This window comes from Rhinoderma darwinii, chromosome 9 (assembly GCF_050947455.1).
Source record: "Rhinoderma darwinii isolate aRhiDar2 chromosome 9, aRhiDar2.hap1, whole genome shotgun sequence".
Classification (NCBI taxonomy): domain Eukaryota; kingdom Metazoa; phylum Chordata; class Amphibia; order Anura; family Rhinodermatidae; genus Rhinoderma; species Rhinoderma darwinii.
The window spans coordinates 51,133,379-51,257,748 of NC_134695.1; the positions used below are offsets into that span (position 1 = coordinate 51,133,379).

Here is a 124,370-nt window from a genome sequence, read left to right on the forward strand (position 1 = left end):
GAGGGTGCTTAATCTAGATCATGACAATCTTGGATCCTTTACAGAGTACTGTCATGATTTGCCCCAAACTCAAAGAATAGGGCAGGGGATGACACTCCTTATGTAATCCACTAGGTTGAAATGATGCAGAGAAATGAGGCCTATGACCTCTAAGATCTCAGTGTGGGACACTGGGTAAGTATTGTTTTGGGTTGCTTCATTTAACCCCTTAGTGATCACCAATACGCCTTTTCACGGTAATCACTAAGGGGACTTAGACTAGGCTGCCATGAAAAGGCAGCGGCCTAAGTACTGCAAGGGTGTCCTGTGCAGGCTGGAGCCGGGGCTCTGCTGTCTGATGACAGCCGGGTTCCTGCTCCAACAGTGGCGATCGAAGTTTACATAGATTGCAGCCGTTTAACCCCTTAAATGCGACCACAGCATTTAAGTCGTTTACAGAGGGAGGGAACTCCCTCTGTCCCCTATCGGTGGCCTGCAAATGCGGTCGTGGGCCCCTGATGGGATGTCATGGCAGCTGGGGGCGTAACAAGGGCCCCCAGGCCTGCCCTAGGTATATGCCTATTAGGCCATACCAGAGGCACGGCCTAATAGATTGCCTGTCAGTTTTACACTGACAGGCAGTAATGATCTGGTATGCTAAAGTATTCTATCTTCGATCAAAAGATCGCATAGTGAAGTCCCCTAGTGGGACTGAAAAAATAAGTAATGTGAAATAAAAATTATTACTGAAGATTACAGTTAAAAAAAATTACAACCATTTTTCCATTAAAAGGAGGTTTTATGCCTTTCAGAGAGAGGCTTGCCTAAAATTTCCTGCGTTAGCTGAAACAGTCTTTCTTCCATCCAAAGACTAAACATTTGTACTTCATACAGCTAAGGGCTCTGTTTATTTGTGTACACAGTTGTATTGAAAGTGCAGTCATTTTTTTACGCGTTTCAATCTCGTTGGGGATGCGGATTTGCGACGTATAGCGGTCAAACGCATGGCAAAGTCTATGGACATATTGGCTTTTACGTCAGGAGATCTTGGCTAGGATGGATACAATTGTAGCAAACTTTCTTCAGTCAGAAGGTCTGTAAGGGTTAACAATCATCAATTTCTCGTCGTTTTTAAGATCTCTGCTTGCAGTAATTTATTGAGAACCTTCATTGTTTACTTCTAAAAGAAAGTAAACGGACAAAAATCGGTCCTGGACGTGATCACACAGGTGCACAGCTTGTTACAGGTGCAGTACAGTTATCAGAGCTCTTTCTCTGCAAGCAACGAAGGTTCACATTGAACGACTGCAAGCAGAGATCTTGAAAACAAAAAAGTGCAGGTTAGTTGGTTTTATCACTGCATATCATTCACAGTCTGAGGCCTCATTTACACGAGCGTGTGCGTTTTGCGCGCGCAAAAAAACGCTGCGTTTTGCGTGCGCAAAAGGCAATTGACAGCTCCGTGTGTCATCCGTGTATGATGCGCGGCTGCGTGATTTTCGCGCAGCCGCCATCATAGAGATGAGGCTAGTCAACGCCCGTCACTGTCCAAGGTGCTGAAAGAGCTAACTGATCGGCAGGAACTCTTTCAGCACCCTCGACAGTGAGTTCCGATCACAATATACACCAACCTGTGAATAAAAAAAGACGTTCAAACTTACCATGAACTGCCTGCTTCCTCCAGTCCGGTCTCCCGGCCGTTGCCTTGGTGACGCGTCCCTCTCTTGTCATCCGGCCCCACCTCCCAGGATGACGCGGCAGGCCATGAGACCGCTGCAGCCTGTGATTGGCTGCAGCCTGTGCTTGGCCTGTGATTGGCTGCAGCTGTCACTTGGCCTTAATTGTCATCCCGGGAGGTCGGACTGGAGGAAGGAGCCGGGACTTATCGGTAAGTCCGAACTTCTGTTTTTTTTTACACGTATATGTATATTGTGATCGAAAGTCACTGTCCATGGTGCTGAAACAGTTTAAGTCTTTGAGCACCGTGGGCAGTGACTGTCTCCTGACGTCGCGTACCCGAACATTTTTTGCCGGGTTCGGTCAAAACGAGTTCGGCCGAACCCGGTGAAGTTCGGTGCGCTCTTCTCTAATTTGACACTCCGTTTGGATGTTTGTAACCAGAAAAGCACGTGGTGCTTTTCTGTTTACATTCATCCTTTTGACAGCTCTTGCGTGATTTTCGCGCAAGCAACGCAGGACCGTCCGTGTGGCATGCGTTGTTTTCACGCACCCATTGAAGTCAATGGGTGCGTGTTGCGTGAAAAACGCAAGAATATAGAACATGTCGTGAGTTTTACGCAACGCACTCACGCAGCGCAAAATTCACGCATCGTCTAAACAGCCCCATAGACTATTATAGGTGCGTACGACACGCGTGAAAAGCACGCGCGTCGCACGCGCGTATAATACGCTCGTGTAAATGAGGCCTGATTCTCTAATGGGAGAAGAACGCATACACACACACCAATAAGTGATCATCACCTGATTTTTTTTTTAACCTACCCAATAATTACTTTCTCGATAATGAGAGAGAAATTACTAGTGACTAAATAGGTTGTCTGGTCTCATGATGCTGCACTAGTTTCCAGTTCCCTGGGATATAAAAAAAAATGTATGGACGCTCTAATAGAAACGATTGCAAGTGCCATACAAATGATCATGTACTGTAAATGTTTCTAAATTTTTATAAACTTTTATATTGATCATGGAGTAAATTAGGAAGAAAATGTTAACCATAGAGTAGCACATTACAAAGACTTATATTTACACTGTTGTTCCTCGTTGTTCCGTACATCAAAGTCCATGTAGTGCAAAACAAAAAACTATTCATCAAAGGGAAAAAGTTGCTGGTTTTAGAACAATAGATATAATACCAAATACACAGCAAGCATATTAAATAAATGTGTGCCCTTTACTTAGAGTTATTGTTAAGTAATATAATGGATATACTGTAATTCCATTATAGGGTAAATCAGAAATCTGGAACCATAGGGGAGAACAGCTCTGTAATAAGACCTCTAACGGAACATGCCGCGGACAGACTGAGGTACAGTAGGGCCCCATAGACTTCTATGGGTGCCATATTATGGCCCCCAGTACAACTCTGAGTTTGTATGGAGCCCTAATATAGTTGTGTACATGAGCCCTTAGATTAATCTGATCACCTATGGTACAGTTAGAACAACGTGTTAAGAACTTTTACGAAACAAGGTAGTAAAGACTGAAACACATTAAAGGGTAATTAAACGTTCGACAAACTTCTGACATCATAGTGACATGTCAGAAGTTTTTGTTGGTGGGGGTCCGAGCACTGAGACCCACACCAATCGCTAAAACGAAGCAGCAGAAGCGCTCACACCGCTTCCTTTCTGTTCGGCTTTTTCCGTAAAGCCGATGTAGCGGAGTACGGGCTCATAGACTTTCTATTAGGCCCGTTCTCGGATACGTTGATTTCCGGAAAAGGCCGAATAGAGACGAAGCGGCTAAGCGCTCACACGAGCGCTTCTGCAGCTTCGTTTTAGCGATTGGTGGGGGCTTCAGTGCTTGGACCCCCACTAATCCCTTTTTTTAAGGGAATTCATTAGAAAAAGGGTAGGGCAACAGAGCTGAATGAGCTATCAAGCCACAACTTCCATTTGTCAGTAGTATGGAGCGTCTACAATAGGCTCCTGCAAAGGTCAATTCATGCCAACAATTGTTATTGACACCTTTTAATAATCATTTGCAGAGTTGGATGACCATTATCTTTCCAGTGATGGGCAATTTGTAGTCTTGTGGTTATTAAGGTATGAGAGATTATCGTGGTGTGATCATTAGGTAACATTTCAAGAGCTATTCCCAATAATGCGAAGGCCGGATCTGGAGAAAGCCGTGCCTCGCATAGTCCAGACAGCATGACAAACACCTCTATCCGTAAACTACTCACCACAGGGCATTCCCACCAGAGGTGGAAAAATGTTCCAACATCAGATTTACATTTCCAATAGAGATGAGATAATCTAGGGAAAAAAAAATAGTAATTTCACCGGAGTGAAGTACCAGTGGTAGAATATTTTCCTAGAGTTTTCCAGGTGTGAAATACATTTAGACGTTTTAATGAGGTAGGTAAAAGATAATCTCCATTGTTCGTCAGACATGTTTAGTTTTAAGTCAGTTTCCCATGAGAAATGCTGTAACACTGTCCATATCTGATTGGACAGTGTCACAGCCATAGTAACACGCCCCCTTGACAGTACACGCCCCATTGACTGTTCAGGGGGTTATTTAAATATCGGGTGCCAAATATAACGGCACTGATATCTAAATAACGGAGGGAGGTAGAAAAAAAATCTAAAGTGCCCCAGGGTTTCTGCGGCCCTCCCCATTACATGCTGCACTCAGCTGCACATGTATGGGGAGGTGAAAGGTTCTCTTTAACCCAATTGAAGCTATATTTTTTGGATAATTCCTGTTTTATAGAGCGTTTGAGGCCTAAATTTAGTATTTGGGACTTTTAAGCATTAAGTTTGTAGTAGGACGCAGAACTAAAGTTTGGTATAACATCCATAACTGCTGGAAGAGACTTTTTGGGATCAGACAAAGCAATTAGGACATCGTCAACAAAGAGACCTATTTTGTGTTCCGATTTTCAAAACTTTTGACATGTCACTATGACATGTCAGAAGTTTGTCGAACGTTTAGTTACACTTTAAGGGTATGTGCACACGATGAGAGGCTTTTACGGCTGAAATGACAGACTGTTTTCAGGAGAAACCAAATGCCTCGTTTCAGCCGTAATTCCTCCTCCTCGCATTTTGCGAGGCTTCTCTGACAGCCGTAAATTTTGAGCTGTGCTTCATTGACTTCAATGAAGAACGGCTCAAATTACGTCTGAAAGAAATGTCCTGCACTTCTTTTGACGAGGCTGTATTTTTACGCGTCGTCGTTTGACAGCTGTCAAACGACGACGCGTAAATGACAGGTCGTCTGCACAGTACGTCGGCAAACCCATTCAAATGAATGGGCAGATGTTTGCCGACGTATTGTAGCCCTATTTTCAGACGTAAAACAAGGCATAATACGCCTCGTTTACGTCTGAAAATAGGTCATGTGAACCCAGCCTAACAGTCCCCTGCTATAATATTGACTGCATTTGTCAAATAATATACTCCCTCATTTTCAACTCACTCAAGCATATCCGAGGAGCAGTAACACAGTGCCTATACAGTTCTATGGGACCCTAATGTATCTCTGTATACCTCCAATTTCATATGCTTTCGAAACGCGTTATGCTCCCCTAGAAACATATATTGGCAATTCATATGATTGTCCGGGATGTAATGCTACTTTCAGCCAGCAGTGGCTGCTGCAGGCAAAATGTATGCCTAGAGTCCTCTGTCCCTGGTTATAATATCTATTTATAATAGTCTGACAGAGTCAAAAGCTAAAGATGGATAATAAGTGAAAAGTAATCTGCTTCACGAGGAGCTGCATGCAAAAATCCACTACAGTGCTCCATCATCTTCTTGTGGCGGAAAGGCCTGTGCATAGGGCTGACCTTCAGGGTGTGCGACTTGTTCAATGGACCGTAACTTGAACCAACCATCCCAGATTTGGTGCCTGAACCCAGAGAAGGCATTTGCACACGATGTGGCTTCATCTCCTTGTTCATTGATTGGGCAGTGTTATTTAGGCAAGCTTCTGGAAGTGTTTTTTAGACACTCTACAGCAACTTTATTTGGGCACTGTATGGTGTAGCTATTTGTACAATGGATCATTCTATTATTTGGGCACTCTGATGGGTACACCATAAGGGACCGTTCACACAGAGTTTTGTTGCGCTGGTTTTGATGGAAACCGGAATCTGTGCCAAAGTATGTCCGAATTCGCCCCCCATTTAATTTCATTGGGAGGTTTAGGTTTTGTTTTTTTCCTGGAAAGTTTTTGGCCTCTCGCAGAAAAAAAGCTACATATACTGTCTTGCCGCGGTATTTCCTGTCCTGACGCAGTTTTTCGCCTCTGACCTCCCATTGAAATCAATAGGAGGCAGAAAAAACCTGCGGTGCTTGTTTCTGAGCGCGTTTTGCCCGCGGTCCTTGCATTCAATAGCCGTGGGCAAGAAACGCAGCGAAAAAACTTGGAAGAAACTGCATAACACTCTGTGTGAACAGGGCCTAAGGGGGGTGTCCATGGAAGATATAGCACTACATAGTGGGTCAACCAACCTAAGGCCGGCCCTGCCTGTGGGCTTCTGAAGTTCCTTGGTCCTTAAATGCTTATCATTGCTAATTTTTATTTTATATCAATCCAGTTCATTCATATTTATATTTTAGTGATTACTAACTTTTTTTTAAATTGTTTGAGGGATTTTTTGATCCACATACACATTACACATACTTCATATGAGACATTGCAGTGTTAAGGGATTTATGCTATCTGCCATACGGCTGTATACCGTGCTCTACAGATGGCAGGTGCGATAAGGTAATGGACGTTTGCAGAGTCATTAGTTAGTGTTTTGTGACTTAAGCTGAGCAAATGTCACTGTTGGTTCTTTTTATTGTGTTTTCTTTGCTAAAAAAACAAGGCTATTTAAATATATAATAAAGCCATAACCTAACATTATAGAATAACAGAGGTTGGGCTTTACAAGATGTGGATACTTGTGATCTGTTACTCAGTTACTCCGTAAGGACAGGTATTCAGTGGCTGAACCATCATTAGTCACATTTGTATGTGCCCCATTAAACCGTAAAAACAAAAATATTTTGCCAGTTTAAGGGCGCATATTACAGTATGGCATTGTTTTGTGTGGATCTGTAAAAGGGATGCCATCGAGGACCATGAGGCCTCTACTGTATCTCACTATATCTCCAAATTCATGCAAAAAAAATTGTGGCGTGCTCTATTGGTTTTCGTATGTACAGTCATATTCTACCCTACAATATCTCCGCACATACCAAGTCCGTAAAAAGAAGCCTGTACAGCCTCTGTGAACTGCCGTACAGGTTCCATGTACTTGGCTCGACCATGCGCATGAAAATTAAGAAAAAGATTTAGCAAAACTAGTATACAGGAAGAGTGGAGCAGTTTCCCATAGCATCCAATCAGATTCCAGATCTCATTTTTCAGAGGCCCTTTGAAAAATAAAAGCTGCAATCTGATTGGTTGATATGGACAACTGTTCCACTTCTCCTTAGCACTAATTTTGTTAGTTCTTCCCCAGTAATGTGTAACTGCTACAAACTGATAATCTATTTATCAATTCCATTGGTCAGAACATGTATCCTACCTTAGGCCCTGTTCCCACTTGTGTCAAGGCTTCCGTTTATTACAGAGCCGTGAGAGCTATGACGGATCCATTTTCCAGCTGATCCTGATGGACCCAGTTTACTTATAATGGGGTCTGTCAGGATTATGGTACTTTTGATAACAGGAATTGCACTATAGCCTGCTGTTCTTTTCAATAAAAATACTGGAAACCTAGATGGAAACCCCGATGGATGCCAGTAATGGCAGAGGGAATGTACAATTGACCAAGAATTTTATTTATAGGATAAAACAAACATTTAATCAGTTTTTACTAGAATAATTTTTATGGTCAATGCTGCCTTGCTGAGCCTGCATGATCGTTTGACCGACCGCTGTTCCTCCCGACTTCCCTATATATATGCACACCCAGCTTTCTCAATAGAAAGAAGGAAGAATGCTGGTGCCAGACTTCTCTAGCAGTGGTTTATCTCCTTTCCAACAAAATGATCGGGCATGTTAAAATTCACCATGCCTGACCCTTCCCTCTCCCAGTATTTGCCGTCGGGGGAGAGTTGGGAAACAGCCATACACATTAGATGGTCGACTGATATCGGCGGGTTTAGTCGACATACATCTAATGTGTATGGACACTTTTTAGACTGACCGCTATCTTATCTGTATGGCTTGCTAGATTCTAGATGTGGCTTCTAGATAAAGTGGTCTGTATTACTACAGTCTAAAATAGCTATAATATCCAATCCTTACAATGTTGTCACCAAATGAGGGACACAGAAGCAGGGGCCGAGCAATAGGTGGTACAGAGTTTCCACCATTCACACCATAGCACTGGTGCCTGAGGGGGCCGTAATACCCCTCTATCACATGTGCCATTTATAATACTAGTGTGTATATACATTATATATGTTTGGGGGCCTTGTTTTGCATTGGGGCCCAGAAGCTTCAACTTATAACATTTTTTCTAATCATAGCCTTTCTAGGGCTCTGTTCTAATCATGTTTGAGTCTTCAGTTGGCGGTGTACGTCGAGAAATTCTCCAGATACATCCGATGTAAGGTTGCGACATATGCCACTGTATAGGTATACAGTGGCATATGTTGCCCATAGGGCTCCATTATAAAAAAATATATATTGTATACTGTGCTATATGTGTCTTTTTACTGTATCCATGTTCTATACAGCAAAAAAGAAAAAGTTTACCAATGCTTTTGGGCACAGCGCCAAACGTAGTTCACAGTCGTGATCTAAATACAGCTGAACATTACTGTTTTGTCCTGATGCAGCAGTTTTCATGGCCTCAAAGGGACTACAATGTCGAGCAATAATCCAAGCAAGAAGGCCAAAGGTTTTTTATGTATTCTTTCTCTGATGATACTAATAGATCCGAGATATTCTATACACAAAGTCTCCCAACTAATGGTGGGGATCACATACATTTTTCCATATATATCTGTTGCTAAGAGCGGTCTGCACTAAAAAAGTCAAATAAGGTTTCTCAGATTTATGGAGGATGGTGCCTACCATATACAGGGACATAACAATAGAGGATGCAGTAGTGGCACCTAGTCCCTGGAGCCTGAGGGTGCCCAGTGGCCTTATTGCTCATATGAAGACACCAATATTATAAATGGCACATGGTTGGTGGGGGGCCCTGTTACAGATTTGGCATAGGGGCCCAAGAGCTTCAAGTTACATCTCTGACTACAAATGGTGGTAATTCCAATCCAATCTCCGTTCAGGGTTAAAAACTGCTACTCTTATTAAATGATGGAGATTATTTTTAAGATAGGGACAACTATGAAGTGGTCCATCTAATGGAAAAAAAAAACCTCTTATGACTTGAATTATACTGATCCTCTGTATAGTCATGATGAGTTTTCTCTTCGTCACCACATTTTTCATTCCAACAGGTAAAATTAGTGCCAGTTGTGATTTGGTTGCCAGCAGTAAATAGATTGCATTGAGATTCCATAGTTCGGTAACATACTCCAGGTGGCTTTGTTTGATGTCAATGTCTTAGGAAATAGTGAGTGTATACAGAGCCATGATTGAAGACACTGCTGACAGACTATTACTTTGAGGGTCTGGATTTCTTGCACATTCCTTCGTGTCATGGATGTCTCCTGTGATGTAAACATGGTTTTGAAAACATGCAAAGGTGCTCGGGACCGAAATGCGTTCTACAAGTCCGTAGACATTTGATCAGTTTCGTATATCTTTGCATATGTTATATCTGAGATATTTGTACCAGATATTAAGATGTAACTGCTGTCTTTCTGTTAATCTTCAATATGAAATTGTAAAAATTACTACAAATAACATTGTGGTTCTGCGTATCTTATAAAACTTTCCAGCACTTGCCAAATGTTCTGGGTTTTCTTAAACTTTTTTTTCAGAGAGCCAAAAATATGAGTGTTATAACTGTACCCAGTAAAGTATGTGCTTGGTTGACCTTAGTCATACCCTACTTTGCCCTGATTTTTCCATTCCATGTTGGGAGGTATTTACAAGTGAAAGATCTTCTGAGAGGTATATCTAAAAGTGTAATAAATAACCCTGCTGAATGACGGAAGGTTAAGCAATGATATTAATATTTGCATTTGAAATGGGGCAGCCAAACACGAGATCTAGATGTTTGATGTTCTGATTCAATCATCTTGATAACTCTGTAATTTGGAGAATACCATACCCAGACTTAAAGCGTTACAATCCAGTAACTTCCTTAGAGTCTGTTCACATCAGCGTTCGGTTTCCGTTGATGGGTTCCGTCTGAGCTTTCCGTCGGCGGGACACATCAATGGAAATGCAAACGTAAACCAAATCTAATATGCATCTACAGCTGTCTAAGGGCCTGTTCACATCAGCATTTGCTTTTCCGTTGATGGGTTCCGTCTGAGCTTTCCGTTGATGGGTTCCATCTGAGCTTTCTGTTGGAGGAGACCATCAATGGAAAGGCAAATGGAAACCATAGCTTTCCGTTTGCATTACCATTGATTTCAATGGTAATGCTTCCGTTGCGAATGGTTTCCGTTCGTAAGGTTATCGTTGTTTTTACTGCATCAATAGTGTAGTCGACTGCGTTATTGATTCCGTCAAAAAAACTGAAACCTTACGAAACGGAGGCAAACAGAAACCATTAGCAATGGAAGCATTACCATTGAAATCAATGGTAATGCAAACGGAAAGCTATGGTTTCCGTTTGCCTTTCTGTTGATGGGCTCCTCCAACGGAAAGCTCAGACGGAACCCAACAACGGAAACCGAATGCTGATGTGAACAGGCCCTTAGACAGCTGTCGATGCATATTAGATGTAGTCCAGCCAGAAATTTTGTTTATAATCTACATGTTTTTGGTTTCCCCCTCCCCTCCCCTCTCACTCATACAGAAGAATCACTGCAGCTGCATCTCCCTCCTCCATGCTCCTCTATTTACTGTTTTACCCTAGACAGATTATTTGGTGACTGAGGAGGTTTTTGAACATTTTCCGAAAGAAATGGGAATTACAGGCTGCTATAATACTATATATTACATCTCATATAGTCATATGTACTAATGATTTCTGAAAGAAAAAAATATAATAGATACCATAAGCCAACGATTACCACCAATGTTCCCACTGTAAACATGTGCTTTTGTCTTGTATGAACATGTCCATGCAAAGAAGTATACTTTAACACTCATTCCATATTTTTTTTTATACTAATATACGGCAGGATATATGTAATGGCTTCATAACACAGTACCCAATGACCGTTCCACATTCTACATAATGCTTTGTCACGGCTTTCAGAGGCTTAAAGGGGTTATATGGAGACAAAAAATTATTAGCAATGTACTCACTGCAGTATGCGAGTACATACGCTATAATACATTCCGGTCCCCCATCGTGCTGATACATAGATTCATTCATTTTCATAGATTTTTATAGCGCTGACGGGGGACCGGAAGTCTAGTTGCACTGCCTTCTTTGATGACGATATGACTCTTCGTCAAGTGACCGGCCCTGCTGTATCCTATGTACAAGCAGTAGCACAGCGATTACATAGAGTACAGCGGGGCCGGTCACGTGATGAAGAGTCATATCGTCATCAAAGAAGGCTGTGCAACTAGACTTCCGGTCCCTCGTCAGCGCTATAAAAATCTATGAAAATCTCAGAATCAGCGTGACGAGGGACCGTAATGGATATTACCGAGTGTACTCACATACTGCAGAGAGTACACTGCTAATAATTTTTGGTCCCCACAAAACCCCTTTAAGGGCTCCCAAAATAAAAAATTACCCAAAAATAGAAGTCTCTGTGTCTTCTTCTTGATAAATTCTTTAATATGTTAATCAGTCAAGTTTTTATCTTGGTTTCTTACAGGTGCACATATAGGAAAGTGTAAATTATAGGAAGACTTCTGGTTATTCCTCTGTAGAGTATTCTTTGGCAGTGAACACAGTTGGTCAGGTCACTGGGGGGGGGATCCAATGTATATTTTCTCAATAAACTTCTCAGCTGTTTAGATTTCGTTGGGCAGCTCTGTGCCTTGTTTTCATTTCACACATTCTTCAGCTTCTGGCTGTAAAATTCATAGGACAATATCATCCATGCGTATTTATCTACAAATGTATGCAGTATATTGACTTCTGGCGAGGCTTAACATCAAAGTTACTAGTTATAGCATCATACAAAGAAATAATAATAAAATTATTAAGGACCAGCAAGAACAAAATAAAATTAGAATTATTATTTTTTTTAATTATAAAAATAAATTTTATATATATATATATATATATATATATATATATATATATATACATACACACACATTTGCCTATTCTTACATTGCTTGGATAGGAGTACCGTCCTTGTAAATGATCATGTAAATTTGCACATTTAACTTTCGATCTATTTAGCAATTGTTTTTTTTGCATGGTCTTCTAGATTAAATTTGCGGCATTACATCTAAATTTCTACCATTTGCTACAGTACTTGGTAACCGACTACCATATATACTTTTTACATGATAGCGTTATTTAAAGATTAGTCTCATTGGCTGATATTTGCCATATTGTCTGATCTGAACACACCAGAAGCACAAATTTCTTTCCTGACCTGATAGTTTGCTACAATGTACCAGTGTAAAATTCATCAGCCTGGAATTTGGACTATTTAGCTCACAAAAAATTGTCTAGACTGGACAATTATAGCACACACTCAGCTATATGGGTACGTCCACACAGAATTTCCAACCCGATTTTCTGTGCGGAAAATTCCGCAGCGTTTTCATGAGTGAAATTAACATTCAGCAGATTGAGAATCGGGACCGCAGGTCAATGTCCGCATTTCTTTACTGCAGATATATGCAATGTGCGGATGAGATTTATTCAAATCTCATCCACTTTGCTGCTACTGTTATACGCTGTGGAATTTACACACTGAAAATCCGAGTGGGAAATTCTGCAGTGTTTATGCTACGTATGGAAATACCCATTAGGTCTGTTCGCGTGTTTTCAGCTTCTGGACATAAAAATTGTTCTTATTCACTGACAGCAAAGGGTCAATAATTAAAACACAACAGGGGGGAGATTTGCCAAAACTGGTGCAAAGGAAAACTGGAGTTGTTGCCCATGACAACCAATCAGTCGCTGCTTTCATTTTCCTTTGAAAAATGAAAGTTGGTATCTGATAAGTTGCCATGGGCAACTACTCCACTTTTCCTTTGCACCAGTTTTGAGTTCCCCAAATTATATTATAAATCTTCAAAACCTTTTAATATACAAGATTAAAGCTGAAAAATGGAGAACCCCTTTAAACCTGAAGATTATCACTCAGGATGGGGATATTAGCCTCCTTATCTGTACGTATATAATGGCCAGTATACAGAAACCCTGTGACGACAATAAACCCAGGGGCCGAAATAGATTATCACCATAATGTGCATCCCTAGCGTTCTAGTCAGGAGAAATGCACAAAATCTTCGTAAATGGAACAATTTTAATTCGAGAATATTCATACATTTTTCTTGTTTCGTTTTAATAAGAAAAGTATATACTTCCCTTGCATTGCCATAGCGATGGTTCCTTGAGCCCCGGCTGTTCTCTATGCTGCTTACCTCCTGGAATGATGTTTAACCCCTTAATGACCAGGCCATTTTGCACGTTAATGACCAAGGATTATTTTTTGTTTTTTCACTCTTGCATTAAGGGCATGTTCACACAGCTTCTTTTCAAACATTTTCAGGGCTAAAAACGGCTGAAAAATCGGAAGCAGAATGCCTCCAAACATCTGCCCATTGATTTCAATGGGAAAAACTGCGTTTAGTTCCGACGGGGCGTTTTTTTATGCGGCCATTTTTCAAAACGGCCACGTAAAAAAGCACACGCGAAAAAAGTGCATGTCACTTCTTGAGACCTTTTTTTTTGGAGCTGTTTTCCCTTAAAAACCGCACAGTATTTTCAGACTTTTTTGTTAAGAGTGTGAACATAGCCTAAGAGTCCAATATTTTTTTAATTCTGTCGACATAGCTGAATAAGGGCTTGTTTTTTGCGGGACGAGTTGTATTTTTCAATTGCACCATTTTTGGGTTATTGATTAAGATTTATTAACTTTATTTTAGGAAAGAATTGAAAATAAGCAGCTATTCCAGCATTGTTTTTCACGTTATAAATTTACGCCGTTCACTATGCGGCATAGATAACACGTTACCTTTATTCTATGGGTCGGCACAGCATATTAATATGTAAAGGTTTTATATGCTTTCCTACTTTGGCAAAATAAAAACCATTTTAAAATAAAAAATTACATGTTTTTATATCGCCGCATTCCAAGAGCCATAACTTGTTTATTTTTCCATCGATGTAGCCATAAGTGGGCTTGTTTTTTGCGGGACAAGGTGTAGTTTTCCTTGGTAGTATTTTAGGGAACCCTCTCTACTGGTGAGAGCTGAGTGTTGCTGCAAAGAGTGTCTCTCCCTCTGGTGGACCTGGAACATCTGTTCATTATATGGATGGTCCACTAATTTCGTCCTTTCCCTTTTCTGTCCCTTTTTACTTTTACTGTTTTATTATTAATTTTGGTTCTGTCTCTCTTTGATTTTATGAAATGATTCAAGCAGTTTTTTTTAATATGTCTAATTATCTTGAAAGGGTTTTTCCAGTCCTAAGAAATTGATGGCCTATCCTCAGGATCTGACTCCTGGGACCCCCCCGATCAGCTGTTTTTAAGGGGCTCAAGTGCTCATATGAGTGCTGCTTCCCCTTTATTTCCTTTTATGAATCCCCGATGCACTTGTTGCGGCGGTTCACAGTACTATAGCCTTCTCCCATTCACCTCAATGGGAGAAGGGTGAAATACTGTGTACCGCTTCTACAAGTGTGTCGGCGATTCACAGTGCGAGCAGTATAGGAAATGAAGGGGAAGCAGCCCCCTTCAAAACAGCTGATCGGCGGGGGTGCCGGTAGTCGAACACCGACCAATCCGATATTACATTCCGGACATTTAAGTGTTAAGACATTAAAAAGAGGAAAAAGTATTTCCTAGAGGCAAAGATTATATGGAAGAAAGGTACCAAACGGGAGGCTACCCAGTGCCATCGCTTTCTCCTACTGCAGTCCACTACACTTCGCATGGTTACTCTTCTTCTTAGTGAAGTAAGGTCCCTAAGAAGCTTGTTTGAGAAGTTGTACTCTCGGCGTGAGCTGGTGACAGAGGGAACCTGGACGTCCTGGTACAGCTGTAACACATGACTGCCCGTAATGTAATCCCCTCCCAAACCCAAATCCTCTCCCAGGAACAACTGGCATCAGCAGTAGCAGCCCTACCCTCTGGAGGGGGCCTACACTGGATGATAGAGCGGAGATCAGGTGTGGGAGAGAGGTCAGAACCTGATGTGTAGGCCAGGATGCTTTGGATCAGAGCAGGTAACGGGGGTCAACGACCCTGTGGACAGGAATTTTTATAGGATTGTTTGTTTCCATTACTTACTATGATTGATGTGTGTTGTTTTATAAGGCAGTGGCTCATGATCCATTGCCCTTGATTATATTTATGCATGAGCAACAGAGCAGACGACGTGATTTAGCAATATTTTAACTTTATGCACTTTTTTCCCCACTGAAAGTCCAATGGCGTGGCTATTTTTTTGCATCTCTGCATTATAGATGCACCAATGTAGCAGAGTTGGATTCGTCATAACCTTTAGAGGCTGCATTATTTGTGCATTGTGCAAATTCTCTTAGTTGAGATAATGTAGTAGGTGTACCTGCAGTCCTATGTAAAACCACAGATAACCCATTGAAATATTACAGTAAGTTGTGCCAAAATATATGTTCTGCTCTGCTATATCTGTCTATGTAAATATAATTAGGTATGTTCTCTATGCACTATGGTTAATCTATATATTTTTGCAATATCATTAGTCTCCTATTATGTTATCATAAATATATGTGACCGCCCCAAATTTGCCATTTATGCCTTTTTCGGGCGTATTATAAGAATGACAAACTCAGCTTTTCTACGAAGTACTGTTGATATAGGATTTTATAGTATCTCATATACATTTGTGTTTTTTGTACTACTACATTTTATATATTGCTTATTTGATGTTGTACTACTCATTATGTATATGATACTGTCTAACTTTACAGGCTTAGTTTATTTTGTTACTTGTGCTTGTTTTCACAAGTTATGACTGTGGTGTGAATATTATATAATGTACACGTTATTTATAACATTGTGATTCTATTAGATGTATTGCTATTAGGAATGATCACCATTTAAAGGGGTATTCCAGTTGAACACTTTGACATGTAAGGCAGTCGTATCATAAAAAGTGTGATCATTGGAGTCCTTTTCTCCATGAACATATATGGGGTTAATCTACACTGAAAATGAAAACTACATATTGGACTACATATTGAACTGAACTACATATTGCAACTCCAATTCTCCTACTTTATACTGCTTTTAACCAATTATTAAAAAAAAAAAAAGGTAAAAAATAAAAAATCCTAAATACGTTTTCCTGTGACAAGAAGACACTGGGGAAGAATCAACAAAACGAGTGAAGCATTGTCCTATAAAACCGGGTTCTAGCGGTCATTTATCAGAGGCTCTTTAGAAAACGAAAGCTGCAGTGTGATTTTTCCAGTAGGGTTTTCCAGGGATACAACATTTTTGTTCTAATACTCATTATTCAAAATGTATAAAACTTCCTAATATACATTCTGCCAAAAAATCGGACCGCATTTGTTCCTATTTACCCTACCTCTGGCCGGCTGGAAGTTCTACTTTTCCTCATACTGTTTTTTTTCTTCAACCCACGCCCGTTCACGGGAGTTTTTACGCAGACAGCGTATCGACACAGGTCTGTCATTGAAGCATAAGCAGAGAATGAACGGCGCGGGCATTAAGGAGGCTGTGGACCAATAGAATGCCTCAAACCCGGGACTTCTGACGTATACCCGGGTTTGAGTCTTCCTATTGGTCCCCGGCCTCAATACCCGCGCCGTTCATTCTTTGCTTATGCTTCAATGCCGACGTCATTTTCTTCAAGTTCATGCTATTTCTCAATGTTCGTGCGCTGCTCGCCCCAATATTTTTTCAGGGCAGGCAGTGCACGAGCACTGAGGAATACCATGGACATGAAGAAAATTGTGTCGGCATTGAAGCATAAGCAGAGCATGAATAGCGCAGGCATTGAGGAGGCTGAGGCCGGGTTTGAGGCTTCCTATTGGTCCACAGCCTCCTCAATGCTCGCCGCGTTCAATTGTTTGCTTACGCCTCAATGCCCACCCCATTTTGTTTGCGTTAATTAAATTCCTTAGTGCTCGTGCTCTGACCGCTCCGAAGATTAAGTGTCACTGGAAAACCCCTTTAAGGACAATTTGTCCACTTTTCTCTTGTGCTAGTTTTGATAAATCTCCCACAATGTATCTCACAACAATTTCCCCTTCACCCTCCGCCCAGCTAGAGTATTAAAATGATGCATCAGCAGCCCTTCTGCTTTATCCTGTGACTACTGTTAGTACCACTGTAGTGTGGAGATCAAGTCACCCACTGCTGACTGCACCTGTTGCTAGGTTACCATCTGAATTTAATAAGGCGGTTTCTAGCAAGCACCGAACTTGCTGTTTCTTTACCAGCATTTCACTTCAAGTTGTTAATGAAACCACATATAGTGAATAAGCGCTGGTTCACACCTGCATTGGAGGCTCCGTTAGGGGTCTCTGTCGCAGAACCAGCAGAGATTACCAGAAACAATAGAGCAGAATGCTGCACTATTGTTTCAGGTAAAATTACAGACACCCCGACGGAAATCTGACAGAACTCATTAAAATCAGTGGGTTCCGTCGGCCGCCGGTGGTGTCCGAGGTGCAACGGAATAGGCGCTTCCAGTTATTTCCTTGTTCTGCTCCTCTGACGGAGTAGAACGGAATGGCGAGCACAGGTGTGGACAGGCCCTAATGTGGCATGCATATGACTAAATATTGTTGCATCACCTCTTTCACACAGCATGTTGTACTTAATATTGTTATATTATCACTCTGCTTTTCCTACTTGTATGTATTCTAGCATGGAGTAGTATGTTTGTTCAGTAACTTCATTCACGGAGAGTGACTCAGTGATTGTCTATAATTGTTTCATAATTCTCAATTGCAGAAAAAGAAACGAACCGGTAGAAAGTGGTGGTCTTTAGGAGAACATAAGCATATATAAAGCCATTTATAAATTATATAGCCATATATATATATATATATATATATATATATATATATATATATATATATATATATACCAGTAGAAAAAACGGCAGCACTCTATTTCAACGTACAAATCAACATGGCAATGCCATGTTGGCACAATAAATTTCACTTTTTTTCACCTTTGATCATTGGAGTGCTGCTGAATTTTCTTCTTGTGTGTATATATATATATATATATATATATATATCTATATACACAGTGAAGGCAATAAGTATTTGATCCCTTGCTGATTTTGTAAGTTTGCCCACTGTCAAAGACATGAACAGTCTAGAATTTTTAGGCTAGGTTAATTTTACCAGTGAGAGATAGATTATATTAAAAAAAACCAGAAAATCACATTGTCACAATTATATATATTTATTTGCATTGTGCACAGAGAAATAAGTATTTGATCCCTTTGGCAAACAAGACTTAATACTTGGTGGCAAAACCCTTGTTGGCAAGCACAGCGGTCAGACGTTTTTTGTAGTTGATGATGAGGTTTGCGCACATGTTAGATGGAATTTTGGCCCACTCCTCTTTGCAGATCATCTGTAAATCATTACGATTTCGAGGCTGTCGCTTGGCAACTCGGATCTTCAGCTCCCTGCATAGGTTTTCGATGGGATTAAGGTCTGGAGACTGGCTAGGCCACTCCATGACCTTAATGTGCTTCTTTTTGAGCCACTCCTTTGTTGCCTTGGCTGTATGTTTCGGGTCATTGTCGTGCTGGAAGACCCAGCCACGAGCCATTTTTAATGTCCTGGTGGAGGGAAGGAGGTTGTCACTCAGGATTTGACGGTACATGGCTCCATCCATTCTCCCATTGATGCGGTAAGTAGTCCTGTGCCCTTAACAGAGTAACACCCCCAAAACATAATGTTTCCACCTCCATGCTTGACAGTGGGGACGGTGTTCTTTGGGTCATAGGCAGCATTTCTCTTCCTCCAAACACGGCGAGTAGAGTTAATGCCAAAGAGCTAAATTTTAGTCTCATCTGACCACAGCACCTTCTCCCAATCACTCTCAGAACCATCCAGATGTTCATTTGCAAACTTCAGACGGGCCTGTACATGTGCCTTCTTGAGCAGGGGGACCTTGCGGGCACTGCAGGATTTTAATCCATTACGGCGTAATATGTTACCAATGGTTTTCTTGGTGACTGTGGTCCCAGCTGCCTTGAGATCATTAACAAGTTCCCGCCCGTGTAGTTTTCGGCTGAGCTCTCACCTTCCTCAGGATCAAGGATACCCCACGAGGTGAGATTTTGCATGGAGCCCCAGATCGATGTCGATTGACAGTCATTTTGTATGTCTTCCATTTTCTTACTATTGCACCAACAGTTGTCTCCTTCTCACCCAGCGTCTTACTTATGGTTTTGTAGCCCATTCCAGCCTTGTGCAGGTCTATGATCTTGTCCCTGACATCCTTAGAAAGCTCTTTGGTCTACTCTTGCCCATGTTGTAGAGGTTAGAGTCAGACTGATTAATTGAGTCTGTGGACAGGAGTCTTTTATACAGGTGACCATGTAAGACAGCAGTCTTTAATGCAGGCACCAAGTTGATTTGGAGCGTGTAACTGGTCTGGAGGAGGCTGAACTCTTAATGGTTGGTAGGGGATCAAATACTTATTTCTCTGTGCACAATGCAAATAAATATATATAATTTTGACTATGTGATTTTCTTTATTTTTTTTATCTAATCTATCTCTCACTGGTAAAATTAACCTAGCCTAAAAATTCTAGACTGTTCATGACTTTGACAGTGGGCAAACTTACAAAATCAGCAAGGGATCAAATACTTATTTCCTTCACTGTGTATGTATATATATATATATATATACTATAATTGGAAATTAGAACCATTCTATGGAAATTTATGTGTATGTGTGTGTATATATATATGTATATATATATATATGTATATATACATACACACACACACACATTTCCATAGATTGGTTCTAATTTCCAATTATAGTGTTTGTTAAAGGAGATGTCTCATGAAGACGACTTCTATAGATATGCTTTATTAGGGCATATGGACATCATAGACAGGAGTTCCCCGCTCTGAACCAACCTCTATGAGCCTGAACCAAGCAGCTCCCGTTCTGGGAGACTTGAGCTGTCTATGTATAAAATTTTAATGACCGCCATGTAATACTACATTTCCTTGCAGTGGAAATGCCTAGCTAGCCACATCTAGCTAGCTACCACATCTAGCTAGCCACATCTTACCCTGGCAAAATCAGCTGTGGCTCTGCCCCATTTCCGTTCTGAAAGGGGAGGTCTTTGATGAGATAACCCCTTTAAAATGTGACCCGTTCTCAGTGACTGTAGAAAGGATAATTGTTTATTTGGTTGGCCATGTGGTAGGCCCTTTGGGTTAACCCTCACGGTGTGACCTATTCCATTTTTCACATAGCTAATTGTTGTATTATTGGCCTTTTATGTGACTCCTAGAATTGATGTGTGTTACAACCGTCAGCTGCTGTGGTAGAATATTCTGTATATCATTGCGTGGGCATTTTGCACATTTCCCTCTATCAAATCTTATCTGTCATAAAAATCTTGTTTATAACATTGAGCAAAGTAACCGTGAGCCCAATGGAAGTGTCATGAACTGCAGATCATCGAGGAGATCATTTTGTACTTTCCCTGATGGTTATCGCTGCCTTTATCAAGAGATAGTCAGTATTTTCTTGAAGATTTGTATCTGCATATACTGCAGTAGACCTAAAAAGCAGCTTTATTACTGCTTGGTCCAATCAACTTTTCCACATTCTTCAGGTTAACATTAGGGCATCTTGCCTACTAAAACCGTACGGTTGTCGGGCATGCTTTTTTTTATACATATTCATACGGAATCCAAAAGAAAAAACCTCCATGTGCCTCCATAGGAAATCAGAGAGACACACTATGTCCCTATAGACTACTATGAGTGCCATATTACGGCTCCATAGAACTCGAAGGTTGTACACAGCCATAATACACCAGTGCACATGAACCCTCATGCTAAAGAAAACAAAAACACAAACATGTCGTATTCCCAATGGAAGAGTATAATAAGACTTGTTGAGTGGCTTCCACTTACATAAGTTGTGGTGACTATAAGCCTGACGCTACAGCATTAAGTTGAGGCAGCAGTGATTCCTTCTTACATGGGTACACTCATTTAGCGGGATACCGACCGGCAATAATGTCAGTCGACTGCGCTATTGATTTAGTCAAAACAACGGAACACGTTCACAACGGTGACAAACGGAAACCATTCGCAAAGAAGGGCAAGGCTGATGTGAACAGGCCCTTAGGCCGGTAAAATGATGGACACCATGACGGAAGCCTGATGGACCCTATTATAGTCAATGGCGTCCATTGGGCGCCGTTGATGTCCGTCATGCAGCAGATCTATCATTGCCCTAATTTTCCTTGTTCTGCTCCTATGACGGAATAGAACAACTGAAAAGAAGTATGCAGATGTGAATAGAGCCTAAAACCGTTTTGACATGTAAAACTATCACATAACTGCTTATAACCCTAATGGTGGAACATTGGTTAGCCCTGTTATCTTGCTGCATTGGGGTCATGAGTTTGAACACCCAAAGCAAAAATTGAGTCACTTACCATTGCAATCTCCTTTCACACTGTTTTTGGACACCGTTTTGTATGTGGAGACAAATTAGGGAAATCGGGCCGCATGTATGTAAAGCAAAGTGGAGCAATAACCCGTAGCAAACTATGATGCTGCTAATTCAAATCTCATTTCCCTATCACAGGTTTGACTGGATTGGTTTATGTGGGCAATTACTCCATTTTGTGTTCGTGCTATTTTTTGTACATGAGCCTCAAACTGGTGTACAGCTCAATGTTACATTTAGCGTGCAACATATCCCTTAACAAACCTGTTACAGAATGGTGCAGCCTACTAAACCATGCCAAATGTTACATGCTATTTTTCAAAACTTTTGAAAAAGTTTTTAGGGCTTTCAGAACTATGGGGGTTCAGCCTTGGTTTGCACCAATTTCCCTTTAAATATATACCTGTCACCCATCTGGTATTTTAGCCCCTTGGTGACATGCCACGGACTATTATGTTGCTGTCGTCAAGGGGGAAGTTCTGTCAGTTTAACACCTTAAATTCTGTGGTCAATCGTGACCGCGGCATTTAAATTGTTAGAATCCTTGAGGCGCCCCCTTAAACACACCATCGCGCCCCCCTCAGGGTGCGATCGGCCATTTACAATGGTTGTTATGGCAGCCTGGGGGCCTAATAAAGGTCCCCAGGGCTGCCATCTTTGTACTCCTTTGAAGCTCGGCCTCTGGCAGGGCTTCAAAGGAGACTGTCCGTATCACGATATACTGCAATACATTGGTATTGCAGTATATCATGCAAGCGATCCAATGATCGCTGATTCAAGTCTAGGTGGACAAATGAAACAAGTAAAAAACTGTTAAATAAAAAAAACTACGAAAAGTTAAAAAAACAAAAAACCTTTTCCCATTTTTCCCCTAAAGTAATGTTAAAAAAAAAAAGTTAACATAACTGGTATTGCCGCGTCCGTAAAAATAAATAAATTGTACAGCACGCAAATTGCTGTTTTTTGGTCACCCTAGCTCTAAAAAAAAAAGAAATAAACAGTGATCAAAATTACATATACCCCAAAATGGTATCGGTGAAAACCACAGCTCGCCTTGCAAAAATTAAGCCCCCAATAAATTGTGCCATGACAAACTACAACTTGTCGCGCAAAAAAACAAGCCCAAATACGGCTATGTCGACAAAAAAAAAAAGTTATAGCTTTTGGAAGGCGGGGAGGAAAAAACAAAATTGGCCCTGTCTCCAAGGGGTTAGATTGTTATTGGTTGAAAGGACTGTTTTTAACGTTCATCGTAAATGTTAATCATATATTCTTCTAAATTTATGAAAAACTACAACTATTATGGCCTTTCCTATTAATTTTTTTCAAGATATTCTTTTTGTTTTTTTATATACAAAAAAGAATCGAATTTATTTTATTGTGCTAAATTTCTTTTCTATTTCTACATGTAATTGCAGTGTTTATCTCAGAATCATGTTATTTAGTGATAATATATCTACTCAAAAAGGAACGTGTCATTGGTCAGGATGCTGACGATAATTGGGGATACACATGAATAGCAAATTTTTGTCACTATTTTTTTTAGTTTGCTTTTAATCTGTGCTTTGTAGAAATAAAATCTGTTGCAACCTGGAAAACATCCACAAGCGTAGCCTGTTGCTGTTGACGGATCTAATTACAGCTTTATTTTATTGCTATTAATGTCTCTGGTATGAACACTGCAGCTCATGTTAATTTCTAATGATGAACATTGGTGAATACCTAATATTGCCTCTAGTATCCATGTATTAATAAGCCTGGCCAAGCGATATTAAAGGAGTTGGATGTGATTAGAGAAAACTGACTGCCTGTCTTTAAAAACAGACCCACTCTCGTCCATGGGCACTAAATCTACCAACAGCAGATTGTTGATGGTTTCCAGGTAGCAACAGGGCAATTTTTTATGCTGCAAGGACGAGCAACCATCCCAAGGAGGCAAAGTGCCACTCAAACGTTGAAATCGGCTTCAGTTTTTGGTGGGTGCCGCGTCGCAGCCATATTGAATCATAGACATCGAATGACTCGCACATTATACGTTGGCTTTACAAATACTGGGTGGCCAAAGTTACCATCTCTTTTAGGCCATAGCTTTTAGCAACTGTGTCTGCCTCATATTCTGTGTGAGTTATGTTCTTCATCGTGTGACTACGATGTAATAGGTAGAGATCATTGAGCTATGGAGAATGAACAGGCAAAATAATCATGAGTATATACTGAATTTACGAAAATCTGCAATTCCCTTAATTGCATTATTGAATACATCATTATAGGGACGCATCACCATTACTGTATCAAGCCGTTGGAATCTGGTTTTCTTATAGAATTACAAATATTTTCCATTGTCTGTATGGTAGCAGTGGTCTTATCTCATCAAGCTTTGATGTAATTGTGATTTTTATCACGTCCATGGCCTGACCTTTAATATTTGCTGGCTTGTCAGTAAATATTGATGCTGTTTCGATACAGCAACCTCTTGTAGGTGTATCTGACAATGGGAAAGATATCATAGTTGTAATCTCAAGGACACAATGACATGATATTTTCTTCCCTTTTTTGGCTAAATTGCGGAAATAGTAATCTATGCAAGGCCCTGTGTACTGGGTAATCCCGGCCTAGCTACCCGTGCACTTCCAGAGCCCGCCTCGCCCTTGGACTTTGCACCGTGCTGATAACAGGCGCCCAGGGAGTATTACACAGTGGAAAATTATTAACCACACTTGTGTTTACTGCCGTGGAGGGGTGTGCATGAGAACACGGAAAAACTGTGCGTCTGTACCCCCCGCCTCTTTGAACGCATAGTGTCACAAATAGAGGATGCTGGGTATTTGGAAAGCACAAGTCTTACGCCTTTTCATTTTCTTTGGAGATGTTAATAGTGCCATCTACAGTTCACTCGAGCGTTCCTAGACCTATCCTGACTATGTACACTGTACGTAAATGATGATGGTGATGACATATAGAATAGTTCACAAGTTGTAATTCTTTGTTTTTTCTTAGGACATTGCCGACTACTGACAGTATGACTGAAACCCCTAAGTAATACTTTGGTGCGCTTGTACAACACAGCAGCCATCACCCTAAAAGGGTAGGAGCAAATCATCGCTATAGTGTACTTGTGTTGCTCTTCCTGCTATAGCAGGGGTCTCAAGCACGCGGCCCGCAGGCCGCATGCGGCCCCTGGGGCTGTCATCTGCGGTCCGCGGGACACAGAGCCGCTAGTATCGGCTCTTCTCCGAGACTCTGGAATTCCCTTACATCGCTGTCCACATATGAACAGCGATGTCTGGGGCTTCCCCAGAGCCGGAGTCCCGAGCAGAGCGCTGGTGTCGGCTCTGCTCCGGGACTCTGTGGAATTCCCTGACATCGCTGTCCACATATGAACAGCGATGTCTGGGGCTTCCCCAGAGCCGGAGTCCCGAGCAGAGCGCTGGTGTCGGCTCTGCTCCGGGACTCTGTGGAATTCCCTGACATCGCTACCCATATATGGACAGTGTGTCAGGGTCTTGCCCAGAGCGGAGCAGAGCGCTGGTGTCGGCTCTGCTCCTGGACTCTGTGGAATTCCCTGACATCTCTGTCCACATATGAACAGCGATGTCTGGGGCTTCCCCAGAGCCGGAGTCCCGAGCAGAGCGCTGGTGTCGGCTCTGCTCCGGGACTCTGTGGAATTCCCTGACATCGCTGCCCATATATGGACAGTGTGTCAGGGTCTTCCCCAGAGCGGAGTCCCGGGCAGAGCGCTATTATCGGCTCTGCTCCTGGACTCTGGGGAAGCCTCTGACATCGCTGTCCATACATCGACAATGATGTCAGGGGCTTCCCCAGAGCAGGAGTCCCAGTGATGTCAGGAGCACAGCTGGAGTCCCAGGAAGAGCCTACCTGGGACTCCAGCTCTGGGCAAGCCCCTGACATCACTGGGGCAGCCTCTACAGAGGGCACTGGGGCAGCCTCTACAGAGGGCACTGGGGCAGCTTCTACAGAGGGCACTGGGGCAGCTTCTACAGAGGGCACTGTGGCAGCCTCTACAGAGGGCACTGTGGCAGCCTCTACAGAGGGCAATGTGGCAGGCTCTACAGAGGGCACTGTGGCAGCCTCTACAGAGGGCACTGGCATTATCTAGGGGTGTGTTGCATTATCTACAGAGGGCACTGTGGCCTTATCTACAGAGGGCACTGTGGCCTTATCTAGGGGTGTGTTGCATTATCCACAAAGGGCACTGCGGCAGCATCCACAGAGGGCACTGCGGCACCATCTAAAAAGGGGCCGCCCAATCTTGACATGTGTGCTAACTGAGCCGCCGGACTGCATTTAGCGACACTTAAACTGGAAAGCTGGATTGTTGAAATAAGCACGTGGAGAAATATCTCAAATTTTAAATCTAGCGCTATTATTATAGTAATGTAGTATTATTATTCTAGTAATATAGTGTTATAGTAGTTCAAATAACTAATTGATTAACAATAATTTTGTATTGTATCAAATTTGAAAGTAATGCGGCCCGCCAACTTCCCATTTTTTCTATATGCGGCCCACTTACCCGGCCGAGTTTGAGACCCCTGTGCTATAGGATCATTAACCAGCGTAAACTTCCTTGGTAAAACGTTACCTGCTGTCTAAATGTGGGCTAATTATCGGGCAAATGAGTGTTCATAAAACCCTCATTCCCGATCATTGCCCAGTGCTCGTTCATCGGCTGATTGTATCAATTATGCAGCCTAAAATATTATCAATGTCGGCAGCACATCTCTCTCTGTGTAAACAGGGAGATGTACTGCCGACATGATAGAAATGTATGAGGACGAGTGATCGTAGTAACAAGTGCCCGTCCCCATACATAGCTCCTTATGAAAGGAGCAAACGTGCGCCGATCAACAAGCTGTTTTGTTGATTGGCGCTCAATTACAGGGTTCACGTCAGGCCGTGTAAGAGGACCCTTACATTTTTCAAAGACTACCTGTGTTGTGAACAAGACTGTGGGACTGGTTACATGTTTTTAAATGATCATAGATATAGGATTCGTTCAGCTAGCAATAAACCCCACCAATTCCCCTATTAACCGTTTATTCGGCTCATTTGTTCTAGAGACAGGAGGGGTGAGTGAATGACAGACACTTTATCTGTGCAACATACTTGTAGAGGAAATCCAACATGGCGGATCATTGTTTTTCTCCTGGCATACTTACTGTAGAAATTAGATTGTCGGATTCTGTCAAAGATGGTGTAATCTTCCAAGAGAATCCATATCTAGTTCATAGCATACCATTGAGAACATATTGGTTATTTTATAAGTCTTGGAGAGTTAGAAGTCATTGATCAAACAACAAAATTGTGCCAGTTAAGGCAATGGGCCCGGTATCCCCCTATGAGCTGTCATGAAAGAATTTGGGTCATATTGCACAATGCTTCTAAGTACACAGGCAAATTTGCAAAAGCATGGTTGAAGCAGAAAAACACTTCGCATTGGTTGATTTAGCTCAATTGAATGTTGTGGTATGACCTGAAGCAAGCCGCTCATGCAGGCTAACCCAAAAATATCAATGGGCTCCAAATGTTTGGCTCAAAAAGGGATAATAAGGTCTCGGAACATGAAAAGAAAGACCATGGTGTTGTGGGCTGTGTATATGTCAGAGGGTCTGCATTAGAGCATAGGATCGATTTGCATATACATTGAATCTTGCCTTGATGGTGTATTTAAAGGGAAAGTCGAGGCAAAAAAAAAAAAACAAAGGTCCTTTTACACGGGCCAATGATAGGGCAAACAAGCGTTCAATTGAACGATCATTCCCAATCATTGCCCTGTGTGAACAGGGCAGCGATCAGCCAATGAACGGTGAAACTCTCGTTCATCGGCTGATCGCATCATTTATGCAGCATGGAATATTATCGTTGTCAGCAGCACGTCTCCCTGTGTAAACAGGGAGATAAATATAGAGACGTGCTGCCAACATGATGCAAATGCATGGAGACGAGCAATCATAGGAACGATCGCTCATCCCCATACATAACCAATCATTGCTCTTTGTGAAAGGAGCGAACGAGCGTCGATCATCGAGCTGTCTCATTGATCAGTGCTCATTTTCACAGCCCATATTGGCCCGTGTGATAGGACCTTAAACGTAAAGAATTCATTTTTGCCTGAATTAGGGTCAATCTCCCAACCTCCTTATTTATCGTATTTAACTGCGATGCAGATATCACAAGAGTTTTCCTGGTCAGCAAAATCAATTAGGGTTGTATGGTTTTCTCTCGTTGTGACAGTTCTACGCGTTTTGGCTCTTTATAGCAGGGATTTTCTATTTTTAACTACTTTTTTGAAAATTCCCAAATCAGATAGAAAAGGAAGGTCACGGCCCTGATTGTGCCACACTGTGAAGCTTCCAGAACACAGAATCAATGATCTTGGATGTTTATCCTGTCAGTTAAAACCTGCTGATGGTTTCATCTTTAGTTTAATAGATAAGCTGTGTATGGAATCATGGCTGCCCCGCAGATTAGGCTGTAAGACTATGTAAACATCACATAAAGAACTGAATAGATTCCAAATAAAATGCTTGAAAAATCGATGTAACATCATGGATTTTTTTCTAGATTTCTTTGTCGAGCTTTGAAGAGGATAGTTTATTTTTATAGACGAAGCTGGCTTGAGTGTTTTTTTTTCCTCAGAGGTCTCCACAATATCAAGTGCGTCATGAATCCTGAGACAAAAGGGAATTAGAAAAAAAGTTAAAAAAATCAACGCCAGTCTTGTTTATGGGCTGTGTGCATAGATAATCCTGGAAACAGCCTTAATTTCAATGCAGATGCCACCAATGAATTTGTAAACTGGACGGTTAGGCCCCATGCACACAACCGTAAAAATGGTCCGCAATTACGAACCCATTTACTTCTATCTTCCACGGACACCTTTCCATTTATTTATGGGAAGGTGTCCGGGCTGTAGAAGTGTACCGCCAAAGATAGGACATGTCCTATCTTTTGCTTTTTACGGAATGCGCTCCCATACTTTTGTATGGGAGCACTGGCCGAAAATGTGGGCGGCTGTCCATGGCCTTTGGCGGTTAACCGTGCCTGTAATCGTGGCCTGTGATTACGGGCACGGCCATGTGCATGGGGCCTTACTAGGTTGGTGTCTAAAGGAGGAAGGAACCACAGTTAAGGTCTTTTACACAAGGCAATGTTCGGGCGAAAAAGGCAGCAATCAGCCAATGACCAAACCCTTTTTCATCAGCTGATCGCTAGTCAGCAGCATATCTTCCCATGTTAACGGGATGTGTTCCTAACAAGATGAAAATGTATGGGGACGTACGATCGTATTAATGATCATTCATCCACATACTTTGTAATCATTGTTCCATGTAAATGAAGTTAACAAGCGCCAATCGACGTGCTGTATCGTCGATTGGCGCACGTTAACTGGCCCGGAATACTGGCCGTGTAAAAGTAGCCAAATGCTCTCTTTCTCTGCCTGTTATATTTTGAGGCTTTATTTAAAGGGATTGTCTGGTTTTAGCAAATTATTGTTACTTTTTTGTACAATATAAAAGTTTTCCAAATTATATATATTTTTTTGTATAATTAAAAGCTATCCAATTTTCCTAAATAATTTGTGTATTAATTCCTCACGGTTGTCAATATCTCTGCCGGTTATCATTCAGTAGAACATTCATTGTTTACTTCCAGTACATAAAATTCTGTCCATGGTCCTGTGTCTCCAACACATCACCATGGACAGATTGTTATTCACTGGAAGTAAACAATGAATGTTCCTACTGAATAACAACAAGCAGAGATGTTGAAAATTGTGAGGAATTATTACAGAAAGTATATTCGAAAGTTGTATAACTTTTAATTCTAAAAAACAAATAAGATTAATTTGCTGAAATCGGACAACTCCTTTAATACCTCTGCTTGTTCTATCTATGAGTGATATCACTCGATCTGTAGTACACTCAGTCATCTTAAAGTCGATTACAACCATTAGTGGCACTCAATAAGTTAAACATTTCTTTAGACATAAACATGAGCTGGACTCCCATATATCTACATATGTTTATCCTTAGGGAGGATTAAGTCCCTGGTGGAATTCTTGCACATGCTTTTACCTCATAGCACAATTCCCGTCAAAGGTTAAGAATATTTGTCATATAACCCCTTGCTGTTGTAATGCTGGAATGTTACTGAAATGGTATGTAATCTATGGTTGTGAAAATGTTCTGGAACTACAAGTACCAGTAAAAAGAAGGCTGAAGGACAACTGATTGACTTAAATTGTTTTTAACTTTTTAGAGGACTTTTCGGAATAAGCTGTCATATGTGTGTACCTGAGGAATAAAGCTATTTCTGGCCATCTTATGATTTGTATTCTGCATTATTTAGCAGTCCCCTCCTGCAGGCTCTATCTCTAATTGTCAGTTGTTTCTGAGCTAGTGGACGGAGCCTAACTGCTATCATGTCTTTTATTCACTACACACATAGAAGAGAAAAATCCTGCTCTTCTATCTCTATCTATCAAATATATAAAAGCTACAGCAGCATGGAGGTGATTATTCAGCAGTAATAAGCAGTGTAGCTGAGAATCCAGCACTGGGGTGAGATATAACTTACCAGGAAGCCTCTGCAGCATGTCTGTGTCTTTTTCACTCTGCTCCTGCTTCCCCCTTCCCTCTCCATAGACTTGTATGGGCAGTGGGTATGTGTCTCTGCTCTTGCTTTCCCTTCTATCTCTACCGGTTTGGCTTAGGGCCACCTCTAAGGGTGTTACGAAAATAGCCTCTCCGGTCTTCACCCTTTAATCCCTATACAGGGATCTGGTCTTCGCTGTGGGGTGGTCACCAGGTTGCTACCTCTTGAGGTGGTCCCGGCGGAGTAGCTGCTGGCCAAACAGACTAGAAACTGGCATGGGCAGATGGTACTTTGAAGGATGGAAGCTGATGAAGGGTCACTGGTCACAGGTGGATAGCGACTAGCGGGTAGCTGGACACAAGCAAATATCCAGTAGTTATATGCCGGCAGACAGCAGACTGCAATAGCTGACTGGATACAGGGCAGTAATGGATAACTGAATACAGGTTGACCACAGATAGCAATAGCGGACTGGATAAAGGCTGGTAATGGACAACCGGGTACAGGCTGACCACAGATCGCAATAATGGACTGGATACAGGCTGGTAATGGATAACCGGATACAGGCTGACCACAGATAGTAATTGCGGGCTGGATACAGATGCACACAGGAACCATCGCAGGATAACACTAGGTTGTTCCAATGTTGCTCAAGCGCCAGGTGGATAGTCCAATAGGGATTGGTTAAGTGATTTTTTAATTTTGTGCGCTGGCCCTTTAAGAGACGGCTGGCGTGTGCACTAGGGACAGTGCGGCCACAAACCGAGGACAGAGGCAAGCATTGGGTAGTACCCTTTAACAGTTTTACTTATATGGTGATTCAAACTAGGATCACCTATATCTTATTGTTCGATGCACATGGAACAAATTCTCTAAAATATAGTCCAGTTTTTATTTCTGTGATTTTAAATACTAATGCCTCAAAGTCCCCATTATTCTAGTACTAATCTCACTAGTACACTGTACCTACTCCCACTTCCATTTGTAATACACCTTTTTAAAAAAAAAAACAGATTTGGAAAGTGTGTTGTAAATGAATAAAACCAAGTCTATGTATACACGGTTCGGATAGAAAAGTCTGCAGCGTGTCCGACCCAAAACACGTAGAGAAATCTAGCTACATTTTCGCACCAAATGGTGCTTTCATTTGGCGTGTATATTCGGCCAGATTGGTGGCTGCAGAAAACAGTCACCTGAAAAAAAGAAAAAGGCCTAAGCTCACATCTCGTGGTGCTGCCACAGCAATGCATTCCTGCTCTTCCGACTGCTCTGTGTTCAGATTGCCTCTTGTAATGACGTGTGATGAAATGTCATCAAAGGGGACCGCATGGACACAGATCAGCCAGCATAACACAGACGCGTTGCTATGGCATCACCACGAGAGGGAAGTATAGGCTTAATTTTATGTATTATAACCTGCGGAATTTGCTGCAAATACGCATCGTAATTGCAGCAAATTCTGCAAACAATGGCATTTGTTGCAGAATTTGACTTCCCAAATAAACTAAATGGGTAAATTCTGCAACTAATACGCAATGAATCCGCACCGCTACTGTAATACGCTGCAGATTTTCCAGTAACAAAGATTCTATCTTGATACTCTCTGTGGGAAGATAGACAAAGATACAATTCATCACATACAGTACAGGGCCTATATCTTCAGAAAATCAGGAGACTATGGCCTCATGCACATGACCGTGTTTTTGCGGCCGCAATTCCCCCTAAAATCCACGGGAGAATTGCGGCCCCATTCTTCTCTATGGGGCCGTGCACACGACCGTAGTTTTTGCGGTCCGTGCACGGCCCGGGAGCCCGGACCGCAGAAAGAACGGGCATGTCTTATTACGGCCCGGTTCTGCGGTCCGGGCTCATTGAAAACAATGGCCGCGGCCATGTGCATGCCCCACGATTTGCGGGCGGCCTGCGGCTGACAGTCCGCAGCCGGCCAACCCGAAAATCACGGCCGTGCACACGGCTACGGTCGTGTGCATGAGGCCTATGGATTAGTATTTCGGGATAGGATTTATTCTATATAAGGCCTCATGGACACAGCCGGCCGCTAGCAGACGTGGACAGCCACCCGCATTTTTTCGGTATAAAGAATGGGAGCACGGTCCGTAAAAAGCAAAAGATAGGACATGTCCTATCTTTTGCGAAGACTTTCTACGGCCGGACACCTTCCCGCAAATATATGGGAAGGTGTCCGTGGTCAATAGAAGTGAATGGGTCTGTAATTGCGGACTGTAATTACGGTCCGCATTTACGGACGAAATCTACGGTCATGTGCATGGGACCTAAAGGCCCTTTTACACAGGACGATTATCGGGCAAACAAGCATTCGTAGATAATTGCCCTGTGTAAATAGGGCAGCGATCAGCAGATGAACGAGCAAATGCTCGATCATCTGCTGATCATGTAGTTTTAAAAAAGTTAAATATTATCGTTGTCGATAGCACATCTCCCTATGTAAACTGGGAGACGTGCAGCCCACATGATAATAAAGTATGGGGACGAGCGCTCGGAGTAACGACCGCTCATCCCCATCCATAGCTCCGTGTAACAGGAACGAGTGCCGATCAACGATGTCTCGCTGCATCGGTCAAATATCTGCAGGTGTAAATGGCCTTTAAGTCCAAAATATTACTGAAAAGCCGTGGGAAGTAATTCTCAGAAGGAAAGAAATACAAAACACTCCTGCCCATGAAAGAGAATTGATAACCTTTATCTTTTTACTTGCTAAGCAGACAGTAGCTAAAATGTGGAAATCCTCCCTCTAGACTATGAGGTAAAAAGTAAAATGTCAGGGTTTATGGATAACCTTACACCAGTTGTACACGGCTTACAATTCTAACATATATAATATCCTTTTAAAAGCACTTTGTTCCCCATATGATCTGGTTATACAAGCTTGATATGTTGTCCCTAAGGGTTCTCTTACACGGCCCGACGTGGGCCGTGTAAATGAGCACCGATCAACGAGACAGCTCGTTGATCTGGCACTCATTTGCTCCTTTCACAAGCGCTCATTACGACAATCGCTCGCCCCCAAACATTTCTATCATGACGGCAGCACGTCTCCCTGTTTATACAGGAAGATGTGCTGCTGACAACGATAGTATAATTTATGCAGCCTAAAATGTTATCAGCCGATGAACGAGTGTTTGCTTGTTCATCGGCTGATCGTTGCCCTGTTTACACAGGGCAATGATCGGGAACGAGCTTTCAGTGAACGCTCGTTTGCCCGATAATTGGCCCGTGTAAAAGAGCCTTAAGGCTGCACTTAGATATAGGTTTTTTTCTTTAAAGAGGCTCTGTCACCAGATTATAAGTGCCTTGTCTCCTATATAATCGGATTGGCGCTGTAATGTAGATAACAGTGGTTTTCATTTTGATCACGCTGTGCTATGTGGGTAAGTCCCACAGAAACTTTACCGAAGTCATAGCGCCCATTAGATTTGTTAGGAGATCGGGAATTAAGCTAGTGACAGATCCTCCTTAAGGGACCTTGTTGTAGCTACAATCATCGCGTGTAAATGGAGTTTTACACAGGACGATTATCGGGCAGAAGAGCGTTAATATAATGTTCGATGCCGATAATTGCCCTGTGTAAACAGGGCAGCGATCAGCAGATGAACGAGCAAACGCTCGATCATCTGCTGGTCGTATCGTTTTAAAAAACTAAAATATTATCGTTGTCGGCCGGCCATCTCTCTGTGTAAACAGGGAGATGCGCTGCCAACATGATAATAATGGATGGGGACGAGCGATCGGAATTAACGACCGCTCGTCCCCATCATTAGCTCCGTGTGACTGGAGCAAACGAGCGCCGATCAACAATGTCTGGTTGATCAGCGCTCGACTGCACCGGACTATTATCGGCCAGTGTAAAAGGGCCTTAAGTCCTGGTCACACAGAAAAGGAATAGCAGTGCTTTATACTACAATACAAACTCAATATCTCTTTGATGACCAGCTAAAATGATCAGCCCTCGCAAGGTCGCAGCGTCTTTTTATCCTTCTTGGGATACCTTTAAGATTATTATGTAATTATTTCTCCATTGCTTGCCATCAAAATCAAAAAGATCTTCAATTTGGACAAGTGCAAGAAGCGAGGCAGCCAATTTACATACAAAGAATACCTTACTATGGGAGTCATGTCTGATGGTATTAATGGAAATGTATCTTTCCTAGCTCCTTAAAAACCATGTTGACTCCTCAAGCAGTGCCGTCAAGTCAATGACAAACTGTAGGAATGGATGTTGTTTTTTTCAGAATGTCCTGTGTACTGTTTGGGTCTTCTCAGTGGTGTCTTTATGATGATGATGATGTGATAGTATTAATTTATCTTGTTCCCGGCTGTTCCCTTTGTCTCTTTTTTTCCAGTTATTTAAAGTAGAACTTTTCCAATGGATTGTGTCTTTTCATATGTCAAAAAAGACTCCGTTCATGTCGGCATCATGCCATCTGCCTTTTCAGGATCTGTGACGAATATTCTCATGGTCTCTGATAGGCCGGCCTTACGTTAGATGGGACCATGTGCGGTACCTACTGTTGGCGCCTCCTACAGGGTGTGTTATCATAAAGTGTACAAATACCCATACCATATGGCATCGAATTATAAGTGCCACACAGAATGGTGCTTAAAGAACGGTGCCATATGTTGGCCACATAACACTTCCATACAGTTGTCTAAATAGCAATGCTACCTACACTAGACACTGCAAAAATAGTACACTATACAGTGCCACACAATGTAGATACCACCATACAGTGCTTAAATAATACCAACATACAGTGAACAAATAACAGCTCCATACTTAAAGTAATCTAATAACAATGCTATACAGGGTCTGAATAATTATTATTATTATTATTATTATTATTATTATTAAGATGGTGCCAAGACTTAGGCACCAGGCCATTTGAGGTGTCCCCTAGAGCAACACACCCCATAAGGCCGCCTGTGTCCCTGTCTACCACCTTGCACTGGAAATTTGTTAAAAGGGAATGGTCCCCCAAAGCAGATCGCAGGGTGTCACTCTGGAGATTAATTCTCACCGCCAATGATTGCACATCTTTCTCACATTTGCCCTTTCTAATTCTCTCAATATTTTTTAATTTGGGATTTTTTCCTTATGTTTATAGTCAAAGCTTTTTATATTTATTGGATTTTATTCTAAGTTTGAATTTGAATAGCCAAACTTGCTATTGAAGTCTTCCCCTCTTTCAAACTAATGTCCACTTGACTTAGGTTCAACTTAGGACAAGACTAAGATCGAATTTTATTATTATAAAAAAAAATCTTGAAGTTTTAAATAAACCTAACTTTTCAGCAATACAGCACTTATCAAAGATCATAGTGATGTTTGTCAACAGGATCCCCAACTCCAACCTCTGCTTACAGTGCCTTCTTTCATGGCCAACTAAATAGACACTGTCATTTTTTTGAAAACCGATGATAATGGCACATTATGGTCCCATACTAAGAGGCTTCTCATTGACAGAGCTTCGTTTGGGCACATTTCACAAACAAGGCTCAGTGTTGTCTCTTCTGCTGAACACACTGCGGGCTGACCAAGCAATTCACTGTTCCAGAACTGTGCCAATCCACACAGCTGGATTGGGATGCGGGGCCAGGTGGTAATGAAGCAGATGCAGTGCAGTTTAAAGATTTCAATGTCCCTAGCATTAGAACAAGGTGAGATAACGCATGCCATAGGCTTTAGTGGTGTTGTACAATGTAGATAGCCATGTATGCACTGCAGGTATACAGGAGTAATTCCCATGTTCTAGAACTAAATGCTTAGTTGCATACTATAGTAGCTAGATTAAAAGAATATCATCCCATAACCATCATTTGTAAACCCAGATTTGTAATAATCTTAGGCTATCGCTACATGGCAACGATTGTCATACAGCAACGTGCTATTCCGCCCTTTTGCAACCTTTAACCAATGCATTGTGGCATACTATTTACTAAAATATATTCACTGTAATGGCAATGATGCAGTGTCAGACTAGAGTACAGTTAGGTCCAGAATTATTTGGACAGTGACACAAGTTTTGGCATTTTAGCTGTTTACCAAAACATATTGAACATACAGTTATATAATCAATATGGGCTTAAAGTGCAGACTCTCATCTTTAATTTGAGGGTATGCACATCCTCATTTGAGGAAGGGTTTAGGAATTACAACTCGTTAATATGTAGCTGCCTCAAGGGACCAAAGGTAATTGGACAATTATCTCAAAAGCTAATTAATGGGGTGCATGGGCTATTCCCTCGGTAATCCATTATCAATTAAGCAGGTAAAAGGTCTGGAGTTGATTCCAGGTGTAGCGTTTGCATTTGGAAACTGTTGCTGTGAACCCACAACATGAGGTCCCATCCTTCACAGGTCAAAGGATCTCTCAATGCAAGTGAAACAGACCATCGTTAGGCTGAAAAAAATGAAGAAATCCATCAGAGATATAGCACAAATGTTAGGAGTGGCCAAATCAACAGTTTGGTACATTCTTGAACAAAAAGAGCGCACTAGTGATCTCATGAACTCCAAAAGGCCTGGACGTCAATGGAAGACAACAGTGATGGATGATCGCAGAATCCTTTCCATGGTGAAGAAAAGCCCCTTCACAACATCTACCCAAGTGAAGAACACTCTCCTGGAAGTAGGTGGATCAGTATCTAAGTCTACCATAAAGAGAAGACTTTATGAGAGCAAATACAGAGTGTTCACCACAAGGTGCAAACCATTAATCACCCTCAAAAATAGAAAGGCCAGATTAGACATTACCATACAACATGTAAAGAAGACGCCCAGTTCTGGAACAGCATGAAACTAAGATCAACCTGTACCAGAATGATGGGAGGAAGAAAGTATGGAGAAGGCTTGGAACAGCTCATGATCAGAAGCACACCACATCCTCTGTAAAATATGGTGGAGGCAGTGTGATGGCATGGACATGCATGGCTGCCAAAGGCACTGGATCACTAGTATTTATTGATGATGTGACTGAAGGCAGAAGCAGCCGTATGAATTCTGAAGTGTTCAGGGATTTACTTTCTGCTCAGATTCAACCAAATGTAGCAAGGTTGATCGGATGTCGCTTCACAGGACAGATGGACAATGACCCAAATCATACTGCGAAAGCAACTCAGGAGTTTAACGCAAAGAAGTGGAATATTCTGCAATGGCCAAGTCAATCACCAGATCTCAAAACGATCGAGCTGAATTTCACCTGCTTAAGACAAAATTTAAGGCAGAATGACCCACAAACAAGCAGCAACTGAAGACCGCTGAAGTAAAGGCCTGGGCAAAGCATCACAAAGGAGCAATCCCAGCGTTTGGTGATGTCCATGGCTTCCAGACTTCAGGCAGTCATTGCCTTTAAAGGATTCTCTACAAAGTATTTTTTTTTAAAAACATTTGATTTATGGTAATTTCAATTTGTTTGATTACTTTTGAGCCCCTGAAATGAGGCGGCTGTGTAGAAAACTGGTTGCAATTCCTAAACGTTTCACAGGATATTTTTGTACAACCCCTTGAATGTAACCTGAAAGTCTAAACTTCAATTGCATCTCAGTTGTTTCATTTCAAATCCAATGTGGTGGCAGAGCCCAAATCATGAAGATTGTGTCACTGTCCGAATAATTCTGGACCTAACTGTACATTGGGCCCACCAGAGGAAATTATTTTGATGGCCCATCTACCATACATACACATTCACGTTTTAATTTCATCATAAACTAAGAGGGCACAATTGGCTCCAATGTCCGCTCCAAATGAGTTCTCTTCTGCTAGACCTTTTGGGTCCTTTTTATATGTATCAAAGCTGGGCCCATCACAGGTTTCTTTAGTATCGTCATAAACCTATATACATGTGCACGCAATATGCCAGGCTATTCTCCAACTAACTATAAGTCCTACAAACGCATACGGAGGAAGCCAAATGTCTTTGAACAATAATTCACAACTTTATTAATTAGTCATAAAACACAATAAAAAAATATATTGTAATCTACAAAAATGAGGAAAATACGGTCCATCCCAGTCCAAAGAAATTCCCTGGGGTATCGGGATCCTCTTTGCTCCAGGTTCTACTCTGCTCCATCTATGAATTTCTTTGCACTTTATTGCCGTTGGTCTTACTATTCATGGTGACTTAGGCCCCATGCACACGAACGTGCTTTTGTCGGCCGCAATTCCCCCGAAAATCCACGGGAGAATTGCAGCCTCATTCATTTCTATGGGCCCATGCACATGACCGTGTTTTTCACGATCCTTGCATGGCCCAGGAGCTTGTACCGCAGAAAGGCTCAAAGAAAATAATGGCCATGGCCATGTGCACGGCCCGCGATTTGCGGGCGGTTCGCTGGTGACACTCCGTTGCCAGCGGACCCGAAAATCACGGCCGTGCACATGGCTACGGTCGTGTGCATGAGGCCTTAGTTTGTATGAATTGTTTTTTATTTACACTTGCGTTTTGTTACTATTCTTTTGGAATATTAATTTGTGATATTTATCATTTACACTTCTTTTGTAATATATATTCGAGTTAATTTAGGGGCATTGTTTTTCCTTGGACTGGGATGGACTGTTTCCTCATTTTTGCATAGCATAGGAAGAGAATAAAATGACTGGTATTGTCTAGTAATTAGTAGTTACATATAAGACCAGACACAAAGCACTACATCTACCATGCAACACAAGGGAAATGACATAAGGCTGTTATCAGTAGGTAAAATGGTAACAAATACTATAAATTGTTACTCGCCTCGCTCGACTCCAGCGATGAGTCCCACCGAGTTTCTGCAGCTCCAGTCATTGGCAGTGTCCAGTTGCTAGTCAACCAGACACCGTCTCCTCCTCTGATCCCATCTTCAGCTGCAGCCCTGCTTGGTCTGGCCACAGATCTCCTCTTCACCACAGCAAGCCAACGCTGATAACATTAGGCCTGGTGGCTTATTTAAAGGGGAATCAGCCTTCCATGCATTTTTCTTGTATATTGACTGTTCCTTACTCTGCTGATCTTGACCTCGGCTTTGTTTATGCTCCTGTCTCATCACTTGGATTTTCCGCCTGGTTCTTGTGGTTCTTCCACTGGTAAAGACTCCAGGACTGACATCCGACTACGATACAATCTCCTCCTTCGGTTTGCTGTATCCTGACTGCTATTCCCTTGACTACCCTTGGCCACATTCCTGACTTTGCGACAAGTTCAACAAACTTCTGACATGTCATAGTGACATGAGCGCTCAGCCGCTTTTGATTCTGTTCTGCTTTTTCCGTAAATCAATGTATCGGAGTACGAGCTCAATAGAAAGTCTATGAGCCTGTACTCCGCTATATTAGCTTTCCGTTCAAGTTTGTTGAACGTTTGGTGACCCTTTTTAAGGGTGAAGATTGGCAAGTTTTTATATCCATCACACCCCATTCTAGCCAGCAGCAAACCGATTGTGGTTAGAGGATTTGCTTCTGCTTCGTTAGAGACGTAACATAAATGTAGTCAGTGTGTAAAATCAATATTAATGCTTGCGAAATAAAGCTTTACTTCTGGTTTGCAGAATATAAGAACTTTTTCATAGTTGTCAGCACATCACAACAGCTGTCTGAGCACGTTGTTGACAGATTACAAGTTGTCATAACTGGTTCCTCTATTCTGTTGAAGGTAGTGAGGAATCTGAACACAACATATATTAGAAAGTCACATACCATGTATCATACAATGACTATGCTTTAAATTATAGGGGTTCTCTGGGACCTGTCCTTAGGATAGGTTTGATTGGTGAGGTCTGAACATTGTTTACACAGGCACATTGGATTGTTCATACGGACGGTTGTGCCTGGTACTGTATCCCACACCAGTTCAATTCAAGTGATTGGGAAGAGATCCAGTATCATGCACAGCCGTCTGTACAGGTGAACTGCCGTGCCAGTGTAAGCATCTATGCTGATCGGTGGAGTTCCCAGAGTTCTTTCCCCCACTAATCAAACATTAATGGCCTATTAATAGTAATAGACCGCACTCACAATCTTTACAATGGAGGCCATCTTCAGAAGATAGCTACTAACAGGTGCACTCGGCCGCACACCTAACTTTTTTTGACTTGAAAAAAATATATCGCTGTCTCCTTTAATGTGGGACAAAATTATCAATTTAGCTTAAAGAGCAAGTTTATAGGGGGCAGCCTTCACATCTCTAGTCCATAAACCATGATGGACAAAAGTTATATTCACCATGATGTTTGCTCTATTGCCGCTCATTACCCTTGAAGGGATAGGTTGCAAAGTCTTTTTTACAGTCCCATCTATAATATAGTAGATTTCTTACCACTGCCCAAAACTAGGGGAGCAGGGACCCCTGTGTGGGTATTGTGAATCATCATTTCAGTCAGGGGCGGACATAGGCAGCTGAGCGCCCCGGTGCAAGAACAGTATATGGGCCCCTTGCTCTCCAATATCCCATCATAGATCACTACCTTATGTCTCTCTCTAACAATACACCAGTAATTGTTAGCCATAAAATTCACTGGCTCAGTCCTTCACATGCGATCTAATAGACAGAAGTAAGGTGCGTAGTGGTGACAGCGGGCCCCCTCACCAAATGGGCCGCTGCACAGGTTGCACTGATGTATGTCCACCCCTGTGTTAAGTAGCAGACCACAGTTGAGTGTGTGTATAGGATTCATGTAACATTTTTAGACTTTATCTGTACATACAATACGAGTTTCTCGACAGGCCTTTGTCAGATGTTGCATTTCACTGTATGTTTACATCTCGGTACAAGAAGCCTATTTGCCAGCTGATGTATAATCATTCACTGATCTTTACAGGAAAGTAGTCCGAGAGGCACAAAGTATACAATGCCAGCAGGGATCCTCGTAGACATATTGATGGGAATAAAATATGGGGTGTTTATAAGATGGACAGATATGTAGTGTCTGTTTACAGAAGACGTCTGTTCCAGCTGTATCTCCACATTCCTGTGTAGGGTACTTTAGATACTATGCTACGAGAGGACATGCGCCCGGGCTGTACCCTATATACCATGACATCACAATAGTGCCTAATCAGGTCCACATAACTGCCCACACACATCCCTACCGTGGGATACATTTTTACTAAAAGCATGTTCTAAAAATTACTTTTTCATATTGCTGCCTTCATCTGTTTACATCAGGACTTTGGTTAATGGGGCCTATACAAACGGCAATAGTAAAGGGCATGTTGGCTGATCTCATAGTATATATTAAATATCAAGCAGATTATTATCTGGGATGGCTAAAGGGGTTCTCCGAGATATTTTTTTTAAAAACTTTTATTACTATATTGCACATGTTTATAATGCATTAATATACTTACCATTGAAAGGTTGCTTCTGCTCTCTGCGCTGCCTGCTCATATCATGACCTCCGACATCACGTTTTGAGCCTCCTCCACTGACGTGTCGTATACCCATCACATGGTCTCGGACCAGAGAGACCTCGGAGGGTATACGACACATCAGTGACGACGTCTCAATTCTGGGGTGGCTTTGTGTTTTGTGCCCGCGCATCCAATCTAGTTATTCACTGTTAGCGCGCCTGTGCGTGTTCCCAGCAATATGGGACGGCGCATTCGCATTCCGAACCTGGGCAAACTAATAGGTAAAATAATGTCTTCAATGTCCTTACAGGGTTGCCACGTGGGTTTTCGGCGAGTGGGGGCCCCGCGAGGAAGGCTGAAAAAAAAGTCCCTTTTTTTCAGCCATGTGGCTGGGCCCCTGACGGCAGTAGCAGTAGTACTGCCCTGATGGCTAATAAGCGAGGGTTCTGGTAGACAGGAAAAGAGACAGAATAAACGAGTGTAATATAGTCTCAACGTTGTGGGAGATAACATTTTGGTACCGTGGTTGGAACAACGCTGTACAGGCAAGGATGTCAGTGGGGTCGAGGAATGAAAACAAACATGAACTGTTGGGAGGAGCATCATGCACGCTTATTACAGCCTGCAATGCATGCAGGGAAAGAAAGGATTAGCAGCAAAAAAAGTCAACAAACCGGACTTAGAATGTATGTAAACAAACGGCGCGAAATTCAAAGAAAAAGTGGGATAAGTGGATTTTTTAAAATTATAATTGATGTTATGTGTACAAGGGGAAATGTATGAAACATTTCTTTTAAATATGATGATAACTCGGAAAACCCCTTTAAGCTAAATCGCCGCCACTGAGGTGTCCTGTATATTGTTGTCTTCTGGATATTTCTATAATTTTAGATTGTAGATTTTTTTCTGTATCTTCGTTATAGTTATTTCTGGGAAAGCTGACGGGCAAACTATATGTCCGGCATTACAGCTCCCTAAGGCTGGGTTCACACGACCTATTTTCAGACGTAAACGAGACGTTTTATGCCTCGTTTTCCGTCTGAAAATACGGCCCCAATACGTCGGCAAACATCTGCCCATTCATTTGAATGGGTTTGCCGACGTACTGTGCCGACGACCTGTAATTTTACGCGTCGCTGTCAAAAGACGACGCGTAAAATGACTGCCTCGTTAAAGAAGTGCAGGACACTTCTTGGGACGTAATTTGAGCCATTTTTCATTGAATTCAATGAAGAACAGCTCAAAATTACGCCCGTAATTGACGCCTCACAAAACGCGAGTACGAGCAATTACATCTGAAATGCAGGAGCGGTTTTCTCCTGAAAACCGCTCCGTAATTTCAGACGTAATGGTCGTTATCGTGTGCACATACCCTTAGGGGTTATCAACCAATATTCCCAGACTCCGGAGCATCAAATGTACTACATTTTAGAACAATATATGAATAAGAAATTTATAATTGCACAACTTGGAAGAGAAAGGAGAAATAAGACCCATATTTACTAGTTTTGTTTGGGCGTTAAGTGTTAGGGTATGTTCACACGGCCTATTTACGGACGTAAATCGGGCGTTTTTGCCCCGAATTACGTCCGAAAATAGCGCCTCAATAGCGCTGACAAACATCTGCCCATTGAAAGCAATGGGCAGACGTTTGTCTGTTCACACGAGGCGTAATTTACGCGCCGCTGTCAAATGACGGCGCGTAAATAGACTCCCGCGTCAAAGAAGTGACCTGTCACTTCTTTGGCCGTAATTGGAGCCGTTATTCATTGACTCCAATGAATAGCAGCGCTAATTACGCCCGTAATGGACGCGGCGTTCAAGCGCCTGCACATGCCGTTACGGCTGAAATTACGGGGATGTTTTCAGGCTGAAACATCCCCGTAATTTCAGCCGTTACGGACGCCCTCGTGTGAACATACCCTTAATGTGCTTTCAGGCAGGATTCACATGCGGTGGAAGTGATACTGTAGGGAGGTGCATCAAAGGATGCTTTTCAGTTTTTGTCTTAAAAAGAGCGCTTATCTACAAAGCATGACAAAAAGGAGAAACCAAAAGTTTTGTGAACCCTGAAAGCATTGCAATTTTAATAAGAGTTAAAACGGTTGTCCAGGATTTAAAAAAAACTTGGCTGCTTTCTTCTGAAAACAGCACCACACGTGTCAATGGTTTGTGTGTGGTATTGCAGCCAAGCCGGAGCTAAGCTGCAATGCCAGCCACATCCCATAGACAGGTGTGGTGCTGTTTCTGCAAGAGAGCAGCCATGTTTTTCAAATTCTGGTCAACCTCTTTAAGGAACATTGCACCATCTGAGCTCTAACATCTAGGCTGACCAGGTCAGTGGAATAAACTATGGCTGAATTCCCACTCTTTGTGTTCCATCCTTAAAGAGAACCTGTCACGTCAAACATGCACTCTGATCGGTGGGTAGAATGAAAAGATTGATATGTATAGTTATGTGAGAAAATATACAGGCTCACCTGTAATTGATTTAAAGAGGACCTTTCACTCGGTCATATAAGTTGAACTGGTTGACTGACCTGAATAGCGCTGTCTCCCTGATTCCAGCGCTGTTTTCCTTTTTTTTCCTGGACTCCCCCGTTCCAAAGATATGGCCCACTATTGTGTTGGTTCCGTAAATGTAAATTTGCTGTAGTTAGCCAACAGGGTGGAGCTAGCTTCCCTGCCTCTGAAGCTGACTAATCAATGCGCCGCTTAAGGGTGGTTCATGCCCTGTTGGCTAACTACAGCAAATATGTATATAGTGAGCCAACACAACCGTAAGTCAAACTTCGGGAATGAGGAAGTCAAGAAAGAAAAAAAAGGTGCTGGAATCAGGGAGGGCGCGCTAATCGGGTCAGTTAACCAGTTCAACTTATATGATCTAGTGACAGGTTCTCTTTAAATCCCTGCTAACTCTGGCCTTAGGAGTCCAGTGGGTGGTCAATCCCTGCAGCTGCTATGATATAACGTCTAAAGAGGGGTCGGACTAGGGTTGACTGCATTCTCGTCCCTCATAAGTGGCGTGTACACCTCTCCTAAAAGTATCACAATGTTGGCAAGCGAAAGGGGAACGGGATGGCATAAGCCAGGGTCAGAAGGGGACATCATTTTTTTTATTTATTTATTTATTAGATCCCTTCTTCACTTTGTACACCTTTTGGCCATAATTCAGCTCACATGTGCCTTGTGGTATCTGCTGGACTGTCTGTTTTCTTAGACAGAGCACTTCTTATAAATTGTCTCTGACAGGATCTCCTTAGGCTATCGAGAGAACACTTTAAATGTAGAACTATAAATACTTAAAGGGAATGTGTCATCAGAAAATGGCCTATTGTATAAATCAAGTGTTTGTTAAATAGATTTTTTAAGAATGTTTGTTTTTTATTTTCTGTCATTATCTTATTAAAAAAGAATCCTAAAATCACTCACCACTGCTCCTCACAATAGACTGACACTTCCTGTTCTGTAGAGATCGCTTTTCAGCAGACCTATCATTATCATCACAGGCAGGATTACAATGAAAGGAAACACATATATATCTAGATATATATATATATTTATTTATTTATTATGTAAAACTCCGCTCCTATACCTTAAAGTCAATGGTCAGCTCCAGACTACTGTTTCCTATGGTCCCTGTGGCTGCTGTAAAGAATCTCTTTAAATGCTGTTAACAGTAGCTTGGGCAACTTGGCTACTCCCATAATCATGTATAGAAAGTATACTTAAAAAATCTACAATCAGAAAATAAAAATAGATTAGAAGAAAAGATTGTTTTACAATCAAGTTTTAGTCAAAATATATATATAGTTACGTAGTTCGTACGGCTGAAAAAAGACACATGTCCATCAAGTTCAACCAAGTGATGGGAAAAGGCAAGGTACAAATTTCTACACATAGGAGCTGATATAGAGGTGATACTTTCCCTTTAATCTAAAGCAGGATACATGTGTGAATGTTCCATGGACAGGGCTAGACTTAGAAGCAAATACCACTATTATAAAATTTGAAAGTGTGATGTCAACCACATTGCAAACTATGATCCTGTTATACATTACCTTTATTGTCTTCTCTCAGTCCGAAGTTGGCCATTTTTTTTGTTGACCTTGAGTGACATTGAGACTTTACAGATGCTTTTAATCTTTAAAACAATGTGTGACGCCAAGTTATGTTGGGCAATAGTTGAATTACCTTTAATTCTAATAAAAGTGTCTCCATATAGAAACCGCTTCTAATAGTGGACATAGGGAATCATAGTATAATATGTATGTTATCTAGATCTCTATGGAACTTCCCAGTAATGGACAAGTGATATTACACTAACCTGCTTTCTTTCCAATTACCCTTCTTGTATGAAGTGCTTTGAGAGGGGAGTAATCCCTCGGGGTTTCTCTGTCTGCTGGGGTCTGTTAAACTGGTGCGGGGGGGGGGGGTCTGAGGTATGTATATCTCTTGTCTGTGAGCAACTGGTCTTTGTTACCAGCAGATAATAAAGAGGCTAATTAAGCTGGAATGCTAAGCGTGTGTGAGCTGGGTAGATGTGTTCCCGGCTGCAAGAAGTATATACCATAATATAATATCTTCGGCAGAAGAGAATATACTGTACCCTTGAAACTGGAACCTGCATTAATCAGATGGGTTTTTAAGAGTATGGCTCTTAAGTGTCCACTCCGCATTGACATTCAACACGTTTATTAATGACCTGCCAATACTTGTTAGGATGTGTCTATATCACCCTAGTCCTATCGGAAGTCCTAAGTTAGGACTCATTATGGTAGTATCTACTTTATCCTACAATTTTGTTTATGGCACAACAGAAGCTGTAGTGGTACTGACATGCATGGCATATTATTGTCTAATGATTTTTGCAAAAGTAAGACCGGTCAGGCTATAGTCTGCTATATACTGTAGTGCCACTTTATTAGACCCCCATCTAGTAGCACGTTGAACCTCCTTTGGCCTTCAGAACTGCAGCAATTCGTTGTGGCATAGATTCCACTAGGTATTGAAATTGTTCTGCGGGAATATTGGCTGATGCGGACAGGATAACTTCTCGCAGTTGCCGCTATAGTGTCCTTCTGCCATAGGGTAAACCGCTGCCATGAATAAGATGAACTTACCTAAGCATTGTGGCTGATTAAGTCCTACTGTTCAAACGTCCATCCACAGGTATCAGAAGATCCCGGGTGTCCCAAGAAAACATTCTCCACACCATCACTCCACCTCCACCAGCCTGAAATGTTGATAATTAACAGGAAGAGATCATCAATTCATGTTGCTTGCGCTAAATTCTGACATGGTGCCACAGAAATCTGGATTAATCTGACCAGGCGGTGTTTTCCCACTGCTCGGTGATCCACATTTTGTTCTCTTTTGCCCACTGGACTCTTGCATTTCTGTTTCCCCTATACAGCACTGGCACTCGAACTGGCCGTCTGCTAATTTAGCGCATCTGTGCTAAGGAACGAAGAGTTGTGCATTTGGACACATTAGTTGGGGCAGCAGTATTGTATTCGGCTTCAATTTTCTTGACTGTGCACCCTTTGTTCATCAGAACCATTCTTGACATCCTTCTCTGACCCCTTTAGTTGATTGATTGTTGATATCCACAGGATCCCTATTTGTTGGATGTTTTTCCTCGATCACATTATTCTCAGTATACTCTCCATACCTTTCCACGAGCGAACCCTACAAGATTGGCAGTTTTTTTAATTACTCTCCCCGGCCAGTCTAGCAGCGATGACCATGCCTCGTTCGAAGTCACTTGAATCGCTCGATTTTCCCATTCTAGTGTGGACTCCCATTGAAACTGATCCACCGAAAACTTGCTCCATATATGCAAAACCATTAAAGGGGTTATGTGGGGACCAATTCACTGCAGTATGTGAGTACACTCACTAATATACATTCCGGTCCCCGTCTCGCTGATTCTGAGATTTTCATAGATTTTTGCTACTACTATTCTATGAGATCATGTCACTCATTGGTGTGGATGGTTTGTCATCACAATATTGCGCCTAACAATAAAAAAAAATATTATTTAAGATGTCCTCTACATTTTAACAAATATTAATAGCTAACAGAATACTAGATGTGCCTTAACTTCATAGTAATTTATTAAGATTCATTGGCTGGACTAATATCCCAAGATTATGTAGAGGGATATAAATATAATTGTCTTCATATCTTATATGAATTATGTTTTTCTGGTCTTTATAACTACTATATTAAAAAGAAAAGAGAACAAGGAAAATGATCTCATACATATACCTTAGTGCAATACAAATAGTACGGTGCCAACCAGGACATAAGATACCAAAAAGAAAAATAACGCAAAAACCTGGGAAACAAGGCACTCGACTCGTAGGTATATGTATCAAAATGTATTAAAAAGAGACAAAGGAGAAAAAACATCCTCATGGAGATCATATATAAATACAAATGAAATGAATAGAAACGAAACGCGTGGCCAAGTTCAAAAGAACACATGTCATATCAAGGTACTACATGGCATAGTCAGTAATAGCAAAATGCATCATCAAATCGTATATAGGAGTATAGAGAAGTAGTGAACAATGGATAACCACGTACTCGGCAATTTATAATTAACAGAAAAATGCCTTTCTAAGAGAAATATACAGTATATCATGCTGGATAAGATGACGGACATACATGGTGTAAATGCAGTAGAGATAAAACTAAAGTGCACAAGAGTATAGGAGCTGAATAACATCAGAGTAGCCAACGAACCTTGTAGAGCTAAAACTCTAGTCGTATAAATTGTACATACAGCCATATAAGATAATGTCCAGCCAAAATCAATAAATGTATATATGCATATATACGATTTGATGATGCATTTTGCTATTACTGACTCTGTCATGTAGTACCTTGATATGACATGTTGTTCTTTTGAACTTAGCCAGGCGTTTCATTTCAATTCAATTCATTTGTACTTATATATGATCTCCGTGAGGATGTTTTTCCTCTTTGTCTCTATTTAATAAATTTTTATAACAACGATAGATATAGTAGTCTATGAAATCACCTGTAATGAGGACCTGGTGTTATGTGCATGGGCTAGTTGTTATGTGCAGGGACACATTGGTCTATTTGGGGAAAATCAGTGTCAGGGAATCTTTTCCGTCTTTTAAAACCTCCCCCTCTAGGCTAGGGGCTTACCAAGTGTTTGGATAAAATTCTCTCTGTACCTTCTTAAAATTTCTTGTCAAAAGTGTCTGAACCAATCAGCACAGAGCGTAACATAAACACATTAAGTGAAGGGGGAGTAAGGGATGAGATTAGAGAAGGGGTTGGGGTGGGTTTGGGGGACAGGGTGACGCTGGAATGTGCAGATGTAGCATTTTTAAGCAGAATGTCATAATGTGCTGAACATATCCATGGGAACAGTGTGCCAGCCAGCAACACTCAGGCAACACACTGGCCAATATAATGTCCCAGGACCTGCGACCGTAGATCATCCCTGGAGACGTTGCTTGTCTGACATTTCACAAAGCTGCTGAGGGGTCTATAGAATTAATAAGGACTGAAGAACCTTAAAGAATGAAATATAAATGCTGAAAAACAATATCAATCATCCATTCTACTACTCTAATGTAGTATGTAAATCAATTATGGGGAATATTTTGCTTAAAGATGGGTGCCAATCTTTCCTTAAAAATGGTTGCAACCTCTTTGTGTATAAATGGCCAGCTCAGACTAAAGCCGGCCATACGCAAGACATTTTGGACTTCCGAAAAGGCTGATTTAGAACATTTTCTGGCAACTGTTGGCATGTTTTCGTCACACGAATAAGCGTGACAGACGCCAACCGAAGGCAGATATCTGAGGTAAAGTTGATCTGCCGTGGTGTTGTTTTTTTGGTTTTTTAGTCTTTGTGAGATACAGAAAGTTGTACATGCCAAATGATCAAATCACGCTACAGATCAACGGAAAGATCAATCAGCGATTTTCATCCAAAAAGACAAGTTTCACACACCAACCGTGAAGTCGATCAGAAAACAGCCGTCTGAAATCACTAATGTATGGCCGACTTAATAGTCAAGATATTGATATTGGTCTGATTGATGGGCAAAATCTGTACGTGTAGAAGCCAACCCTTTCCTTCAGCACCAATTGTTCCTTCTTATCCTTATCTGATTGCAATGGGCGAGGAGTGTCATTGTTGCCTAGTAACGGCTCTCGCAAGAGCCATGCAGTTGGCATCAATGCCTTGGGAAAATGCATATGTCACTACAAGAGATATTTACTGATCATAACCGGCGGCAGCAAGATTGCTGAAGATCGTTTCATCATTAATTGCTGATCTTGTTCTGCATTAAGGCCTCATTTACATATTGCAGATTTGGTCAATATTTTGCATCAGTATTTTGAAGCCAGTTTTTCCACTATATTTCCCCTATGTTTAGGATCCAGTGCTGTTTTTGGCTTCAAAATACTGATAAAATCTGCAATGTGTGAATGAGACCTTACACAAGTCAAATATGGTTATGATTATTGAAAAAGAGCAATTCGTAATGATAAGTGGCCTGTGGGATCAATTGATATTCAATTTGATATTTAAAGGGGTTTTCCGAATCTTTTTTCTTTTTCTTTTTAAAAAAAAAAAATCATTGCAACACTTCTATATTATTGTACTGTGTATAACGTTTTCTTGTTTAAAAAGCTTTCCTCTTTGATTACGCCCTATTGTTTACCTTTTGGAGGTTGTTTACCTCACTTTCCTCTTCACTTCCTGTGTTTGTCCTCCCTGCATGCACCACGTTTGTCCCAGCATGCAATGCGCCGTACTACCCGCAGCCATATCATCCAACAGAGCATGCGTGGTGGACGCTGAGTGTGTGTCAACCCCGCACGCTCTAAATCGGATGTGGAAATTCTACAACACATAAACACGTGGTACAGTCACATCACTTGTGACATGAGCGTACACTCGGAGGACAGGAAACAGGAACTTGCAGATAATGGACGGGTCTGGAGAGGAAGTGGCAATTTCAAGTCAGCAAGCGGTAACGTGACTGAGGATGGGATACTCCGCTACAAACATCGGATCCAACGTAAGTATATTACAAAATTAATTCTTTTGCATTGTTTAGTTAAGAGATGTTTTTTTTTGGTTCCGGAGAACCCCTTTAAAGGCTATAAAACAAAATAGTGAATGGAGTTGATGCATCAAAACTGGTGTAAAGGAAAACTGGAGTAATTGACCATGGCAACCAATCAGGTTGCGCTTTCATTTTCCAAAATGAGAGGTGAAATCTGATTGGTTGTTATATGCAACTACTCCAACTTTACTTTGCACTAGTTTTGAAACATCTGCCCCTATATATTTTTTACACTAGGGCTCCATGCAGACAGTCATTTTAAAATTGTGATAACACCGCAACTCACACAAGAATCTAAATGTGTCTCTATGCAAGACCTTGACCTGGCAATCACCACAAAAAAAATCTGACATAGTGACTCCGCGATTTGTGGTAATGTTGTAATTTTACTTTGTGTGTATCTGTAGAGCTCTAGTTATACAGGGTTAGGACTTTTTTTATACACCTGATCTAACCCAAGAACCCATTATCAACCCTCAGATTTCGTCACATATTGTTCCTATTTTTAAAAGAAATACAGATACATAAAAAGTTGAACTAGTGAAATTGATGCGTTGTGGTTGTTTCGGCTTCTAGAAACAAATGTTCTAGAACACTGGAACACTTGATTCACTCTTATCTTTAATTGTAACTCATTCTTATAGAATGTCTCATTTTTGTTAGAAGTCTACTTCTTGTCTGATGTCTCACTCCTTGGGAACAAAAGAATCCTAAAAATCCTTGTCAGGAGAGGCAGGAGCCTCCTTCTCACCACTACTCCTCAGCTCATTAAAATGCTTGACCCTGCTCCCCTCTCGCATTCACACATCTGCTTCTTGTTAAGGGGTTCCAGGGTGGGATGAGTTGCTTCTAAGGGGGGACTACACAGGGATTACTCATGATTAAGAGATATGGGAATGCCATTGCTTGGAGGGCACAGGTGACAGTCTGTATGGTTCTATCTAGTCTGCATGGTGTTACATATTACAGAAAGGGAGACTTTTACAGAGCACAAAGATAAATAGTAATAAGTGAATAATTTGTGAAAATTAGTGAAATGTTGCAATTTTGGGATATTTACGGCCTTGATGGCCAAGTGTACACATTTGGCACCTGGCATAATTGCAAGCGAGGTGAAAAGTACCAGCTGCCATGCCTCATTACAATAATATGCTGGATGGGTTAATAAAATAGGATTGGCTTTAATAACCCTGTAAATAGCTGGCAGCCCGTAAAGAGCTCTGAAAGATTGTGTACATGGAATGAAAGGTTGACAGTTAAGAGAAACAGACTTGCCCGTTTTCATGAAAACAGATGATGAGTGGAGACCTGGCAGACAAGTCCTACTAACTCACATACAAAACTTCCCCTGCCAGACATTGTGTTACACAAGGTACATCGACGATTTAGTTTCTTTTTAATATTGCAAATGGGCAAATCCACCAAGATTGCTTGTAAATGGGGTATTCCAGATTCAGAAAATAAAGTTTCTTCATTGCATAGTGAAAGTTAGGGTATTTTCTAATATACTCTGTGTATCAATTCTTCACAGTCTTCAAGATCTTTGCCTGTAGCCAGTGAATCGAAACCTTCATTGTCTACTTCCAAGGGATGAATATTTGTCCTGGTCATGTGATGGACACACGGGTGCATGGCTTGACACAACTCAACTGTTCTGCAACTCTAACAAGCCATGCACCTGTGTGGCGATCACATGACCAACAGCCACTGCAGGGGACGTGTAGATATGGCGGCCAGTCAAATCAATCATTGCTTTGTCTACGATGGCTCAGGGGTTATCAATGTTGCCTTGTAGCACTAGAGTTCTGGGTTTGACTCCGACAAAGGGCAACATCTCCATGGAGCTTGTATGTTCTCTCAGGGTTTCCTCCCATACTCCAAAAAAATACTGATAGGTTAACTGGCTTCCTATGAAACTGTCTTATGTGTATGTGTTTCATGTAGGTAAGTTAAATTGTGAATCCTATTGGGGACAGGGACTAATCACTGTAGAGCGCTGAGGAAAATACTGGCGCTATATAAGCAACCAGAAATAAAAATAATGGGCACCTTTAGGGTATGTTTACATGTTGCAGAAATGTCTATGACCGTTTCATACATCTGAAGGAGGTTTGTAAAAAATCTACGCACATCCTGCAAAATCAACCCTTTTTAGAGGTGTTGAGCGGATTTTCAGATTGCAGAAATTTAGTAACTCGTATGAGAATAGAACTAATATTTAGTGTCAATAAAAAAACTCTTGAACCTTGTACTTGCTCTGTAGCATTACAGGACAGTCTGAGACCATTCTTGGTGGTCCTACTAAGTGAAGTTATCTTGTTAGCCCCGCTGTGCGACCTGATCTTGGTTGTCCTCCAATGTGACCTAATCCTGGTGGTCCTGTAATATGACACTTTCTCTCTCTGTCTGTGGCTTCTATAGCTTGCTCTAAAGTTTTTGTTTTTCTCCTAATCCCCTGGCCGAGTCCCGTGACCATCAAGCGATGTATTAGCCTCTAATCATGTAAAGCTGGCTTTAGGTGAGAGGAAAGGCTACGTCTGGTGATGTGCACAGTTCCCGCATTCCTCACAAACAAGTCTCAAGAACAAGTATGAAGGCCAGGAATTTGTAGCCTACTTCCACCTGCCATGTACAAAGCCCAATTCTGCCTGATATAAGGCATGGTGCAAGAGTGACCCAACTAGAGAACATATTGCAAAAAAGTCTCACAAGTAAAGCTCTGCTCTTATGCAATTTTTGTCCAAAACGCTAGTCATGAAAAAACAAGGAATTTCGTATTTCATCTTTATTTTTAAAAAAGTCTGTCTTTATTTTTTGGGGCGTTTATTTTTCTCTTAATCTTATTCAATGACAACAGAAAATGTATGGCTTCCAAGTAGACACCATCAGTAAATGTTGGACCCCATGTCAGCAGGGACTACAGCCTTCTTGATGATCCTGGGTAGAGAAGAACCTCACTTTAGATAGTACCTATTACTTTTGACTTTTTGAACTTTCTTAAACTTTCTACTGTCCACATTAGTTTAACTATTGTATTTTGCATCAAGGAAGGTATGATATTTCCTACTGTACACCGTTCATAAGTAACTTAACCATCTCACAGGCGTGACGTGTGTCCTTGAAAGTATAGTTTGCCTTCACATTTGCCTGGATTAACAGCTTGGACTCATTGACCTTTTCTTTCACTCTCACACACAATTGATAACAAGGCCAATATATCATTTAATTGCTATTTATGTAATTCCTAAGTCACTCCAAAGATGCTGACAATTGATCATGCTAATCCAGTAATTTATGGGTAGTTAATTTATTTAGGACCGGTTATTGTATAGCACTAACATTTTTTTGCAGCGTTGTACACCGATTAAGATCATTCACAGAAGTCCTTATCCCTGTTACCATCTAAGTTCCCTATGTATAAAGAGCTGCATGGACCACATTGCACAGGATCGGCTAAAGCTGACTATAAACATAAGATGGCCCGTATGTGTATAATACCTAAGAACAAAGGGTTGCATACATATTCTGTCAGAAACCAGTGCCCTAATCATTGACTTATCACAGAAAGTGACTTTATATACAGGAGCGATTACATGAACGTTACCATAAACCTGTTGAAACTGCCGCAGTATTATTTATATTTGTTAGGTGTGTTATCACTTGTAGTCTACATGGCATGTGTAAAAGAGCCATCATACATGTGCGGTCCCTGCTGTTCGCTCTCTCGACAAGCGGACAGGCGAGAGAACAGGGACCTCGCTTGCGCGTTCCTGGCTGCACAACAGAACAGCCCATACACCGCACGTCACTAGTGACATGTTGTATACCAGGCAGAAACTTTAACACTTTGACCATGTGATGGGTATACGGCTGGTAAACACAGCGGGCAAAGAGAGTGACGTCACTAGTCACGTACCCCATGGCAGCATCGGGAAACGGGTCCAATTTTGATACAGTAAATGTAATCACATTCCGAGGTTAAAAGCACGGACACATAAACGTTTTATCTTGAAAAAACTCCTTTGAGGTGAAGCTGATGTTCTCTTTTTAGAAGAATTCGCTTATTTCCAAGATGGTGCTCAGTTTGAATAGTTTACGTAAAGAACCCAGTTTATAAGTCACAATTCACTCCAGTATTGGATTACATACTGTTCATCCAGATAGCTTATCTCTATGGACATGACAGAGAGCTATGGGAAACTATAAATGTGTCTTTCCTTGTACAGTCACAATCTCTGAGATCAGATATGCTATATGGACAAAAGTATTAGGACACACCTATTAATCATTGCATTCAGGTGTTTCATTCAGTCTCATATCCACAGGTGTATAAAATTCAGCACTAGCCAGGCAGTCACCTTTACACACATTTGTCAAAGAATGGGTCGTTTTAAAGAGATCACTGAATTCCAGCATGGTACTGTAATTGGATGCCACAGTTGTAACAAGTCAATTTGTGAAATTTCTTGCCTCCTAGATATTCCACCATGAACTGTGAGTGGTATTATTGTAAAGTGGAAGCTTTTAGGAACCACAGCAACTACATGTAAAGTTTACAGAGAGGGGTCACCAAGTGCTGAGGCGCATAGTGCATAAAAGTCAATAACTGCAGAGTATAAGCCTCCTCTGGCATCAATATCAGCGCAAAAACTGTGCCCCGGGGGCTTCATGGCATGGGTTTCCATGGCGGAGCAGCTGCATGCCAGCTTTACATCACCAAGCACAATGCCACGCGTTGGATGGAGTGGTGTAAAGCCGCCGCCACTGGACTCTGGAGCAGTGGAAACATGTTCTGTTGAGTGATGGATCACGCTTCTCTATCTGGCAGTCTGATGGACGAGTCTGGGTTTGGTGAATGCCAGGAGAATGTTACCTGCCTGACTGCATTGTGCCAACTGTGAAGTTTGGTGGAAGAGGGCTAATGCTATGGAGTTGTTTTTCAGGGATTGGCCTGGGCCGCTTAGTTCCAGTGAAGGGAAATCTTAATTCTTCAACATATAAAGACCTTTGTACAATTGTATACTTTACATTGCGTTTTTTGTGGGGTTTGTTATAAGCCATTAAACTTTTTTAGGGTGTTGGCTCATGATTATTACTAGTTGGACACTATATAGAGGTATTATGGCACTGTATAGTAGTATTATTGTGTTGTTGAATGGTTTTTACTTTAGCAATGTATGGCAGTATTGTCTTGGTGCTGTATAATGGTACTAGGTTTAAACCATGCCCAATTCAGTTAAGCCACACATAATTTTGGACTGTATAACCTTGTAAGCAGCACTCTGATGGTGGCGCTTTTATATTATAGAAGACTAGACTTACGAAAAGAACATATATAGTGAATGAAGTGTATTGAAGACCGCAAGACCGTAACAAAAATATACATTTTTGCATGGATCCACAAATTACATTTTTGATACATTTGGGTTCTTATGATTGTAGCGATAATGACTGGCATAAAAAAGGATAATTTTTATAAATGTCCAAATAAATTCCTGACTGATTAAATAGATTCCACGTGGTCCAGAACAATTAGATAATCATGGGAACAAAGATTAATGCTCCATTAAATGGAGATTGAATCCAGAAATTGTCTTCCCATCTATGCGATTGAGACATTTTGCTGGATAGTATTATTGTGGGCCCATCAACTGAGACACGGATGTATGGTATGGTATGGGGATGGGGGCTGCAGTATTTTAATAAGTGCCCTTTCTCTTCAGAAAAACAGAGCTAGGCAGATATTCTTACTGGAACCAAATGTATTATTTTTTTTTTTCTTTTAGCTTACATGTACCTCTTTATCCACACCTCCTTGGCTTTTAGCTCCTTCTTTGTCTTGGGCGTTGGGACACTTTCCATTGCTCTTGTGGGGGAGGCAAGCCATGTTCTCTGGAAACCGAGAGGTATCTAAAGTTGGCATAAACCCTGCGAGGATGTAAACATCCCACACACGGGAGGCAGATAAAACCGAGCACATTATATCAACACCAGAGAGAAAACACAGTAAAGAAGAGACTTGTTCTAGAACATTTAAAGTGAACAGTAATCAGGCTGGCACCTTCTGTAGTGATGAAGTCTGATGATACAATAGTGCTAAGGGTTAAATATGCTTATTTTGTAGAATATGGTAAATTGAGTCATATTGTTTCTTATGGGTACTGCAAGAACGTTGTTCTTTTTTCTTCCTTGTTTGCCTGTGTGGTCTTCTTTTTGTGAGCATAGCACATGTACTATTGGGAAAGCACGATATAATCGCTTATCAGACACAGGCCGAAAACAACCTATTTTGAAGACCAGTTCTCGGGGCTATTAATATTACCATCAACGGTGAAGTTAATATCTTAAAGGCTATGTCCACCTTTAGCACCATATTGTATTGCTCCACTGCATCTAAAATGAAGTCGGTTTAAAAATTAGACTTGATAAAAAATATACTACCATTTTCGTTTTGTGTCTACAGCTTGTTACGACCAGCAGGTTTGTGGACCCACTGGGCTAATCAACCAGTTTGGCTTGGGGCCAACTTTAAGGGTGTTATCTAAGTAACCTCCCCGGTTTTCACCCTCTAACCCCCCATACGGGGATCTGGTCTTCGCTGTGAGAAGGCTACCAAGTAGCTACCTCTTGAGATGGTCATGGTGAGAGTAGTGGCTGGCCCAGTGGATCAGGACACTACGGTGTAGCGCACCGAGGGTACAGGCACTGGCATATAGTATCTTGTCAGATGGATACAGACCAGATGACACCGTTCATAACAGACATTAAGCTTCAGGCTCGTCACAGATAGTTGGGTACAGACTGGCAGCAGACAGCGGGATGCAGACTGAAGGCAGACAACAGGATATGAACTGGTAGTAGGCAGAAGGAGGCAGACTGGCAGCTGGACACAGGCTGGTAGTGGATAGCTGCATACAGGCTAAAAGATAGCAACAACGGACTGGAATCGGATGCAAACAGGAACCTCTGCCGGACGCAACTAGGTTGCTCCAATGCTGCTCAGGCACCAGGTGAATTGTGGAGGTGCCTTAAATAGTCCAGGAACAAGCAGGGATTGGTAGATGAGTTTTTGAAGGAGACAGTGGAGGCAGTAGGAGACATGTGGCCGCGAGGAAGACATCAGACCCCGGCGGTCTGGACGGGGAGCAGGACCAGGCCACCGGTGTTAAACCGTTTATATTCAGAACCTTGTGTCTTCATGGTAATAGACTTCGAATAATTCTTGTGTAGTCTGGACATAGATTAAAAATGTTTTAATTGTTCCCTCTCCCCTTGGATGACTTGCTAAAGCTAGTGGTAGGAGGGAAGTAAGTTTTGCTCTGAGCCTGGTTTTGTTTTTAAAAAGTATCACTTTTCTGGCCTATTTATTATTGCACTGACAGACTAAGTAGAAGACTGACACTACTATTATACTGCCCCCTTATGGATAAGAATGTTGATCTGAATGGGAAGGAGAATTTTTCGTTCTTTAATGGATTGTGTAGATGGGTAGAATTCTTATTTCTCTAGTCATTATTTTGCATCAAATAATGACCATAGGAAATGTCTTCATTACCTGAGGCCTTTAAAATGTGACCGTTTTCCACTGCATTTTGCATCAACAGTATGATGTCGAGTGCAAAAGAAGATTTGCATCTGTCTGTTACAAAACTGTGGTGCATATTGATGTAAAGCAAGGGACCCCCTTAAAGAGAACCTGAGAGGGTTCCTAATTTTGGGGATTCTTTCACAAAAAAACGGTCCTCCGGGATGGATCTTCAGATCGAATATCTCTTGTGGGCTCAACGTACCCCATAAGCTGGCCTCATATATGGTAACTGTAACCTGGCTTCCCAGATCAGAACTGATCATCTCTTTATTGGTATTGGCTAAGTTGGTATAATCCGTTAATGCTGATACACATAGTTCATACAAAATACCAACAAATTTAAAGGGCTCCTGCTATCATGTTAGCCCATTCAATGTTCATTGCCTTCGTAATTTAACTATATTGTGTGATTTTTTTCTACCTTCTAAACAGCCCCTTAAAGTATCAACCAGGAGCCAGAAGATCGTTTACTACATTTATCCATCCACTCTGTGAAGGATTATGTGATACATTAATCTGTCAAAATGTAATGTCAAAAGTTTTGATCGGTTGGTGTCTGAGCACTGAGACCCCCAACGATTGCTGAAACTAAGCGGCAGAAGCGCTCGGGTTTCCTCGGAGCAGTGTATGGGCTCAATAGAAAGTCTAGGAGTCTATACACCGCTCGCTTGGCTTTCTGAGGATATCACCCTAGCGCTTCTGTCGCTTTGTTATAGTGATCGGTGGGGGTCTCAGTGCTCGGACCCCATCGATTAAAACTTCTGACATGTCACTATGACATATCAAAAACTTTAAAAATTTAGTTACCCTTTAATTTTTGAGAAACAAAAAAAGCACTGTTTCTAGGGTGTTGAAGGGGTGTTCTCTCTTCCCCCTGATTAGCATTTTCAGGGCCCTGGTTACCAAATGAGTGGGTGCATAAAACTTATTACTATAGAAAACTATGGATAAGTTGAACATAAACATATGAAAGTACAATTCTAATTTGAGCCTAAATATATTTTTATATTTTATATTTCAGGACATGATATCAGTGGCACTCTGGAACCATCAATTGACACCAGTATCCTAGAGGAATACATCATTAAAGAGGATTCTTCAGAAATGTGAGTCTCATTGGGAAAATAGTTGTAAATTCTGTTTTATAACAGCCAGTGTCTGCCGCTCCATAGACAGAGTACAGGCTGCCATAAATGACGCCCATTTTCTGCTGGTAAATTCCCGGAGCAGAACTTAATGTTCTTCTGCCTTTATAGATAGGTCAAAACAATATATTTTGTATTGGAACCACATTTAAAGGTTACTGGAGGACATCCATTATTATCTTCTATCTGCTCTGAGCTTTATAATGTCATAATAAAATCATAAATAAGCCTATTAGCTTCACTATTAGACATCAGACATGCTGCTGTGAGGCATTTCGTGTGATATCTAGCACATTTGGCCACTGTAAATGCATCAGAATGTCTTATAATAACCTTTATCGAGTAAACAGGGAGAAGCTTCACCTTGGAGCCACTGTAAAGACTACATTAGGCAATTGCATGAATACCAATTCCCGAATATAATGGTATCTCTTCTTTAAACATAATATATTCCCAGCATTTGTCATGTAGACACATCAGCAGTCATTTACAGTAGTTTGAGCGTGAAACTCTCAACATCATCATTCAAAACCAAATTCCTAGAAATACTGTATGTGGCCCCGTCACTCATGATATCAGTGGCTTGCAGATTGTTTCCCACCAATGCTATCGTTTGATGTTTGCCATAGTTATACCCTTTAAAGACTCTTTTTTCTGAATATTTAAACCCCTATTTATTAACCCTTTAATGACCACTAATACTCATTTCAATTCCAGTCATTAAGGAGCCCTAATCTCTAATAGCGGCCACACAAAAGATTGTGCAGTCTCAGTATTTTCTTGTTTCTGCCACGATTGTTACATACACAACGCTAAAATGAATGCTGTGTATACACGGAGGTCACCTGACTAGACTCAGCATAGCCCTGATTATGACAGCGGTCACATGATCAGGAATGTTTCTGCCTGTATTTACGGCTGCTATGAGAGCTGCAGTTATAGCTGAAATGTACAGTAAAAAAAACAATAAAATAATCAGGTTCCAACAAAGGTCTTTTCTGACATTTTTTAAATAAAGTAAAAGTTTAAAAAAAAGAAAAAATACTACTATTTTTTTTTTAAATAACTCTTTACCCAACCAATAATTTCTGAAGCCCTTCCCCCAATGCAGTGACCCTAATTAGAGCATTATATACGGTATATATGTATCTCTCTCTCTGTCTCTCTCTCTCTATACATATAAAATATATAGGCTCCTGTGTGCTGAAACGTCGTGTGTATATGCACCAATAAAGCACCTTTTTCTACCTTGCTTATACCTTGGAGTGCTGCCTGATTTTTGGATTCCACATATATACATATATATATATATATATATATATATATATATATATATACAGTGAAGGAAATAAGTATTTGATCCCTTGCTGATTTTGTAAGTTTGCCCACTGTCAGAGACATAAACAGTCTAGAATTTTTAGGCTAGGTTAATTTTACCAGTGAGAGATAGATTATATAAAAAAAAATAAAAAAATCACATTGTCAAAATTATATATATTTATTTGCATTGTGCACAGAGAAATAAGTATTTGATCCCTTTGGCAAACAAGACTTAATACTTGGTGGCAAAACCTTTGTTGGCAAGCACAGCAGTCAGACATTTTTAGTAGTTGATGATGAGGTTTGCACACATGTTAGATGGAATTTTGGCCCACTCCTCTTTACAGATCATCTGTAAATGATTAAGATTTCGAGGCTGTCGCTTGGCAACTCGGATCTTCAGCTCCCTCCATAAGTTTTCGACGGGATTAAGGTCTGGAGACTGGCTAGACCACTCCATGACCTTAATGTGCTTCTTTTTGAGCCACTCCTTTGTTTCCTTGGCTGTATGTTTCGGGTAATTGTCGTGCTGGAAGACCCAGCCACGAGCCATTTTTAATGTCCTGGTGGAGGGAAGGAGGTTGTCACTCAGGATTTGACAGTACATGGCTCCATCCATTCTCCCATTGATGCGGTGAAGTAGTCCTGTGCCCTTAGCAGAGAAACACCCCCAAAACATAATGTTTCCACCTCCATGCTTGACAGTGGGGACGGTGTTCTTTGGGTCATAGGCAGCATTTCTCTTCCTCCAAAAACGGCGAGTTGAGTTAATGCCAAAGAGCTCAATTTTAGTCTCATCTGACCACAGCACCTTCTCCCAATCACTCTCAGAATCATCCAGATGTTCATTTGCAAACTTCAGACGGGCCTGTACATGTGCCTTCTTGAGCAGGGGGACCTTGCGGGCACTGCAGGATTTGAATCCATTACGGCGTAATGTGTTACCAATGGTTTTCTTGGTGACTGTGGTCCCAGCTGCCTTGAGATCATTAACAAGTTCCCCCCGTGTAGTTTTCGGCTGAGCTCTCACCTTCCTCAGGATCAAGGATACCCCACGAGGTCAGATTTTGCATGGAGCCCCAGATCGATGTCGATTGACAGTCATTTTGTATGTCTTCCATTTTCTTACTATTGCACCAACAGTTGTCTCCTTCTCACCCAGCGTCTTACTTATGGTTTTGTAGCCCATTCCAGCCTTGTGCAGGTCTATGATCTTGTCCCTGACATCCTTAGAAAGCTCTTTGGTCTTGCCCATGTTGTAGAGGTTAGAGTCAGACTGATTCATTGAGTCTGTGGACAGGAGTCTTTTATACAGGTGACCATTTAAGAGCTGTCTATAATGCAGGCACCAAGTTGATTTGGAGCGTGTAACTGGTCTGGAGGAGGCTGAACTCTTAATGGTTGGTAGGGGATCAAATACTTATTTCTCTGTGCACAATGCAACTAAATATATATCATTTTCACAATGTGATTTTCTTTTTTTTTTTTTATATAATCTATCTCTCACTGGTAAAAATAACCTAGCCTAAAAATTCTAGACTGTTCATGACTTTGACAGTGGGCAAACTTACAAAATCAGCAAGGGATCAAATACTTATTTCCTTCACTGTATATATGTGTAATACATATATATATATGTAATCTATATATATATATATATATGTTATATGTTATATATATATACGTCAGACAATGGCGGCAAAAAATATAATTTCTATTTTAGATGTTTTATTGTGTGATTAAAAGAAAACTTTGAATTTTTTAAAATAGTAAAGCCCTATTTGTCACAGAAAAAAAAGACACAACCTCACTTTAATAAGCTAAAAAAACATGAAGGTTATAGTAAAGAATAGCACGGGTATGGAAGGGTTAAATGTTTTCTATAACAATATTTAAATATTGCGCAGAGCTTTACAATTAGGAAAGTAACGAAGGCTCTGTCAGAGGAGCATAACAAGGGAATAACAGAAGCAACGGTTCCATTGCACAGCAGGCACCACCAGCAGCCAATGGAACCCATCGACTTTATTAGGTTCCGTCAGGGCGTCCGCGACTTTACCGGACACAATAGCGCAGCGGTAATTGCGACCAGATCTGCAATGGAGGCCCTTAACGAACCCTCCAACGCAGATGTGGCGAGGCCTAACAAGTACAATGACAAGTAGTAAAAAAAAATATTTCAGACAAAAGGATAAATGAATGTAATAAAAAAGAAACTCTTTTAAATAAATGTAGATAGGAAGACTTGAACATTATATTGTCGGAAGCTATTTTCTGATATCTGCAATTCAAATTTATTTCTGTACAAGATTCCCTCTAGTGGACAGATTGGACTTTGCACTTTGTCTCTTCCATGAGAACTAGTGCAGAAAATTTGTCCAAAGCTTTTATTTTCTCAGGGAGGTTGGAACATTTTAGAAATGATGTGAAATAAGTGATAAGGCGGTTTGATGGCTCAGTAGTTTGCACTGGGTACCTGCGTTTGAACCAAACTGCAAAACATATGCAAGTATTAAGTTCTACACAGTGTTTATGTAAGTTTCAGCCGGGTGCTCCTGTATTCTCTCACCGTACAAAAAACTAATTTGTCATTACTTCGTTTTACCGTATTTTTTTGTAATAATTGTAACTTGATTTATTATGTTTTCTCCATTCATGTGCTTAACTTTCAATATTCTACTGGTAACAGACAGCAAGTTGTCTATATTCCACTGTCAGACATGTAACCTAGCAGATGGGTTTCATTACTTGAACTCCCACAATGCACTGCTAAATATTGTAATTTAGCTTGAAAAAAGTAGAAAAGTTAAAGCGGTATATAGCATTTTCTACCTATCCACTGGATAAGAGAAAAATGCTAGATCGGTGGGGATCTGACCGCTGGGACCCCCACCGTGTGCTCTGCGGTTTCCATTAGCCTCCTAAGCTTTGAATGGAGCGGCACCGGCCTCCGCTCCATTCAAACTCCTCATAGCTGACCTGTTGGGGCTGCGCGTGCATGTTTTTCAGGATGTAAATTGAGCCGCGGTGCTTATTTTCGAAACCGCGGCATGTCAATTTATACAGCGATTCCACTTGCGAATTCTATCCCTGTAGTTCTACAGAAATACACAACAAAACCCGCAGCATGAAAACCCCCGCGATTTACGCAGCAAAACGTAAAAACCGCACCGAAAAACACATCGGACATCCGGCCGTCCGAATTTTTGGGTCGTGCTCCCATACAAAGTATGGGAGCACGGCCCGTAAAACATTAAAAAACAGACATGCTCCATAATTCCCAGCACAGTTCTACGGCACGGACACCCATCCATAGCGATACGGAAAGGTGTCAGCGGTCAATAGGACTGAATGGGGCCGTAATTACTCCCTGATTGGGTAGTGCCCACTGTAAAGTTGAGGAGGGATAATGGTATGGTCTAGACCTTTTTGGTTTAGTGACGGGAAAACTTAGTGCTACAATTTACAATTGTGAGAGAATTATGAGATTCCAACTTTGGTCAACATTTTCCAGTATGTGGATCAGAGCACATGAACATGAATAGACGTTTATCCGCTGGAAGTAAACAAGAAATGTTCCTACGGAGTAACAGCAAGCAGAGATCTTGAAAATCGTGAGGAATTAATGCAGAAAGTACATTGGAAAATTGTATAACTTAATTCTACAAAAAATTACATTAATTTGCTGAAACCGGATAACTCCTCTAAGGATTCAATTGTGAAGTGTGAATTTTAAAGGAGCACTCCTGGGAAACCGTATTCTCATCTATCCGTATATAGGGATCCGTAGTCATCCGTAATATATCTGTATATACGGAAGGGTGTCCGTAAATACGGTCCGTACGCATCCGTATTTGATCCGTGTATATACGGATCCTTTAAAAAAAAAGAGGGAGGCTGCAAATGATGTCACCAACATGTTGCATAGCAACGCTTCCATAAATGCACATCCGTAGCCGTCAGTATTTACAGAAGGCTTCTATGGGAGAGTCCGTGGCGTAATTACTGACAAGAATAGGACAGGTTCTATCATTTTTTCAGCACGGACACCCATCTGTAAAAATACGGAAAGGTGTCCGTGGCCAATAGAAATGAATGGGTCTGTAAAAGGGGTCCGTAATTACGGATGAATAAACGGTCGTGTGCATGGCGCCAAAGGGATATTTCAAAAAAATTAAAAAAATTGCCTACCCCTCTAAGTGCCAACATGTGCTTAGAGATGTAGTTGTCACTTCTCCGTCCTTTCTTCTACATCAGTGGTTTCTAACCTGTGGCTTTCCAGCTGTTGCAAAACAACAACTCTCAACATGCCTGACTGCAATTCTATCACTGCATGCTGGAAGTTGTAGTTCTGTGATAGCTGGAGAGCCACATGTTGGAGACCTCTACTCTTTATAACCATGATGAGGAATGAAGATCTATCTCCTTGCCTGGACACTAGACCAGTCAAGGATAGGAGAATATTTGTTTACTGACCTTGGTATATTTATATTGTAGGATTCACTTGTCACTTCAGTGAATCTAATAATTTTCTATATTGTGGGAGCACAATTATATACATCATTTAATACAGTGAATTTATATTTATATTGTATCCATCAATAATTATGTGTAAGGTATAGTTGTTCTTCATATGATTACAATCGTGTGACATGTATTATGTGGGGTCAAAAGTAGCTGCTCAATATGAGTGGTGTTAGTTCTGAATATATTAAACTACATTTCATGTTTAACCTTTGCCTGTTCTACTCTTTTCTGTATACTGAGATATATTTCCATACTGTTTCCCCATAGCTGTTTCCCGGACATCCCCGCTTCCTCCAGCTATGCAAACCTCGGTCAGCCTTTTACCTCCAGTGGAGTCCACGGACCTGGGGTAATTTCAAATATAGGCCATGGTGGAACAGCCAACTCAGGCGGGGTCCTCCACATGGGTCAGCAAATGCCAGTGCGGCCTGGTATGAGTGGCACATGTGGGGGGCCTCCTTTCCAATCGCACCTCAACTGCAATAACAACAATGCCATGGTCAATCCCAAAGGATATCCGGGTCCTCCTATGTGCGTGAGCGGACCTGATCTACCCATCAAAGCAGAACCTAAAACCAGCTATGCAGCCGGGTGAGTGGTAGTATTAATTCACTAATAATGTGTGTGACGCGTTAAAGAGGTTGACTGCCTTGATTAAATTTTTTCAGAGATGGGTATAGCTCGACTGCTGCCAAGCTGCTTTTCTGTTACCATGGTGCCAATCTAGCTTTCAGCTGAACAGTCCATTGTAATAGACTGGTTGCTAGGGATCCACTGCCTGACAACTACAGCATTTTGGGCAGGGGTTGTCAGACAGAACTTGTCTAGCAAAAAGTCTGTCTCAGATTACTTATGTCTACAAGTCAAGGCTGAACTGAGAACAGAGAATGGGCAAGAAAGCATGGCACTACTGAAACCACAAATGTTTTGATCTCTTAGGCCTCATGCACACAACCGTAACCATGTGCACGGCCGTGATTTTCGGGTCGGCCGGCCTCGGAGGGTCACCCGCGAGCCGTCCCCAAATCGTGGGCCGTGCTCATGGCCGCGTGCATTATTTTCTATGAGCCTAGACCGCAAAACATAATACATAATAAGACATGTCCGTTCTTTTTGCGGTCCAGGCTCCTGGGCCATGCACGGACCGTGGAAACCACGGTCGTGTGCATGGGCCCATTGAAATGAATGGGGCCGCAATTCACCCGTGGAATGAATTGCGGCCGCAAAAGCACATTCGTGTGCATGGGGCCTTACTGTTATGTTAAAAGAATATGCCAGTCATAAATTAAAAATGATATGTTTATAATTGTTCCCTATTATTGCTATTACTGCATGTTTTCTATGTAGTAGTACCAAGCGGTTGTTGTATCTATGATATAAATGTACCCAGGCAGGCAATGTATAACCGCTGCCTAAAATGATATCAGTTGTCAGACACACAACTAAGCTTCTCCCAGGGAGGAAAAATATAAGTTTGGCAAGTGGCTACAATACACTATTGGCATAACTGAATTAAAAAAAATGTGTACATCTTAAAGGAGCTGTCTCATGAATAGATATGAAATACGGATTTTAGGGCCTGTTCACATCAGCGTCGGGCTTCCGTTCATCGGTTCCGTCATTCGACCTTTCTGTCGGAAGAACTGATGAACGGAAAGCCAAACGGAAACCATAGCTTCCGCTTGCATTGATTTCAATGTTAATGCTTGCATTGCAGTTGGCTTCCGTTTGTTTCTGTTTCGTAAAGTTTGTGGGTTTTTTTCACGGAAACAATAGCGTCGTCGACAGAAAATCTGCTGTGAATCCTCAAAAAAAGGCTGATGAATTTGTTACAGAAATCCGCACCAAATAGTGTTTTTTTGCTGAGCATATTGCAACGGAAACGCTGTGGTTTTTCCGCAGTGGTTTTATATACGAATTTAGTGTTAAACATTGATTATAGCAAAATATATTTGCATATGATTTCCAGCGTTTTTTACCGCGCTTCTGCAGCGGAAACGCTGCACAAACCACAACAACACAAATCTGTTCTAGAATTTATGCTCCCCATTCGTCTATAGGCCAAACGCGCAGCATCTCTGCAAAGTACCCGCAGCATATATTGATTGACATGCTGCGGAATTGAAAGTCGAACCGCACAACACTTTCTGCACATTCTGTGCATTTTATTCTGCAGCGCGGGCATGAGATTTTCTATATCTCATTCACCTTGGTGCTACAGTAAATGCTTCAGAATTTCTGCACAGAATTCCGTTTTACGCTACATGAGAACCCGGCCTTACTCATCTTTACATCTGAGAAAAAATATAGAGCAAAATTCTAAATAATTTAGCTTCGTATTCTCTTATTGTGACATCTTACTAATGTTTTAATAAAGTGAAGCTCCGTATTTGATTGACATTGGCATATAGTCGGAAAAATGTTAAATCTGGCAAAATCCACCACAGCTGAGTGTTTGCTACAGTTGTAATCAGTGGACTCCAGACTGATATGTTTTACCTACATGGATACACTATAGCTAACAGGACAGGGGACAGATTTTACTGCTGATTTTACTCTCAGATGGTTGCATAAACTCTAAGGGTATGTGCACACGGTGAGAGGCTTTTACGGCTGAAATTACAGCCTGTTTTCAGAAGAAAACAGCTGCGTCGTTTCAGCCGTAAATGCTCCTCCTCGTAATATACGAGGCGTCTGTGACGCTCGTATATCTTGAGCTGCTCTTCATTGAGTTCAATGAAGAACGGCTCAAATGACGTTGCAAAGAAGTGCCCTGCACTTCTTTGCCGAGGCAGTCAATTTACGCGTCGTCGTTTGACAGCTGTCAAACGACGACGCGTAAATTACAGGTCGTCTGCAGAGTACGTCGGCAAACCCATTCAAATGAATGGGCAGATGTTTTCCGACGTATTGTAGCCCTATTTTCAGACGTAAAACGAGGCATAATACGCCTCGTTTACGTCTGAAAATAGGTCGTGTGAACCCAGCCTAAACTGTAAGAACTATGTCTGTATAGTAATGGTCACATTCACTGACAACAAGCAGAGATTTGGAAGATAGAGAAGAATTAAAACACAAATGCCCTCATATAACAAGGTGTTGATGCAACTTTAGTCGCAGCAAAAAGTGGCAAATTTAGGCGCAAGCTTATTTGTGTCAAAATTTTTAGCATTTTTCCCTTTTCTTACGCAACGCCAACCACGTTTATAAAAAGGGTGTGGCTTAAAAGGGCGTGTCACCACGGCCTGACATATTTCTTAACATTTATGCTAGAAAGTGGTGTAAATTCTAGCGCAAATCTACGGCAGCTCAGAGCTGCTGTAGATATCAAAGTCAGGCGCACGGACAGCCCAAGATGCACGCCTCTTAATAAATTACTCGCATATTATTAATATAGGCTTCTGACTAAGACTGGCATATGAAACGCCAATCATAGGACATCTAGGCCAAAGTACGTTAAAGTAAATGATTATGCTCAATTTACATATTACCCAGAAACCCCCTCAACAACCCCTCCTGTAGTGCTCATTAACAGATAAATATCCATGTATTAGATATGCAGATGTTAATCCAACTATTTATATAGTCATGTGCTAATGAGCTGTCCTCCAACTTGGCTCTCCAGCTGTAACAAAACTACCAGTATGTCTCCCTAATGTATGTACTGTATTCCTTTTAGTGTAAGCATTTTCCATTAGAATAAATAGTTTTCTGCATAGGTACAACCAAACCTTTATAGAAAATATAGCAAGGTGGTCATGCAGAGACATAGATATGCTCTTTATGTAACTATAGAGGTTCCCTTTCGGGACACATGTAAGGGAAACCAGTTTTCGAGCACTAAATGCAACGTTTCCAAGCCTGGTCAAATCTTCCTCAGGACTTGGAGATCCCAATTCCCCTTCACTTCTGTGTAGCAGATAGGAAGTGATAACTTCTTTGGACATCAAAAATGGTCACCACTCACAAGAAAATTGTCACTTGTTTAATACTCGAGATTGTGAAGATATACCATACCTTCCGTTACCTTCCTTTTTGGTCAAAGCAACCGTAAAGCCGCATATTCTGATAACTAGTAGGACTATATGAACAATGCATGAGATAACTGTAAAACATTTTCTTCATCTTCCTCCTCGTCAGCACTTTACCTGACTCTCCCCCAGACTCCGGATCAGAGGCGTACTCCCCCCAGCAGCTGAATGGTAAGTGCCTGTGTAGTATTTTCCCCTCCTTCATTAGTGCTTTTATCCAGTTGGTGTTATCGGTCAGGGAAGAAAGAAGGTAAGAAACATAATAAGTGTGTAAATAATCCGACTATACTGTTGTGTGCGCAAATGGGAGAGAACTGAGAGTGCGGAGACCGTGTCCAGGGAGGGAACCTCTGATGAAGATTATCATGGACAGTGGTGTTGACTGAGTGATGTTGAAGAGAAGAAAGAGAAAGCTTCCAGATAAAGTTTTTGGAAATGCAATGCAAGGAGGTCTAGAGAGGTGAGCTGTGCAAGGGGAGGCGTAACGCCCAATGTGATGACTGGGATGTGAGGATTGCAAAAAAGGGAAAGGCAAAACCCAACAGTGAAGACTGATCTATCCACTAAACCATAGACTTTGGAAAGGAAACAGTTAAAAAGGGCATTTTAAGGAGACCTTCACCTTGAATAACATTTGATGGATTTTAATTAACCCTATCATAGCCCCACGACTTAGAAGAAACTCGTTTGGAGACTCTAATTGGTGTGGAATGGGTGAGTGTATAGGTGGATGACGACAGGTGAGAGATCGTTGAGATGGTCAAGTTGTCTATGGCAATTGGTGGTAGAGAGATGGGAAGAGATGCCTTGTCCCATAGGTGATGCTTGTGTCCCTTTCCTAAGGACACACTGTGGGTATGACTGGTGGGAGTGCCACAAAGCAGGTGTCTAAGGGGTGTAGAGTGCTGGACTTTGGCACACAGTGCGGCAGGTGACATTGTTTGGGTTGGTGTCTCTGTGGAGAAAGTCCAGTGTGAGCAAACTTGAAACTTTGTTTCTCAGAGCAAAGAAATGTCTGGAATTCTTCTCCTGCCCCTCCCTAAATTTATCAGGAGAAACAGTCTGGCCCCACACACATTCTCCCTGTTGAATATTTTCTAACAACTGCTGCATTAATGTGCCCGCCAGTTATGGGTGATGTTTTGTGGTAGGATCCTGTTACCATGCTCAAGATTCCGTTTTATGCCTCCGTTAAACTTTGGTTGGAAAGTTAAAGTCTATCATTTACCACATCATCTCCCTCAAGGTGAACTTTTTGTCAGGAAACTTCCACTGGAGAGTTTTTGTCATCCTTCATTTCCTTTTCTTTACATCTATCTATCTATCTATCTATCATATCAAATTTTTTTAAGTAATGAAATATGTTTCTAAATAATATGTATTATTATATAGTCACTACCATACATATTTTGTTATTGTAGAAAGCAGAAACGAATCAGCTTTTCTCGATCTATAGTAAAGTCAAAGTCCATTGAAGGGGTTGTCCACTATCAGCAAAATAATGTTATTTTTTTGTACGTTAAAAGTTATAAAATTTTATAATCAACGTTCTGTAATAATTCCACACGGTTTTCAAGATCTCTGCTTGTTGTCTTTCAGTAGGAAGATTTATTGTTTTCTTCCAGTGGATACAAATCTGTACATGGTCATGTGATGGACACACAAGGTGCTGGGATTGTTACAGTATGTGTATCAGAGCTGTGACCATGGACAGAATTGTATCCCCTGGCAGTAAACTATGAATGTTCCTACTGAATGACAATAAGCAGAGATCTTGAAAATTTTAAGGAATTAATATAGAAAGTATATCGGAAAATTCTATAACTTTAAATTTTACAATAAAAAAACGGGAGTTTGCCAAAAGTGGACAACCCCTTGTAATCTCCAATAAATAATATGCTGAATGGCCATATCTTTATGTCTGACAAGACTGTTGTTTACACCTAAAGAATAAAAAAAATACATTTGTATACATGCAAAATCAATTTTTCCACCGATTAAAACATATATCATCTGTGAAAAAGCCCTGGACCATGTAAAAAATAATAACACAACTCTGAGATGAGAAGTTAGAATTCTGATTTGGTAAAAGTCCGAATCCTCTAATAATGGTGAAAATAAACCACATTCACGTTCTTGCAGGTGTTGCTATAAAGGAAGATCATATTTTCAGTGTTAATACTGGTTGGTGGATTGGCTGCAATATTTACTAATGTATTTCTCCTTATTCTATAGATCCTCACATGCTTCGCACTATGACCCCAGAAAATATTTGTCACATCACCCAAACTTCTCGCTTGGAACACCCCCCACCTTCTCACCTTCAGGGCCCACCACCTCCACATCCTGCACACCAGCAGCACTATCCTAACATGCAACGGGATTTGTACCTTAAAGTGGAGTCCTTGATGCCCCAGTACCCACCGCTTGGACCTGGTATTCCTCCCACAGTCCTCCATCACGCACAGCAATCTCAGATGCTTCAGCAGCTTCTCCAGCAGCAACATGGATCCGAGTATGTACTGCGGGAGTCACTATGCTGGTCATAGGAAATCGTTATGATTCCATTCAATTCACTCATCAAGATCTAAATTGAAATAAGCCGTATAATGACGATTCCTATTAAATCGTTTGTTTTTGACTGTTATACATGATCCCTTAAAAATGATCTACCTTGAAATTAAAGCTATGTTCTTTTGCGGCTTAGTGGCTGCCTCAGTAGTGCGGAGCAGTTTTGCAGAGACGACCAGATTCAAAGGCGGTTTAAAGGGTAACTAAACTTTTAGAAAACTTCTGACGTGTCATATAGTGACATATCAGAAGTTTTGATCAGTGGAGATCCGAGCAGTGAGACCCCCACCGATCACTATAAGGGAGCGGCAGAAGTGCTCGGGTGAGCGTTGAGACGCTTAGTTTCTGATCGCCTTTTCTCGGAAAGCCGATGTAACGGTGTACGGGCCCATAGACTTTCTATTAAGCCCGTACACCATTACATCAGCTTCTCAAGAAAAGGCGATCAGAAACTAAGCGTCTCAACGCTCACTTCTGCCGCTCCGTTATAGTGATCCGTGGGGGTCTCACTGCTCGGACCCCCTATCGATAAAAACTTCTGACATGTCACTATGACATGTTAGAAGTTTTCTGAAAGCTTAGTTAGCCTTTAATACTGTCTCTGCCCTTCTGATTGATAAATACATGGTGCTCAGTGGGTGCTGTGTATACAACACAGTATATAGCAATGCTGCCCACTATATTGTGCTGGTCAGCGGCGGATATAGACAGCAGAGGGCCCTCATGCAAGAACAGTATGTGGGCCCTTACTCCTCATTAGTTCACCAAAGAACACCCTGCCGTTATGTCTAACAATTCAGCAATAATTCTGAGCCATTGTCAATCGCTCAGTCCATACATGCAATGCAATAGACAGTACAAAGCTGCCTTTACGGTGGCAGTGGGTCCCCCTACCTACTGGGACCTTTTGCAGCTGCACAGATTGCACCAATGTCATGTCCGCCCCTCGTCCTAGTCATCACATGTCCTGTATGGCCTGGAGCTGCTGCGTCTTCGCAGACACGGATCACAAAACATAAGGTAAAAATAAAATAGTAAAAATGAACAAAAAATTGTAACGCCACCACCTGCTTAACCAATGCATTAGCCTCCCCACAAGAATCCAAAACTACATGTAAAGACCATACCAGAAAGGGGAACTCATGAAAAGTCTTAACTATAGTGTCACTTTATGCTATTAAAATGTGTTAAAAAAAAATAAGGTGTTAAAACTGGATACTTTTTTTATTAAATTTTTTTGCACCTTTTAGGCTCTATTCACATTGTACTAGTTTCCATTCCATGGGTTTCCATTGCTTTTTGATGGCAAGAATAGTGCAATCTGCACAACCTTCAAATACACTGGAAAGCTGATAGAAACCTGAGGGACCCATTATAAGTAAATGGGATCCGTCAAGATTCGCTAGGTTCTATTTCAAAACAGATCCATCAAAGCTGCTATGGCTCTATTAATAATGGAAGCTATGATGCTAATGTGAACATGTACGTGTGGACTTGGGGTAAGTCCACACGTGCCGGATTTGCTTGGGAAAACTTCTGCAGCAAATCTGAAGGGAGCCCAGAGGAGATCTGTAGCGGAAAAATTAAAATAAATCATGCAGATTTTGGTGCGGATTTGCTTGTGGATTTACCACTGCAGATCGGCAAGAAATTCTGTATATTCACCTTTTCAATCTTCTGCCGCTCCCTTTTGTAACGCTAGCTTGGTCCGCCGCTGGTCTCTGTGTCCTGGCCCCCAGAGATGACATGAAGTCATATGTGACTGCTACAGCGAAAACACATGTCTTCACAACACGTCATCAGTGATGCCCAGGATACAGGGACTGGTGGGGGACCAGGCTAATGTTACCGAAGGGAGCAGCAGAAGACTGCAAAGGTGAGTATAGTTTTTTTTATTTGAAGCAGTTGTGTTTTTTTTTTTTACAATTATCCGAACCTGCAACTTTTGCTGTTGATCCACGAGTTATCCACAGCAACATTTGTAACAATTGGTATTTATTGCGGATATTGACCTTCCCATTGAACTCAGTGAGGAAAATCCACAACAAATCCATGTTATTACCGCAGCATTGAAAAATCTATACTGCAAGTAAATCTTGGCGTGGAAATTTTTCGCAGACAGTAGATGAAATTTGTTAAAATCTCATCCAATTTGCTGCTACTGAATTCCACTGCGGATTTTCCATCTGCAAATCTGAACAGAAAACCTGAAGCCATTACCCCTAATATCTCCACACAAAAACATTTACAGAAGATGACTGATTTTAGGTTCTTCAATTGTCATACTAAGAGTCAAAGATCTTTACAGAATGTTTTGCTTTATTTCAGACTCCCCGTGCACCCTGCAAAGAAGAGGAAACACTCAGATTCTCCAAATCTGAGGGATCAAGTACCCAGTGGAGGCATGGTGAAACAGGAGCCGGGTACTGGCACACTGACATAGTCCCACACATATGTCTAGAGCAGGAACATGGTAGACCGGAAGTTCACTGACAATACACGTACACATAGTCACTGACTGAGGACATGGTGGAGCATTGGCATACACAAAAGTTTGGATGATGTACCATTCACATACCAAGGACTGGGCACTGACTGGCATGTAATTACTGAGGAAGAGAAGATGCTTTGTGATATAATGTCTTTTATTTATGGGGCTGTTTGTGAACACGACATTTTGAAGTATAAGAAGTCCACACGTAGTGTAAATACTGGGGATTTTCGGCAACGGATTTCTTTGCGGAAAATCCACTGCATAATACATTAGCAGCAGAGTGGATGAGATTTTAACAAATCTCATCCACACGCAGGGTAAAAAACCTGCAGAAAAAACATTCATAAATTGTTTTTGATTTCTTGATCCGCAGCGTCAATTTATGTTGCAGAATCACTGGTTTTCCCCATTGAATTCAATGAGGAGGTAAAACCCGCAACTAATACCATGGCTACGGGTAAATATAGGCTTTTTTTTTCTGTGCTGTTTTCCGCAGTGAACATTCCAGGCAAAAAACTGCACCACAATTTGGTGCGGTTATTCGGCCGAAATTTCCTGCGGCCACCAGGGCGGATACGCTGTGCGCTTTTATGCAACGTATCCGACTTGTGTGAACGTACCCTAAATGTATTCAGTGCTTACTGCTCATGAAATACAGGCAAATGATTGACATTGCCTAGACAACACTAAAGTCAAGTTCAATATAAGGTCTAAACGTAAAAAATAAAACAAGATAACATTTTATAATACAACATACCCTTCTATATTTTGCACAAAATCCCATTTTTATGAAACACATTAAACATTTTGTGGCACAAAATACCTATACCAATTGAATACTGTAACACAGAACACTTTTTTGTGCACATATTAATATTTTGTGACCTACAATATCAGTTTGTAACTTCGTTTTTTTTAAATTCAGGAATAAATTGAATATATTTGTCTTTTTTATTCTTACAAAATGCCTTTTGTACTAAATAATGTACCATTTACAAACAATACCCATATGTATTTGCATAAATACACTAATGCATGGACACCTACTCTCACCGATAGCACTCACTAAAGATGTACATGGTACTACAATAGTAATGACATAACATATAATAACAAGGGGGGTATTTGGGGCTGGATTATGGGTACAGCAGTCATCATCCTAGTTTAATTGACCTTTTCTGATTTTGACTCTAGGTCTTATGCAAGATAATGACAGTCTGAATGGCTCCTACTTGGACCCTAATTATCAGTCTATAAAATGGCAGCCACATCTACAAAATAAGTGGCTCAACTTGTATGACAGTAACTACAAGGAACTGTAAGTCAAAGTCATAACATTTCTCCATACGTTTTTTTTAAAAAAGCGCTGTACTCTGATATTTCCGTAATTTCTATAGACTTTGAATGAAGTGGTAGTATGCTCGACCGATGCTCCATTCATTGTCCTCCTCACTGCAGTCGAGCAGTGAGGAGGAACGGGAATCGGGACACCGATTCTCGCAATCGGTGGGGCACCCAACGATCATAAAATTATCACCTATCCTGTGGATAGCTGGTAATTTTTGATTCTGGAAAAACCCCTTTAATACACATAAGCAGCACAGTATCTGTATGAGAGCCATGCAACTTTTGGCTAGAGTATACAGCACATTCAAGATGAATTAGGTAGCATAGCAGTGTAAGTAATGATAAATGACCCTTAAATGGTCTTGTTTCTTGCAGCCCAATGCCCACTTACAAGGTGGATGCAGACAAAGGGTTTAACTTCTCAGTGGGAGATGATGCTTTTGTGTGCCAGAAGAAAAACCATTTTCAAGTGACGGTGTACATCGGCATGATCGGAGAGCCTAAATATGTCAAAACCCCGGAAGGCATCCTACCTATCGAGTGCTTCTACTTAAAACTAAATGGTGTGAAGGTGAGAATTGTGTGAAGATCTCAATAAATAAATTAATTCTAAACGTTATATTACAATGAAGGGATAACTTGCCAAATCTTCTCACGGGCATCCAACCCAAGTAGGTTCTGTGGGGTACATGGCGGTGGTGGCTCCATTCACATTCCCAATTGCAGTGTTTTCCCTCTAATGTTTAACGGTACCAGTCCCAAGGTCATGCTCTTCAACAAGTCATAGAGGATAAAAAAATTACAGTGATATATTTGTGTGTGTGAACCAGCGCCCGGAGGGATGACCCATTTTGATTTTTACTTGTGTGCCCCTCTTCTTTATGTGCAACCCTACTGTTACCCTGGAGCTATGCAGGTGACACAGTCAATACTGACAGAAATCCATTAAATAATGGAAAATAAATATCGATTTCACTTTACACTTAAAAACATCGGACAATTGGCTTTTTTGATGAAGCTCCCCATATGTTTTGAGCTGATCGCTGGGAGTGTGACTCTTGAAACCCCCAGTGATCGGCTGTTATCATCCGGTGAAGCTGCTGGATCTTCTGCGTTTCCATTACAGCCGTGCTGCAAGGGAGACGTAGTATTACATGGTAACCATTGTAGTAAATACATAACCAAAATGAGTCCTCCAGAGCAAGATATGCTCTTTGCACTGGCTCTCCGTTCTGACTAATAGAGAAGGGTCCTGAACTATGGGACCCCCTCTATAATGTCCATATGACCTAACAGGGCTTATAAACAAGGGCTGTTCTGAATAGTTTGTGCTGCCTATGTTACATACAGCAGTGTACTATCCCATATTGAAATATGCTGTATAGTCTTTATCCAACAAAGACTATAGACATGAGAAAACAGCTCCTTTTCTCCAATATTAATATCATTTGGTCATGTATGTTATTTTAGTAAACTGAGGAAGATGAGCAGGATCCACCAACAAAATCTAATGTCCGAAATATGCTTTTAGTATCCATGTAAGCTTGTGGGAATCAAAATGTATCCTTACCCTTGGATCTTTGCAGCTGGAGGCCATCAATCAAAGCATCAGTATTGAGCAATCGCAGTCCGATCGCAGCAAGCGCCCTTTTAGTCCAGTCACGTAAGTAAAGGGAGGGACAATTATAAAGACGCAACAATTCCAAGTTCAAAATGTCTGACTTACACTTGGAAATTCAAGTTGTGTAAGTATTCCCTCTGGTCTTCTCAGGTTGTCGCTTCCAACAGACCAGGTCACTAAAGTCACAGTTGGGCGACTCCATTTCAGTGAAACTACAGCAAACAACATGAGAAAAAAAGGAAAACCCAATCCAGACCAGAGGTGAGTATAGCAGTCCCAGACTCTAAGGCATCAATAGATTATATTATACAATAGTGGAAAGCTTTAAATATCCACAGGATATGCCATAAATGTCTGACAGTTGCGGGTCTCAGCTCTGGGACACGCACCTATCTCCAGAATGGTGGTCACTCGACCCCAGTTCCGCCTGGTGAGATGGCCGATGGCCACCGCATCCAGGCGGAGAATGAATCAATGGAGAGAGAGACACGCACATGTGCAGGAACCTTTCCATTCATTTGTAACCTGGATGCCCATGTGCAGGGCTCAAGCCATTAATTACTATTAGTGTTATGTAAAGAGTTGAGCCTGCTTGTGCCAGTCACCTCTCCATTAATTCTCCACCTGGATGTGGCGGCCACTGGCGGGACCGGGGTCGGGTGACCCCTATTCTCGAGATAGTTACAGGTTCCAGAGCCGGGACCCACATCTATCATACGCTTATGGCATATTCCGTGTATATGCCATAAACGTCTTATATGGTCAGAGAACCACTATAAAGGGGTTTTCCCATCTGTCTTATTTGCATCCATCCATGGATGTGGGTTCTGTCCATAGAGACCTATGATATGCCTAGTAAATATATATATATATATATATATAGATGAGACGAATGAAAAAACTTTATACATTCCTCAAGCTGCCTGCCCTGACATCAGCATTTTTTGGGAAGGGTGGTTCAAAGTTTTTCTATGGGGTCAGATTATTGTAATCTATAATTCTATTATAGGATATATAATCAAATCTATGTTTTTATTTATCAGGGCCTAAATATAAATTGTGTAGTCCTCACCAACTTCTGTAAACCGGAAGCTATGTAGTGGTCGGTGATGGAATCAGAAGGCTCCGACCACTGTATAGCGGCCGTGCTGGGTTATTACAGCTCTGCTCCTATTCACATGAACAGCTGCAGTACCCCAGCACGGCCGCTATACAGTGGTCGGAGCCTTCTGATTCCATCACCGACCACTACATAGCTTCCGGCGCTCAAATGCAGCTGAAACAGCTAATCGGTGAGGGGTCTGGGTGTCGGACCCCCACTGATCATATACTGATGACCTATTCTGTAGATAGGTCATCAGTCTAATTAATAGCCCCCAACCTGGACAACCCTTTTAGGATCCACAGAATCTCAATGGGATAGAGGTCTGAACTTTGACTTAGTCATTCTAACACCTTAATTCTTTTAACCCGGGGGTATAGTAGGGATCCATACATGGTAGTGGGTGTTGTATTGTGGCTTCATATCCCTCAGAGGTCGCACAGTGCTATAAAATGGCTTGTGAATGAGTTTTAATTATGACTAACAAATATGCAAATATCTTATGTTTTCATCTTTTTTTAAAGAACAAAGAATTTTATTACAAATTTAGTCATTCTTTAATCTCTGCATATAACCTCTTGCCATGTTCTTGCCTTCTACTATCGATGGTTCCTTAAATTCACAATCCATCTTCTCATTCTGATACTCACTTTTGTGCTTTTTGCAGGTATTTTCTTTTAGTGGTGGCGCTCCAAGTCCAGGCACAGAATCAAACATACCTTGTTGCAGCACATGGATCTGAACGCATCATTGTCCGGGTAAGTTTAGTAGGATAACATACTGTAATATTCCTTTAAATTCCCATGTTTTGCAGGAGCAGCTCCATATTCAACAAAATACTTTTTTTTAAATTTCCGTTTACCATCAGATAGTACATCTGATCATTTCTATCACCGATCGCTTTGAATTCACGATGATTGATATAGTCGTATATCTATATTGACATCAAATACTTATAAGACAAAGGAATTAATTTACAAACTGTATAAGGTTTTATTAAGGTCGGATCTCAGAAATAACCCGCTGCCATCAATAGAGGAATGGTAGAAGGTCGTTGGAAATTGGGAAATAAATCAATGGGAATCGATCCTTAGAGACATTGAGGACGTGTCTCTTAACTCAACAGCTAAAATATCTCAGTGGTTTATTAGTAATAGGTTCCATTATTATCCAGATAGATTGTGTAGGATGGATTTCCTAAATGTTAAATGGAGCATCCAAACTTAATTCATCTTTATTGGAAGTGCCCGAAACGTGAGATTGGCCGCAGGTTATTAGAGAACTTAGACTTTTTACTGGATTTAACATTAAATTGAATTGTTTGTATGTTGGGTAGCAAGAAAGGGATAAGAGGTACAAAATATGTCATCACTGCCATATGTAGAGCTGTGATGATTGCAGGAATTGTGTTTCTACAGGTCTGGATGTCACCGAATGAGCCATCTAATGCAGTCTGGAGGAATAAAGTTTCTCATTCAGTATTGTTTGAAAAAGTAAATTTATAATAACAGAAATCAATATGCAAAATTCCAACAAATCTGGACCAAATGGATAGAAATGTGTTTTGTTTTTTTTCCCCCTCTTTACTTTCTCTCAAGCGATTGGGTGGGTTGATGGTGGTAGGTGGATGGCGTTTAAAAGCGTAACATTTTTGTATGTGAATTATTTTAGGATATTTTGATAGATGAAATAAAAGTATAAAAAAAAGAAATCTTTCGAGATCTGAAGCGAATGCCTAAGAAGATATAACCAATTAAAAGGCTCTAATAAATTGTTGATCAGAATCTTGTTCCGGTGATAGGATGGGATATTTTACACTGTTAGCATCTTGTGTCTTTCATTGAACCCATTCTTCACAGGCCTCAAATCCTGGCCAGTTTGAGAGCGACAGTGAAGTGGTTTGGCAACGTGGTCAACTTTCAGACACTGTTTTTCACCATGGACGTATTGGTATTAACACAGAGCGGCCAGATGAAGCTTTGGTGGTTCACGGGAATGTCAAGATCATGGGTTCGCTTTTGCATCCTTCTGACATCAGAGCCAAGGAGGACATTGAGGAGGTGAGATGTAAAGGAAAGGTGGAGCTCAGTGCTGAGATCATTGTGCTGCAGTGAAACTGTGCAATAAAAATTAAAGACTTTTCTAGTTTAGAAAACTTATTTTCAAACAGCCTATTGGGGAACTCTGTGTTCCAGGTCCTCATCTATCAGTCAGAGTGGAGAGTGACTACAGAGAATGTCTCACGCTCTGAAGTGCCTGGCACATCCATACATTACATGGATAGCCAATTGATTTCAAGAGGCACTATGTAATGCTCAATTTCCCCTGTGGAGGTGCTGTGGGAGAATTGAACACTTGATACCATATTAGCCTTCAGATTACACTAGCGGAAAACACCCTGCGGTCAGCGTATCATCAGGGGACTTCCAAAATGAACAACCACTTTAATTATTACGTCCACCAGTAAAAGAGGTTAATATACAACAATTTCACCCCAGGTGTAATTTCACAGTTAGGCCTCTTTCACAGGAGCGTGTCCGATTTGTGTCCGTAAAAAATGGACCATTTTAATAATTTGTGCGTGTCCAGGTGCATTCAATGTGTCCATGTTTTACGTGCGTATAGCATCCGTATTTGTAGTCCGCTTCATAGTTTCACTTTTTTTTCTCTTTCCTTCGCAACATTCCGTGAAAAACGGACAACACACGGATGTCATCTGTGTGCTATCTGTTATTTTCATACACCCATTGACTTCAATGGGCGAAATGGTCCACAAAAAACGGACCAAAATAGGACATGCAATGACTTTCTCGCGACGGAAACACGCTCCGTGAAGAAACATGGATGTAAAAACAGCCCCATTGGATGGCATGCGTCAGTGTGCTGTGCATTGTTAGAACGCACAGCACCTGGACAAGGAACACGCTTGTGTGAATAGGCCCTTAATCGTAGCAATCAATTACAAATGATAAACATGGCAATAAACAGAACCATTTTTGTGGTGTGAAGCTAGAACCTTACAAAAATAACTTTCAAACATCAGATGAAAGATGTTGAAAAAATGTAGTGAGGGGAGGACCGACCCTTAACTTTTCTAAATGAAATGTGTAGAATTGAAGCCCCTTTTGCACTGCCAGAGCATAGAGGATCTGGTGAAGGCCAGAGATCTCACAAAACTGGCCAAATACATAAAGATTTTACCCAGATCGGATGAGTATTTTTTTTCTAATCAGAATGCTACATGTGCTCGTGCTATAAAATAATCCTACTTACATATTCGGATATAAACATCTAGACTTTCTCATCACTCTTGTATAACTTCTCGCTGATAGGATGTGTTTTTTATCTTAGGTCAATACAACGGAGCAGTTGAAACGGATCTCCCAGATGCGCCTTGTTCAGTATCATTACAAGCCTGAATTTGCCAGCACGGTAGGCCTGGACGACTCTTCAGAAACAGGTATTTTGAACGCAAAAATGTGGGACTATGAGTGAATGAAGTATTCAATGAGTAAAACGGTCTCTCTATATCTTCACACTATTAGTAGGATGCCATGGTTGCTACTTTGACTTAATTATTCTTTTTTTGTAGGAGTCATCGCTCAGGAAGTTCAGGAGATTCTTCCCGAAGCCGTAAAAGAGTCCGGGGATGTGTTGTGTGCCAACGGAGAAACAATAGAGAATTTCTTAGTTGTAAACAAGGTATGGACTTTAATGTATGAATGAGCTAAGTACTAATGGGTAATTGAGAATATGTGCAGAGCATGGGTGTGACAGGCTGTGTGCAAACACATACAACCACAAACAAGCTCATAGAGCAAAGATGGCCACACATTAAGGATTTCAGACAGAGGTTTTATCAACGACTTGTCAATCATGTTTGGTCTGTGAAGGTCATCATTTTGGACAACTCCATAAGTAAAAACGACAAGTCACTGATCAATCTCTACCTTGATCTTTGGCCTGTTCTGGGCTTCTAGTGATGGGATGCAATCAGTTGTTTGCCATTAACGACTTTCCAAGGACTGCACCCGACAACGACCCAAAAAATCCAACACAACAGATCAACTTTCCACAGAGATTTGTCTTTGGTCAGGGTCTATCAAGTTCCTTCGTGACAAAAAAAGGTGCTGATGGTCAACAGAAAAAATAACTTCTCTACGCTCCATGGATATATCAGAAAGTTAAATGCTGAAGTATCCATAATTCTCATGGCGTGTTCCCCTTTATGAAGGGGCTGCGGTACTCTTCACACTGTGGACCTTCAACTTATTTCAGATATTTCTGCGCTAGGCTAGCAGCATTTTCCTTGAAATCAATGGGTGTACACTTAATTTCAGTGGAAGTGCCATCAAGTTAGTGCAGAGATTGAGATACAAAAATTCCTGAAGAAACACAGCAATTAGTAAAACTTCTTGGCCAATTCATTCTTACGATCAAGTCTCCACTAACAAATCCCACCGATATCAAGTTCAGACATATGTCATTCATATGTCAATGGATACATAAAAGATCAATATATATTTTAGGTATTTTTTTAAATATATATTGTATACTTTTTTTACATCTAAAAGTTACTATTAGGGTATGTTCACACGGCTTATTTTCAGCCGTTTTTCGGGCCATAAACGCCCTGAAAAGTGGCGAGAAATATGGCGCTGAACGCCTCCAAACATCTGCCCATTGTTTTTAATGGGAAAAACTGTGTTTCGTTCCGACGGGGCGTTTTTTTTACGCTGCATGTCACCTCTTGAGCCGTTTTTGGAGCCGTTTTTCATTGTCTCAATAGAAAACAGCTTAAAAAATGGCCGTAAAAAAACGTATCAAAAAAACATTTGATGCTTTAAAAACGGCTGAAAATCAGAGGATGTTTTCCCTTGAAAACAGCTCTGTATTTTACGGCCGTTTTTAATTTGCCGTGTAATCATACCCGTATAGTGAATTGTTTAATTCGGAAAGGAAGAGCTTTCATGATTATAGTGGAATTGTGGTGCTATTAGATCAACAATCAAAGGTTTGCGTCTTTACTGTCACATTTAGTGACCTTCTCTGCTTTTTCAACTAACAGGAACGAATATTTATGGAGAATGTTGGTGCTGTGAAAGAGCTCTGCAAGCTGACAGACAACTTAGAGACCCGGATTGATGAACTGGAAAGGTGGAGTCGGAAACTGGCCAAACTCCGGAGGCTTGACAGCATGAAAAGCACCAATAGGTTAAGATTCAATCTTTTTTTATTTCCCATATTCTTTTGGTTTCTTTGCCAGTATCTATAAATGATACACTAATTTTCTGTTATTTTGATTTACCCATAATTTTCTATTTTCACCCTTCAGTCACACTGGGAGTCAGTTCAGCCGTGCAGGGAGTATTCCTTTTAAGCAACGTCCTTCCAAAATCATGGGCAAGGTAGGTGAATACATAGTAGTCCATGCCGGCATCGTGGCAATGAATTGTAAAAAAGCTACATGTATATTTTCAAAAGACTGGCCACAAACCTATTAAATCCAGGCAGATAAAGCCCCAGGGCTGCATCAAGGTTTGTGGGAGCCCCTGTGCGAAACACTGTGTGGGGGCTTTTTAAGTTTTTTCTTGGAAACCAAAGAAAGGGATAGCTGCTCAGAAGAAAAAAAAACAGGCAAAAGATCAAAATGATGGAGCTACAATATAATAAAACATTCCAAAAAGTATCACAGTCACAATAGTCTTTCAAAAAGTGGCATGAAGATAATAAAGACGAGTACCAAGCAGTGTCCTAAAAATACTATCATACAATGTCCAAATAGTAATTGTCCTGAGAAGAGTGGTGGAAGCTACTATATAGTGGGGGTCATGAAGCATGCGCTCCTTTTACCCTCCCTTAATTCTACTACACGGCTTCTGTAAAAGTGTTTTTGGTTAAAATGTGTTTTAAAGCTCCACCTCATCCTTTTTGGATATCTATGTGTCAAATTTAGAAGAAAGATGATCTACTAAATATCGGATGAATGCAAGTTGATTTACATATCATCTTGTGTTGATCTTTTGGTGATGATCTTGTGTATCTATGTTTTGTTTTTTTAAGACGGTTCCAGCTTCATCTGACCAGAGCTGTGTCAGTCAACGTTTCCTACAAGCAACCATCATAGCCCTTGTAATTATAATGGCTTTCAGGTATGTTGTGCAATGTTAAATACAATATAAAAAGACTAACGTATAGTAGGTATGATACCGTTATTGGCTAACGAAAAAAATGATATATGAAGCTTTCAGAGCACACCGGCTCCTTCTTCGGGCAAGTTTACAAATGAATGACAATTAGTACATGAGGTGATACATTATTAAGATAAGCCGGGGCAATAAACTGAGGTTATAAGGGTGATGACTAAGGGCTCCTTCACACGAGCGTAGCCCACCTCGGACGTGAAAAACTGCCGTTTTCCACGTCCGAGGTGGACCCGTGTGGGACACGTTATCATGGATCCCCCACAGACTACAGTCTATGGTGGGATGCGTGACACACAGTAAAATAGGACGTCCTATTTTTCAACGGAGTGTTCACACGCTCCATTGAAACAACGGTCGTGTGAACGTCCCCATTGAAATGCATGAGTCTGTGTGACGGCCGTTGTTTTAACGGCCATCACACGGACGGGATTCACGCTTGTGTGCATGAGGCCTTAGGAGTTAAGGGATCTGGAGTCAGTCTGATGGGGGATGTGACGTGAGTCCATGTAGTGGCTCATAAATCCTGGTGTTAGATTGAGGTCTTGTGTCGACTGGAATTTTAACATCCGCTCTGTCGTTCTTAAAATGACCCTTCGGCATTAGGACCTTTAAGGCTACATGCGCACGTTGCGTATTTTACTGCATGAAAATATGCACCAAAACCGCAGCAATACGCAGGAAATTCGCAGCTGCACCGGATTGTGTGTTTTTTTTATGTTTTTCAATGCGGTTTTTCCACCGCAGGTCAATTTCCGTCCTGAAAAATACTGCAGCGTGTACATGAGATTTCCTGGAATCTAATTGACTATGCTGGTACTGTAATATGCTGCGGATTTGCCGCGTGGAAAAAAATGCACGAAATACGCATCGTGTGCATTGAGCCTAAATCTGTCAAACTGTCGTCTGGTCCAGAGAAGTGTTTTCCCACCGGTGTATCCAGCTCCTGTTTTATTGTATGTCTGTGCAGATTCATCCTGGTTTGTAGTTTTTGTTTTGTTTCTCCGATGTGGGATACCTTTAGGCCTCGTTTACACGAGCGTGATATACGTGCTTTTCACGCAGGTCGTACGCACCTATATTAGGCTATGGGGCGGTGCAGACAGTCCGTGAGTTTTGCTCAGCGTGAGTGCGCTGAAAAAAACTCACGACATGTCCTATCTTTGTGCGCTGTTCGCGCATCACGCACCCATTGAAGTCAATGGGTGCGTGAAAACCACGCATGCCGCACGGAAGCACTTGCACATGCGAATCGCGCAACAGCTGTCAAACTCTGAATGTAAACAGAAAAACACCACGTGCTTTTCTGTTTACAAGCATCCAAACGGAGTGTCATAATGATGGCGGCTGCGCGAAAATGACACAGCCGCGCATCATACACTGATGACACACGGAGCTGTTAAGTGCCTTTTGCGCACGCAAAACGCTCGTGTAAATGAGGCCTCAGGCTGAGTTCACACGGGGCGGATACACTGTGTAATAGCACGCAGCGGATTTGCCCTGTGCACCACTGGGAATTCCAGGCGAAAACGCGCACCGAACTGTGGTGCAGTTTTTCACCCGGAATGTCTGCTGCGGAAAACTGCAGCACTTAGCCGGCCAGCTAGCAGGCCAGCCTTTTTGGATGACGTCTCATCCCAGGAGACCGCTTCAGCCTGTGATTGGCTGCAGCGGCAGTCACATGGGATGAAGCATCACCCAAGAAGGATGAAACAGAGACTCCTAGGTAAGTATAATATGTTTTTTGGTTTTGGAGGTTTTTTGGTGGCGGGATCACTGCGAACCCGCCCGAAAAAACGAAACAACTGCTATTTGATGCAGGATTTACCTCCCCATTGAATTCAATGGGGAAATCCCGCAACAAATAAGCAGCGTTTACGTAAATACAATTGACATGCTGCGGAATAAAACTGCACCGCAGGTCAATTTCTGAGCGTTTTTTCCGCTCTTTATTTACGCAGCTTGTGGATGAGATTTGTTTTATCTCATCCACATGCTGCTACTGTTTTTGCTGTGGATTTTCCGCAACAAATTCCGTAGCGGAAAGTCTGCAGTATTTACGCAACGTGTGAACTGCCCCTTACTGGTGGACATTGTACACTGTATCATGTACACTACATTGGAGGATGTACATCTGTAGAAGATTTACTAATATAATGTTATATAAAATTACTAATTTAACTTGTAACTAATGTGCCAACAAAATAGTGACAAAAAATGAGATAAAGCATGCGGTCTTTTAGGTCTAAGCTACATGGTCCCGTTTGGTGACTCTCCATCACATAGTAATACATACAAATCCCTTACTTCACATGGCACACAACTTAAAAGCAATGATTAAATAGACTAGATGCTAAAAATATTTATATTTTTAAATACTTAGTGAGTTTTTATTCACAAGATATATTACATTTTCAACTGTTTCAGTGTTATCTCCATGACAACTCTTTATGTGTTGAATTTGCGCGGTGAAGATGAACTTCTGGACATGGATGGGTAAGTACAATGTTCCTGTCACTAAGAATCGCCACTGTGAAATTTTAACTTTTAAGTCTACAGCATCTGTTTCGCCCTACATCACCGTCTACTAATAAACTGAGTAAACTGAATCTTAACATTAATAAATCTTTTGCCTATATGTAGTTATGACTAATGTTATCTCATCCCGACAGCCCTTCTGCATAGTCCCTATTAGAGCAAAAATAACTCATAAAGGGGGTCCCCTCTATGAGTCAGAGTAGAAAGCCACGAACAAATATTAGGGGTAATAAGCAGCTCGCCACATCTTTCCGCGGCAAAATCAATGGTTAGCCGAGGAAATAAAAAATTATTAAATACAGTTTTAAAAAGTTAATGAGGAAAAAAGTAAAATTGAAAAAAACATTTTTTCCATAAAAAGTGGTTTTATTTTGCAAAGATACACATATAAGGTATCGTCGCGATCATAACAGCCCATTTACAGCTAAGACGCCTGTTGGAGTGCTTTTTCTTTTATGAAATTTGCTTTAATTGTGCAAAAATACTTATTTGGTATCAAAGTGATCGTACCAACCCACAAAACAAAGGTAACATGTTATTTATGCCGCATGGTAAACAGCAAAATGTATGGGTTTTTCCATTCCCCTCTAAAAAGCTAATAAAAATTAATAAATAATCTAAATGGTTCAATTAAACAATAGGACTAGTCCCGCAAAAACAAGCCTCATATAATTACGATGGGGAAAAAAACTAACATTTATGGCTCTCTGAAGGAAACAATACAAAGAGGCCAGTACTAAAGGGGTTAAATCTTGAACTTGATGGATCAATCTGCTTATCTCTGATCATGAACCCTTTAGCTGCTAGTTTTGTGACTGAGCACCTTGGTGCGGGGCTGGAGTATTTTGTCTAGCATTGACTTCTTACATCTTCTCCTTGTCCTCGCTGTTACCGTATTTTGCTACGTTTTTCTCAATGCTGGGAGATGGTGACATCTCCTCTGAAAAACGCAGCAATTCCGTCCACTATCCACAGCAGGAATTGACATGTTGTGGTCCGAAAAATACGCACCGCAGGTGAATTTCTGCTCTGAATTTTTACGCAGCGTGTGGATGAGATTTGTTAAATCTCCCCCACTTTGCTGCTACTGTATTCTGCTGCGTGTTTTCCATCCACTGTTCTGGATGGAAAATACGCAGCAACTCCGTTACATGTGGACCAGCCCTTATTACTCTGCTTGCTCTCTGCGGCTGGCGGCCCCTTCACTTCATCTGGTACCCGCACTCTGACTTTCCTCAGACAGATTCGGCTCACTCTCCGTTTTGCTCTCTGCACACAGTACGTCTCTTGCTTGCACACCAACTTACTTGGTGCCATTCATTCCTCATTTGTCTACTTTCATCTCTATTATTTTATGTATCTCTTATGTGTTTTTGTTCCTTAGCTCAAGTCAGAACTTTGATACCACACAACTGAGGAGTTCCACGACACCTCCACTACAGGCCACGGAGAGCACAGGTGATCCATTCGTCTCAAACTTCTATTGGGTGCTACTATTTCATCGGTCATGTATGACAAACATCTTTGTATGTTTTCTTCTTCTGCAGATTGGTTACATGACCCGAATCCTCCCATCATAATAAACCTTTGCTTGAATCCTCCATGCAATGCTTTCTGTTGCTCTAGACCTCATATTTCCTCCACTTCTACAGCAGTTACATTTGGAAAAACAGCTACTCGTGTGGAACCGTCAATAACAGGTGGGATTCCATGATAAAAAAAAATATATATATTTTTTTTAACAATAGTACTTCTGCCTGGTTGCAAGGGCATGTAAACCAAAGGTGGCAGCCACTTGCCTCTGCATATGGACACTGTGAACATTTATGCTATACCTGTGTATCTGTGGGGTCTAACATACAACCATGGAGCCCCATAGCAGAACTTCCACCATGATTAGTTTTAGCAACTAGTTTAGAACAAGAAAAGCTTATGGTTATTTTGGTCTCTACTATGTTCCATGTGTCTTTCCCTAATGTACAGGGACAATGCACACATTGATGTCACAGCATAAAGATAATCCACATGGCGATGTCACAGTAAAGAGATGATTAACTTAATAGAAGTACAGCATCAGGAACAGTAAGGTCGCAGCATAGAGGTAATTCCACACAGTGATGTCACAGTAAACTGCGTGAAGTTACAGGAACTATGCAGTGATGTCACTGTGCATGGATAATGCACACAGTGATGTCACCACACATGAATAATGCACAGTGATATCACAGAACATGAATAACGTACAAAAACATTTTACCATACACACAGTGACATCACAACACAGGAAAAAGACAAATAATGATGTAACAGCGCAGGTATAATGCACATACTAATGTCACAGTACAGGGGTTTTCCACATCCCGTCCATCATCCAGTCATCACTAGATGTATCTCACCTCCGAATGGCGAGAGACCGCCTTAGTTGTCTGGTGTCATAGAAGCTGCTATGGGCCTCCTCTCCTCCCATTTAGATTCCTACCTAGTAGTTGTCTACTTTTTTGATTGATTTTTATCTCTACCACAGACAACGCTTCAACTACAACTATCAGAAAGGGTAAATCCAGAGTCCTGGAAAAGAGTCGTAACCATCTGCAAACACCAGCACGTCCTGTAAGTCCACCGCCTCAATATACCCAGGGGAAAAGCAAACACAGTCCTAACAGCCTACCCGGGCAGGACACACGTAAAAGGCGAAGCGTGGAGGAGGAAGAAACAATATCAACCACTGTCTCGGATGTTACGTATGGAAGCGGTGAGTTATAGAACAAAACATTCTCCAGTAGTGTTGGAAGAATATTTATTTTGCTACTTGTACAATTTAGTTCTGAGGGTCTCATATTTGTGGCTTTCACGAGTCTCACTTCCATCTGAATATATTTTTGGTATAGATTTCACACACACATATATATATATATATATATATATATATACACTCTTATTTGCCATATTTATCACCCCTTTACTTGAGTCGGCTCCCCATCAAATTCCATTTAAACTTCTTCAAACACACACGTGTATGACCCAAGAATCCTCCAGTTGTGACTCAGATAATATAATTTATTTTGCAGGATCTCGTGCTTCTCTCTCTTCTGTTCGGCTCCTAGAGACTGACACGCTCATTACAGATCAATTATGTGCCTCCCAAGACACCTGCAGGTGATTCATGTGGTCTATCATGTCAGACTTTAGTGAAATGTCTAAGGGTATGTTCACACGGCCTATTTTCAGCTGTTTTTCGGGCCGTAAACTTCTTGAAAAACGGCTGAAAATACGGAGGCTGAACGCCTCCAAACATCTTCCCATTTCAATGGGAAAAACGCGGCCATTTTTAAACAAAAAGCGTAAAAAAAACACCCAGTAAAAAAGTGCATGTCACTTGAGCCGTTTTTGGAGCCATTTTATATTGGGTACATAGAAAATCAGCTCTAAAAACAGCCATAAAAAACACACCAAAAATACTTGAATAAATACTTGAATAAAAAACGGCTGAAAATCAGAGGCGGTTTTCCCTTGAAACCAGTTGCAGATTTTACAGCCATTTTAAGTCTAAGGCTTGTTTTTGGCCTACGTTTAACGTATACGCTGGGAAAAGCTCCCAACTTCTACATTAAACGTAGACTGACAGATGTCCTAACAGTGGTATCAGCTACCGTAGAGTTTAATGGTGTACGTTAAATGTATATACGTCATGAACTCTCACGATATATGCGTTAAACGGATACCATTATAGTCTATATGTGACAAATGCCACTAATAGGCATCCATTTAACGCATATTTGGCCCATAGAATATAATAGTATCTGTTTAAAGTATACGTCATTGAGGTTATTGAAAAGTCCATACAGTGGCATACACCACCCATAGACACCCATGTGTAAAAAAAAAGAAAAAAAAAAAAAAGGGCTACCTCGGGATGGAAAAGCGTAGTCTACTATGCTTTTCCATCCTCCAAAAAAGGGTATACTAACGTAAACCAGCCCGACAGAGGACAAATGGACATACTTTGACTTATGTCGGGTTAATGGAGCCCAACGGACATGTTTAGCAGGAGCTCACGCTAAATGTAGGGCCTAAATTAGTGTGCACAGAGAATAATGGTCATTTTTATAGCAAGGGTCGTTTCATCAGAATTACATTTAGTCATGTGTGATATATTTTTTTTCTCTTCACAGTGCAGGGAATTACACATATTTACTCCCATTACAAAAGTACAGCTCATTAACAGGCCATATTACGCTGGAGTTCAAGTGAGTGTCCCCGGCTCAAGCTTAAACCCTCAAAATGCCCGTCTTCCATGGCTACTGTTTTTATCAATTACTCATCAAATGTCTCTATGTCTAGTTCCTCCTCTCCTGTCTCAGTGAATTTGTGCGAAGCAACAGCTGGACAAAACTGTGAGATGCCTGTAAACCGGGCATCCTCCGAAAATCAGAGCTGCTCTCAGGTAGGTACATAACAAAAGGTGAATGCCTTGTTTTCCATTGCCCCATTTTACTGCTGTGTGTTTGAAGGTGCATTCCCATCTCAGAGATTTATGGCAAATGCTCAGCATTCATTTCTATGGGAGTTCCAGAAACAGCAGAGCAAAATATATTCGACCGTTTCCGGCAAACCCGGACACCTCAAATCAGTGGCCGGAGGTCAGCAGCAGAAGGTAGGACAGGGGTCCAGGGGCCCCATTCCAGAGATAGGTGCAGGTCCCAGAGGTGGGACCTGCATCTATCGGACATCTATATATACTATAGCTTATCCTGTGGATATGCCATAAATGTCCGAGATGTGAATACCCCTTTAGGCTGGGTTCCCACGGGATGGATTTGCTGCGTAAAAAACACGCTGCGTATCCCACCTGGAACCCAGTGCATTTTGTCAGAAATTATTTTTTCAGACGGAATTTCCGCTGCGGAAAGCAGCAGTAAAAAACGCTAATACTTACATAACCCGTTGTTATGGCAACCCGTCCCTCCTGTGCAGTTCGGCCCCTTTGGATGACGCTGCTACCCATGTGGACGCTGCAGCGGCTGTCACATGGGATGTAACGTCATCCCAGGAGGCCAGCCCTCTGACGTCATCCAGGCCGGCCTCCTGGGATGACGTATCATCCCATGTGATCGCCGCTTCGGCCTGTGATTTTTTTTTTCCCCGCAGTTGTGATTTTTGCGGTGTGTTTGCGGAGAGTCGCAACACTTGGCTTTCTGTTGTGCAGGTTTTGCATCCTCATTGATTCCAATGGGGAAAACCCGCAACGGAAAATCAACAAAAACGCAGCACAAATTGCCATGCTGCAGAATTCAATTCTGCACCGCAGGTCAATTTAATAAGGTTTATGCAGTTTTTTTCTCACAGCGTGGGCATGGGATTTTCTGAATCTCATCCATTGCTACTACTGTAAATGCTGCAGAATTTCCGCACACAATTCCTTTGCAGAAATTCCACAGTGATTACGCTACGTGGCCTTAAGCTTCAGGGGCAAATGGAGAATTTTTAAAAAGATGTTTCAAATCACATTGGTGCCCACAGGGGTGACAGATCACTAGGAACTTAAATATAAAACACTATGTAGAGAGCTCTTCCTAGTGGAGACAGAGTTTTATTATTTAACTTGGCTTTCCAGTGAATGGCTCATAGGGGTGTTTCATAACAATAATCTTCCCTGCACTGAAAGCCTGCGCATAGGGAATGGGGTACGTCAATGACAGAGGAATAGGTATGCTTACAGCGCTAACTCCAAACTATACAATGCTGCTGCACCTTCCCTATGACTCCAGGAAATTTATTTGCATACAATGCATACCGTTATTAAACTTAATATTCTGCAAAAAGGGACACTTTGGGTTTTAACACAGACATAGTTAGAATACGGTTTAAAAGCCATACAGCGCCATGCCGGTAGTCTGATAGGTGAAAGGTTCCCTATAATAAGGCAAACGTCCCATAACTCTAGAAATGACGCAGGGCGAATAATATATAATGGACTAGTGGGGACAATTAGTGGTACCATTATAAAAAAAAGAAAGGGGGTAATCTGTTGGATTCCTTTGGGCACAAATCCACTAATGACCTACAAGAAGGCCTAGAGATGCCGCATTACAAGAACAGCAAGAAAGCATTATGTTGTGGGTTGTTAAGATAATTACCCATGGGCCCCAGATTTCTAGAACTTTCATGTACCATTTCTTGCTTATGGCTGGTGACTAAAAATGAGTTTATATATTCCGATTCACAGGTACCTAACATTTAGGCAGGTCCAATGAATGGAACATAGACTTGTCGAAGAGCTTCCTTTGAAGCAGGACATAGGGTAATCTAGGACCGTATGTATACTCATTGGGCGGTTCTAGTTCTCAGGGGGTATTGGTTCTCCTTGCAGAGATCCATCAAGTGTAGGGAGTCTTAGGGTATGTGCACACACACTAATTACGTCCGTAATTGACGGACGTATTTCGGCCGCAAGTAGTGGACCGAACACAGTGCAGAGAGCCGGGCTCCTAGCATCATACTTATGTACGATGCTAGGAGTCCCTGCCTCTCCGTGGAACTACTGTCCCGTACTGAAAACATGATTACAGTATGGGACAGTTGTCCTGAGCGAGGCAGGGACTCCTAGCATCGTACATAAGTATGATGCTAGGAGCCCGGCTCCCTGCACTGTGTTCGGTCCGGGACTTGCGACCGAAATACGTCCGTCAATTACGGACGTAATTAGTGTGTGTGCACATACCCTTACAGGCAATGCTTCCTGGGAAAAGTATGCAAATTAGTCTCCAGGAGAAAGAAAACAGTCTCCCTAGTGCCATCTATAGTTGTAAGTCAACGTCTGACCCTTTTAACAGCCTTGAACCATGACTAGTGATATTAGCCAAATCAGACACCCATCTCCAGATTGCAGTTATAGTTCTTGCTCCTTGTCAGTACAGAGCAAAGTTAGGGTATGTTCACACGCAAATTCAAAAACGTCTGAAAATACGGAGCTGTTTTCAAGGGAAAACAGCTTCTGATTTTCAGACGTTTTTTTATTCAGTCGCGTTTTTCACTGCGTTTTTGGAGCTGTTTTTCTATAGTCAATGAAAAAGTGCTCCAAAAACGTCTCAAGAAGAGAAATGCACTTCTTTTTCACAGGGATTTTTTTACACGGCCATTTTTAAAAACAGAACAGAATGACGTTTTTCCCATTGAAATCAATGGGCAGATGTTTGGAGGCGTTCTGCTACAGATTTTTCGGCCCTAAAAACGGTCGAAAATAAGCCGTGTGAACATAGCCTAATAGTTAGCTGGGTGAGATGGCTGACATTTTTTAAATGTTCTTTTGGGAAAAGGACTGGAAGTATTAGGAGTTCGCAGGGGGCAGATATGCGGTGTAAAAGCACGCAGCGTATCCGCTCCGTGTGGCGCAGGGAATTACGGGCGAAATACTCCAAACTGCGGTGTCGTTTTTAGTCCGGAATGTCTGCTGCGGAAAATTGCAGCACAGCTAGCAGGCCGGTCTCCTGGGATGTTGTTTCATCCCAGGAGACCGCTGCAGCCTGTAATTGGCTGCGGTCACATGGGATGAAGCATCATCCAGGCCAGCCTCCTGGGACGACGTTTCATCCCATGTGACCGCCGCTACAGCCTGTGAGTGACTGCAGCGGTCAAATGGGGTAAAACGTCATCTCAGGAGTCTGCGTTCGAGAGAGGAACACAGACTTCTGGGTAAGTGAGATTTTTTTCTGAGTTATTTTGCGGCAGAATTGCTGCGAACCTGCAGCAAAAACCGCAACACCCCTTGTTGCAGGATTTACATCCCCATTGAGTTCAATGGGGAGAACCCACAACAAATAAGCAGCGTTTACGCAAATACAATTGACATGCTGCGGAATAAAATTCCACACCGCATGTCAGTTTGAGCGGTTTTTCCGCTCAGCGTGCATGCAGCGTGTGGATACGTTTTGTTTCATCTCATCCACTTTGCTGCTACTGCATTTTCTGCGATTTTCCACTACGAATTCCGTTGCAGAAAAACACAGTATTGACGCAACGTGTGAACTGACCCTTAAAGTGCTTTATTAAGGGCTATATTGAATTACATAGCAATATACAGAAATAATTTAATGAATTTCTTGTGCATCAAGTCTTACATCCATTCCACATTACTTCTAATATCACGTCATTCCATCTCATTATTTTTTTTTTATTTCTAATGGTTTCTCCTATATGGTAACAGTGTGAGGGTCTCTCTCCACCAGGTCTCTGGAGTCTGCACCGCACCAGCCCCATCAACATATCATTTGTGGTCTCTACGGCTGTTTCCCTCTCAAGATTTCTCATTCCACCTGCGAGTGTCCCCTCCGGTGAGCAATCGTTCGTGTGTGTGTGTGAGTGTGATATATAGATATATATACACACACACACACTAAATGTATTTAGATGCATTCTTTATTTATTCATGCCTTCGCATTACACACTGTGTGCCTAAAAGAAGCAGATTCTTGAAGAATACAAGTGCCCACCTCTTTTGAACATTGTTTTATTTTTTTATGATTTAGATGGGTCCAAAATTCAGGGCCAATTTTTTTAAAATATATCTATAGGGGTCAGAGCTTCTAAGCTCCCTGCCGAAACATGCAATTAAAAAGTTTGTCCATTTTGGACAATCCCTTTTTGTTAAAGAGTCTACCGACAAATTGTCCAGCTGCAGGGCAGATTAACATTGTAAAGCTGTAATCTGTGGGGAAATCTGACAGCAAGAGTTCATTCCCCTGTGGCACCACTGTAGAGCAAATAAAGCATTACACAGTTCCTATTGAAATCAATGGGCTGTCTGTGTAATTTATGGACATGCTCCAGAGCAAGTGACTCTTTGTTACCTGTCTGGTTACTAATAAAGGCAATTCCTTCATTTAGGGCCCTAATCTAACAGAATAATAGGGTCTTTTAAAAAGGAAAAAAAAAAAAAAGCTTTGAATCCAGACCTTTACAATTCTGGCGCCTACAGCCACCACTAGGGGGAGCTTACTGCATACTAGCTATACCAGGAATAAAACATTAAGCTCCTATGCTCCCTCTAGTGGTGGCTTTAGGAAGTCTAAATGTAATCATTTAACCAAGTCTATGTAGAGGATCTATTGCTCTGTAAAAAAAAACTGAGCTCTGACCGCTATAAAGATATAATAGGAAACAATCGCAGAATGGGACATGCTGTTAAATGGTAAAGGCGACTGTTTCAGAGCGCTTTTGTTTTTCACCAAAAATGGCAACTATTTACAGCTAAGGGAACCAGTGAACTTTCCCAGGGCTGCACTCACATTTTAAGATGTGCTCAGAGAGAACCAACAACATTGATGACAAAAAAAATTCTGTTCAAATTGCTTAACCCCTTAACGACCAAGGACGAAAATGAACGTCATGGTCGGCTGCTAGTTCCCGCACCATGACGTTCATTTTCGTCCGCATTTCAAACTGTCACTCTGTGTAAACACAGAGTGACAGACCCGCGCTGACAGCTGTCCTAGACAGCTGAGACATCAGTCTTGCCGGACAGCGGACCATCGCCGCTGATTTCGGCAGTTAACCCCTTAAGTGCGGCGACGGATTGCCGTCGCCGCATTTAAGTGGTTTGAAGCACATCGGCAGCCCCCACGAAGTGATCGTGGGGGCTACCGATGCTTGTCACGGCAATCGGAGGTCAGATAATGACCTCCGGGTTGCCATGTACGGAAGCCTCGGAGGAACAGCCTCCGGCCGTTCCTCCTCTGCTTCCTGTCAGTGTGACAGTCACGTCACAATGACAGTTAGAGTACATCACACTACGTGTGTAGTGTAATGTACTCTAGCAGCGATCAAAGCTGCAAGACTAAGTGTCCCCTAGTGGGACAAGTAAAAAAAGTAAAAAAAAGTAATAAAAATGTTTTAAAAAAAGTGTACAAATAAAAGTTAGAAGTTCTATAAACACTAAATGCTTTTTTTCCTATAATAAGACTTTTATTATAGAAAAAAAATGAACACGTTAAAAAAGTACACATATTTGGTATCACCGCGTTCGTAAGGACCCCAACTATAAAACTATAATGTTATTTTTCCCGCACGATGAACACCCCAAAAAAAATCAATAAAAAACGACGAAAGAATCACAATTTTTTTTGTCACCACCCCTCCCAAAATAGAGAATAAAAAGTGATCAAAAAGTCGCATGTACCCGAAAATAGTACCAATAAAAACTTCTATCCGTCCCGCAAAAAACAAGCCCTTACACAGCTTTTTTGACTAAAAAATAAAAAAATTATGGCTCTCAGAATATGGTGACACAGAAATATTTTTTTTTATAAATAAGTCATTTTATTGCGCAAACGCTAAAAAAAAGGACCAAACCTATATACATCTGGTATCGCCGTAATCGTACTAACACGCAGAATAAAGTAAAAATGTCACCTATAGCGTACGGTGAGCGTCGCAAAAAGAAAACCTAAAAAACGGTGTCAGAATTCCAGTTTTTTGCTCAGGATTGCAAAAAAATTGAATAAAAAGTGATTAAAAAAAAATCGCATGTACCCCAAAATGCTACCAATGAAAACTACAGATTGTCCCGCAAGAAATAAGCCCTCACACCGCTCTATTGATGGAAAAATAAAAAAGTTATGGCTCTTGGAAAGCGGGGAGTGAAAATCTAAAATATGAAAGCAAAAAATGGATCAGTCCTGAAAGGGTTAATTCATTTCTAATGAAAAAACTTTTGACCACATGTGGGGTATTTCCGTACTCGGGAGAAATTGCTTTATAAAAAATGGTTGTTTTTTTCCTCCTTTATCCCTTGTGAAAATGAGAAAATGCAACATTTTAGTGGAAAAAATGTTGATATTAATTTTCGCGCCCTAATTCCAATAAACTCTGCAAAAGACCCGTGGGGTCTAAATGCTCACTATACCCCTAGAAAAATTTCTTGAAGGTTTTTCCAAAATGGGGTAACTTTTCGTGGGTTTCCACTGTTTTGGTCCCTCCAGTGCATTGCAAATGCGACATGGCACCGAAAACCATTCCAGCAAAATCATAAATCCAAATGGCGCTCCTTCCCTTCTGAGCCCTGCTGTGGGTCCAAACAGCAGTTTATTACCACATATGGGGTATTGTCGTAATCGGAAAACATTGCTTTACAAATGTTGGGGTGCATTTTCTTCGTTATTCCTTGTAAATAATAAAAATTTCTATGTTGTTTCAGAAAAAAAGTACATTTTAATTTTTACAGACTAATTCCAATATATTTAGCAAAAAACCTGTGTGGTCAAAATGCTAACTATACCCCTAGATAAATACCTTAAGGGGTCTAGTTTTCGAAATGGGGTCGTTTATGGGGAGTTTCTATCGTTCTGGCAGCTCAAAGCTTCTCCAAATGTACAGTGGGGCCTAAAACATTTTCAAGCAAAATATGAGTCCTGAAAGCCTCCGGGTGCTCCCTTCCTTTTGGGTCCTGCCGTGTGTCCACGCAGCGCATTAGGGCCACAATGTTGGTATTTTTGAAAACAGGAGAAACAGGGTGATAGATTTTGTGGTGTGTTTCTTCATTCTCATGGTCGCTTTACAAAGAAATTGGTCTTCAAACTGATACTTTTATGAAAAAAAGTGAACTTTTTTTTTTTTCACCTGCTATGTATTAAATTTAGCAAAAAACTGTGGGGTCAAAATACTTACTATACCCTTAGGTAAATACCTTAAGGGGTCTAGTTTTCTAAATGGGGTCATTTGTGGGGGTTTCCATCACTCTGAGACCTATGAGCCTCTGAAAACCTGGCTTGGTGCAGGAAAACAAAATGTACTTCAAAATTTATAAAGTTATTATTCAATTTGTAAGTCCTCTAAATTGCTGAAAATTTATTTTATTTTTTCAAAAGTGCTGCCAAAATAGAGTAAAGAGTTAGAAATATATATTTAATTAAAAAAATTGTACAGTATGTGTGTACATATGTGACATATTGCAGTTAAAATAGGGGAAAATGGTAATTTTTACAAAATTTCTTCCATTTTTCTATTTTTTAATTAATTTCCGCAAATCGTATCAGTCTACTTTTACCACTAAAATAAAGTACAACATGTGACGAAAAAACAATGTCAGAATTACTTGGATATTCAAAACTTTCACAGAGTTATTCTCTGATAAAGTCAGACATACCAGATTTGACAAATCTGGCTTGGTCATTAAGGTACAAACATGCCCGGTCATTAAGGGGTTAAAGGCTTGGTTCACACTGCGTTTTTGTTTGTGTTTTTATTTTGGTTAATAAACTATCGTCTCTCAACTGGAATTCATCGAAGGCCCCGTGCACACGACCGTATTTTCCACCCGTAATTACGGACCCATTCATTTCTATGGGCTACAGACACCCTTTGGCATTTTTAGGGACGGGTGTCCGTTCTGTAGAAACTATCTGTAAAATAGATGTCCTATTCTTGTCCGTAATTACGGCACGGACTCCCCATAGATGTCTATGGGCGCTTCTGTAATTACGGACAGGTCCGGATGTGCACCCGTAATTACGGAAGCGTTGCTAGGCGACGCCAGTTTTTCAGATGTTGCACATAATTTGTGGTCTCCTATTTGCGGATACCGTTCCGTATATTTGGATAAGTTGCGGATGACTACAGATCCGTATTTACAGATGGATGAAAATACGGTCGTGTGCACGGGGCCCAACGAAACAAAAATGCATGTTAAAAACGCAGCGTGAACTTAGCCTTACACCGGTCTCTGCTGCTCATTACGGAGTCTTGACTGACTGTCTTTCTTTCTTACAGAGTACATCTGGATGTTATGACGTTACTGTGGATTCTTCAGAAGTTACAGACTATTATTTCACTTTTTACCGACTCTGCAACTGATACCTTCTCATTGGTCTGATGGAAAACCCCAAATTTCCCCCTTTCAATTGGACACATTACATGTGTCCTCCCTTCATGCCCCCTTTCCCCCAGACTGCAGGCAGCCCAGGGGTAATCCTACCCGTCACTGGATGTGCAACACTGGACCAAACCAAGCAGCACTGGATCAACTGCAGAAACTGGATCATACTGGGACCAACTGGAAATCAGAAGGCATTCACACTGGAGACACAGGGAATTATCCCCCAAGCAAGAAAAATTGGATTTTTCTCACTCAATAAAAGGGGAAATTTATGGCTGAAGATGGGTTCAGATTCTTCTCTATGCTAATGATTTTCTGTATGTTTAATAACATGATTCTGTTACAACTCTTCCACCTATTCACGACCGTCCCAATACTTAATCGAAGTTACCGGGACAGTCATCCTTCCTGCAGTCCTTACGGCGCATACTGAACTGTTAGATGCTGCCATTAAGCCGAGGGCTGCAGAAGCCACAGCAAGTTACTGAATACTGGAACAGGTTTTGTGTCTTATTGTATTTTATGTGGATCTTTTTTTCTTGTTTATGTTTTGTATTTAATTTCCTAACCACAGAAGTGCACTTAATCTTAACATGGCAGTCGAGGACCAAAATCTCACCCTTAAAGGGGCAGCCAAGAACGCCTGATGGGGAAGCAGCACACCAAAGACTTTGAGCACCCAGCGTGTGTATGCTGTCCAAAGAAAGATCGGTGACTTTAAAAGTACCCAGAAACTGGACCCCTCCACCCCCAGGAAAGAAAAAAAAAAAGTTGTTTTCTGCCCTTAATATTAAAATTCTGTAAATATGTTTTGGTTTTTTTCTTACAGTGATAAAGACACTAATCACATGATAGCATTTTAACCCTTTCATTACACGGCATGAACATGTACTGGAAGGGGTAAAATGTATTCTCTTGACCTCCGAGCTCAAAGCATTTTTAATATTTTTTTTTTTTAAATGTCTGATTTGTATTTATATTTTTTTGTTCTATGACAGCACTGTTCTCCCCCTATGGGTCTGAAAAAAAAAAAAAATCCTGTCTACGTATAAATACCACAATATGAATATATAAATGATGCTTTGTACTCTGCCTGGTGTTGTGTGACTGTAGAAACATTAGAAGCGGACACGTTAATATAATGTAATAAAGTGTTTTATTGTAACTGGTGAGCATTTCACCATGAGAAAAAAAAAATCTCAATTGCAGAAATGACAGTGCAACGACTGAGCGGACGCCGCGATCCACGGCCAGTACTGGTCCCCAGACAGAGTGAAGTAAAAAAACAAACAAAAAACATCTAACCGTCCAGCTAGGATCTGAAAATAAAAAAAGAGGAAAAATTATTGAATTCTCAGGTAAAAGAAGTGGGACAATCATTCAAGACCCTCATCTATTAGTCTGAGTGGGAATTGGATACAAAGAACGCCTGCCGCTCTGGAGGACTCAGCACATCTGTGCATTACACACTCTCCTATGGGGGTGCTGTAGGGAAATTGAACACTTGAGGCCAGGTTCCCCCACAGATTACAGCTCATGGCTGAGGGTTCCAGTAGCAAAAACACCCTGCGAGTGGCTTATTGAGGTACACTATCACACGTGCAGTTGTGATGTCTTTTTAGCCATAGCCAGACGTGGCCACAAAAGGAAGCAACTGTATAAAGAAAACACTGATGCATCTCCTTTCTTTTACGGCTTGTTTCACATTTGTGTCGGGACTCCATTCATGGGTTCCGTCTGACCTTTCTGTCAGGGGAACCCATGAACGGAATCCAAACGGAAACCATCCTTTTGCATCACCATTGATTTCAATGGTGACTGATCCGGTGCAAGTGGTTTCCGTTGGTCACCGTTGTGTAAGGGTTCCGTTGTTTTAATGAAATCAATACTGTAGTCTACTACGCTATTCATTTGAACAATGGTAATGCAAACGGAAACCTATGGTATCTGTTTGTACTCCATTCATGGGTTCCCCTGACAGAAAGCTCAGCTGGATCCCATGAACAGAACCCCGACACAGATGTGGACGAAGCCTAAGTGAGTCAAAACTGCGTGTGTGTTTGTTCAGACCTATCTATGAAGATCTGCAACAAATTACAGTACAATATATGTGAATATGGTTCTCAAAACCTTATCCACATGTAGCAGAACATTTCTCAAATCCTGCGGTGCTGCAGCAGATATTACACCGCGCAATGCGTAAAACAATGCCTCGTCTGAACATACACTAAAGCACAGGTATGTTTTAATGAATAGTGACTGTGGGCTAAGCCATGGCCGGTCTGCTAGCCCTACTCCCCTACAAAACAGTAGATCAGTGCTGGAGTGAGGGTGTCCCTTTCTTACATTGCAAAGGCCTTTTGGACAGTATTTGAGAAAACTGTGCAAAATTAGGGGGGGGGGGTAGAACTTTGCGAATGATCACTGAAAGGGTTATAGGCTACTGATGGATGCAAGATGCCAGAATTAGTTGAACTTTAAACGCCCTTAAAGAGAGCAACTCAGTTATACATTGTAGGTGACTTGTACAAGCACTTCTATTATGGGCCTGGGTCTGATCGGTCAGGGGCATTTCTCAGACATGTCGCAGGGACTACTTTAGAGAGCCTGTCCCACCAACACATAAGTGTGAAGTTACCATGGAAAAATATCAGCAATCCGAAATAGTGTAGGAAATTGGCACAATGTTGGTGTTCATTAACAAACCACCCCAATAGATTTAATACAATAATCTCTCAGTGTCACTGTCCTCTACTTACCACCATGGTCACACATAGATCCCGACCCACAAGAGGAGAAACAAAACACCGAATCCCATGAAGAGCGAGGCTACCAGTGAAATAAGGAGCTCCTTGTATACGTCCCTTGTGTATTTGGTGGATGTCACCTCATAGCTTTAATGATCCATTAAGGAAGACAGATTACATTTAGATATAGTTCTTTTGGAACAAAAACTGATCTGATAAAGGGGTTCACGACATGTAATCATGCACGTGACCGCAGTTTGGTGGCCGTATACTATCCGCAATTGCGGATAATATAGAATGCATTCTCTCCTAATGCACCTGACCATGGTTTCCAATGCACATCTTGTGTGTGACCGGTCAGGGATTGCGGACGGCCCGCAGATGACACGCTGGCCCGTCCGTGCCGTAATCACAGACCGTACACACAGCTACAGCCGTGAGCAGGAGACCTCAGGCAGCACTTACATGTCCCTCCCCAACTACTATCGTCAGCTGCAGGTTCAGTCATTGAATGTACAATGTATTTGGTATAGGATATTTCAGTACAGAATTTTTTAATCTATTGCACTTTATGTGGCTCAACACCCAGTATATTTGAACGCAGCCCTAGAGACTTTTTTTTAATGTAGTTTGCGGCAGAAGCCAGATACGCCACTGTAATAAATTAAATATTAGGGAATTCTGTTCCCACAATGCATCTGGAAAAACAAATTACAGCACCAAAACAATTAATTGCAGAATTAAATTTATTTTTTTTTTTTTTTAAAACTACAGAACGTCATATCGGCTGCAGTTTTCAGTCTTGGACTTCAAGCCGCTCTTCCGGTTATAATATGCACTCAATCCCTCAATGACTGCAGCCTATAACAACACCCATAGGTCGCCCTCGTAGATTGCCCCTGCAGTTCCCAATATTCCCAGCTGGTGTCACTCAGGAGATATGGGGCCACTGTTATTATGGACCACGCACTTTATGCTACATATTGAACAGGTGGCACATAAGTGTAGATACAGGTCGGGGCACACATTTATTCACTTGCGTTTGCACACTGGGGTACATATCCGTATCGAGTTTTTTTATGTTGATTACTGGAGGTACACTATAATATGCAATAATGTATTTTCCAACCTTAAAGGGGTATCCCCACTTTAGACATTTATGGCATATTCACAGGATATGCCATACTTTCTAATAGGGGATGCTCAGCTACTAGGAGAACCTGGTTCTCCCAGAAAGTGGACTCTACTCATCAGACATTTATGGCATATACTGTGACTATGCTATAAATGTCTCAAGTGGGAAAAATCCTTTAATACAGGACACTATTACACATACAATACAAAAATACAAACCGGTCAACAATAGCTTGTTTCCAGGTAGCAAAAGGAATTTTTTTTTCTACACTGCACTGAAAATAAAGCAAATGTAAGAGAAAAAGTAGAACAAGTAACGTAATGAGGATATATTACATTTGATTTTTATATAACAAATGTTAAAGAGCACCTGTCATGTTGAACGTGCTGCCCTATCTTTAGGCAGCACGTTATAGAGCAGGAGAAGCAGAGCAGCTTCATATAAAGCTCTGAGAAAAAATATTCAGATTAACTTACACTTTAGTAACATAAATTTGGGGTTTAGGAGTCCAGGGGGCGGTCCTACTCTGTGATTGACAGCTCTCTAAAAACACACACACACACACACACAAGGCTGTCAATCATGGAGTGAGACCACCCACTGGACTCCTAAACCCAAAACAAGCAAAGCTTTACATTACTAAATCAGAAGTTATACTGAATCTTTTCCCACAAAACAATATATAGATCTGCTCAGCTCCTCCGGCTCCACAAGAGGCAGAGATTTACTGTATCTCCTGGATACGAGGCATGTTTTCAGCATCTCTCTCAACATCTGCCTCTTTAGTTTTTTTTTTCTTGCTTTTAGAAGGTGAAAAACACTAACTCCTCTTATCCTCTTTATACATGACAATTTTTGCCATCATTAAAAGGATACACGAAGAACCAAGCAGTGAAAAACATGCCAATTGCCAGGAGCACAACTGTGAGATGTGGAAACACTGCCGGATTGACCGGGCTTGTATATCTGCTCATTGCTTCCAGCTCCTGTGGAGAAAAAAAAAAGGAAACCAGTGATGAGACTCAGAACAAGAGTGAATGTTCACCAACAAAAAGTAACGCCACAACCATTGTTACCAACAGAGCGAGAAAGGGACACTGGCAAAAGAACTATTCAAGTCAGTCTCCCTGAAAACTATCCAAGCGGTCTTCAGATTACTCAGCACCGGAATAAACTTTATATTGGAGCCGGATGTATTTTTGAGGGATAAAAAGTGCAGCCGGCAGACATTTGCCTGGAGTGAATATGAAATGGCTTTCCCATTGGCATGCGGTGAGTTTTGCACATTGAATCGCTCAGTGTGTGGCAGAATAATATGGTACCACACCTGCAGTTTTCTATAGAAACCGTTCAAGCTACAATTTCTGGAACCGTTCATCTTTATTAAACCCCCTATAAATCCCAACATAAACCACATCAGACAATTTTATGGCCCCTGTGTGAATGAGGCCTTGTGTCCCCAAAAAACATAAGAGAAGGCGCAAGCACACGCTCGATCATCTGTTGGTCGTATCGTTTTAAAAAAGTAAAGTATTATCGTTATCGGCAGCACATCTCCCTGAGGAGACGCGCTGCCGACCTGATAATAATGTATGGGGACGAGCGATCGGAGAAACGACCGCTCATCCCCATCCATAGCTCCGTGTGACAGGAGCAAACAAGCGCCGATCAACTATGTCTCGTTGGTCGGCGCTCGCTGCACCGTCCTATTGTCTTTACATATGTCAGGCACAGTATACAGTCCCCCAAACCCTGGTTTCGGGAGCTGAGTAATGGGAGCTTTTTTGGACTCATTAGTTTAACCCTTTATCTTACATCCTTATTTAAAGTGTCATCTCATAGGACACGCACCTTAAATAGTCATTCCAGATTTATAAATTATTTTCTGATCGCTGGGGGCCCCACCACTAAGACCCCCACCAATCGTGAGAACAGGGGTCTCGAACCCCTGATCCTCCTTACTGCTTGACCACCGCTCCATTCACTCTCATACACACTGTGGTCGAGCAGTGAGGAAAAAGAGGGGGGTTCAGGCCCCCCGTTCTCATAATCAATGGGGTCCCAGTGCTGGTGCCCCCAGTGATCAGTTTATTATCACCTATCCTGTGGATTGGTGATAGAGGTTTTTCATGAATCATAAATTAAGGCCGGGTTCCAACGTAGTGCAAACGCTGCGGAATTTCTGCAACTGAATTCTGTGCGGAAATTCCGCAGCGTTTACAGTAGCAAAGTGGATGAGATATAGAATATCTGATGCCCACGCTGCGGAAGAAAACGCAGAAAAGCTGCGTGGAAAGTGTTCTGCGGTGCCACATACAATTCCGCAGCATGTTAATTTATGCTGCGTGATTGGCCCATAGACTTCAAAAGGGAAGTCGAAATTCCGATTTTTGCAGCATTTACGGATCAGAAACGCCATAAAAACCGCTGGAAATCCACAGGAACACATACTTTGCTATAACCAATGTTTAACACTAAGGCTATGTTCACACGGAGTATTTTGCAGGAGGAATATCTGCCTCAAAATTCCGTTTGGAAGTTTGAGGCAGATTTTCCTCTCCCTGCACGCCGATTTTCCCTGAGTTTTTCGCTGCGTTTTTCGCCCGCGGCCATTGAGCGCCGTGGGCATAAAACACAGCGAAATACGCTTTCTCTGCCTCCCATTGAAGTCAATGGGAGGTCAGAGGCGGAAGCGCCCGAAGATAGGGCATGTCGCTTCTTTTTCCCGCGAGGCAGTTTTACTGCTCGCGGGAAAAAGACGCCGACGCCTCCCATTGAAATCAATAGGAGGCATTTTCGGGCCGTTTTTGATGAGTTTTGCGACGCGGTTTCCGCGTCAAAAAACTCGGCAAAATACTCAGTGTGAACATAGCCTAAATCTGCAGGCAAAACCGCAGCAATAGGTGCAGGAAAAAGACAATATTTTCTGCGGATTTGTGTGAGATTTACCAGCGTTTTTCAAGAGATTCTGCTGCAGATTTTCGGTTGCAAAACAAATCCTGTGTGTGGGAACATACCCCGAGGGCTCATTCAGAGGAGCGTGTTCCTTGTCCATGTGATATTCAGACATAAGTGAGTTTTCACGCAATGAGTGTCTGTTGCGTGAAACTCACTGCATGTCCTTTATTGGGGCGCTTTTGCGGATGTTGTCGCCCATTAAAGTCTATGAGTGTGTGAAAACTACAGACAGATCACGGACGACATTTGAGTGCTGTCCGTGTTTCAAGAAGCAGTCGGTAAAGAAATGCAGGGAATAAAAAAAAAAAAAAAAAGAAAGTGCACGCAGAGGGTAACCACGGACGTGAAAAACTGATGCCATAAATAACGCACACGGACATGAAATGCAGGAAATATGGTCCGTTTTTTTGTGCACGCAAACCGGACACACTCATGTGAATGTAGTCTAAGGCAGGGTTCCCACGGGCCAGATGCACTGGGTAAAAACTGTGCAGCGTATCCAAAATGGAACCTGCAGTACATTCCGTCCAAAAAACCGCACTACATAGTGGTGCGGTTTTTTGGACAGGATTTCAGCTGCGGAAATTTTTAAAAAAAAAGTTCATACCCTCCCTCTGTTCTGCACGTAGTCCAGCCTCCCAAGATGACGTTGCAGGCCACGTGATGCTGCAGCCTAGGATTGGGTTCAGCGGTCATCCCAGGAGGCCGGCCTGCAGCAAGGAGGAGAGTCTGGGTAAGTAGGATTTATTTTTTTCCCCCCCGAGTTGTGATTTTTGCCGCAGAATCGCTGCGATTCCACTGCAAAAGTTGCAACACTTGGCTTTCTGTTGGGAGTTTTGCATCCCAACTGCAACAGAAAAATCAAAGAAAACGCAGCATTAATGGACATGCCAGGTCAATTTATTAACGTTTACGCTGCGGTTTTTCCCCGCAACGTGGGCATGAGATTTTCAAAATCTCATCCACTTTGCCGCTACTGTAAATGCTGCAGAAATTACGCACATAATTCCATTGCGGAAATTCCACAGCGTTTACACTACGTGGTAACCCGGCCGGTGTTTTCGCTACAGACAATGATCACCCATCTACAGGATAGGAGATAAATGTTTGATTGTTGGAGCATGACGACTAGACCACGGTCCCTGCTGTGAGAAGGAGTTAGAATGGAGTAACATTGGAGCGTGCACGCTGCAGCTCCATTTAAACGCTATGGGCGGTACGGAAACATCGATCTTTATAGCAGTCCAAGCTCCATTTTTCGTGTTAGGCGTCACGCAATTGCGGATAGTAGGGCTGGGCGATCAAATTAATTTGATTAACTCGCACTCAAGGACCCTCACGATTCTGTTTAACAGAATCGTTGAAACGATTCTTTAATGGCGCCATCGTTATGTGCTGCATGAGGAAGCTCCGCCCTGCCGCCTCGTCACCGCCTGGCGCGCCCCTGCTTCCCTACGGAACTTCTGTTCTGTAACAAAATGACAGCGTACGGAACAGTAGTTCCGCTGGGAAGCAGGGACTCCTCTTCTATAGTGATACCGCCCTGCTGTAGATAGCACCCCCCATGCAGATCACATTACCAACCCACCTTGTACATCGCACCACAGTAGCTCCCACTAGGAGCTGAATCCCCAGGCCAAAGCGTGGGCAACCTCTGGCCGGGGATTCAGCTCCTAGTGGCAGCTACAGCAGCACTATCTAAAAGGAAGAAGGGGGTGCGATATACAAGGGTGTGGTGGTGGGGGTAACCACTACATGTGGGGTTACTATCTACAAAGGAGGATGGGTGCTGCGATCTACATGGGGTGTGTGGGTGCTATCTGCAAGGGTGTGTGACACTATCTACATGGGCACTTTGGCACTATATTGGGGGGGCTGGCACTGTGGGCACTATCTACATGGGCACTGCTGTTTTCAGGGGATTAATACGAAAACCCTGACAAATTAAATCACATTTTTTTTAAAGACCATGAAAAAAACCCACAGACGGACTGGAAATGGATGAGAATTTGGAGCCACTGGTGCAAAGTGCACATGAAAAACTCACATTTCATCAGCTTTTAATGCCCATGTTTTGTTTTTTGCGGTCCTGTGACAAACCTAAATGTCTATGATGCCAGGAGTCTCGCTCACATGTACCATGATCGGGCTGGGAAAACTGGCGAATACATGGACCGTTTTTCACAGTATCCGGCCTTAATGTCATTTATTTAAAAAAAAACATTGTGGGGCCGGTACTGCACAGGGTCCTGCTCACACTTCAGACACTATAATGTAATCTCACCCCCGAGTGCCCGCTCAGTGCTAGCGGAAAAAAAATAAGAAAACCGAGATTCAAATCCAAAATTGCCCAAAGTGTTGAAAAAAAGCTTGATTTTATTTTTGGGCAAAAACACCCAGCCCTAGCGGATAGTATAAAACACATGCTAACCCATGGACCAATGCACAAGACCGTGGTTTCCATGGTCCATGCATTGCCCGGAGCGCAAAAAGAAAAATAGAACATTATACGGGCCACAGGATAGGTCATCAGTATATGATTAGTTGGGGTCCAACACCCGGACCCCGCACCGATCAGCTGTTCCGGCTACCGGACGTCCATGCTGGAAGCAGATGGCTCAGGTGACAGAATAACGGCCGAGCTGCAGTACTGCTCCTGTTCAAGTGAATAGGAGCCAGGTACCGAGAAATCTGCTTCGGCTCCAACTACTGCACACACTGCATAAAATCCGGTACCCGGGAGCAGCTGATAGGTGCGGAGTCCAGGTGTCTGACCCCCCACAGATCATCCTGTGGATAGGTCATCAGTTGTTCGTGCCTGGACAACCCCTTTAACTGAGATGTCAGCTGCAGTTTTTTGGGTGTCAGGTCCTCTTTAAAGCCATCACTGATTTTTGCCTGCACACCACAACAGCGGCTCATTTACTTGAATGATGCGGTGTTGCAGTTCCCTGCACAGCAGATGTCCAGGAGGGGCGCTGTGCTGGAAATAAGCTGAAGGGACCTTGTCCTCATGATCGCCAGGGATCTTAGAAGTCAGACCTCCAATCGTAACAGCGTATCCTAGTAATAAGTCATAAGATGGAAATACCCCTTAATATTGCTCTTATTTTTTTTTTTGTTAAAGCTAAAGTTAGTATATATGGGGCTATTTGGACTGGATAACACCATTTCCCATTGCTGTGTCCTGATGATGGCAAGTGGTGGCTGCAGGAATTAGTCAGTCCTTATCTATGAAAGAACTGAAGCATAACAGAGGAGCCATTAATGAATAGTCCTAAACGTTCACCGCTGCAGTGTATTAAACGCCATCAATCCGGCGTCTGGATAAGAGGTTTGCATATGCTGTATTTAGCTCACAATGTGCCAACACCAATACATTGTAACAAACAGCAGCTGTGTGAGCAGTACTACAACTGTAGAGTACGAGTTCTCAGCACCTAAATAAAAATAATGGATGTTCCATTCACTGCCAACAAGCAGAGTTATTTAAAACGTTTAGAATTTAAATACAAAGTACATTAGAACATTGTAGAACTTCTTATTTTCAAAATATCTTGACAGGAGAAGGAAGGCAGGACTGAACGGCTGCTTACAGTCACATGATACATACATAACACTATAAGGGTATGTTCACACGGCCTATTTACGGACGTAAATCGGGCGTTTTTGCCCCGAATTACGCCCGAAAATAGCGCCTCAATAGCGCTGACAAACATCTGCCCATTGAAAGCAATGGGCAGACGTTTGTCTGTTCACACGAGGCGTATATTTACGCGCCGCTGTCAAATGACGGCGCGTAACTAGACGCCCGCGTCAAAGAAGTGACCTGTCACTTCTTTGGCCGTAATTGGAGCCGCTATTCATTGACTCCAATGAATAGCAGCGCTAATTACGGCCGTAATTGACGCGGCGTTCAAGCGCCTGCACATGCCGGTACGGCTGAAATTACGGGGATGTTTTCAGGCTGAAACATCCCCGTAATTTCAGCCGTTACGGACCCCCGCCGTGTGAACATACCCTAACGGCTGTATACGGGTTCCTGGAAGACGGACCTACAAGTCCGAGTACAATGTTCAAGTATGCTATCCTCATATGACAAGCCTCAGCCTGTTGGCCGGCACCGCCCAATACACGGCACCGCTCATGAAACTGACTACTGGCGACTAGACCGCTGACGCCGCTACAGACTCATTCTCACCATTTTTTTAGTGACAGCACTCCCGGTTCCGCCACGTCTCTTGCAAGTCAAAACGGGGTCAAAGGGCACGGCAGAGAACTCTGGGAGCGGAAGTACGTCACCTCAAGAACACGTGGCATAATAAACCAATCACGGAGTCCTTTGAATGGAGCAGCCAATCGCTAAGAGGCGTATACTGTCCTCTTGCCAACCACATTATGGCTCTGAAAAAATTCAGACAGCCGCAGTCTGAGGTTTTATTCTACCAACCAATCAGGACGTGGATTTACACAGGTCGCCCAATCAGGGCTCACGATGCTTCCAAGCTTGTTGGAGGGTTGGTCCCCGTCAGAACGGCGGGAAAGTGAGTGGTGTTACAGTAGCCCGCGAAAATCTCGAGGAGGTCGGTAAGTATGTGCGCTGTGCGGGGAATAACGACAATGAATTACCTCATAACGTCACTTACATGATGTTACATACATGATAGATTGTGTTTTGACGAGTCATGGATATGCTTGCGCTGATTTACTTACATAAACAGTCGGCGGCGCCGCTGGGTGTAGAGGTTCTTTATGCCGGAGCAAACTGTGGATCTCATATACCGCGCATAGCCGCATCGTGTGATGGGGAGTTTCCTCAGGCAGTTTGCATTACTTGTGGCCATTCATAATGATTGTCTGTCCCAGTTGTGCTACTTCCATCGCATTGTACCTAGACTTTGTTTGTGGAGACTGCAGCCGTGCTGTCCTAAGGGGAGGCCGTCCACTTTAATACTCACTGTTCGATAACTCTGAGGTAACAGAGCGGGTACCCAGGTTCAGGATCCTCATCTCTTGGACCGATAGAGTGGTTACAAAGAGCTATGGAGGACCCGTCCTGTGCTGGACGCTGTGTAATGCCCAATTTCTCCTGTGGTGGCGCTGCATGGAAGTTGAACACTTATTCCAGGTTTCCCCACATATTACAGCTGATCACTGTGGGGGGGGGGCACTTTGTAATCAACTTATTCTCAAGGGACCTTTCTAAGGGTATGTGCACACACACTAATTACATCCGTAATTGACGGACGTATTTCGGCTGCAAGTACCGGACCGAACACAGTGCAGGGAGCCGGGCTCCTAGCATCATAGATATATACGATGCTAGGAGTCCCTGCCTCTCTGCAGGACAACTGTCCCGTACTGTAATCATGTTTTCAGTACGGGACAGTAGTTCCACGGAGAGGCAGGGACTCCTAGCATCGTATATAACTATGATGCTAGGAGCCCGGCTCCCTGCACTGTGTTCGGTCCACTACTTGCGGCCGAAATACGTCCGTCAATTACGGACGTAATTAGTGTGTGTGCACATACCCTAACAAATAGAGATTGTCCAAACCCAGAGAACCTCAAAAAATAAAGCACAGTTTTTCCAATAGAGCTGTGTTTTTGAGCGGCGTGCTCTTCCTGCCCTCCTCACCAGTGACTGGGGTAAGACTCGCCTAATTTCTGAAGAGAAGCGCGCATCTCTGGTCGTCCGTGTGCCGGAGAGTGAAATCCACGCTAGCTAGGCTTTGCTACGCTCCACAGAGAGAAACCTACACTAGCGAGGAGATTGCATCGATTTCTGCTATAACTTGCGCGTGTCATGTCCCTTTTTCCAAACGGCGTAAAATGCCATAAAGTCACACTTTTTAACGCAATTTGTGACCTTTGGGCCTTTCCCGACTTTTCTACGCCAGGAAATTGATGTAGAAAGACTGAAATTCCCCAAATGTACTTTCATTTGGATGTATGTTATATATATATTTTATTTATATTTGAAAAAGTTTTTCTTTTAAACTTATGCACTGATTATAATAAAACCATTATTTCACATGTCATGCATTGATATGTAGTATTAGTATTTTTTATGTCCTCTCTCAGTAACATGTCCTTTTCTGTTTTCTAGTTTGACCTGTAAGAAAGTTTACTGACATCCCCCTTACTGCTCTGCAATGGGAATTCAAGGCCTAGCTAAACTTATTGCTGACGTGGCACCTGGAGCCATAAAAGAGAATGACATAAAGAGTTACTTTGGGCGTAAGGTGGCAGTAGACGCTTCTATGTGCATTTATCAGTTCCTTATAGCTGTGCGGCAGGATGGTAACATGCTTCAGAATGAGGAAGGTGAAACCACCAGTCACTTGATGGGTATGTTCTATCGTACAATACGTATGGTGGAGCACGGCATCAAGCCCGTTTATGTGTTTGATGGGAAGCCACCAGAGATGAAGTCAGGGGAACTGGCCAAGCGTAGTGAGAGGAGGGCAGAAGCAGAGAAACTGCTGGAGGCAGCCCAAGAAGCAGGTGAAGTGGAGAACATTGAGAAATTCAATAAGAGGCTTGTGAAGGTGACAAAACAACACAATGAAGAGTGCAAAAAACTGCTTGCATTAATGGGCATCCCCTATGTCAATGCACCTTGTGAGGCTGAGGCCACGTGTGCGGCTTTGGTGAAAGCTGGGAAAGTGTATGCTGCAGCCACTGAAGATATGGATGCGTTAACCTTTGGTACTCCTCTGCTGCTGCGTCACCTCACTGCTAGTGAGGCCAAAAAGCTGCCAATCCAGGAGTTTCATCTTAGCCGGGCTCTGCAGGACATAGGTATCACACAAGAACAGTTTATTGACCTCTGTATACTGCTGGGCAGTGATTACTGCGAGACCATTCGTGGTATTGGTCCAAAGAGGGCTATCGAATTGATCCGGCAGCATAAAAGCATAGAAGAGATAGTGGATAACATTGACCTTAAGAAATACCCTGTGCCTGAAAACTGGCTGCACAAAGAAGCTCGCCAGCTCTTCTTAGAGCCTGAGGTGGTTGACATGGACGATGTTGAACTCAAGTGGATTGATCCTGATGAGGAATGTTTGGTGGCCTTTATGTGTGGAGAAAAGCAATTCAGTGAAGACCGTATACGTAATGGAGCCAAGAAGCTGGCCAAGAACCGTCATGGCAGTACACAAGGCCGACTAGATGACTTTTTCAAGGTAACCGGATCTGTCAGCTCTTCCAAAAGGAAGGAAACTAATGCTAAAGGATCAGCCAAGAAAAAGGCAAAAACCGCAAGCACCCCATCCGGGAAGTTTAAGAGGGGCAAGAGATAAGCGCACGTGGACTGATTACAGAAGAGCGAGGGGACTGTTTGTTTAGTAGAATGTGTGTAAATGACTTTTATATGTTCTGTCCATTCAAATAAAGGGAGAAATCTGTATACTTGTTAATGTTTTCAATCAGCAGTTAAGTGTGGAGAGCGTTCTGTACTATGGGAGGATGGTCTGCAGTATTGTCCTTTGTCAAGATAGTTGGAATTGTTACTGATCGCACCGTTTAGTTTTAAGAATAGTCTATTACTGGTTTGTTCATAGGCTTGGCTAGGCTCTGTACACCCGTTGACAGCTGTTTCGGTCTCTAATAAACAAAGTTCCAGAACAAAGTATACCGCCAGTGTCCACTTTAAAACCTCTTAAAGAGAATCTTTCACCTCCCCATACATGTGCAGCATGTAATGGGCAGGGTTGCACAAACCCTTGGGCATATTACATTTTTTCCCTACCCTCATTTGTTATTTAGATATCGGTGCCATTATATCTGGCGCCAGATATTTTAAATAACCCCTTGAACTGGCAATGAGGCATGTAGTGGTAAGGGGGCGTGTTACTATGACTGTGACACGGTCCAATCAACAGCTTGCCATTACACGCCTCATTGACAACCCCTCCAACTGTTTAACTGTTTCCCGACCGCTGACTGTATTTTTACGGCCAGCTGTCAGGGACGGGTCCTTAAAACTCGAGCCATAGACTTTTTACGGCTCGGGTTTTAACTTGCTGCCCGCGCGATCGGGCAGCTGAATGTCGGGTCTCCGGCAGTCAGTGACTGCCGGGGACCCTGAGGGGAAGATAGAAGCAGCTTTCGCTGCTTCTGTCTTCTCTGATGACTTGTACACAGCGCTCAATGAACGCTGTGTATAGGAATAGAGGCAGCGGCTGCGCCCCTGTCTCTATTCCTCTTGGCGATTATGTGACTGGTCACATGATCGCCGGGTGCCGTTCCTGACAGACTGCTGCTGGGTCTTACTAGATACAGTGCAGCCCAGTTAGTGACAATCGTCACTATGAGAGGGCTGATTTTCCCTGTAACTGGGGCTGCTGTGCAGCTCCAGTTACAGTGGAAAAGATGGTGTAAGGCCTCATGCACACGACCGTAAAAACTCCCGTTATTACGGGTCGTAATTACGACCCGTAATAACGGGCTCATAGACTTCTATTGGCCACGGGTACCTTCCCGTTTCCTTACGGGAAGGTGCCCGTGCCGTTGAAAAAGATAGAACATGTCCTATTTCAGGCCGTAATAACGGCACGGACAGTCCATAGAAGTCTATGGAGCTCCCGTAATGACGGGTGGCTATATGTGTGCACCCGTCATTACGGCAGCGTTGCTAAGTGACGTCAGTAAATAGTCACTGTCCAGGGATCTGAAAGAGTTAACTGATCGGCAGTAACTCTTTCAGCACCCTGGACAGTGACTACCGATCAGAATAAAGAGCAACCTGTAAAAAAATAAAAGACGTTCATACTTACCGAGAACTTCCTCCAGTCCGGTCTCCCGGCCGTTGCCTTGGTGACGCGTCCCTCTCGACATCCGGCCCGACGTCCTGGCCGTCCCTGGCTGACGTTTCAGCCCATGTGACCGCTGCAGCCAATCACAGGTCAATCACAGGCTGCAGCGGTCACATGGACTGCGCGTCATCCAGGGATGTCGGGCTGGATGTGAAGAGAGGGACGCGTCACCAAGACAACGGCCGGGTAAGTATGAATTTCTTTAACTTTTATTACAGAAAGGGCTGTCCCTTCTCTCTATCCTGCACTGATAGAGAGAAAGGGCTGCCGATTAGTGCAGTGCTATTTTGCCGCCAAAAACGTGCCCGTAAATACGGGTGGAATACGGGTGACATCGGACCCATATTTACGGGCACGGGTCCGTAAATACTGGTGCAAAACGGGTCGAATACGTGTGACACCGGACCCGTATTTACGCCAGTATTTACGGGTGGGAAAAAGTACGGTCGTGTGCATGAGGCCTAAAAGAGAGAAAAAAATATATAAAAGTTCCCCAAAAGTCTTTTATGACCTTTGAGGAACAGACCATAGTAATAAAAAAGTAAAGTGCAAAAAAAATTAATAATAAATACACATAAAATACCCACCCCAAAAAAAAACGTTCCCCTCCCGCCAATCATTGTAACGCTAGCGCTGACCCAATTATCCTAATATAGACATGTAATATATTACAATTTACGGTAGACAATGACGATCACAAATAAAAGGTCTATTTTAGGGTAAAACTATGTTATTACCAAAAAAAATAGCTGAAACATAAAAAAGCTTATTTTTTTACTATTTTCAAACTTTATGAATACAAATTCTAAAATAGCAAAAAGGATGTGTATAAAAACGATAAAAAAAGAAACCTGCATTATCTACTGAAAAAATGTCGCAAAAATCACGTCGTTAGCCCAACAAAAAAGTTATAGCCATTTAACGAACACATGCTAAAAATGGCTAAACGGTGTCTGGTCCTGAAGGCTCAAAATAGTCCGTACCTGAACTGGTTAAATATTGCGCGCCAAATATAACAGCACCGATATCTAAATAACGGAGGAGGGTAGGGAAAAAATGTAAAGTGCCCCACCACCTTCAGGATTTATGAAGGGCGGGACCGCTCAATAAATGTTCCTGGATGCCCCCCTGATCTTTCCACCAGCAGTAAGATCGTGTGGGAGATAATGCAGCCTCTGCTTCACAAGGGGTATCACCTGTACTGCGATAATTTTTATTCCAGTGTGCCCCTGTTTAGGCATTTGCATGCTGCAAGGACTGGGGCATGTGGTACCATGCGCAAAAACCGAATTGGTTTTCCACAGCAATTAGTGCGGAAGCGCATGGTAAAGGGGGACTCCTGTGCTTATGCATCTGAGGAATTGCTGGCGGTCAAGTTCAGGGACCGCAAAGACGTGTATGTGCTAAACACGATTCATACCGCAGGAACAGTGGCAGTGAGGGAAAGGGGGGCATCATCGGACAAGCAAACCAGTGAGCGTGTCCGAATATAACAAGTACATGGGGGGGGGGGTGGATTTAAGCGACCAGGTTTTACAGCCCTATTCAGTAAAACGCAAAACAAAAACCTGGTACAAAAAAAGTGGCCATTTATTTGTTACAGGAGGCCATCCACAACTCATTTGTGCTCTACAAAAAAAACAGGCAGAGACACATACCTGGATTTCCAGGAAAAAAATATTGAAGGCCTCATATTTGATGTTCAGGACACCCGAGAATGCCCCCAGTCTGAGGATGTCACGCGACTGACTGAAAGACACTTCATCAGTCGGATTCCCCCAACACCAACCAGAAGCAACCCCCAGAAAAAGTGCCGCGTCTGCAGAAAAGATGGGCACCGAAAAAGATTCCCGATATTTCTGTCCCTCACAACCAGGCCTGTGCATTGAGCCATGTTTTAAAAAATACCACACTGTTCTGAATTATTAGATTTTAGTTAATTCGTTGAAAATATATTTGCCCTACATTACGTTTTTATTTTCCCCCTGATTTTACTCCAGGGGAGAGGGAGGGAATGGGTGGGGGGTGGATGTCATGTTTGCATATTCTCTAAAGTTCATCTGCTGGAGAGCTCCATTTGCATAAACCTGCAATTTCTTATTTTAGAAAACCCAAAAAAATAAATTCCCATTATACCCCTAGATGAATATTTTGGGATTTCTGCTTCAAGAGCAGATATTTTGGACGTGTTTATAGAAACTCTGTTGAGTTTTGTAAAAACAGCTTTGAAAAAAGGCGATTTGTGAAATAAGCTTCTTCTATCGTCCGTCCTACTTCTCTATGTGATAATAAGGCACACATATTTGGTATCCCCATGCTCAGGAGAAGTGGAAGAATGTGAAAGGAGATGAATTTTGGCCGTGGTCCATACCGTGTGTGAAAAATGCTGGTATAAACTGACGCAATTGCTAAATTTTTGCATTTTTTTTCCAATTTTGCCCACTTTAGAGGAAAACATAAAAATGATATATACTGACAAATGCCACTAAAACAAAGCCCTATCTGTCTTTTAAAAAGAGTGTAAAATTCAAAGATGAACTTTATTCACCTGCAGAGTTATAGTCATCTAAAGAAGCGAATAGCAAAATTGTGACATTTGCTCTGGTCATTTAGCTGTAAAACAGCCTGGTCCTTAACCGGTAACAGAGACAGGTTATGTTTACACGGCCTGGATTTGCAATAGTTAAATCTGTAATGGATTTTCTAGCTAATCCAATGTAATTCAAAGGAGCTAATCTGTGACTTTTCAGCAATGGAATCTGAGAATATGAATAATGAATGCTGTGGATTTTTTAAATCCTGCAGCGTGTTCATTATTATTCATGGACTTTTTCCGGAGCATGTGACTAGGATATAAAATACCCAATTCTCATACGTTGTTGGATTGTCAGGATTAAGGTGTCGCATTGCCATCTATATTTTAACAAAATCTGGAAGCATTTCAGGCAGCGCTCTCATATTTGGGTCCTCAAGGTGCTTGGGTGCCAGTACCCTGGTGGTTTAACCTCCAGTTCCCCATATAATCTAGGCAAAGGAAGGGTCAGCACTCCAAATGCAAGTGAATGTCTTCATGTATACTTTGTTCTTCCATGTCACGCATAACATTATTGTAGCATAATCGTGTCCGTAGCGACGTTTTGGGAAAATGTCCACATCCTCCTGTCACACACCACTGTAAAAGGAGGAGAGTTGGTCTGCAAAGCCTGAGAGAGTTTGCCTGAGATGTTGCTACTAATGCTATTTATTATGCTACAATTGATAAACTGTAAAAACTCCCTGTATCATTGCGACAGGAGGAAATACATGTGACGGGCTGAGTTCCCAAGTAAACGACATGGCGTCCACTGGAAGAGGGTTGTGCTCCTTGTAAAGGGAACACATTGCGGGACTTTTATTCCATTTCGTTGCCATGGGATCTATCTCTGGCACTCCCCAAAACTTTGTGACGGTCTGAAACAGTTGTGGACAGAGACCATTCTGGTAGTGTCAAGATTGGGATTGAAGAGTGACTTCTGAATTTGCGCTGAAGAACCAGTCGTCTAAAAAGGCGACTACTGATATCCCTCTTTCTCTTAGAACAGGCACCACTGCAGAGACCATTTTTGAGAAAACAAACTGGGCCGAATGGAAGGGCTGTAAACTAGAGATCTCACAGGTCCCTGAAGGAAGACCGCAATCCTTATGTATTTTTTATGGGAGGGAGATAGGGGGACATGCACATTAAGGGTCCTTTTCGGTTTATAGAGCCCTTCTCCTTATCAAGAAGATGTAATGAAGAACGGACAGGATACTTTCCATCCTGAAATGTTTCTATATTATAAAACTGTTTAGATAACATGTCTACTATAATGAGTCACGGGGCTGAGGGTTTTGGAACTAAAAACACCCTTGCGTCTACTCCCAGTGATCTTTCCTGTAGAGGAACCTCTTGTAGATTATCCATGGATTATTAAATCCAGAAGAGCAGATCCCAGAATAGCGAATCTGTCTGAGGGAAGACCCCGGCTTACAAGGTAGCGATCTAGAGGAAGATGCCAGAATTGAATATGGTAACCAATTTTTATTATGCTTTACACCCATAGATCTGGAACATCTTACTCCCAAACCTGGTAGAGAAATCTCAGACGTCCTCCTTTTCGCACAACAGGCCTGGCGTCTTATTGGAGCCCCTAGGTCTTCTATAGCCTCCTCCTTGGGGTCCTTGTCTGGGACGAAATCTCTGTAAAGAAAGTCTATGAAAGGAACTGCTTTCCTGGCCTTTACTAATTTTAGGAATATATTTTCCTTATTTATCAGATAGGTCAACTCTTCAGCACTGCCCCAAATAATCGACCTGGCTTAAACTCCGTGTTGCACAGGTTGTTTTTGGATGTAGTTTGGAAGCCTAAATAATAGTTCTGAGTTAGTTGTGGCACTTAAGTTTAATATAGACCCAAGTAAACATTCTAGTGGAGGATCTAGTTTAATTATATCATTAGATTATAAAGTCTTCAGAAAGTACATGGACTCCTGCTCTCTGCAATATTTATGGCAAATTCCCAACATTCCTTAACCTAGCCCACATTAAGTGTTCTTTTAATCCCCCCAATAATCTGGCTTCTAGCCACAATTTTGATTGAAGAAATCACTATCTACAGGCAGTAGTTCTGATAACTACATGGTTGGCCGAGATGATTGGTAACAGCCTAGACCCATTCTGCCTACAAGACACTAGTGAGTGACATTGCAAGTGAAACTCCACATAAACTCCAGCAGATATCATAGATGTCTATCTGCAATGGCAGGTGTTTGTTAAGAGTGCTCTGGTACAGACTTGACACCGATAGTCAGGATAGGCCATCAATACCTGATCGGTGAAGGCCAAAAACCCGGCACCCCTGCTGATCAGCTGTTTTGAAGTGGCTGCCGCGCTCATGCGAACACTGCTTTCCCTTCATTTCATGCTGTGATTCACGGACACACTTATAGTGACAGTTCACAGTATTTCAGCCTTATCCCATTCAAGTGAACTGTCACTATAAGGCTGGGTTCACACAACCTATTTTCAGACGTAAACGAGGCGTATTATGCCTCGTTTTACGCCTGAAAATAGGGCTACAATACGTCGGCAAACATCTGCCCATTCATTTGAATGGGTTTGCCGACGTACTGTGCAGACGACCTGTAATTTACGCGTCGTCGTTTGACAGCTGTCAAACGACGATGCGTAAATTGACTGCCTCGGCAAAGAAGTGCAGGACACTTCTTTGCCACGTAATTTGAGCCGTTCTTCATTGAACTCAATGAAGAGCAGCTCAAGATTTACGAGCGTCACAGACGCCTCGCATAATACGAGGAGCATTTACGTGTGAAACGAGGCAGCTGTTTTCTCTTGAAAACAGTCTGTCTTTTCACACGTAAATGCCTCTCATCGTGTGCACATACCCTAAGTGTGTCGACAATTCAGTGTGAGCAAGTTAAAATGAAGAGGAAGCGAGCGCTGCGACCCCGGCAAAACAGATGATCGGTAGGGGAGTCTGACCTCGACCAGATATTGATGGCCTATTGTGAGGATAGGCCATCAATTTCTTAAGACTGGAAAAGCCCTTTAACAGGTTCCCGACCGCTGGCCGTATTTATACGGTCAGCGGTCAGGGTCTCTGAAGTCCGGCGTATAGTATATATACGGCCGCACTTCAGAGACTGTGCACGCGCGATCGCGTGCACACAGCTCTATGCCCTGGCTGTTGCTAACAGCCATGGGCACTGGGCAGAATGTCAGGGGTCAATCTTTTGGCCCCTGAACATGTAATCGCTGTGACAACCAATCACAGCGATCACATGCATTTCTGCATAGAAAACAGTGTGCACGCGATCGCGTGCACACAGCCCTGTGCCCTCGCTGTTACCAACAGCTCTGGGCACTGGGCAGAGTATCAGGGACCAATCTGATGGTCCCTGAACATGTGGTCGCTGTGACAACCAATCACAGCGATCACATGCATTCCTGCTTATAAAACAGTGTGCACGCGATCGCGTGCACACAGCCCTGTGCCCACGCTGTTACCAACAGCACTGGGCAGAGTATCAGGGACCAATCTGATGGTCCCTGAACATGTGGTCGCTGTGAAAACCTATCACAGCGACCACATTTGTTTTATTTTGACTTTTCTGGCAGTAAATCTCCTGCCTCTTTTCTTCTCCTCAAACATTGTTTCAGTTTGAGGAGAAGAAGAGACTCGGGAGAATTGCTGCCAGAAGATTACAGTTACAGTTACAAAAAAATACAGTTACACTCTAAAACATTCTCTGTATAGATAGATTTCTATCTATCTATACAATCTATCTATCCATCTATCTTTTTTTCTATCTATCTACCTTTCTTTCTTTTATTCTATTAGAATAGGCAGGTAGGGAGTATATAATTATATATATATCCACATATATATAATATATATAGCAATAGCGGTTTATTTTTTTGTTAGCGGTAGTGTAGATATATATAGCAGTTAATTTGTGTGTTTTATAAAAAAACAAAAAAAAACAATTTGTTTAGTTAGTGTTAGTTACATTATGGCGAGGAAGTTGTTTAGCGCCGAGGAGGCATACGCCATGCTGTGGTCTGAGTCGGAGACCGCATCAGAGATGGCGTCCGAGATGGAACCTGTTTTAGGTAGTGACGATGACAGCGTCACTTCAGGTTCATCTTCAGGGGACGTTGTCCCTGATGCAGTCGAAACTGCAGAACATGAAAGCGCAGGGCCAAGTAGCGCTGTAGCACGGGACAGCCTGGTCCCTCCAGTCCAGGCTCTTGTATGGGCACCAGCCCCATCTTTTGGGCCTAGAATCCACGGATTTACGGCCACTCCTGGCATAACCGTGGACAATACAAATTTTGTCCAAATGGATTACTTCCATTTATTTATAACGGACGACATCCTAAATCAGATTGTCCACGAAACAAATTTATATGCCACGCAATATATAAGGCAGAAACCTTCATCCACCCATGCCAGAGATTGGACGCCCACCAATTTGCAGGAATTAAAAAAAAATTTGGGGCTCACCCTAAATATGGGTATTGTCAAAAAGCCCTCCATTAGGTCTTACTGGTCAACAAGACCCGCCCAAGCCACCCCAGTATATTCTGCAGTAATGCCCAGGTCTCGTTATGAGACAATAATGAGGTTCCTCCACTTCAATGACAACGCACAGGCCCCCCCCCAAGTACCGATGCAAACCGGGATCGGTTGTTCAAAATAAGACCGCTAATAAATTCCCTGAATAATTTATTTCTGCAACTCTACACCCCTGAGCAGAATGTAAGTGTGGACGAATCCCTCCTCAACTTTCATGGCAGACTTAGCTTTCGCCAATATCTACCTTCCAAAAGGGCAAGATATGGCGTTAAGCTCTACAAATTGTGTGAAAGCGGGTCAGGATATACCACCGCCTTCAGGATTTATGAAGGGCGGGACCGCACAATAAATGTTCCTGGATGCCCCCCTGATCTTTCCACCAGCAGTAAGATCGTGTGGGAGATAATGCAGCCTCTGCTTCACAAGGGGTACCACCTGTACTGTGATAATTTTTATTCTAGTGTGTCCCTGTTTAGGCATTTGCATGCTGCAAGGACTGGGGCATGTGGTACCATGCGCAAAAACAGAATTGGTTTTCCACAGCAATTAGTGGGGAAGCGCATGGTAAAGGGGGACTCCTGTGCTTATGCATCTGAGGAATTGCTGGCGGTCAAGTTCAGGGATCGCAAAGATGTGTATGTGCTAAGCACGATTCATACCGCAGGAACAGTGGCAGTGAGGGAAAGGGGGGCAACATCGGACAAGCACAAACCAGTGAGCGTGTCCGAATATAACAAGTACATGGGGGGGGGTGGATTTAAGCGACCAGGTTTTACAGCCCTATTTAGTAAAACGCAAAACTAAAACCTGGTACAAAAAGGTGGCCATTTATTTGTTACAGGTGGCAAATCCACAACTCATTTGTGCTCTACAAAAAAAACAGAGGCAGAGACACATACCTGGATTTCCAGGAAAAAATTATTGAAGGCCTCATTTTTGATGTTCAGGACACCAGAGAATGCCCCCAGTCTGAGGATGTCACGCGACTGACTGAAAGACACTTCATCAGTCGGATTCCCCCAACAGCAACCAGAAGCAACCCCCAGAAAAAGTGCCGCGTCTGCAGAAAAGACGGGCACCGCAAAGATTCCCGATATTTCTGTCCCTCATGTCCCTCGCAACCAGGCCTGTGCATTGAGCCATGTTTTAAAAAATACCACACTGTTCTGAATTATTAGATTTTAGTTAATTTGTTGAAAATATATTTGCCCTACATTACGTTTTTATTTTCCCCTGATTTTACTCCAAGGGTGAGGGAGGGAATGGGTGGGGGGTGGATGTCATGTTTGATGTTTTCTAAAGTTCATCTGCTGGAGAGCTCCATTTGCATTAACCTGCAATTTCTTATTTTAGAAAACCCCAAAAAATAAATTCCCATTATACCCCTAGATGAATATTTTGGGATTTCTGCTTCAAGAGCAGATATTTTGGAAGTGTTATAGAAACTCTGTTGAGTTTTGTAAAACCAGCTTTGAAAAAAAGCGATATGTGAAATAATCTTCTTCTATCGTCCGCCCTCCTACATCTCTA

The 124,370-nt window shown here is 42.0% G+C and overlaps 3 protein-coding genes across 10 annotated transcripts; 2 read left to right on the top strand and 1 right to left on the bottom strand.

Annotated features, from left to right (window-relative positions):
* The first annotated feature begins 50,471 nt into the window (after positions 1–50,471).
* Positions 50,472–101,152, top strand: MYRF (myelin regulatory factor). 6 transcript variants are annotated; one of them, XM_075837651.1, is made up of 26 exons: positions 50,472–50,657; positions 59,315–59,399; positions 65,553–65,876; positions 69,426–69,487; positions 71,552–71,831; positions 74,216–74,310; positions 75,576–75,699; positions 76,104–76,299; positions 77,315–77,391; positions 77,500–77,610; positions 79,119–79,209; positions 80,311–80,511; positions 81,803–81,911; positions 82,044–82,153; positions 83,520–83,665; positions 83,787–83,859; positions 84,515–84,603; positions 87,082–87,150; positions 88,577–88,650; positions 88,740–88,892; positions 89,717–89,944; positions 90,261–90,348; positions 91,365–91,439; positions 91,534–91,636; positions 95,418–95,522; positions 99,955–101,152. In XM_075837651.1, the coding sequence occupies exons 1-26, from the start codon at positions 50,522–50,524 to the stop codon at positions 100,036–100,038; spliced, it is 3,288 nt and encodes a 1,095-aa protein (XP_075693766.1). In that variant the 5' UTR covers positions 50,472–50,521; the 3' UTR covers positions 100,039–101,152. The 6 variants fall into 6 exon arrangements, with proteins under 6 accessions (XP_075693766.1, XP_075693767.1, XP_075693768.1 ...); XM_075837652.1 differs by having other exon boundaries at positions 74,216–74,289; XM_075837653.1 differs by lacking the exons at positions 69,426–69,487; positions 71,552–71,831 and having other exon boundaries at positions 50,473–50,657.
* Positions 101,153–101,197: 45 nt separating this feature from the next.
* TMEM258 (transmembrane protein 258) lies at positions 101,198–111,906 on the bottom strand. 2 transcript variants are annotated; one of them, XM_075837660.1, is made up of 4 exons: positions 111,614–111,906; positions 104,819–104,928; positions 102,820–102,954; positions 101,198–101,379 (listed from the first exon to the last, which is right to left on the bottom strand). In XM_075837660.1, the coding sequence occupies exons 1-3, from the start codon at positions 111,695–111,697 to the stop codon at positions 102,828–102,830; spliced, it is 321 nt and encodes a 106-aa protein (XP_075693775.1). In that variant the 5' UTR covers positions 111,698–111,906; the 3' UTR covers positions 101,198–101,379; positions 102,820–102,827. The 2 variants fall into 2 exon arrangements, with proteins under 2 accessions (XP_075693775.1, XP_075693776.1); XM_075837661.1 differs by lacking the exon at positions 111,614–111,906 and adding an exon at positions 111,102–111,207.
* Positions 111,376–114,312, top strand: FEN1 (flap structure-specific endonuclease 1). 2 transcript variants are annotated; one of them, XM_075837658.1, is made up of 2 exons: positions 111,376–111,483; positions 113,010–114,312. In XM_075837658.1, the coding sequence occupies exon 2, from the start codon at positions 113,056–113,058 to the stop codon at positions 114,205–114,207; it is 1,152 nt and encodes a 383-aa protein (XP_075693773.1). In that variant the 5' UTR covers positions 111,376–111,483; positions 113,010–113,055; the 3' UTR covers positions 114,208–114,312. The 2 variants fall into 2 exon arrangements, with proteins under 2 accessions (XP_075693773.1, XP_075693772.1); XM_075837657.1 differs by having other exon boundaries at positions 111,378–111,487.
* The last annotated feature ends 10,058 nt before the right edge of the window (positions 114,313–124,370 follow it).

Excerpts from the sequence above, each read along its gene's own strand:
- TMEM258 (XM_075837660.1), bottom strand. The coding sequence starts at position 111,697 with ATGCGGCTATGCGCGGTATATGAGATCCACAGTTTGCTCCGGCATAAA. Across the intron at positions 104,929-111,613 it reads CGGCGCCGCCGACTGTTTAT|GAGCTGGAAGCAATGAGCAG; the intron begins GTAAGTAAATCA and ends TTTTCTCCACAG. Across the intron at positions 102,955-104,818 it reads TTCACTGCTTGGTTCTTCGT|CTATGAGGTGACATCCACCA; the intron begins GTATCCTTTTAA and ends GGATCATTAAAG.
- FEN1 (XM_075837658.1), top strand. The coding sequence starts at position 113,056 with ATGGGAATTCAAGGCCTAGCTAAACTTATTGCTGACGTGGCACCTGGA.
- MYRF (XM_075837651.1), top strand. The coding sequence starts at position 50,522 with ATGAGCGTACACTCGGAGGACAGGAAACAGGAACTTGCAGATAATGGA. Across the intron at positions 50,658-59,314 it reads CTACAAACATCGGATCCAAC|GACATGATATCAGTGGCACT; the intron begins GTAAGTATATTA and ends TTTATATTTCAG. Across the intron at positions 91,440-91,533 it reads CATATTACGCTGGAGTTCAA|TTCCTCCTCTCCTGTCTCAG; the intron begins GTGAGTGTCCCC and ends CTCTATGTCTAG.